Source organism: Corvus cornix, chromosome 2, assembly GCF_000738735.6.
Source record: "Corvus cornix cornix isolate S_Up_H32 chromosome 2, ASM73873v5, whole genome shotgun sequence".
Classification (NCBI taxonomy): domain Eukaryota; kingdom Metazoa; phylum Chordata; class Aves; order Passeriformes; family Corvidae; genus Corvus; species Corvus cornix.
The window spans coordinates 104,681,246-104,825,424 of record NC_046333.1 but is presented as its reverse complement, the minus strand read 5'-3'; the positions used below and the strand labels follow the sequence as shown (position 1 = coordinate 104,825,424).

The 144,179-nt window shown below is 37.7% G+C and overlaps 3 protein-coding genes across 13 annotated transcripts; 2 read left to right on the top strand and 1 right to left on the bottom strand.

The window, feature by feature from the left end:
• Nucleotides 1-18,383: 18,383 nt before the first annotated feature.
• On the bottom strand, nucleotides 18,384-36,436 carry METTL4 (methyltransferase like 4). Of its 10 annotated transcripts, none has more exons than XM_039548964.1 (9): nucleotides 36,360-36,436; nucleotides 35,131-35,645; nucleotides 34,339-34,401; nucleotides 30,890-31,256; nucleotides 29,681-29,750; nucleotides 27,665-27,839; nucleotides 27,343-27,449; nucleotides 26,292-26,380; nucleotides 18,384-20,123 (listed from the first exon to the last, which is right to left on the bottom strand). In XM_039548964.1, exons 2-9 carry the CDS (start codon nucleotides 35,560-35,562, stop codon nucleotides 19,978-19,980), a joined length of 1,449 nt encoding a protein of 482 aa, XP_039404898.1. In that variant the 5' UTR covers nucleotides 35,563-35,645; nucleotides 36,360-36,436; the 3' UTR covers nucleotides 18,384-19,977. The 10 variants fall into 10 exon arrangements, with proteins under 10 accessions (XP_039404898.1, XP_010394658.3, XP_010394660.3 ...); XM_010396356.4 differs by having other exon boundaries at nucleotides 36,096-36,408; XM_010396358.4 differs by having other exon boundaries at nucleotides 36,137-36,408.
• A 156-nt stretch (nucleotides 36,437-36,592) lies between these two features.
• Nucleotides 36,593-53,440, top strand: NDC80 (NDC80 kinetochore complex component). 2 transcript variants are annotated; one of them, XM_039550008.1, is made up of 18 exons: nucleotides 36,593-36,725; nucleotides 36,913-37,267; nucleotides 38,338-38,552; nucleotides 38,941-39,027; nucleotides 39,775-39,898; nucleotides 40,024-40,196; nucleotides 41,402-41,504; nucleotides 42,333-42,422; nucleotides 43,660-43,753; nucleotides 44,863-44,969; nucleotides 45,780-45,924; nucleotides 46,219-46,424; nucleotides 47,608-47,760; nucleotides 48,037-48,126; nucleotides 49,462-49,554; nucleotides 51,053-51,183; nucleotides 51,699-51,801; nucleotides 52,149-53,440. In XM_039550008.1, exons 3-18 carry the CDS (start codon nucleotides 38,452-38,454, stop codon nucleotides 52,269-52,271), a joined length of 1,923 nt encoding a protein of 640 aa, XP_039405942.1. In that variant the 5' UTR covers nucleotides 36,593-36,725; nucleotides 36,913-37,267; nucleotides 38,338-38,451; the 3' UTR covers nucleotides 52,272-53,440. The 2 variants fall into 2 exon arrangements, with proteins under 2 accessions (XP_039405942.1, XP_039405941.1); XM_039550007.1 differs by lacking the exon at nucleotides 36,913-37,267.
• Nucleotides 53,441-64,362: 10,922 nt separating this feature from the next.
• Nucleotides 64,363-133,907, top strand: SMCHD1 (structural maintenance of chromosomes flexible hinge domain containing 1). The gene is made up of 48 exons (XM_039549281.1): nucleotides 64,363-64,760; nucleotides 75,670-75,745; nucleotides 76,187-76,348; nucleotides 79,075-79,157; nucleotides 79,255-79,385; nucleotides 80,935-81,049; nucleotides 81,202-81,321; nucleotides 84,217-84,383; nucleotides 86,559-86,652; nucleotides 86,906-87,116; nucleotides 87,954-88,071; nucleotides 88,159-88,342; nucleotides 88,832-89,029; nucleotides 89,113-89,226; nucleotides 89,668-89,774; nucleotides 90,054-90,136; nucleotides 90,289-90,402; nucleotides 92,668-92,745; nucleotides 92,823-92,942; nucleotides 98,319-98,463; nucleotides 98,683-98,779; nucleotides 100,997-101,069; nucleotides 102,686-102,825; nucleotides 103,807-103,941; nucleotides 104,760-104,987; nucleotides 105,645-105,793; nucleotides 106,523-106,611; nucleotides 107,714-107,832; nucleotides 108,479-108,646; nucleotides 109,657-109,788; nucleotides 111,680-111,759; nucleotides 113,177-113,334; nucleotides 115,066-115,181; nucleotides 115,633-115,694; nucleotides 117,703-117,790; nucleotides 118,197-118,328; nucleotides 119,521-119,670; nucleotides 123,072-123,198; nucleotides 123,375-123,494; nucleotides 124,841-124,926; nucleotides 125,945-126,067; nucleotides 126,336-126,526; nucleotides 127,004-127,113; nucleotides 128,451-128,521; nucleotides 129,393-129,564; nucleotides 131,494-131,652; nucleotides 132,365-132,488; nucleotides 133,486-133,907. The coding sequence occupies exons 1-48, from the start codon at nucleotides 64,581-64,583 to the stop codon at nucleotides 133,583-133,585; spliced, it is 6,099 nt and encodes a 2,032-aa protein (XP_039405215.1). The 5' UTR covers nucleotides 64,363-64,580; the 3' UTR covers nucleotides 133,586-133,907.
• Nucleotides 133,908-144,179: the final 10,272 nt, after the last annotated feature.

Sequence of the window (144,179 nt, the reverse complement as noted above, 5' to 3'; positions counted from 1 at the left end):
CACAAGAAGTGTCAGCTTCCCGTTTTATACCCTTTTCCCCTGCAGCCTTTGAAACATATTTTATGCAGTTTCTTTATAATTCATACAAATATATAAAGGCTAACCCTTCACATTAGGCTCTCATGAATATACTGTGCAAATTCATATGCAAAGCAGATGTAACCCTCAGGCCACTGGCACATACCCAGCCGCAAAAGAGGTACCACTGTGTCAGGCAGCATTTTGTTGTTTCTGGCAATCCCTCTGAATTTAAGTCAGGAATGAAACAAAATGGAACAGACAAAGGCAGTATATTTTACACTCCTTTACGCCAAAAGTACAAGTACAGATCAACACACTGTCTCTAACCTTGTGGGATTTTTAGCTGTCTCCAGGGTAAATAAATCAGCCTCTACTTTTTTTCCTTCTCTTAAAAAATACCCACAGTTCTGTCAATGATTTGAAAGCAGTGGTGTAGTAAGATATTATCTCAAAAACTGACTCCATATGTACGACAAACATCCTTTATTTCAAACACACATATATTTACATTGCTTACTCAGAGCTAGACTATGACAAAACTAATGGATAATCTCATTCAAGAAAATCTTTCTAATGATACATGTTGGCATCATATATTTTGACAAAGAAAATACCTTAGCTTACTAACAACCTGCTATTACACTGGTGTCCCTGTGGAACTGGAGAAAAGTATCTGAAAATGTTTGCTTCAGCATGATCCAAAACCAACTGTAACCACTGGAAAGACTTTCAGAGTCTTTCCTGAACTTAGTCTTAATCCTTCCAGGCATCACACTCTATCCTGCATTGATACTCCCACCTAAATAAAGCTGAAATATTTCTGCATCAAAGAACAATTAGTCTGATAAAAGCGAGAACAAAAAATATTTTCAAAGAACAGTTTCTACTAAAAATTTAATATTAGTCTTTTACCACTGGGCTAAAACACGAGAGAAAACAGCATATTACAACCATGAATGTTGACATAAGACATCCATTAAAATCTTAATTAAAGTGCATTCTGCATTACAGCAAGTCTTGGCAGTGCAAGTCATCTACAAAACACTATGAAGTGCATTTGAAATTTGAAAGGAGCATGTGCAATTCTTTTTTAAAAAAATACATCATTTATCTCAAGAGACAAGGAAGTTTAATAGCATTCAAATTGCCCAGCACTTTAGGTTTGCCTGAAATTACACACACATCATATAATTTGGTCCTTACAAGTGTTATTATTTATCCTACCCAAAGCTATCATGCTGTCTAGGTTGATGTCCCAGTAAACTGGTGTTTTTGCAGAAGGGCTTAACACTTGTAGCTCTGATCCAACAAATTCTCTCCACCATAATCTCTTTGGAATTAATAACTTATTATACTTAATGAGACTTCTAACATGCAGAAAATTAGACAAGTTGTTATGTCTTCAAAGGATCATTTCCTGCCAGGCAAAAGGAAGAAAGCAGCAGACACACAGTAGAGGAATGATCATTCTGGCTTAGACAAACAGCTCACTAATTCTTTTTTTTAAGGTGTGAATTAATAATCTCCAGTTACCTCTTATGAAACCATTGCTGCTGAGTTTTTATATATAACTGTATGCCTCAAATGTTTATATTCAAGTGTTGGACATTTGTCAATTAGCAGTATTGTGATACAAGGCTCTGTTTGTTAGGCTTTATGAGTGCTTAAAGTAGTCAATATCCTCTCAGGCTGCTCCTAAGCATTGAGCTTAACTTCAAAACAGTAAAATCTCTCTTTCCTCTCTTAAAACATCCTTCATTCATCGTTTTGTCAGCAGAAATTCTATTTCTTTTAAACCAATAGTGTTGTTTATTGACACCGTGACAGCCAATTTGCACAGCAGTAAAAACACGGTCCTTGTCCTCCACTGCTTCTTCCCTTCCTTTGGATCTCATGTGCACCACACTGGATCTAGACTTAAATGGTCTTCACCAAAAGAGACCCCAGACATCTTTTCCTGGGTAAGGCCAACTGGTTCAGATTAAAACCTCAGATCCAGACACACCTGGAAAATTGCTCTTGCTTGAGCCAACTCATCTCCCTAACACACGGTCAGAGGAGGAAGTGGCCCTTGCCATGTAAGAAGAGCTATTGCACCTTTGTGAAGAAGTTATTGTGTTGTCTGCTTGGTTATAGTTCTATTTTAGGGTGAGGCCTGCTCAGTAAACCAGGTAAAAGGACGCCATGAGATAAATCAGAAGATGCTAAACAAGGGTTGTTGCAGTCTGAGTGGCTGTAGCAAGCATGACCTCAGAGAGAAGAACAGCATCTGAGACCTGGAGGTCGGGCACTGATGTCTGAGATAACTGGTTAGGGTGAGTTCCCATAGCCCTTCGTTTCTTTAATTTGGTTGTCAAGAGTTGATTGGTTATTGCTTTCCCCTCCTAGTTTTAAACATAAGTCTGTAAATATTTATCTCCTTAGTTGAATATGTATTAGTTCTAGAACGTTCTGTGTTACTCGATGCCCCATTGGTAGACTGTTCCTGACTCCTCCTATGAGTTATCCCCATTGGTTACCTCCTTGTTAATCCCTCCCCTATCACCCTACCTGATTGGCTGTTACCATTATCCCCGCCTTTCTTTCCCTGAGTATAAAAATCCCTGGACCCTCTTGTGAAATTGGTTTTCTGTCCCTGGACCCTTCGCCTGCAATAAACCTGCTTGGGGAGCCCATAGGGAGAGTCCCTCCTGCTTCTTCACCTCTGCTGACACTTCTACCACCTAAGCCTAGAGCTTGCTCCTCAGAGTGAGGGTTTCTCCCTTGAAGCTGCTGTGACTCGCCTGCCAAGGGCTGTGAGCAACGAGACGCTGTGCCACCCTCCGAGCTATTCCCTAGGCTCATCGTCTCACAGGGTTGAGGTCAGCAAAGAGCAGATGCCAATGTAAGAAGGTGGGTCAGATTTAAAATAATAGGATATGGATTTACACTGGAGAAACCAAGTATGGTAGGATTAAATAATGCAAGTAGGGATAAGACTCTAGTGTGAGAATCTTAGATTTTCAGTCCTTTCTTATCTCCAGAAGAGATTAATTTTCAGGGTCTGGTCTGGTTTCCACTTTTCCATTCATATATGGCAGATCCTGGTTTCACTACCTTAGGCTGTCAATGTGAAAGGAGAAATCCGGGACTCCAGTGTGGGACCAGTCACTGTGAAAGGAGAAAAGCGGGAGATGAAAATGGTCTTTACCCACTGTAGAGGTGAAGTATTTGCTCAGAACTGGCCATTCTTTCCTTAAGGGACTTTGGAGGAAGAGACTGCAATCAAGATACAAGACTCATCTTGTTTGTTTCAGCCTCTTACACTGCTCCAAGATAGGAAAAGCATGTGCAGAATTAGGGAAGACCCATTGAGTCACCAAATTTTGTGACCAGCATGGAATCAGTGTTAGCTCCTTTTTTTCTTCAGGGCTGAAGGGTAGGATTTAGCATCTGGGATGATTTTCTTGTGCTATGATTTCTTTAACTACTGCCTTTGCAATGTACCAAAAATAACACGGGTGCCAACACTTCTTGTGATTTCCTCTGCATTTACCTTTTCTCATTAGAATTTATTTTAATAATCACACATTACTCCAGAGCAGCAAAAACGCGCCCTTGTTTCTGTCAGAAATATTGTACTTGGTACACAAAGTTGTTTTTAATCTTCAGATTGGTCTGCATACGTATAGATAGCGCCTTACAGCATTGTTTTTGCAGCCTTAATCGGGAAAATGTACGCACTGGGCAAAGTAATTGGATTTCGGCTGAGAAGCAGCATTTGAATAAAATCAATAAAGATTCTGTCATCTAATATTTTAAGTTTGGTACAATGTGTATACTGCAGGTCAGTGTAAATTCATTAAAAAGATCAATGCAATGAAATTTGTCTTAGGTGCCTTGAAATATCCTAGGGTGACTTGAGAGGAAGTTGCCAAGGAAACAAGAGATGCAACTCAGAGAAACATTTAGGTGTTTTAAGTTGATGTCTGTATTCTACTGAGTTTCTGAGACAGTATAATATAGGAAGTTGTCATGGAAACAAAATTCAACAAATGGTTAATGAATAGCCAGGCTGGGCAATTACTGCAGGTGGCTGTGTCAAACAATTTGGACCAGAACACCCTTAAAAAATGAGAACTCTCCACAGATCCTTGGTTGTTGTCTTTTACACCAGATAAAAAGAGAAAATTATGCTTAGGCACCAAAATGGTAGATGCATTCTCAAAACTGCTAACAGATAGACATCTTTATAGCTGTGTTAATTTTGGATAATATAAATCATAATTCCTTAACCAGCATCTAGAAGCTCTCCTGCTTTGAAGTTCAGATATAATTCTCTTGTATTATTGTCCATATTAAATGAAACATTTTAATTAAAAATACTTTTAAAACTGAATTTGTATCTTGATTGGTGTCTCTTCTCTTCCAAAGGCTTTTTGTTTGACATGATGTTTTGGTTTTGCTCTTTTACCCTAGGTTTAGTCCCATGTCTACTTTTCTTCAGTAGTCAATCCTTGCCAAAGTTATTTTAATTTCTGTAACAGAACATAACAGTCATTTTCCAGGATCAGGCAAGCATCAGTGTTTTTTCTTCCTTTATTGTTCCGTTTCAGCTTCTCAATTTCCTGTCTCATTAGGTCTGAGGCATTTGTCAGCATGTGTACAGTGCTTTAGGGTCTCAGCACTAACGTGAAAACCCATAACTTCCTATCAAATTCAAAGGAGAAATCTAAGAACACATACAGTGGCATGCAATCTGTATTCTTTTTTAATGCATTGAGGAAACCATGGCACTGGCAGTCTCAGGGAGATTAGCTGATACAGGCTCCATAACGGAACATGCAGAAGGCATTTCAGTCTGGTATATGCAGAAATATATATGTATCTCTATAAATACATCTATACACATTCTGTTCTATGCAGACAGAATACATCTAATGAATAGATAAGATAGGTAAAGTAATCGAAATTCTTCTGCATGGAAATTCCTTTCACAAAGCTACTCAAAATTCACAATAATTTTACTTTCCCAATGGGATACCCTCAAATAGTTGTTCCTGGGAAGTATTTCCTATCTAACATGCATACTAATAACATCATGTTATTTATTTTGCTAAAAAGCTCCTGGCCATTATGTTTTAGCTTCAGCCTGTCACTTGTTAAAAATAATGGCTTTTTGAGACATTTCACAAACATTTTTGTCTGCCTTAAATAGCAAGGGATTAAGATGCCAAATACTGGATGACAATATTTGTAGCTACCTCACCATTTTAGGCTATAGCTACAATTATAAAATTTACATTATGTCATTTCCCCCAGCTACACACACACACAAATTGGACATTTTGAGGCGTATCTGTGCTTGCACAGGAATGAGGGTAAAGCAAGCTTATGTCATTTGCTTGGCTACTAGAAATGCCATATGCCTTTAATGAGGTTTAGCTTTTTCATGAATGTACAAAAATCTTCTCTTTGATCCCTTCATCCCTTCCTCACCACTGTACCACAAGGGTGACAGAGGTTGGTAGAGTATCCACACACCCTGTGGTCCTGTCTGCCCTCTGCCTGCTGCCTCAGGTTGCTCCTCATTTAGTGCAGCTGCATGGATGGTGAACAGGAGAAAAAATAGGAAATCCAATCCAAAAAATACAGTATTTCTAGCCCAGCAAGACCCCTCCAATTTGTTGTGGGGTTTTTATGGGGTTTTTTGACCTAAATAAAGGGAATGTAAGATGTTACTTTCAAATCTATCTTCACATGAGCTTCACAAGGTCCAGATGGATGCTTGGACAGAAGAAAAAAGAGAATCCAACTCTGATAATCTCATTAAAATTCTGGAAATGTCAGCACTTAGCCAGACCTTTAATAATGATTTCCAGGAGAATTTCAGCTTTTATGTAAGTTTCTAGACTTCATGGTCATGTAGAAAAGGTGCTTGAAAGGTTTAGAAAGAGAGGACAGAAATGCTCAGCCCTGTATAGAATTTTTGTATGGTTTTTTTTAACATCTACATATTATTGAGAGGCTTAAAGCATAATACATGAATGATTGGAACTGGTCAAGAATCAAGACTCTAAACGTGAAACATATTTAACATGAATGCATGCCCTTGGAAACCACACACAATTTCTTTTATCATCAATCCTCCTAGCAGAAAATCTGAATAGAACTAGCATTTCACCAAGTACCAGATGATGTCCCTGAGCTGTGAAGGGTACAGTAGGATAAAGAGAGGAAAAATAATTCATTGTCATTCCCAACATAGTAGTTAAGCCTATCCTGCCCTTAAATGTATTTTGCAACCCGTATGATTTTGTAATTGTACAGCTTTGTACTAAAGATAATACAAAAACCTTGAATTGTGCTTCATAGCAGCACAATCAATTAACTACTTACATATGGACAAACACTTGAATATATTGTATTGTGTCTGGATGCTACCTTACACTTCTCTCATACACTACATTCAATTAACTCAAGGCTGTTGCAAGTTCCTGAGCATGCTTCAGAATAAAGTCCTTCAGAGAAAGGGCATTTGTCTCTTGTGTGTCAAGATACTCAAACTTTAAACTTGAATGAATACTCTGAAAGTTTAATTTCAACACTGCTAGTGCTAGAAAGTCTCTTTTTAAGGCCTATTGCAGTTTAAGGCAGCTCTGAGGAAGTGAATCAGACTCTGGCTCACTGCTCATTGCCCAAAGATGGTGTAGGCAGCTGGATAAAGGCAAAAATGCATCTTTGTTTGCTATGAAATCAAATACCATAGGATCACTGGATTTTTTTATAGCATTTATTAGAAGTTATTAACTTCTTGAGATCATAAATAAAGGGGTATGGGAAAAAGAAACCTTAAAGTTAGGGGTTTTTCTCTTCTCTATTATTTGTATCGGCTAACAAGAAAAAAACAGTGCTCCATTGTAATAGCATTATTTGCCCAGAAATTGATTTTGCTTGGTGTTCTGCAAATACAAGCTGAAGGGATATTGAAGCTATGGGAATCCTGGGATACACAGTTATGCTACTTCATTAATCATCTGTCCTTCTTAAATACTCACATAGGTTAGCATTTATGTAACAATCATTGGCATTACTGGGTTTCTTGCATATTTTGTAATGACCAGTGCTACTATATTCACTCAGGGGTAACAAATTATACGTTACCTAACTAATACAATCATCATTTCAGATTTTGACTACTCACAAATAGACATTTGCATTCCATACACAAATTTAATGCTTGTACCTGTGAAATTGGCAGCAGTTCTATAAATAAAAATGATTCCTTATGAATGAGCTTTCAAACTGTAAATGTGAAAACTCAACCTTAGAAAAAATTCAACAGTCCTTTTTCCATTAATACAACTTTCAAAATGAATAGGTTTGTGAGCTTTTTATTCTTGAAAAACATAGTGGAGAGAGGTCAGAGCTGTCTTCCCAGATGAAGTCTGTTAAATAATAAATATAAACTCCAATAACTTTCAGGCACTTCAAACCAGGCACAAAATACAGAAAACTCACAGCAGTTAGTCAGTATATCAGAACCAGGGATTCAAGTAATTTTTATTCACTTGTGCAACTCAGGGCAGTTTGTCTGTCACTGAAATGCTGTTTACACAAAGCATCCACAGCAGAAAAACATTTTAAACATCTTGTGTATGGAACTTCCCACCAGGAAACACAGCTTGTGATATGGCAATTCAACAAAAATAAATTAAATCTATACATGATCATCTCAAAGGCAGAGCAAAGGAAGGTCTGCCAGTGCTTTGGGGAAAATTCTCCCATTGCTTACATCCTCTTTCAGAAGTTTTCAGGTCTCTTCTGATCTGCAGACCCTCCCCATGTCTTCACTGTATGGACTCATGGGTAAATTTAAGCCTATGGCCACAAGACCTAGCAGTGACTGAGCAAGAAAACACACATCAAAGGGTGCTGGTTGGACAGGGAATCCAGTCAGCCCCCTGTTTAGCATCATGGCAGCAGTCGTGTGCTGTAGGATGTGAGGGTGCACACCTGTGAGCTGAGTCTCTTGCACAGTTGGTGTGCTCTGGTTTCGGTGAACAGTGAGGGGAAGGGGCACAGAGATAAGGCTGCTAAATGCCAGTTGCCACTTGCTGGGGGGCTGCAGCATCTCTTGTGGACACCTCCAGCAGTGACACTTGCTTCTCCTCCAGCTGAGAAACCAGACCACCTGGTCTCATATGGTGCAGGGTCTGCTAACCCTGACTGTGGCATCCTTCATTCCAGGTGGAGAAATCCTGATGTCTTCCTTTCTTTCTCGCCCAGCACTTTTCAGCCATTCCCTGCACTAGACAGGCTGCATTGCTGAGTTGGGTCACCTTTCAGCAGAGACCTTGACTTTAGACTGTGCCCCTCACTGGGCCAGCAAACATTTGTTCAGAGCTCACATAAGCCCAGGTGAAACTTTTAAGTGTGCTGCTGACAGAGAGATTTGTACTAAAATGTAGGTGGGAGCCTGAGTTAAGCCTGTGGTGAAGACATGCTCTCAGTCTAGATATTCCATTTTAAGACCCAACATGCATCAATGCACTGTCCTAAATCACACTGTTGCTAGTGTCAGGAAAGAAAAGCAAATAAAGCAGAGGTTAGGACAAAATATGATGAGTGGAAATACATATGTGCATCCATGTGCTTACATGTGCCCATCCCACACTCACACTACATAATGTAATTGCATTTCCCATGATAACACCTTCAGGGCGATAGCTAAATTTCTGCCATGAAATATAGCTCCATTTTTTGGGGTATGTCATAGATTTCAACTGGCAGTTTACCAGTTGATAGTTCGAGGCTGAAGGAAACACTTCCATTCATTTCACTGAGGGTAGTCATGGTGTGCAAAGCCACTGATTAAAATGACAATCTGAAAGAGGGCCAGAAGTGAGAGAAAACCTCTCTGCTCCCTCCTGCCTCTACTCGCTTCCCACTGCTCGGTGCTGGATTCCTTAACCTTTGCCACAACTTGCTGGTAAATAGTCTGGGCTAAAATTAGGTGCATAGCAAAGGGTAGGTGTTACCATCTGCTGCATGTTGTTAATTCTTGATGGCCTGATAACATCTAATTTTGATGTTCTTTATTAGCTTCCTGGGGAAGAGAATAGAGGGATAGGGCTCTAGTGCCACCATCAGTGGTTTGCAGAATTTGCTGCTTTTCTTCAGTTAACAGCCACCCCTGCCACAAAAAAAGGGTTTTAGAAGAACATGCTAGGTAAGATAGGAGATCATGACATTATTTTAGATATTATTCTTCTTCATTGCCATGCTTTGAAATAGTCACTGCTTTTTCTCATCTGGTTCTGAACTCTCCATTTTCATTCTCCACCTACAATCATGCTCCCAAAGATGGAGTAAACAAGCCAGAAAAGTGACTTAGCACACATGACTCTCAGTCCCTTACTAGGTAATAAACATGTAAAAGGTGGTTCTTTAAAAACAACAGCTAAAGGCCTGAATTGCCTTTCTGATCTTTTACATTATACATGGCTAAGCATTTTGCATCATGCTTGGCTAAGCATACTGTAAACAAAAACTGGGAAGAGAAAGTAACTCAGAAATTAGATCAGGCCTCTCAAACTAAAGAGAATCTTCATCGTTGGTCAAATTTTCAAGTGAAAAGTTCATGAAATATCTTAAAGGTTAGTACTGGAGCCTACCTTTTTGATATAACCTTGGCATGCATTACAAGTTTTCACCTGGAATCCTAAGCTTTATACTGACCTATTATTTTGGAATTCCAACTTTATGTAGACTTTTTACTCTTATCTTAGATAGCCTCATAAAAGCTCCTTCATTGCATGCTACCAGTCATCTCTTCCTAGAGTCCATGTTGGTCATACTCAACAATTCTCTTTCTTCTCCAAGGTACCAGAGATTCACTATGACACCAGCTGTGATAATTAAATGCTTCATCCTCTAATGAACCAGATGATGCAGCAGCACAGCTCTCACTCCCATTGAGCTGCTGTCCTGGCTGGGTGCCTCTGCCATCTTGACCTGTCTGCCCAAAGCCCTTCCTGAGAAGGCTTGGCTGTGTTCTTCCAACTGCGTAAAACAGCCAACAATCCAAGCACCACTATCAGGACTGGCAAGTATATTTGTTTTCAGCATCTCTGTGGTGAGTCAGTGAGACAGATGTACTCTTGAGGACTAGCAAAGTCACACTGCCTTTTTTATGAATAGCTGAGATATTCAAAACTGCAGAACAGCTTCCCAGAGGAGGCAAATGTGCCCCCAGCCTGAGTCGGCTTAGGCCCTCCTGGAAGGCTGTGTCTGGAAACATTAGGAGGTAAGAAATATCAACAGCAACTGTAAATGTCAGCAAAGAGAGTTACTACTCACAAGTGATACATTAAAGATCCCCATCCAGTGGGAAAACTGTATCTGATATTAAGCTCTCCCCAGACATAGAGCTCTGCTATGTAGAGATGGAATACTTGCAACTGAGGTAGATAAATGCTCTGGCTGCTTTTAGAAAGACACCTGATTTATTTGCCTTTTTCAATCTAAAGAGATTTATATCTCAACATGAGCATGCTATACTAGGACAAGCAGAAAAAAAGGGAACATCTGCAGGTGAAAGTGCTATCAAACTCCAACAGACCATGTGACCTATAAGTAAGAATTGTTAGATAATTAGCTCAATATTTCTAAAATTGTGGTCTGCAATGTTTCTAGGGGTCAATAAAAGATACAAAAGAAATTAAAATGTTAGATGTCAAGAGCAGCTGTAGTTCATTCCTAAAGGATGTGGATTATAACACGAGGCCATAATGTTCACAAGATGGGGAACTCAAATACCCTTAGCTGATATCAGCATCTCAGTTCCTTCAAGGCAAGGAGTTAATTAAAAACACATGTAGCTGGCAATTATGGTTTGGTTTGATACCCCTGTAAGACATGGAAGGAGCTCTATTTGATGCAGTGAGTAGAAATGCTGGGATTACATGGAAAAAAATGAGTCAAAAAATAGTCACAGATGGTTTAGAAAATACTACGCCTGCCTTCTAGGGAGCTATCTGTTGTTTTCTACAATCTGAATAAGCTGAGAAATTCACAGAATGGATGATCAGTGATGAGAAAAGTGGACACCAGAAGGTGTCAGGCAAAGGCTTTGTTTGTGTAATCTAGCACCACCATTTCATCAACTTCCAAGAAAATTCCCAAGCTCATACTAGCTGAGGACCATCACGTGTACTCCTGCTATGAAGAAATGGAAGAATAAAGGTCTTGCAAAAATGAAATAATCACCTATAGTACCCACTCAGAGAAATAAAACTAAATACTTTTATCTCTAAATCTCACCCACATACTCCTTTCTCTCACAAACACATAGAGTATGCAGAAGAATAAGGACTGCTTGCTAATCCCTGGCTATTGCAAAGGAAGATAAGTAATCCTCTGTAATCAAATCTGTATGAAGCTTTCATTTTTTCATAATAAAGCATTCATATTACAGATGCCCTACCAGATTTTACCATCTTGCCATTATATTGATTCTTAAATAGGAAAGCTATCATACTTCTGACTGCTTCTCATGAGGAGACTAATTAGATTATTTCATCATCTGGTTCATCAAAGCAGGAAATACTTAAGTGTCACAGCTGGTCTCAAACTAAATATCTAGTACCAAGATTTTAAATGAAAACTATTACATCTTCAGTGGGTAAGCATTTCATAAAGGGCTAGACAGTAAAAAATGATGAAGATAACAGATATTGTCTCACATCTTTGGGCTGAAAAGGGAGTCTTACTCTACCAGTGCATTTGGATTTATTTTCCCTTGCTTTTGCTAGTACTATCATCAAAGAGGTTTTGCATAATGAACAGATCTGGAAAACTGAGAGAGCTATTTAGATTTCTGGAAAAGATTTATGACTGAGAATTAAAAACTCTGAGGCAACATCTTCCTTTTAAATGAATCTCCTGTTATTGATGCAACCTTTCCAATCAGAGTACTCACCACTATGGAGAGATCAACTACAAGGAAGGGCATCCCCCCTTCAAAGGAACCATCCCACTGTCCGATCACTATTCACTGCCCATGCCTCCTTTCAGAATTTGTAAGAGATCTTCCTCTTTTGCACACACTGTGTACATTAAGCAAATCCTCCTGTAAAGGAAGATGTGTGACAAAGCCACATACTCAATTTTGTTGTGCTTCACCTCCTCCTAAATATACACGGAGGAGAGGAATAGACAAGCTACTCATGTGAAAGAAGAGTTTGTTCACCACAGTGACTTGGAGTGAAATTGCCGCCTATCACCAGCAGTCAGGAAAAGGCCTAGGCTATGCAGGTCTACTTAAGACCTTAAAAAGAGCAGCATGATAATGGGTAAATCATTTCCTTTAAAGAACATTGATATTCATATGTAAAAGCAGAGTCTTTGTATTATACCAAAACCTCAGTAACTTTGTTATGGGATAATATAATCCTACTTCTCTTACAGACCTATAATGTCATTATGTAAATGGCTATACAAAGCCACGATTATATCAACAAAATGAAATTGTTGTGTGAGACAGTTCCCAGTCTCTGTAAATGAGGCTTTTCAGCACTGTAAAACCAGAAAGTTTCCTCCTATAATGCTAGAGGTAATGTTAACATCGTTGATTCCTGTGGCATTTTTTACTTTGAGGGTTATCCCAATTAACCTTGAAGAGCACAGGACCAAAAAAATAATATATATGTGGGTTGCATCATGCAGTGAAAATTGTAATTGTATTTAGACTCCTCTTATGTTCTGCACTTCCTTGACCTTATTAGAAATTTAGAAATCCTCATAACTTTGCCTGCCAGTTTACTTGGTCAAAAATAGCTCTTCGTAATCTAAACTCTCTTGGTTTTTTTTAATAAGTTAGGCCGTAGGCCTCATAAAATTTTCAACAGAAGTTTTGACAGGTCACTTTGATGTGGAAAAATGTAATTTTTATGTCATAACTATCTTTTTGAAGTTATATGAACCAATAGATGAACCATGAACCTCAGAAAAGGACACATACTTTCTTTCTGAACTCAGCTAACTTTTGGAGTGCACAGAGTAATGAAAGATAAAAATTGTTTAAAACACACACGGAATAGTGTGAGGGCAGTAACGGTGTCATAAAAATATTTCCAATAAGTTGTCTCCTGAATTAATAGCATATAGCTGTTACAAGACAATGCTATTAAATAAACTGGTAAAATTTAGCTACAAACTTCAGTTAATGATCCCGGTAAAATCATCACCCATGATGCCGATATTTTTAGCCTATTACACAATTAGCTTTTCTTAAATTTCTAACTTATTTCTGCCTTTGTGCTGGTTTTACCTTGGATGCAGTTCATTTTCCACATAGTAGCCAGTGTGTGGCTATGCTTTGTGCTGAAAAAAAGACCAGAAATTAAGTTCAGATGTTTGTACAATTCTGCAATTAACCTGTAACCAGCAGTGTGCAATGTCTGCTGTGTTAAAAATGCTGACCAGGGGAACTGCACCCACTCTTCTGAGTTGAAAAATATCTCCATCTCCAAAAAGGAGAAGAGACGGATCTTTACAGATTGTAAAGTCTCAAACGTGTGTATGAGCTGGTCCATAGCAATGGTTTAGAGAACCATGAGCACTGCAGTGGCCCTAGCTGTGAAGTGTTACAATCCTCACCATTCCACTGCATTTTGGGCACTGTTTTCCACTTTATCTGTTACTTCCTCTTTGCAGACCCTCATTTTGTTAGACAGTACATGTTAAAGAAATACTCTTTAAGGAAGGACAGAGAAGGGAATAAAGAGGAGGTCTAAGACAGGCCACAGTGAGGAGTATTCCACTGATCCCAGGTCCTTAGAGGACTGTAGGCGCCACAATATGAGGCAAATGGAGGCAGTGTTACAGACAAAATGAGAATGTCTGACCTCCCTCTCCCTCAGCAGAAGTTATTGTTTGGGTTTTACACAAGAAAAGGAAAATTGAATAAGGGTGCCAAATATTCCAACTAGTGATAAGCAATAATGCTACTTTATTTTAAGACCATTTACTTACTGACATGGGAAAAAAGAAGACATGCCACTGCATATTGAACATCAGGGGGAAAAAATCTTACTCAAGTATTTGCCTTCGCAGCATTTCAGTAGTAGTATTTTAAACATGAATACTATCTCCCTAGCTGATCTGAAAAAAGGCTCCTGTACTCACTCAGAGCTGCTATCCTTTCCATTAAGGTCATCCAACGAGGCCTCACTCTGTTGTTTTCTTATCAAACAGGTAGCACCAGAGAACTGATAAAAAGAATTCCCCTTATGGAAAGTAGTCTTGCTATGGTACTGTTGTCCTATTTAACTTTTTTACTTACAAATTAGGCAACGTAACAGAGAAATCACACCTTTCTCTCACATTTTCATGTTCTCGTGGCAGCAGTGAATTTCGCTATTGCCACAGTTTCCCATCTTCCTGCTGACATTTACTAAGCAGCCCCTCTTTCCTCCCTAACCTCCAGATCCATGTCTCCAATCCCATGCCACACTCTGTTATGCACAGTTGTTTGTGGGAACAGGTAACAAACAAATTCAAACCACGCAATTTTACAGCCAAGCCTTCCCAACAGTTAAAAGAAATCTAAAGGCACCTCCAATAACAAATAAATAACAAAATAAAGTTACTAATGTGTAAATGGATATTAGATTGAAGCAAACCAGTTGAGAAATTAAAAAGGAGGAAGGAACAAGAACTAAGCAGCAAAAACCGGAGCTTATGGAAAGTCAGACCTACTTTGTTGTAAGTAAATGTAAACTGACTGAAATATAAAAATGCTCTGAAATGAGTAATAGAAATTTCAGATTTTGTCATCACAGGGAAAAGATGAAAAATGCCACATTTCTTAAGAAATGACAGTGATTTCAGTGTCAAAACCCCAGTGTCAACAGTGCCTCCCAGCCCTTCTTTTTGTAAGACTGACAGGTAGCTAAAAAGCCAAAAAGCAGGAAGGGAGGACCACTACAGAGCTCTGCCTGCAGTTTGGCAGCCAAAGTGCTTCCAAGAATGCCTGGATGTCTCAATACCAGAAGAATTTTGAATCAGCCCTCAAGAGCACAGCCCATAACTCTTTAATCCCATTTGGCAGGCTCAGACCCAGCGCTGAAAGTCCAGGCTCTGCAGCACACCAGGAGTGTTCAGCAAGTTGAGTAAAAAATGTTTGCAAGTAAAAAGCAACTTTCTTTAGAAAATTTTCAGTCTACTCAAAGAACAACCCTGACAAGGTGATAACCTTAACTCCTTTATGCCAGCAATGAAAGTCCTCATAGCTAGGCCCAGGAAAGTGACCCAGCCTCATCAGAGCAGCTTTGATGACATTTTAGTGATGTGGAGGCACACTGAAGCTGCCAAAGAACCCGTGGAACCATGCACCTGCCCAACCTCCTGTGTGCTTCCCATGCTTTTGAGATGTGGCCAAGGTCATGGGAACACACCTTGGCAGCTGCTATGCTGTTCACTCATCAGTGTCAGTGTTGTGCTTTCAGAAGAATACCAAGCAAAAGCATATCTATCACACAGCCCCAGGCAAGCTTTCAAACCAGGTATGGTACTAGGGCATCTCTAACCAAATAAATAGTATGTTTTTCCCATAAACTGGTAACATTAGGACACTGACAAGTAAAAATATGGTGATATTAACTTCTAGCAATGCACATATCACTGTTATTCAAAGCACTGTATACCACTGATTTACACTACTCCAACAGGTCAGCTTTGCATGCACACACATGCACATACAGAATTCTCTCTACAAAAAACTGGCAGACCCAGCCCTGGAAACATTCAAGGTCAGGTAGGATAGGGCTCTTGGCAACCTGATCCAGATGAAGATGTCCATGCTCATTGCAGAGAGGCTGGACGAGATGACCTGGAAATGCCCCTTCCAAATCAAACTATTCTATGATTCTATGAAAAAACCTGCCAGCTGGGACACCACAAGACTTCTTTCAGCAACTGGAACATACCTCATCCCTTGGCTATTCTCTAGCCACCTTCCATTCTCTTCCTGTTATGTCCAACCCAAAACAAGCACTAGCCAAGTCTTAAATGGTATGTTGAGGCTAATGAATGCAATTATCAAGGCAGAGTAGCATTTATCTCCTGTAACTTTGCAGTTGTTTATGTAGTTTGGAAATCCATTTTAAAAAGTCAACCCTTTACTGCTGCTGACACCTATCCAAGCTGAATGCTATGAAGAGGTATGACCTACTCACTTCTTTAATAATGTTTAATCTTGCAAAAGAAGTTTTGCTGTTTCCACGGGAGTACATGCCTAGCAATCATTATTCCAAAAACATATCTTGCTGGTATAATTCTTTTTACTTCACAGAAGTTTAAAAATACAAGTAAAGGTCATATGCTAATTTGACATTTCAAAATCATACTCAAACCTGAAGATTCATAAAAGTAAGTTTGATTATGACACTTGATGTACTCTACATATAGAAAAAGCTTAAAATGACTTCTTTTTGTAATATAACTGAGTTTTTTTGCAATATGACATAATTTTAAAAGGCGCTAAGTAGTAGAGAACACCTAGCCAAAGAAACTTTTATCATTGTCCTGCTAAAATAACAATAGATGTACCAAATAACATACTTTGTGAAAATTCTTGAGTAATCACAGTTGTCACTTCTTCAAGTTGCCACAAGAAGAATTTATAGCTGAAAAAATCCTTCTATTTTGTTAATGTTGCAAGTAAAATACACACTCCATCTATTTTTTTCTTTGCATGTGTGATACCAGAATACAAAAAAAGAAAATCCCTTTTAAAATAGGGGAAACAACCTTATAATTTCTTAGGAACACTGAAGATGTGCATAATAGCTAGGCCGATACTTATCAAATATCCATTTGGCATCTCATTACTATCCTGACTTCCTCCATCCTTACCTTCTCCATTTTTCTTTCATTTCTTACCAACTCTGTAAACTCTTCAGAGCAAGTTTTCTTTTTAATACAAGGCTTGACACAACAGAGGGCATTTTTCCACTACAAAAGTAATATAGAGCAATTGACATATGTAATATAAAAGGAAACTGGATCTTACATTGCCCTGTTATATTAGCTGGTTTCACTCATCACTGATTTTTCAGAATGCTGCAGATTGTGCCTCAGAAGAAACTTTTGACAGACATTGAACAATCTGATGGCTGGTTAGGAACAGCTGGGGTCTTGGACAGCTGGAAAAGTATAAGAGGCTATTTAAATTATGAATTAAGCATAGCAGGTGAATAATTATGTTTAAAAGATGACCCTATCAACTGAAACTATCAACTGCTAATACCACCATGAGATTTTCAAGCTAGCAACAGGTTTTCTCCACCTCAGAAAACACAATGGTTTCAAGTTGGCTGCAGATGTGCACCACTTCTGTCATATTCACAAGGTTTTCTTCATGGCCAGAGCAGTGGAAAAACAGCAAACAGATGTCCAAGGCACAATTTTGTAACTATTTATGACAGGATCAGGTATGGCATAAGTTCCAATCTTCAACTTTAGACTTACCCTGAGAAGCTTAGCATCTGCCTGCACAAGTCCTCTACATACAAGCCATACTTAGGAGGCTGGATTCCCAGGTGCTGGAAGTAGCTGCTTAGCCGCTTCAGTTGAGTGGTGAACACAGTGATGTTAGGTTAACAGCTGGACTTGATCTTAGAGGTCTTTTCCAACCTTAATGATTCTAGGTCTAGAAAGCTACTATTTGCAAAGGGTCTCCACAGAAAAGACAAATTAATAAGGTCATCAATTCTTAAACAGCCTAAAGAAGGTCATTCCCTTAGAAGGGTTCTACTGCTTAGCTCAAAGGAGAAAGGTGGTTTCCTGGTCTCTAGGATTGTTCATCTTTCTTTTAGTTGTAATTACACAGATAATCTGGAGTTGTCCATAGCAGCGGATGTGGAACAGACAATATTGTAATTTCTTGTGCTGCTTTGTAGAGTACAAAGGGAAAACAAGATAGGGGCAGCAGCTATGATTTATTCTCCACCTGAGTCTCATACATCATTTAGTACTAGATGAGAGCATCTTTGGAGGGCAGGGGAATTCTGACTGGGAATGCAGAAGCCCCAGGTAGGGAATGTCTTATAAAACTAAAAGCAAATAAAGAACCTTCTATCCCTTGTAGCTGTAGGCAAGATTGCTTCGGTACTGACAGTTTAAAATGCAGACTAAATACAATCATGCAGCAAGAAATGTTTTCCTGGGTGACTACTTTCACTGTTACATTATTTGCTTGAGTATATGTTTAACTGTTGGGGGAGGGAGAAAAAAGCATTTTCCTTGTTTTATTAACTCCACTGCTCCAATAGGCAAAACATGAAATTGAACAGTAATATAGAAACTGGGTCTGAAAATAAGACACAAGTTTTTATGATCATTTTTATTACAAAATTATCAAAAAATCATCTGCTAACATTTACAGCTTAATTTTAAAAAATCTTCTCAGCTCACCAGGCTACCAAAATGGAAATGACTGTAAAGAAGTTATGCAATGTATTTTGTTCTCCATTATAAACAGTCAGAACTCAGGAGTCTGCCATCAGGAAAATCAGTTCATCCAGCACCTCTGCCTCTGCTGCTGCAAGTAAGTAAGTGGCAGAGGCCTCATTACGTTTTCTTTGCATTTTTCAAAGTCAATCCAAGCACAGCAAAGGGTACACAAAGTGTACCATTCTTTAAAAAAAAAAAAATTTCAAAAGGGATCATTTTTATCTTAGCTGAAAAATACAGCTCACTGGCATGACTTTATAATGTTCCAAGAACATAAGGAAAGAAAATTTTAAAAATACATATAATCTGTTAGAGTTTGTAAGATGTTGAGACTGATCATTTACAATGTATTCAAAGAATTAACACCATATACACAAAGATAGAATTGCCAACTGTTTTAAAAGTATAATTTTACATAGAATGTGGTCAGTCAAGAATTCATGTGCCAATAAACATAAGCACTGCTCCTTTTATTTTCTCTGAGGTAGACAGACAGATACAAACATGTAGGAAGATACACTGCCTTCATAACTATTTTAATTCAAAATCCATTGTTTTGCAAAAAAAAAATCTTTAACAAAACATGCATAATTTCAGAACTGTTTACTTCCATTGACACTCTTTAAAAACAATACATTATAATTCTTTAAAAATAACACAAGAGCTACAATGTAGCAGTTGGGATGTGAGAATACTTTAAAATATCTTTCTTTTCTTGAGGTCTAAAAAAGAACAGGGATGAACTTACACTCTAACATGGCTGGCAGATGAAGAATTGTTTGCACCTGGTTGGTTAATATGATTATTCTTCAAAAACCACAAACCTATAGAACCACACAATGCTTATTCTCTAGGATCATGTTACACATTGACCAAGAAGAAAAATTGCAGAGTAACCAGCCCAGTTATGCCAACTTTTCACCAGTTCACTGGATGGTCAAGTATGATTTTGGGGTGGCTGACCACCAGGGACCACCAAAGAAACCCCTGGGACAGAAGAACACGTGTGCAAAGAGGAGGGCATATATATTAATGATTTGGGGAAATTATTATCATCTATATGTTTATTCAGAAAGGTCAATGAATATGTATGTAAAATACAGTATATAAACAGGAGCTTTCTCTGTAATCAGCATGCACGATATTTCAGAGGAGATACTCCCTCATGCATCCAGCCAAATAAAGAATGCCTGCTTCTTAATGCTTCACTGCTAAGGAGTTTTAGATTTTGGTAACAACATCAGTATTTAAATATGTTCACATCATCAAAATAAGGGACCACCTTGCAGAAAAGGAAGGCAGCATTGAACAGGTATCTTGTCATTTAAAGAATTTTAACTAAAATGCAATTGGTTTTATTCCTGTTACCTTTAGGTGCACCATCAGTAATAAAGTTAAGTTCAAGAGCACCCTGGGAAGGTGTGGAATTTCAGAAGATATAGATATCTAAGACCCAGCTCAGTTTTCATTCTGCAGAAGAGTGAAATAATCAATGTGCTGAAACTTCAAGACCTCATTTCCCCAGCTGGTCCAGCCAGGCTGTAGGTTGCGAGCAAACAACTCCAAGCATTCCACATCTGGCTTGATAAACTCTGCCAGAACTGCTGTGCAAGAGAAAAAAAAAAAAAAGAAGACAACAACAATGACAATGGTACAAATAAGAATAGTAAACAAGTAAAACCTCCCCTGTGATGCTAGCAGATGAAAAAATGAATGTTTCATTAAAAAAGGAAGAGAGAGCAAATTAATTTCAGAGGTTTCATCAAACAGCTGGACTATTTATAGTGAGAAAGTAATTTTAAATAAGTGCCCTTGAGATTCTGAACAATACTGTCAAGGCCTTCAATAGCCTTGATTTATTAGTTTTCATTTAGAGAAAGGGAAGGAGGATTTATTTCAGCCTCTACATAGATGAGTTCTGAATTTTTTACTAATATCAACCAAACACCTCCTAAAGCCTCACTTAGCTCCAGTAACATGGGGGCAACACTTCTAAAAATAAATAAATAAACCCTTTTCTTAATTAAGACCACACTCTTTTCCTCTGTACCTTAAAGGGGTAATGACAACTGTTAAGAGATAAAATAACAAACACCAGTTAAATAAGCATAGCACTAAAACGGCTATAAAAGGCAGGAACTACTTTTTCCCTCAATATCAACTTGGCAGCTGAAGAGATATTTCTATAACTCTGTTACTATTATTCAGTAACATAAATCTCAATTTTCTTTTACAGTTAGGCATTTTTACTGCCTAAATCTAAATATAAAGATGCCTGTCATTAACATCAACTGTGTCACTGATCATGACTGGTATTCTTGGAGTGACAGAAAAAGATCTTGCATTTTGCTTGAAAAGTATTATTGCAAAGAGTTTATTGTTAAATGTGTTACTTGTCATACAGAGTCCTTTAGTCTGTGGCTGGTTCAAGCAATTCCTTAACTAGGTTTCATGAAATAGCTACAAAGTTACTGTGTACGAAAACATGCAGGAAAAAAGCAAAGTTTTAAGGAGCAACACACAGTTCCAACACAGAGAAGGTAGAAAGACTGAAAAACTTATCTGTACTAAAAGTTGTATGTTAAGTTTTTGGTTTTGTTGCTGAAGATAAAAGAAGAAAAATTATGGAAACATTCCCCTTTACAAAGGATATCTTGGTCATTTTTAGATCAGATCTGCCAGTGATTTCTCAATCTCTGACACTTAAAAACACAGCTCATAAATCTGACATTTTGCTGCTTCACTCAAGTCTCTTCAGATATGATCACTGCAGAAAGCAAAAACACATCCAGTCAGCATACACCAAAGTATGAGAGGAAATGCTTTTTCTTATTTTTTTGGAGCAATCCAAGTACTGACTTTTTGCATCAAGTTTGCCAGTCACAGACTCCCTGTGTAAGACTCCAGCTGATCAGGTCATGGCTTGCTCCCGTTGCAGAAAGATGAGCATCCACTTTACTTTCTAGTGTTAGCCAGCCCCAAATGCATTTCCTACCTACCTGATCACGTTTCCCAAAGCTCCAATATACTAAAAACTTTTCTGTAAATATTTTGTGATGGGTGTTTCCAGGCTTTATTGTATTTTGGCATGTCATAAAAATCTGTTCTTCTTCTTCCAATCTTTAACAAATGTTACATGAATGTCTCAGATGGGTTATCATCAAGGCAGCTTTTAATCTAAAAAATACTGCTACCAGAAGGAATCTTATTCCAAAAGCCTGATTCTTTTAGAGGCAAGATAAAATGTTTAAGCAAACCCAGCATTTGCAGAGAAGAGTCTGGGAAGTTTAGAGGAAAATGTACATTCTGACAGAAAACTCACACACTGTTTGGTGCCATGGGAGTTCATCTAATTAGACACCACTTATGAGTAGCTGCTTAATACCATTTTGCAAACCCATCACAATAAAAAAAGTGGTAAAATTTATTGTTCTTTTTCCAGCTCCATTAAGATAAGGATTTCTTGTGCATAATTTGCTGCCGATTTGATCAGAGGGCTGAAGCACCCCTCTTAGGAGGACAAGCTGAGGGTTGGGTTGTTCATCTTGGAGAAGAGAAGGCTCCAGGGAGACCTTATTGTAGCCTTTCAATGCTTAAATGGGGTCTATAAGAAAGAAGGGAACAAACTTATTTTAGCAGGGCCTGCAGCTATAGGACAAGGGATAAAGGTTTTAAACTAAAATAGGATCAATTCAGACTAGATATAAGGAAACAATTGTTTACAATGAGGGTGCTGAACACTGAACACATTGCCCAGACAGGTGGTAGACCTTAAAATGCATAGGTTAAAAACATAATCATAGCACTAGGTTCAGTAATCCAAAGCAGTTTTAACAGGCACCAAAAACTTTCATGCCTAAAAGAACAGATTTGAAAAGCACACTTCAGTGATTCAACCAACCTCAAAGACTGGTTCACTAGAAAGCAAAAAAAGGGGCAGCCAAGAAACGGATCAATTCAGCAGAACCAGGAAACGTGCCAGTCTATCAATTTGGTTATAGAATTTAAAAAGGAAGTCCCAGGAATCTCCCCCTCTCCTTCTGCCAGAGGGACCATCTTTTTAAACCTAGAGGGCTTTTTTTAAAAAAAGAGACATATTAGATATAATTCAAGATCACATTATATATGTGATTCTTCATTGCTAGGTTGTAGGCATTTACATAATCACATCAGGCAGTAACTTGCACTGCAACAAAAATTACCATATCAAGAGAACTGAATTTTTGGCTTAAAATCTCATTACATTGGTTTCCTGAAAATAGGAAAAATCAGTGTTCAAGTTACAAATTAGGGGTTCTTTGTTAGACTCTTACATCCCCAGTAGGCTATCTTAACACACATGGATCTGATTTGCAGGCCTCAAGCAAACCCTTGTGGTTTTTTTCTCTGAAAACAGCTTAGAGGAGTTACATCAGTAGAAAAATAAAATACTGAGTTTTTCTACCACAGGAATAGATTGCAAAACAAAACCCAGCACACAATTACTTCTATCCACTGACAGATACCACAGAGAGGAAACAGGTTAAATAGATGATAAACAGCCTGTTCTTTATCACTTGCAGGTGTCACAAACACTATGATAGCAACTCAGGTACTTATATTTGAGCACCTAATGCTCCAGGACACATGAAGCCAGCACAAAGCCAGCTGGCAGACATAACACTTCCAGAAAACCCATTTCATTCCGAAGCACAATCCAGTGGTCAAGCAGGAGACTTGCCATACTTGTGTACTCTTAATCCCAAGCATGTACTGAAGATGCATGCTCCTAAAAATGTTTAAATGAGCATAAAAAATAATTATCTTTGAAACAAGCAACAGTTTCTCCTTATCTTTTGAACTTCCACTGCCTAAAAAGCAGGTTCTGCATTGACAAATTGGATACATAAAGTGAAAATGACTGTCTGCTTTTTCACTGCCTGATCGGTGAGCCATGCAAAGCACAAAGCACACAGTTACTTCAGTTTAAAATAACCCTTCAAAAGAGTTTGCAATGTAGAGGTCCTTGTTGCCCAATTTGTCTAAACCCTGAAAAGAGTAGGACCAGAAAACGACCTGCAATCCAGCTCAAAGATGGCTTTACAGCACTGCATCTTTCCTGAGCTTGAAGTTCAACCTAGATGCTGATGTACCTATCAATTAGTCTTACAGTAAGGGCTCACAAGGCACATAAGGAAACAAAAGGCATTTCCTTTTTTAGTTCCAAGAAAACCTTTCATAACATGGCCTAAACAAGTCATCATTGCTACAGGAGGAAGGAGTTCCCATGACTTCTCATTGCAGTGTTCTGCTGGAGATATGCAAATTGGTTAGAACATAGCCAAGAATTAATTCCAGTGCTTTTAGGCAAACTCCTACACAACAGTATTATTTTCTAACAATAAATGCATATACTTAAAAACTGGAAGAGCAATGGCTATAACAAGAACAATCTATAATACAGGAAAAGGAGAAAAGGTGATGTGAAGTTTTGTAGAACTTCAAACATCTCCGTAACAGAACATCTTTTGTGTTCCCTAAGACCAACATTGAATTGAATTATGAAGAAAACCTGCTGTTTGTTTGAATCAAAACCTGGAGTAATAAAATTTGATTTTAACACATTTGCATAAAGCAGCTTAAGTACATTTACAATGACATATTAGAGCTCTAAGCACCGAACACAGCACATGCATCACCAAAAACCCCTACAGTTGCAATTTCATGGTTAAATGCACCGTAGGAACAAAAACATCTCTTTTTGATGGCTTACTTTAATTTACATCTTTCTCTTCCCCCAGAGACATAAACTGTTATAATCGGTCATTAAGCGGCTACATATGTACCAACATACAACCTTTATTGTTATAATAAGAAACAAAGTGCCAGACAGCATCAGTAAATATTAATATTTTTGGCTTTGTTACTACTTAAACAAAGCATAAAGAATGTGTGTGACTCATCAATTGTCCTTCTCCCCCCCCTTGCCAAATCTCTGCTTCTGTTCAAATTTCTTCTGAACCCCTCCAGGATGTAACTCAGCTGCTCTCTACTGGCTGCTTGAGATTATTGCCTGGTCGTGAAAGCAACACCTTGTACAGCACAGAAGTTAAAGCATCAGCAATCAGCTTTTACCTTGTGGTCTACCTTTTCATTACATAACCATATTCTGCCAGATCTGCCAAAAAACTGTAGGGTAGACATGGATTTCCACAAAAACCTTTTAAATCATTGATGTTGCTCCACAGCAAGTTCATTTTTTCAAAGACAAACATAAATGCTGCACAATGGTATCAAATCCCATCACACAAGTGAAGACTCAAGAAATACACACAAGAAATTAGCAAGGACAATTTCTTTCCAAATCCACTTGGGGTTATAATTTATAAAGCATTCTCCAATATGGTTTCTAGATTCTGCCCTACAAAAGAATTGCTCCCAGGACCATCGTTGCACTAGAATTTTCTATAATAAGGGTGCTGTGTTGCACCCTTGGCTACCTCAAAGTTTCCTGTTTGTGTCCAAGTTTGCTGCTACGTATCAGCTTGCTAAAGAGGCCCTAGGTGACTGCCTCATAAATTACCACCCCACTGTTCATTAGCTTAAATCAACCCATATACCTTGTGCTGTAGCCCTAATTCATAAAGATGTGGCTTCAGGATGGCAAGAAAATTCTCGTAGAATTGCCTTTCTTTTTCTTCTATTTTTAGGTAACCAAAGTATGTCCCTTCCAGGAGTTTTTTAACAGGAGGGTGCGTGTGTATATATATATATATACATATATGTAAATTTAATAAATACAAGCTCCCGAACACAAATTTTCGAGCGTCCCTGAATGCACAATAATTGTTCAGATAGAAGTTGTTCTACCCCTTGGGAAGAGAAAACGAAAAGCATACCAATGAAGCAAAGTGTGACATCTCTCCTCTCCAAAAGCATTAAATATTTCTTCTACCTGCTTTTCCAGATGTGATTACAAAACACCTGCAATATTTGCAGGCCCATCGTGAGCTTCCCCCCATGAGGAGGATGAAATCGTTTTTGTGAGAGGTATTAAATATATTTCTTACCATGGCTTTGTAATGTTCTAAGGTGCTATAATGATGAAAGAAGTATCACTTCCTATTGAGGAAATTAGTCAAAGTGCTCCAGAACAATTCTTTGGATTAACTCTAAAAAGCTGAATTTATATCCACACTAGTTGGCTGGCTGGAATTAATGCATCAATTTCAGTGAGTGGAATACAACTCCACAGAAACAAGCAGGGCATGCCTTATTTGTTGCCTCTTATTAGCAGTCTTAAAATAATTAAGTTTTTGGATTTAAAGGTATAATTGTACTGCAGGCATATAATCAATTCATGGACATATGTAAACATTTATTTCAGGATGACATAATAAAGAAAGAGATTTTTGCTTTCCTCTTTTATGTATTCCCAAAGTTCTCTCCATCACAAGGTACTTTACGTCATTTGTTATCACTTCATATGTGAAGTATCTGTAAAACTGTTTGTGCAGTATTTAAAAGATAAATTTTGAAAAAGGCGAGATTTTTTCCACATATCTACTCAAAATTTACACACAGTAATACTTGAAGTTCTAGTTTTCATGTTCATTCGTAGAGGCCAAGACTGCGTGCTTCAGAAAGCTTTTAGAAATGCTGAGGAACCCTAAGTTCTGTAGAGTAAAATTGCTTGGCAAATGGGAAGTGAAGGCATTTCTAGGTATGTCCCAGAATGAGATGTTCAAGTCCACTGCGCTACAGAAACATTAGGCAAAAAAACCAAAACGTACCAGCAAGAGGAGGTTTATGTGAATGCAGACTGCAGGGTATGCTGACAATTAACTGATGCTCTGGAATTGGAAGAACACCTTCTGATTTCCTGTCATACAAATCAGAAAATAAACATGAGAATGAATGCTACCCAATGTGATGGTGCAGCTCTTGCAGAGCTACTTCAGATGGGAGATAACACAGAATATTCATTCACAAACTTCAGGGAAGTCCAAGGGATGCTAAATGTTGCTCAGACGTTATATATAAAATGAGAGTTTATGAAATCATTGAGGCTTTAGGCAAAACATGGTGAACAATAGCCATACAAAGCCACTAAGAACAAACAATGCAGTTCTGTATATTTTCATGTGTGGAACAACAGCAGCATCCCAAAAATGGCATCAGCCTGCGCCAAGGACTCATGGTCCAAGAGTACCTGTCAGCAAAGGAAGCCCTGTCCACGAGGCTTTTGTCCAAGCCAGTTCCTCAACATAGCAGATGTAAGGAACAGACAGGGGGTTCCACTCTTAAATCTCACTAAGGCACTCTCTTATTCCAAAGCTAGTAAGACTATATTTTGTGGATACAGAAATGCTGCTAGCAAGGATTTTCTTGCTATTTTCTGGGCCCGTGGGAGACTTTTCTCTCTCACAGAAGAGGTAGTGGAGTTGTGTAAACAATGAAACACCTGCAGCCTTGAAAAGTCTTGTTTATGGTATAGTAGAAAAATATTTTGACAATGGATGTTTTAGGATTTTAGCCAATCACCCCAAGGGGTGGCTGATCCTCGTCCAATTAGACTATGAAGAAAAAAGTCTGTAAAAGAGTTCGTAAAATAATTAAATAAATCAATCTTGCTGCACAATTCCTGCCTGCTGAATCTTCTCTCCTCTCCTCCTTACAGCTGCGGGACACGGTAATATACCCTAGGGCATTTTTTAATAATCTTTAGGTCCGCAATCAGCCAAGAGATTTTGGGACATTATATTGCATTATGAGTAAGTGATACATACAAAGGGAATCTTAGCAGTGGCAAGAAAGACATTTATCATAAATATTCTGACATACCTTAAGGCTTCCTTTACATCTCCTTGAACTCTCCCCAGTACAAGAACTTCATATGGTTTTTTGTGCAAAGAATCCAAAGGCAACACAAATTCTCCAGCTCTAGTAATCTGACACAAAAGAGTTAAAAATACACAGTAGAAGATTTTAATATCCCATATTTTTCCCAGACCTTTTCTTTTATAAAATGGAGGAGACTGATGATATCATAGCTTTCAAAAACAGAAGCACATGGTAGTAAATAGACAAATTAGAAGAGTAGAAGGTGTCATAGTGCAAGTCTGCTCAGTCTCCAAGAAAACAACAAAACTAATTGAGAACTTACTTTTACCCAGTGCCACTCAGCAAGCGTTTTCACTGACCAATGAGGATAAAGTTCATCTTTAACAAAACGTAAGTGCTTCTGTCTATTAGTCACCCACGTGACTACAAGACAATTTGGAGCAGCTAGTGCTGGTACAGGAATCTGCTTGATTTGCCATGAAGACAAGTGGCTGTACCTATGCCAATATAGTGAGAAAGCAAATTAGCATATACCAACTATAAAATTTGCAAAGCAACACAAATGGATAAAGAAATTACACAGACCAGTCACTTCAAGAATTATCTCCTGACAACCTAAGTCATAAACATAGTTCAAGACTGACACCCAGTGGACAAATCTGATGGATTTTATATAAAATCATTAGAGTATGTACTTAAGTTTTACTGAGCAGAACCTTTAACTATGTATTTCCACTATCCCTCGAAATAAAGCATTATGAGTTGTGACTCTGAAGAAGTTTAGAGGCTCATGTTTCATTTAAGAACTATCATATGTAATTCAATATTCTCATCTTTGTGCCAGAACAAAGCTATTTAGTGACCAGTAGCTTCTTAGGCAATGTAATACTATTCACTTCTCATAATAAACTCTCTACAGAATGACAATGACAAGTGAGTCACTTGCAAGAGCAACACTACTTTGAATGACAAGTTAAGAGGTCATAAAAGATAATAATTCCTCCAATTATTTTCAGAAGTTGTTCATTTTTTTAAATTATCAGCCATGGTAGAATTTCTCTCGTTATTCAAGACCATTCTGCACTTTTCTGAGCTAACTGAATGCTACACCGGTGAATCCAGGATGCTTTCCAGATCCCATCCTGTTCTACAATTTTTTTTCATGATGCAATTCTATGCTATTAATAAACAGTAGCTCGTGAAACCTACACTTTGCAGCACCAAATATATTGGCACAGGGCCTAATGAAAATCCGCAGCCACCACGTGGGTACCCAGGATCCTACACAATACTACAGTGAGAAACAGTAAACAAGGATAAAATCCAAAATACCTCCTGGACTAGACTGTCCAGAGGAAAAAAGATTCACCCAGATGAGAAATGCTACACAACAATTAGCCGCCAACAAGATAATTAGGAGCAGTGATAGCTCCTCCACTTTTTCCCTTTATTTTATAAGGGAGAGAGGATCTTGGTGGCTAATTTATGCTTGTAACTACAATTCTTCTCTGAGTACCATATATACTCAAGAAACACATTTGAATGAATTCAACTCAAGAGTTTCTAGAGGTTTCTGGAGGGCTTTCAAAGGAAAGCCTACTAATCAGTCTCTGCATCTTCAAACTATGTCTTCATAACAAGCTTCAAAAACTGCAGTGAACTTTATTTTCGAAAGTTGTAAAGCCGTATTTCCTGTCTACCCTTCTTTCACATGGATACAATTCTGTGGTAATCAAGAGGACTCCACTGGCATAAACACGATGGTACTCAGCAGTGAAGGAAGCCCATAAAAATGTAAGTTAATGACTTCATAAACTACAGCACTCAAGAGTTCCTATTGCACTAGAAGATTTTACTGTGGCATTATCACATTCTTCTAAACATTAGACTGAAGCTTAAGCTACAGATCAAATTAAATAAAAACCCACTCAAAGTTCTGAGCAAGATTTCAGTCCTGGAAATACTTACACATTTATCTAGCTTTATGCCTACTGAAGTAACCCTATTAATTACAAACTAGTATCTGCATGATCTGGGCCCTACAAAACAGCTGAATCCATACTTTCTTTGTAAGTCTCAAGGACTAACATTCTCTCACCAGCTAGCTAATTTAAGATCTACTCTTGCAAATATTTTGTATGCCAAGTATTCAAGACATTTCAGTGAAATACCTAAGACATTCCATAGACTTGAAGGTAAGAATGTGTCAAAATACTTAAAAGTTTAACCTACAGTCTCACAGTTATATTGGTCTTGGATTGCATCAATATATTAAAATGTTAATTGCCCCTTGTAAGCTACAATGACAAAATTTGTTTGATTTTACTGTAAAACATACCTGTTACTCCTTTTAACAGACTTGTTCTCCCATGGTGGATCGATCACAATTACATCATATTTCTTCTTGTCTGGCAAGTGAAATTTAAAAAAAAAAAAATAGAAAAACCAGTAAATTAGCTTTAAAAATATCTATGAGATAAAACAGATATACAGCAAAACTGCAAATTTCTTCAGTTCTTTCCAATAAGAAGTTAAAAGACTGTTTGACATGTTTGTTTTAATTCAGATAATCATATCCAGAAAATTCAGATATTTTTAGGTCGATTACCTAAGGAAAGGACTTTTATGTGATCTGTGTCAGATCCCTCCAAGAAATTTTGACTATCTTTAGGACTTTCAGGAAAAAAAGGATAGCAGAGTGCGAGTTTTAAAAAATAAAAATTTCTCCAAGTTTCCCAACAGAAGCTACATAGTGAGGTACCCAGCTGAGTGAAAAGCTGCAGCCCTGAATGCAAGATTCCTGTCCTCCTTGATTTTTCATCAGGTGAACAGGGACATGCAGAGCTTCAAGCCAGCCCTAGAAAAATGGTTTTGCACTACTGGAGGTAAAGAGAGACAGACAACTAGCAGCTGAAAAGTCAAGTCATGCTTGCTACTTGTGGCCTTGCTAAAGTGGTGCTCCCCTCCAGCTGGGTGCAACAGCCTCTCAAACTGGTACCTTTCCTGGCAGATACTGGGCTTTGTTCCACAACCAGTTTATTCCAATCTAAAAAGACCCTGAACAAGATGAGTCTGTAAGTGAACATTTGGTTTAGGGTGCATTATCTCATCCCTCTCCCATGGTCTAATCTAGATAAAAATCAAGACAGCAGGACCACCACTTCAGCAGCAACCTGTGCTAAAGCCTGCTCCTGTGGGATAGGGACCCAGCAGCACAGCTAGTCCCAGTTTAACGTGTTTATGTGACTTCTATGCTGACAGTGGCTCAGAACACGCCCACAAACTCTTGTACTTTGGCTGAGGTTTTTAAAGGAGCCTCCTGGAGACAAATAATCCCCTCATGACATGATCTCCTAACCATTCAAGATTCCTTTGAAAGTCCTTACCTATTTGCACGAAGTTAGAACTATCACTTTGAAAGCCTCCAGCAGCATTTGCTATCAGTGAAATGCTGTATGTTAAAACCTGTTCATTGAGGCATCTTGACATTAACTGCCCTTGTTGGGCAGGAGAAAAGGGGTAAATTCTAAAACCTAAGGATACTTACAGTTCAGCAGGGGCTGCAAACATGAAATATCGGATAAGAGGAAACTGCTTTTTGGTGGTACCAAGTATTTCTGCCCCATTAACACAATTATCTTTGCACAGTTTGAGCTGTTTTTCATGACACATGAGAGCAGGTCCTGCTCTGGATGGCAGGTTTCATCCTCCAGCACATGTACAGCTTGATGGTGACTTTCATTCACAGCTGGAAACTGTTTTGCCATTTCACATAATTCAGCCAACCCACAGACAATGTGTTGAGGAACATTATTCTTCCTGCAATTGAGTTTTGTGGTAGTGTGATGAAGAAAACCACTTTTGAGTCCTTCTTGGACTAAATGCAAAGTGCCTTCCCAAATGAGCTTCCTGACCTGTGTGGTCACAAAAAAACAAAGGAAAAAAGATCTTTCAAGTATCTACTTGACCAGGGAATGCAACTGAAATCAAAACATTTTCAATCTGCAGGCAGGGAAAAGGATCCTTGCCAGTTACTGAGATCATTGGCTCAAAGCTAAAAGGCATGATAAGAAGGTGTGTATCTTGGTCTAATGCCAGCTGGCAACCAAGTACCACACAGCCATTCTTTCACACCCCATGCCTCCCAGTCCCTGGTGGGGAGAAGAATCTAAGGAAAAAAGCAAACCTCATGGGCTGAGATAAGAACAGTTTAAAAATTGAAACAAAATGAATTATTACCATAATTTTTATTATTAGGATAGGAGAAGAGAGAGAAGTACCACCCAAGAGAAACAACTGACACACAATACGATCACTGATGTCCAGCCCATCCCTTAGTAGCAAATCCATGGCTCCTCACCACCTCCCGTCGTTTATATAGTGAGCATGGAATAGCCCTTTGGCCAGTTCGGGTCACCCATTCTGGCCACGTTCCCTCCCAGCTTCCTTTGTGCACCTGCTCACTAGCAGAGTGGCAAACTGAAAACTCCTTGACTTAGGGCAAGCACTACTTAACACACTGATGTTTCAGTTGTTGCTGTGAATGTTATCCTCATACTAAATCCAAAATGAGAATCTTTGATGTTTTCTGAGCTACCCTGACCAGACTGGGAGAGACAAACCAGCTGCAGCTGGGTGCATACATTTGGGCAACGTGTCTACCTTTAGCTTTTAATATGTTGACTCTGAGGCTTTTTTAAAAATTTGGGTTTATTTTTTATTTAAGCATTTCCACTCCATCATAGATTTCTACGTTAGCTGTCCAGCTCCCAAGCAGAAAACTAACTCTATCCAAGCCAAAACCAGGACACCCCGCTAACTTCTGTTGTTGGTTTTTGGCAAAGTTACAATAATTAGAAGGCTGGAGAAAGAAAGAGTAAGAAAGTACTCAATAAAACATTTCGGACAACAGAGGTGGAATTGTTTCAACCAAATACAAATTTCAAAGCAATTATCTGAAGTTTAAAATTCTAATCTAATTTCAAATTACTATGCCCATGAACATATTTTTATTTGAGATGTATACTGGGATCTAAAAATCAGTCATTTTCCACATTTCAATTCACTTCATAAAACAACAGTTTATGCATTTTACAGTAATACAGAAGTACAATCAATAAATTAAAGTATCAGAATTTTATTTTTTCAACTTTTCTAAGTGGAAAACCTCTCAAATAGCCTGTTAGTCCAGGATGACAAGATTCTTGGATCTATATACACTGTCATTCACTTCAGCACCTTCCCTTCACAAAATTTAGTAACCCATTTTATTTCCAAATCATGAAGCTTTTAGAAGTTCTGATTGTCAGTGAGGTGTGTTTGTCCATTTAGAACAACAATATAGTCAGTTACAGTGGCTTTAATAAAGGTTTCAAATACATATTATGGTTTCAAAAGCTTCTGATTATGAAATCTTCAAGATTACAAGACGGTTTTTCAAAATACTCTTTATTACAATTGCCAGATTAGTGGCAGGGGAAGAAAAAAATTGTTTTAATAATTTAGTAGTGCCACCTCTAGATATCAGAGAGTACAGAGTCATACATTTTTAGTACCTAGGTTTGTGATAAGAGAAGTTCATACTGCTTCTAAAGATATGATTATTAATTCTGTAGAAATTATACCTTCTTACATGCATGTGTTAACTCACAGGTGGACAAAGTCTCTTGACTATCAAGCAATCGAAGCAGTAGTTTAACAAATGGCTGCTGAAGGAATTCAGCATATTTTGTATTGTTGCCTATGTTGACGCTGACAGAAATTCATAAATGGATTCACTTGCAGAAACAAAATTGGGGTTTTTTTGACAATGAGTCTACAGATAGGAGTAAGTGTCAAAATACTCTGGGTTGACTTGCAGAGCCATAACCTTTAGCAACACAAATACAGTAAAAACCCAATACTTTCTAATCTGTGAATGACATAACAGGCTAACTGGGGTCACAGATTTTTCCAAACTCTGTCTTTTCCACATATTCACCAAAAATCATTTGAAGTTACACAAGCCTCTGAGACATCAAACTTCTCTTCAATTCTTTCCTTATTTCTACTGTTGAATGATTTTATTTTGGCTTAAACATTTTCACACTCATATTGATGCTGAGCTTCCAAAATTCTCTGCTTTAAGGTGATTCTGCATACATATAGCTTATTCACAAAAATAACACAGGACCTCTACAGTGTATCAGCAAACTGGATGTGTTTACTACAAGATTGTTGCCATGTAAAAGAAAAAAGTGTAGTCATCTAAATGTAGCTCAAGAGGAGCAGAATTAAGCAAAAGAGCCCAATATGACTAACACCTTTGTTGAAGGAAAGAAAGCAAGTGTAGATCCTAGTTCAGGTTCACATCACTATTTGGGAAAGCAGTAAGAATACATCAAACGTTACCTACAGTTTGTATTTCTGTGATTTACTAATATGCTTCAGTGTAATTCAATTGTATCTTCACCAGTACATCACTGACATAAGCATACAGACTTGAATTCCAAGTCATTCATAACGCTTTAGTATGACAATATAAAGTGTTAGAGAAAGATTAAATTTTTTTCTCAGTTCCAGAATAAGATATTTTGAAGCACAGTTCGTCACAAAAGCTTTGAATAACTTCAGCACTTCAGTGTCCTGAAAAACTAAAGATGAGCTGATCTTCGGAACAGGTTACGTTGCCAATTTCAAATCAATCACTTCCTAATATTCAACTCATCACAATATAACATTCAGTTATCTATAACAGTCAAAATGACTTCGTGAATGCAGCTTCCAGCTCTTTGTAATGTCTCAGATGCAATTTCACATGTAACTACACAGAAGATCTACTCTGTAAACACTTATTCACCTCAGGACTGGAGAGATTGATCTTCCCTTCCCTTTCCTTCTTTGCACCAGTGGAACAAGCTGCAAGAACAGAACTTGTTTGCAACCATGCCCTCCACTCTGCACATGCCCAAAGTCAGGTATCATGTACTTGCAAAATATACGTTTTTTCCAACTTACCTTTGAATGGTATTCCAAAGCATCCAGTTCACCTTGGTTAAACACACATTTCCTTTTACGTTTCTGCAGAATTACCAAACAAAAACAACAAAAAAATTCCATATCCTTCCATGACAAAATAAAAGGAAAATAACCCCAAACATACCTGAATTACAAATTAACCCTTTTAAAAGCAGAAGAAATTTTCCATCTCTTTTTCTATCACAAGTACAAGTCAAATAGCAAGCAAAAAGATCTGAAAATACCTAAGCTGCTGCAGGCATTCCAAAGGTTCATAGGCTTAAAGCTGTGTTAAGTTATTCATGGCCCTGGGATCTGAAGGTACCTAGTACATGTCATAGTTTGTACTCGTGACTCCTTTGGGCCCATACTAAAAGTTTCAGGTGCCAAGTGCAGTTTACCAATAAAAGAAAAAAATTAACTATGTCTTCATGATTACATTTATTGGTTTAGACCTGCGACTCTTACTTTCTTTTATCCACATGGAACAGTACTGAACAACACTGAAGGTAAATTCATACTGTCCTTCCCAACTCACTAATCTGCACAGTCTCAACAGCTACCACAGTTTCAGGCTGTGTACCTGACCACAACCAGCGTCAGGACATTTTGGGAGCAATCCACTGCTTATGAGACACAGAAAGCACATTACTGACAAAAGGGACACAAGAAGATCCTCAGAAGTTCCTGCTCTTCTACGCTACCTCAAAAGACTCAGGTATGCAAAACAATGTTAGCAGTATATTATTTATCACGGGATTACTGTAATTTACTGTGTTATAGAGAACATACCTTCCTAGCAGTGGCAACAGAATCTCCAGTGTCACTCTTTGCTCCTTCTTGGTATTCCTCTCTGTTGCTGTCAGCCTTTATTTCTGTCAGACTCACCTCAGGGCATCCCTGACACAGCTGCTCCTCAGGAGCTGCAGCTATATGGGGCTTAGAAATATCAAAGAATTCCTCCCGAAACACGTATCTCGTTTTTGCTGGTTTACCTTCTGTTTCTATGGCATCTCCAGGACCATAAGCAGGACTATCACTTGATGAGAGGGTGGGAGCAAAAGTAGAAGTACTGTGACAGTCTTCAGTAGATGTGACAGAAGTATTGCAAGTGACACCACCAGGGTGTGCAAAGGAGTCACAGATCTCATAGCCACACTGGTTGATGAAAGAGAGATGATCCACGAGCCATCCTGCTGTCAGACGATGTACCACGGACATCATAAGTCCCCTTTTCAAGAAGAAAAATCAACTTTCTGATACTGTAGCTTTCACCAACCATATGCACTTCCTGGAGCAACCTCCTCCTGTGGGAATTTTTGTAAGAATTCACTTTACAGAATTATCACTGTTTCATAAATTAGCACCTACCTTCTGACAGACATTTCCATGCACATGCAGGACACACTGTTGAAACTTCTGACTTCAGCTGGTTTCCCCATTCGGTTCATCCCTATAACATTTCTTTTTCTATAGTAAGCAAATTTTGTATAACTTTTTAATATACTTTTATACAGTACGGACTTGCTCAGGCTCTTTTTAACAAGTCAGAAAACAGCACTACGACACACCGATTATGTCTATGACTATACGACTAGTACATATGCATATATATATACACACTGTATATACACCACATATATATGTATATATACTACGCGTATATTCTAGATATGTTGCACACATGCTATATTAACTCCATATACATACTATACATGTGCACACACAATATATACGCACATATACATACTACTTACACACGCATACACCGTATCTACACACACACGCGTATATATACCACATACGCATATAGAGACATGGATGACGATGACGGCGCCCAGGAACAGTAACACAGGCACAGGGGCAGCCGCGGCGCCAGCGCTGCTGAGGCCAGGCGCCGACTCCCACCGCCGCGGGCACACAGTAACAGAGAGCTCGGGCTTTTCCCCAGAAAACCTCTCGGCGGCTGCAGAAAAAGCCCGGGGGTCGCCGTGGCACGGCAGCGCCTAGTACACACTCACCCCGAGCGCCGCCAGGCCCTCCCCCGAGCCCTTCCGGGGGTTGGGATCCGCCTCCCCTCGCCTCCCCTCGCCTCCCCTCACTTCCCTTCCCCGCCCTGCCTGCCTGCCCGCCCTTCCCCGCCCCGCCCCGCCCCGCCCCGCCTCCCGAGCCCGCGGCCCCGCCGTGACGCAGTTCCGCGTGACGCATTCCGTGTGACGTAGATCCGCGTGACGCTCTGGGCGGGCGGATTTGAAATTGCGCGGCGGCGGCGGCGGCGGTAACGGCGGTAACGGCCGGGCGGGGACAGCGAGAGCGCTCTGCGGGGAGCGGGAGGGCAGCAGCACCAGCGCCCCCACCCCTCAGCCGCCGGTGTCCGTGAGGCGGCGGTGAGTCCCGGGCTGGCCTCGCTGCTGAGTGCCCTGGTCGCCTTCGGTGGGGTTTAGACGCGCTGTCAGGGCGAGTGGGTGGAGCTGCGCCCAGCTCTGCCGCGCTCCTACCCTTTGATTTTCTTGCTGGCGTGTTGGCTCTGGCAAACTCTGCTCTTAAATCTCTGCTTGAACTCTGTTCTTGCAGCGTCCTGGCTTACATCAGCAATAGTGTGGGCAGCAGGACCAGGGCAGTGATTGTCCCCCTGTACTCGGCACTGGTGAGGCCACACCTCGAGCACTGTGTCCGGTTCAGGGCTCCTCAATTCAGGAAGGACACTGAGGTGCTGGAGCATGTCCAGGGAAAGGCAACGGAGCTGGACCACAAGTCCTATAAGGAGTGGCTGAGGAAGCTGGGAGTGTTTAGCCTGGAGAAAAGGAGGCTCTGGAAAACCTTATCACTCTGGAACCACCTGAAAGGAGGGTGTAGCCAGCTGGGGGTCGGTCCCTTCTCCCTTGGGCAACCAGCGACAGGACACAGTCTCAAACTGCGCCAAGCTTAGGTGGGACAGTTGGAGGAATTCCTCTACAGAAACGGCAACTATACACTGGAATGGACTGCTATCGTGAATGAGTGTGTTAGGCCTGCTTAAAGAACCACCACACCTGCCCAGCATGGTGGTGGAGTCAGTGTCCCTGGAGGTGTTTAAGGAAAGGCTGGATGTAGCACTTAGTGCCATGGTCTAACTTACAAGGTGGTGTTTGGTTGTAAGCTGGACTTGATGATCTCTCAGGTCTTTTCCAACCTAATTGATTCTGTGATTCTAGAGGCTGATCACTTGCTATCTTTGTGAAAATTCAGTCTCTCTGTGGTTGGTCCTAGCTAAAGTAATGTAATAATGCAGCTTCTTCCCTAGGCACAGTGAGGTCATGAATACACTGCCCTATGATTTGAGCTAAATTTCTGTTGTCATTTGTGAGCAGTGGAACTGGAAGCAAAATGAAACACAGTTTGTATTAATAATGTGTTTTGGTAATGTTTGTAGTAGAGGAGGTTTATATTAGTTATAATTCAGTCATTTAAGCCCATCCCACAAATAAAATATAACCTTTGTAGAGGGCAGAAGCTGGCATTATTTTCCTGAATTAATTCTGTTTACTTGCAATTCCCCCCTAATGCCACTGTGGGGACAATGGTATTCATATTCCAGTTTGATTTATATTCTGCATGCATAGTCTGAAGAGAGCCATATTATTATCTCAGATTAGGTTTTCCAGTTATTATGCTGTGATACTGGGAGATCATTTGCAAATGAATGGGTAGGCTCAGAATTAGCGGCTCAGGAGCTGATGTATGGCTGAAGTGCTGTAAACAGTATTCGTGGTAGTCTGGCCTTCTTCCCAGTGGACTGAACTGAAAAATTTCTCAAGCTCTTTTGCTTTTGGAACCTGTAGGCCTGAAGTCACCAAATATAAAGAAAGGCAAAACAGCAGGTTTGGAATAAGCGCTGACACTTTCATCAATAAAACAGTTGATTTAAAAGACTGTGGCTGCTCCTTTATATTTCTGGAGTATAACATAATCGATCTTTTTTCTTTCTTCTTTTTTTTTTTTTTTTGATCTAATGTACAGGTCTACTTGTTTATTCTGAGCCTTTGGAAAATCATTGTGGCTTTTAGAAAATAAAATATCCTTAGATCCTGGATTTTCCAATACTGAGGGATTGTGATTTACAGCTCAGTCACAATGAGGCGAAACTCAAGTATCGCTGGAAACAGCGGTCGGCAATCTATGATGGCACTGAGAGTGCAGGACAACAACAAGATGGGTCTTCAAACACCTCAGATGTAAGTCTTGCTGGTCAGGTTGCTAAAAATAAGTATATAAAACTAATTCTGAAGAGATTTATCATAGTGTGTTTGAGTGTGTGAATAGGAACTGAGGGAAAAAATGGAAACAGTGACAAGAAGGCTCCTTGCAGCCAAGGATGTTTGCACAAGTGCTCCAGTTTTGCAAAAATACTTCCTTTAACCTTTTTGTGTACCTGTGTCATATTTCAAACAGTAACACTTTCTTACATGTTTCTTAGGAGGTGGCTGAGTGCATCAGTTGACCTTTCTAGGATGTTGCTGTGATGAAGGTGCTTAGGAATATATGAGTGCGTGTATAGCTCTTGTATGAGCAAAACATGAATTGGTAGAAATAGTCACTTGAATCCTTCTCTCTATTCCTCAGGAAGGACAGAAGCACCTTTGGGAAGCTCAGCCTGAGCAAACCTACATCTGGAGCTTCAGAAAGAAAAGTCAGCTGTTTTGGGAAGGGGTATGGATAGCTTTTGTTCTCAGCACTGTAAATTAAAACAAAAAAGGTCCTATGTAATTTTGGTATTTTTCTTTCTTGACAGATTTTTATTATAGGGAATAATGGAGCTGAGGTAAGCTGACCTTCAGGTCTGCCTTCCTCCAGTCCTTGATCACTAAACAATAATGCTGTGGAGTAGGAATTGCTTTGGGAGCTGGTTTTTTTCTCTTGGGAACGATGTGCACTGCAGACCTCAAGAGTATCTCAACACATTTTCCTGTTTAAGGAAGACCAACATCTGTAATACACTCTGCCTTAGTTTCTTCTCTCTAAGATACAAACCTTCCAAAAATCTATGATCTTTCTTAGTTCATGACTTTCTGTGTTGTGGGTATCTCCTTTCATAGGACCCCAATGTTGCAGGGGTCTATTTCTTTTAAGTATTCCTTAAATATTTTAGTCTTTATTTACAGTCACCAACATGATTTTTTTCTTCATCTTTGGGGTATCTTTCTGCTCTCTAAAAGTTTGTTTCTTTCAATAAAATGAAGAAAGTATTTATCTAGGATGCAGTAATCCCTTTATGGTACATGTGACTTGTGGCTTCCAGGTTGATTGGAAAAACAATCACCTTAAATTAAGAGACCTTCAACAAAACTTCATTTGTATAACAAAGGAAAACATAAAAATAGCAGTTGTTGTGACTTAAACGTTGAGTTCTTCTTTATATGTATTGTCACAAGACCTGTATTTATTGTCTGCTCTTAGAGCGAGTGGGGCTGGAGGGTCGCGCAACAGCCAGTACAATGTGTTCGGGACAGAAAAGATAAAGGATCCCAGGCCCCTTCATGACAAGGCATTCATCCAACAATGTATCAAGAAGCTTTGTGAGGTAACATATTAACCTATTCACATATGTTACAAGGTGTAAAATGTACTAATCAAAATGCTTATTTCTCTTGGTTTCAACCCCTAAGTTTTTTTTAGTGATTGGTATTCCATGTTTTGTTCCCACAGTTCCTCGTTGAGAATGCTTATGCCCCTAATGTTTCCATGAAATCGCTACAATCTCCATCAGTTAAGGACTTTTTAAAAATCTTCATCTTTATGTATAGATTCCTATGCCCTTCTTATGAACTGCCTGATTCAAAATTTGAAGAGGAGATTCCCAAAGTTTTTAAAGAGCTTGGGTAAGATGATTATTGTTAGTCTCCTGGGCTAAATAGATATGCTATGGCTAGAAATTTAAAAGCTCAGAATTCTGCATTGATAGTTGGGGAGAATGGAGAGGTTTCTTCATTCAGATGAGACTCTAAAAGTACAATGTTGTGATTGTTTTGTTTCATTTTTGTTTAGCTCTAGGTTTACTCTCTGACTTTCAGAGTCTACTATACATTTTATATTTGAACTTGCAGAACTACTAGCTCTTGGAATCTTGCTTTTTAATGTAAAATTTAATCGATTACTTGTATAAAACTTAGAGACAAGACACAATTTTCTTTTACAGACCTTTCTTTTCATTCAGTTAGAATCTAAGAACTAAAATTTCCAGAATTATGGATCAAGTTAGTTTAGTTTAAAATATGTTTTCCTGCAATTTTTCTCATTCTGCTTTCAAAGCAGAGTGTGGAAATAACAAAAATGACTGTTAAGGTGAAAAAAACAACTAAGTAGCCAAGTGGTTTATTGCTGAATTTGTTCAGTGTTTGAAATCATTAACACCCCAACGTTTTCCAAGAAAGAAAATCCTCTGCCTGTTGATAATTGTGTATTTTCAGTCTCATTAAAAAAAAAAAAAAACAACAAAGGAGTGTATTTTACTCCTGTAGATTTGAACCCATGATGGTGTGAAAGTGCTGGGCTCCGTAAATGTAGGTGTAAATCTGTTTTGCTCACTTCACTTTGTTCTCAGCACTTTAATAAAATTTTGTTTTAATCTGTAACATCTGAAACTGCTGACCTAGCTTGAAATGTTGAAAAGGATTACACTCTGCTGCACCAAGAGTGTAATTCTGGATAAAATGACTAATTCTGGCAACTCACTTTAAGTTGTCTTTTGAGAGTTCAAGAAGCATCTGGATGACACTCTTAATCATATGGTTTAGTTGTAGGCAGTGCTATGAGGAGCAGGGAGTTGGACTTGTTGATCTTTAAGGGTCCCTTTCAAATCAAGATATTCTATGAATCACAAAAGGAGAAACCCATGACAATTGAATAAAATAGTGCTGTAAGAACTCAACTTACTTCCTTTGATGTACAGTATAAAGTACAATTGAGTTTGCTCTTCCTTTTGTGCCTTCATCTACATTGTGCTTCTTTATTCTCAAAATGTACTGGTTTGTTTCCATCACTGTTTGCCACAGCTATTAAAAATGTATTTTCTTTGGCCTTATAGGTACCCCTTTCCTCTTTCAAAAAGCTCCATGTACACTGTGGGAGCACCACACACCTGGCCTCAGATTGTGGCAGCTCTGGTTTGGTTAATTGATTGTGTCAAGGTAACATTTGTCTTAAGATAAATATTTCCACTTTGCAGGCTGGAATGTTAGTTTCAATACAGATGCAGTAAATATTTTCTACAAATCTCCTTGTTTAACATATATGTAAAGAAAAAGGTAGGTGTTCTTAGCTGTCATCTGGGAGCTGACCCTTAGCCTTATGTTTTAGTAACTTTTAAATAAGCTTTTCTTGTTACATTATGATAATTCTTTTCTCTAAATGTATGCACTGGACAAATTAATGTATAAAAAAAGGTGGGGAAGTGCTGACATAAATACATTAAATGTGAGAAGTTAATGGGTATAATCACTGAATAGAACTGGTATCTTCAGTGCAGATGTTGTGACACCTGCCATTCTCCCCTAAATTTGAAGTTGAAGGATGGAATTTTCAATTTAAATTACTCAAATGTCCTGTAATTCTTATACAGAGTGGCAAGTTTTGTGTTTGGGTGGGGTGTTTTTATTTAATTTTGGTTTTGTTTGGTTTGGGCTTTTTTTTTTTTTTTTTTTTTTTTTAGTAGTGGTAACTGTTGTTGCTGCCAGCTCAGGTCTGAGCAAAATTTGGAATCTGTGACAGAAGTTCTCCACTGCTGAATTGAGCACCCATGAAAATCCTGTCCTTTTTTGCTGAAAAGACACAAGACAATTTGGCAGTGTTCACTGTCCAGTTCATGCCTCCTTACCTGTGTGTTTAGTCAACTAAGCACAGGCTCATTACAACCTGCTTGCTGAAATCCTAATCCATAATTTCTTATCATGAAACCAATATGAAAACTAATGGATGTCTTCACATTTGCTCTTTGTGTGTCCACCTCTGCTTTTCAGCTGTACACTGCCATGAGGGAAAATGCGCCACCGTTTGATGAAGGACAGAACTGGGGAGGAGAGACAGATGATGGAATTGTACATAATAAGGTACCATAAAAAGTAAATGAGAATCAGAATTGCTCGACTGAACTTTGCCATGTGCTGTAACGACACAATTTAAATACAGTTTAGATTGTTGTGTCATGTATTTATAGATTCTGTTCCCTTTTATATTCACAATGCTTTCTAGGAAGTAGAGTAGCATTTTATAAAAAGCCTGATGAACTATTTCCTGAGCAGGCATCATGGCCTGTCTATTGATGAAGACAGAGTATTAAACAGAAATGCCTTATTCTCCAGTTCTCCTTTGTGGAGAAAGGGAATCATTATGCTGCTTATTGTTTTAGTAGAGTTTCTGGTATATTTTGCTTTAGCACTCAAGACTTTGGAGGTTAATAGCAGTGCAGTGTAAAGACAGTGACTTAATTCTAAATATAGTTGCTTCTGCCAATATCTACTCAGCTTACTATGTAAAAATTGGTTGTAAAGTTTTATTTCTGAGACACAAAATAGGGTGGCAATGTAATTCAGGCACTTAAAAATCCAATAGCTTGCTTTCTTTTTAATTTATCATAGATTATTAGTACTACTCAGATTTAACTCAGTGTTAATTCACAACAGGTGTTTGGAAGGGGTTGCATTATAAGCTAAAACATTTAATTAGAAAATTGCAAAAATCAAGTTAAATCATAATTTTGGACTAAGGTTACAACCTGATGGCTGGCAAGTAAAAATGTTTTTAAACTAAGTATGTTCTTCTACACTGACACTTATGCATATATGTTGATACAAAATTCACAATACTGGTGTAATTGCTTCTGAAACATCTGTAACTTAGTGTCTAGCAAATTCTTTTTAGGTAACCTTTCTTTAATTCTAGATTAGTTCTTTGACATCTGCAGATTGGAATTTTAATGGTCGTATTTCCTGAAGAGGTCTGTTAAACAGATCTACATTTTCCATAAACTAGCCTGAGAGAATCATATGCGTCAAGATAAAAAATTCTTTAATATTGTACCTACAATCCTTGTAAAATATCCCAGAAAAATATAGCATTTCCAGACCTTTCTTAATGTGAATTATAGGTGCCTCCTTCTGCTTGAATATAATCTTTTGACATTCTGTGTTCAAAGGGAGGAAAAAAGTTGACTTTACAGAAGTACAATCAAAACAGTGAAAGATATTTTTGGTGTCTTAAATTCCACTGATTGAATAGCTTTAGACTATCCAGATATTTTACAGGCTTTGGAATTGTTGAAATGAAAGATTTTTAAATTGTTTGCAGCTTTTCATGGACTACTCTGTGAAATGCTACGAGCTTTTCATGAAAGGGAGAGATACTTTTGAAGAATTGGATGCCGAAGTGCAGTCAAAATTAAGTAAGTTTTCAAGTTTTAATTAATATTCAATTGTGTTACTGGTTTCTTTTCTCCTAGCATCAGTTTGTTCAGTTTACAAGTGAAAGTGATCTGAGATAAGGGAACTCTAAATTCCTAAGTACCTTTCAGTTACTTCAACTTTTTACCAGTACAGATGGATGGGTCGTGATCCGCTCTCAGCTGTAGCTGTGTCACCTGTTTTTTTAATGGCTTTGTGGCAGAAAACCAGTATACAATTCTTCAGATGCAAATTCCATCTATGCAGATGACTCTTGTTTCTGTCTGACAAAGTTAACAAGTAAAAAAAAAAGAAAAATATTGTCAGAGGATGCACACCTTATAAGAAAGAAAGTTCAGCTTTTAAAGCTCTAAAAACAGTCTGCAAGAGCTCCAAACTGTGTTGTGAGGGTTCCTGTTTATGATTCAGTATGCACCTGTGTTCGTCTCCAGGGAGGTAGAAAACTGTTAGGTTTTTTTGACTCACTCATTTCACCACCTATAGAAATACAAACAGAATTTGAGAACAAGCAAGAAAAACATTTCTTGCTTTCTTTGCTCTCCTATGAAAAGCCAGAATAAGGACACTTTGTTTGCAAACTAGAGTCATCAGCTGGAGAGGGAACAAGCTACCACAATGCTACTGGATATTAGTGGGAAAAAATAATCACCCCATTGTTTGGCAAAGGCTAAGTGAAGTTAGGGAGAAGATTTCTCAAGAGGCAAGGAAGTATATGGATAAGAAAGAGGTTGTTAAATAAGTTTGATCTGTTCTAGCTTCGCAAGGTAGTCTGACTTGTATACTATCCTGTGGTGTGGGCTGTATGAGAGTTTGGAAACTCTTAACTCACAGGAGTGACTTTGAAGTCTTTTTGACATAAGGACTGAGAAATCCATTTCTCTTCTTGTTTGTTTTGGGGCTTTTGCCTGGTTGCATTTTAATGAAAGGTTTTTCTGATGGGTTTCTTGGTTGTTTTTAGTTATTTCTTTAGTGTAAAAGAATTGTCCAGATAATGGGTATTTACTGTGCTGAAGCTAATGTTCAGATACTCAGGTGGTGATATTAAGTGAGATTAATTTGTAACCCCACTCTCTTTTCCCCTCTCCCCCAGAGGATTTATTTAATATAGATGAATTCCAGATAGAAAGTTTAGCAGCTGAAAACAAAAGACTTCAAGAAGAGATTGCAAGACTAGAAAAAGAAAAGGAAAGCGAGCCGGTTAGTAAATTATGTCTCTGTTTTTATGGTGGAGTTGAATTTTATGTTATTGACCATTTCTGAATGAAGATACTTATGATACATAACACATGGAAAAGTATTTTCAGTGCTTTGAGATTTTAATTAGGACGGGTTTTTACAGACTGTACCATTATAAGACAAGGCATTTTCTGTGGAGTCTTCAGTCAATATTTGTTTAATGATGTGCAGATATTTCCAGGTAATAAGGTCTTGTATTGACTGAAATATTAATAAAATACTTGAACCACTTTTTTTTTTAATATAAATCTCAAAATTATTTTTTCTAAATGTGTTGGCATGAGGCATGGGATTCAGTGGTAACAATATATTTTAGGGAAAATGTTTTGCTTGAAAAGCTGGATTCTGCTTTTAATGCATCATGAGTTTAAAAATGGGTTAGTGGCTGTGCAGGTGGCAAACTGAGCCTCCTGCCAACTGAGCAAAATGTGTGCTGGGTTTATTCCCAGCTTTCCATGCCCTAGTTTTATCTGCCCTCTGTATATTATTATAATTAAGTTGTGAACTACCTGTAATAAGAATTTTCTAAATGCAGGGTCTAATGCAAATGAGAGACTTAATTCTGAAATACAATAATCTTTTTAACCTCTATGCTGTTATTTTAAAGGTGCTTGACTTGACTCCGCTGTCAGAGATAAAAAATTATTAAAGTTCTTTAGTTTTATATTTGTGCTATTGATATTGGCCAATTACTCTACTGTCTTGTCTGGAAAGTGAAGTCTTTAGCTTACGTTAATCTAAGAGTGGTTGTTCTTTTCACTCACTTCGTAGGATCGTAGAGTAACGCTACGAAACGTGAAATCATCTCTTCAAGCTGATGTCCAGAAATACCAGGCTTATTTGGCTAATCTGGAATCTCATATAGCCATCCTTGATCAAAAAATGGAAAGTGTTAATGATGAAGTTGAGACAACGGGTAAGAAGACCTTGATCACAGGCAGGACAGTGAAGCTAGAAATAGTCTTAATTCTAATTCTTAGCTTGAGGACAGAGCGAGATACTTGGAGTATGATGATGCTACAAATAAACCTTCCAGAATGAATTGCTAATAAAGATTTTTCTTGTCTAATTGCTGTTAGTACACTAGAGTAGTGAAATGATAATGATATGTAATAAATAATTATATTATTTACTCATAAAATACAGAGGTTAGGTTGAAGTATATAGGCTGGCATTTTATGTCCATTTCACAAATGTTTTGTGAACTTAGAAATGGAAGTAGAAGCAATGAAGCAGGAGAATGCCCGGCTCCAGCACATCTTTGATAACCAAAAGTACTCCGTTGCGGACATTCAGAGAATAAATCATGAGAGAAATGAGTTGCAGCAAACCATTAACAAGCTGACTAAGGAAGTGGAAGCAGAAGAACATCAGCTGTGGAATGAAGAGCTAAAATATGCTAGGAATAAAGAAGCGGTATGTGAAAACCCCACTACACTGAGGTGGCTGTCAGTTTTCATCATGAAAGCTTAAAATTGGAGTATTGCTAACTTCTTTCCTAAATAATCTAACAACACCATACATGTATCTAACCAGGCAAAACTGACAAGAATGGCCTCTGTTCATAATATCTCTGAAAAATGTCCGTCCCCCCCCCCCGCCCCTTTTTCTGTTTTGTGCTTACTGGAAATGTATTCTTTTCTTTTCTGGATCGTAAGAGATGTAGCTAGAATATGCAGCACTGTCAGCTCTCACTGCTATAGCATTAAGGCCTTTGATAACATTAGCATGCCAATGCTTTGATAACACAAGAAATTTCAGGCTGATGTTAATATTTCATAGCAAGGAAGTATGGCAAAACTAGTGAATTTGAATCAATTGCTTTGCATGCATTTAGGGCCAGATTAGTCATTTATGTAGAAGTGGTAACATCTTTCAAGGTGCAAGTTCAATCGCTTCAAACAGAACAATGAGATATAGTCCTGTAAGTGATGGGATTTAAAAGCTGCTGCTTTGCCAGATGGAGAACTAAAGAAAAATACTCTCAAATTTATTTGGTATTTGGCAAGGTTACCCTTTATCAAGCACTTGTATTAACTTAAATTCCTTATGTGCAAGTAAGAAGCATGTAAAACTGGAAAAAAAACTAGGGTTCTTTAGTGTTTGTATATAAATAGCACTCATTAATTAGAAATTAGAGCATTTAATAAGCTTTGTTTAGAGGCATGCTCAAGTTAGTTTGTTATAAGGATATGTGGCTGTGTGGCATTTCCTCTCAAAACTAATGAGAGAAGGCACATTGACATGATGGTTGGTTTAGTATTGGTTTAATTGGATGATTGTTTTAGTATTATTGTCCAGCATGTTTTTACTTTCCTATCAGCTAATTCTCAAAAAGTTGAGGCAGGTAAAATTATGGCAGATGAATTTGGAAAACCACAGTTGAAAGCATCCAGTGTCAGCCATATACACTGAGAAACTTTGCTGAGCAAACTGCTGGAATGGCATTACATACAGCTCTTGAATATTGTGGTGTAACAAGGAATCACGTCTATACAGAGCAACTCAGGAACTTGTTTAAAGTACTATATGAATACTTTTTGCAAAGCTTTCCACTTGTATCTCTTCTATGATTAAAGCCCTCTTCTCCTCTGAGCAGATTGAAATGCAACTGGCAGAGTATCATAAACTGGCGCGAAAGCTGAAATTAATTCCAGTAAGTGCTGAGAATTCCAGAGGCCACGACTTTGAGATTCAGTTTAATCCTGAGGCAGGACCAAATTGCCTAGTCAAATACAGAACTCAGATCAAGGTAAGTAAAGTCAACACTAAAGGCTTTGGTTACCAGTCACAAAAAAAAATGTGTTTCTTTGGAAATGCTGGAAAGGTCTCTCAATCTCACAATGAAATGTCATTGAAAAGCTTGTGTGATGAGTCACCATAATGACATTTTAGTATATGAAAGAAATTTGGTATTGGAGAATACAGTAGCCTAAATAAAAATAGAAGGAAAAGATGTACTGGGGTGCATCTTGGTTCAAATAAGCAAATTGCATTAACCAGATCTTCTTGTATGCATATTTTACAGGCTCCCCTCATGGAGATCATCAACCAGACTGAGGAAGAAATTAGTAAAGCCACTCAACAGAAAATTACTTTGGAAGATACTTTAGAACAGGTGTGTTGGTTAATGAAGATTAGGGCTATGATACCAACCCTAAAACCTTATGTGCTGCTTTCATTCAACCTTTTGCAGGGGTGAAGAGTGGTGTGATGGGCTGGTTTTTGTTTGGGTTGGTTTGTTGGATTGGTTGGGGTTTTTCTGAGGACAAGTAGAGGGGGAGAAGCTGTGAGAAAACTGCTTTAATTGTGATGAGACCTAGAAGTTTTTCCAAGAATTGGTGTCTTTGTTTGTTTAAATATTGTGTATTCCCTGAATTAAAGTTCATGTAGCTTACATAATTGACCATAAACATTGGAAATACTTGTTTTTAATAAGTTGCCCATTCCAGTTGATTGTGTGGCTTACCATCACTGACAAATTGTTGTCAGGAAGATTTTTAGCAACATGGGTTCGGGACGGATTGAAAGTGGGAGAATTTTATTTCCCCATTCTTCTACCTTTACCTTGGATTTTATTGCTGAGCATGATGTTGTGTGGTATGGAATGTCCTTTTGGCTGGCTGATCTGGCTGTACGCCTTCCCAATTTCTTGCCTATCCCTGTGCTACTCAGTGAGGGGCCCTGGGAGGGATAGAAAGCCTTGGAATGCTGTGCAAGCACTATTCAGCAATAGCCAAAACACTGGTGTTACCAACACTGTTTTAGCCAAACAAAGAACAGTACAGACTGCTATGAAGACAGTTAATGCCATCCCAGCCTAGCCTTGAGGCAGCTGGTTGTGGGGTCTGTAGCTCAGACCCAGGAAGCTGTAACCGGTCCAGAGAGATGGCCCCGCGAGGAACTGTCTTCCCGAGGCCTGTGCAGCTTTCCCTCAGCCACTGGAGTGCCTTTGCAGAGAGGCTAACAGCTCTTTAGTGATTTTCAGCTGGTAATTTCAGCTCTTGCTCTGCCAGGCAGTCTCCAGGCCAGACCAGGAGGAGAGAGACGAGAGGCCCGTGTAGTATTCCCGCATAGGTGGCTTTATTGTCTTGCACCTGCGGAAGTCTCCCGACTGAGCTAGCCAGGCTTCTTTTATGGGGATACAGAGGAGGGTGTGAGAGGGTAAAAGCCAATGGATTACAAAGGATCTACATAGGGTCTCCCAGAGGATCATGGGTCTGTGTCCTCTCTTGCTGTAACTGAAGAGTGCTGCTTTTTCCAAGGGGATTCTGCTGGGAGGTTGTGCAACCTCATTATCAGCAGACCTCTCTCCAGGGCAGGGGCTGGGCATATCCCACATAGCCTGGTTTAATTTTTTTTTCTGAGCTACCAGATTTTGTTTCTGATGGCTTGGATTTGTATGTTGGAATTCTTTTTGAACTGTATTTCCTTGTTTATGTTTTCATCCTAGGTGAACGTAATGGTAGAGGACAAGAAACGCAGTGTGAAAATGCTGACAGAAGAAGCTGAAAAGCTGGATGATCTTTATCATCAGAAGCTTAAGGTAGAATTTCTTACAGGTTGATGACAGCTTATCTTTAGTGATATCCTTATCCTTAATCTTTGTATTTATAGATAAGTTTTTGGTTTGCATTTTTGTTTGGGCCTCTGCCTTTGCCTTCTTCCCTTCCTCTTACAGGATTTTTTCATTCTTTTCAGGAAACCAATTTGACTGCTACCTTAATTGAATCAGTTTTCACTTTCTTGTAAGAGAATCTGGCATCATACTATAGCAGATCCTGTAAATCATAAATTACTGCATCTAGTAATAAAAGCAGCAGCAATCATCTGACCTCAAGATATCTCAGAGCATGTGCTTGAAGGAGATTTTAGGATTAACAGAATCTGCCTTGTCTAATCAATTTATATATAATAAATACATCTACAGTTTTTAGTAAGCATGTTAAATCAGCTTCTGTAAAAACTAAGGAAAATATTGATTGACCAGAAGCATGTTAAATATTTTAATGTTCTGAAACTGTTTCTTGCTTTAGATTCCTTTCCTAGCACAGGAGCAGTCCCTATCATTTTCCTCACTTGTAGTTTAGCAACAAAATGTAGCCCTCTCAGTTAAAAACTGAGTGGCTATTTTGGTACCTCCCAACTTTTCTGACAGCACAGCTTTGGTGGGGCTGTGGTGCCCTGCAGAAAAATGTTCTTTGAACTAAAATAGTGTTTACCATAAATGCTCTTGTAAATCCAAAGTCCTGTGCTATAGCCATGAAACAGGGTTATTTCACTGCTAATACCTGCTGGGTTGGCTAAAGGCAATTTAGTTTAGTTTTTTCAAATCACATGAAATTTAGCTTTTGATCTGTGCTCTTGCATGTACCTTGCTCTAAAAATAAGCTCATAAAATACACAGTTGCCACCAGATGTTTATAATAAGACATAGTCATGTAATTCCTCTTGTAATTTTTAAAATGCTGTTTGTAAGTCTTAAGTATTAAAATTACTTTTGAAGGATGATGTTTCAGTAATCTACCAGAATTGCATGTTGAACTGATGGCAGAATTTTGTTTGGCTTTGTGGACTGTATAGTATCAATAGTGTCATTCTCCTTGAAGAGATAATTACTTAGAATTTTACTCTCTGACACAAAAAGGAAAAGCTGTGTTCTTACTCAAATGGGATTTTATTTTTTTAATCTAGAAACAGTTGTTCGTGATGTGCCATTTCTAAGCTATTTAGGTTATCTAAAGAATACTTTTTGAGTTTAACTTTGAAGGGAAAATACCTGCAACACAGGCCTTTAAATATGGTTGAAGGCATAAAGAGAAGGTTAGGCTTATTCAGGGAGGGAGATGATACAGAAAATACCTTAAACTTTAAGTTTGGGAGGGATGTCCTTGGGGATTTTTTATTCAGTTCTGAACTTGGAGTTACTTGTGTTAATTTTGAATTTAAGCATTAGGATGTAATCAGGTAATAGAAAGAAGGAAAAAAATCCAAACTATTCCTGAGCTATGCAACTTTTTCCCCCTCTTTCCTTGTGACTATAGGAGACAGAAGAGGAAGAGCAAAAATGTGCAAATGAACTGGAATCCTTAAAAAGGCATAAACAATTACTTGAGAGTGGTGTCAACGAAGGTCTCAGTGAAGCCACAAATGAATTGCATGATCTCCAACGACAGTAAGACTCGTAACTTCAATGTTTGCCCTGTTGATTTTGGTTTTTAAAGATATTCTCTTGAACCTAACATAGAGTTGTTTCAGCATGTATCTGTCTCAGCATATTAATTTCACAAGTTAGCAACTGAAAGATGTTTTTCCTCAACAGTATTTTGCCAGAATATTTGTCTGCTATATCAGAACTCCTGTTTTCCATGTAATTTTTTTTTTAATATATATATATGGTTGTAGCAAGAAAATTAGTTTGTGCCCAACTTACATGACAACTGCATTTTATACCTCAAAGTCTGGAAAGAGTATTCTGACTCTAAGATGCATTGTTTCTTATCAGTTAGCACAACACTGTCTTTTTTTTTTTTAAGTTGAATATTAATATACTTTAACTTGGTTCAAATTAATACTTATAGAGAAAAAAGTATGGCAAACATGATGATAAATCAGACTTTAGGTGATTGTTTTAAATGCCAGGAATTCTCTAATTATGGATATGATCTTCTGAGTATCTTTACCTTTTAGATATCAAGTTGTTTTGCAAGCAACAACAGAAGAGAACAGAAAAGTTGGTGGTAACTTGAGTCGTCTTATAGAAACGATTGCTACTCATATAGCATCCATAGCGGTAAGCTAAAATTTCATATTCAGAGTTAAATCTCTCTAGAGACGTTTGCAGTTGGAAATTAGAACTTACTCTTTCTAAGGAAGTATCAGTTATTTAGCTGCTGCACTGAATCCATAGATTCTAGTTAAATTTGTTGACAAAACCTTTGGTATAAATAATTAGAACTGATCATTAAGTTTCAGCAGTAACATCCTGTCAGGTTAAACCTGCTTCTGGTAGATGTCTTTCAGGAAAGTGTTTAACTGAAATCAGTTAACCTGTGCAATGAATGCTTAAAATGCTTTAGCAGAATCAGTACAATACAGACCATGATAGAGCTAATAGAGCTTTCTATACCTCTTTTCTAGAAATACCTTGATGAACAGAATGTGAAAATTTACAGAGATTATGAAGAATTCATGTCTGAAGATCTATTGTCAGACTTGACCAGCATCCTAGACAGTTATAAAAAGAAGGCTGAAAGTCTCTAATTACTAGAAAGGTGAAGATGAAAATTTTGCATTTTGGAAGCTCTGGTATGATGCCTTCTAAAAGGATGGGTACTACCTGTGTTTAGCACTGAAACTGGTTTTAAGTGTAAGGAAGTATTTATGAACTTTCTTTGTTTCATTGATACAAATACATCAACGAATTAAGCAATATATTTGCATTTTCTTAAAAAAAGGCTTTGCTTACATTCATACTTTCAATATCTTATACATGCTTACAAACAAGTGTGACAGGACGACTGTGGAACAACTGCATTTTGTTCCTTCTTTATAATCAAATCACTTTCCAGGAACATCAGTCAAACAGGCGTACAGTTAAACTGCTAAAATAAGGCAGAGTGAACATCAAGATGGAACAGCAAGTGATAACACAAATGCAGAGGTTACTGACAACTGAAATACTGCTATGGTTTTTGTAAACATGCAAGATTCCTAAATGATAACAGCTATGCTTTCATTTCTAGAGTATAGATTGTGCATTTCATAGCCTATGTATGCATTTAGGGCACATGCATGACAGACAGTTCACATCCTCCCCAAGCCTTTGTTTCACTAGCAAGACTAAATGTAAATGTCTGTCTCCTGCTTCTTTAGTTACCTATGAAACTGCCCAGAGACCCCTCTCACATGAGTAAGCAATTCTTTTTAAAATTAAAACCTCTTTGAAAAAGATGATTAGTCCTTAGAAAGTAGTCTTGTAAATAGCCCAGAAAAAGAAAGATAGTAGTTTGAAAAAAAGTTTTGTCTTTAGGTGCTTGTAATCCCAGATGAAGCTTCACTGAAGTTCTTGAATATGTGTACCAGAGAAAGCTCTAAGTAGGACATCAGATGAATACTGGCTGTGTATATAATCAGTTGTAGGTTTGGTTCATGTTAGATACATCAAAATGGTCTAAAATGTCTGTATTTTTCTTGATAGGCCAGTTGGACAGACGCTGTTTTATTTTTCTTCCTCAGGAAAGTAACAGTAAAATTAGTGTACGGGGAGCTCTGATCTAAATACTTTGAAGAAAGGTCTTCAATGCTATGTGAAAGTAGTATCTTCTTATCTACTCTGTCTATAATTTTGTGTTTAAAAAAATAAATAAAACCCAGCATTTGTGTCTTGGATAGTTTATGATGGTGTATCCTAATAAAATCATTGAAGTATTGGAGTGTTGTTTTTAGAGTTCAGACATTTAAATATATAAAGAGAAAAACAATTTTGCAGTTGCTTAGAAGATTTTAACAGCTGATAGATAATGGAAGTTGCTCCTTAATTCTACAATATTTGAATGAAACACAGATCCCTAGGATATATGATAAAACCCAAGTTAGACCACCTAAACACAGACTGCAATTAAAAACTGAATTGTCTAATTCTAGGCTATTTTTGCAGAATGAGTTAAAACTCAGTTGTCCTTAATATAGTGTGTGAATCTTATGGTTCTGGTTATGAGTATTTTGTTCCAGATATTATGATAATGATGACATTATTTAAGCTTCTAGTTTTCTGTTCTTTTTTCATACTCCAGAATTTTGATTTGACAGCTAGAAAAAGTTTTCTGACAGGTGGGAAGTTTTTATGCTTTCTTTTGTTGTCCTCTTTTATCTTTACAGGCTCTTCCTTTTGTTTTCTGTAACAAACTAGTCTTTACTACATTCCTTCTCTTCAGAAGTTTTTTGCTTTTGTGCTCTCTTTAACATTTTTGTTACCTAAAGCAATGTTCTTTTAAGGTAGCAAAACTATGACCCAGATAGGAGAACCACATTCCTTTAAAGCATGTGCTTATTTAGGGGCTATGCTCTCTCTTGGCTCCCCTATACCTGTTTGTCTCTGCTTCTGTAACTGATCTTTTATTTCTTAACAGCTGTAGGTTCCTTGCCATGTGCAATATTCAGTTGATTAAACGAAAGCAAAATAAATGGCATTTCCAAGGACTTTATATTAACCCTAATGAAAATGGGTTAAAGAATCGAAGTCACAATGCCTTCCCTTAATGCACTGGCCAATGTAACATTCTGAAGTTAAAGTCCCAAAAAATTCCATGTTTGTAACATTGGCAACATGTTTTTGTTATTGGTCTGTATGTTGGTGAAGCTAAACTGCCTTTAGAACCACTGCAGGCTTGGGCCTAGGTTCTGTAAAATGCTATAGGGATCTCTGTTGTAATCTAACAGATCAACATCAGCCAATGTTTACTAGGTACTATGTTTTCACAATTTAAAAATGGAGGGAATTTTTTAATCCTTGTTGAATGTGTCCTCTGTGATACTGGAAGTTTATTTTTGATTTGTATTCTGGAATATGGCTTTTAAATTTAGGCAGTAGGCACTAGAACTGCTTTTGGTTCTGTTTGTTTATCGGAATATAAAATCTCAATGAGAGTGTACCATGGCACCTGTACATTTCAGTAGTATGAGTCATTTGTAAATTTTGGCTTTTGTATGGATACAGTCACCTCATTTAGTGCTAGTGTACCTTTTGTACAGTTTGTATTTTTATACTCAATGAAATTTCTTATGCATTTTTCTATGAAGGATAGATTCTTACTGAAGTGTAGAAATATGACATAAGAACCCAAATAATCTGACTTTCCTCAAGGAAATAAATAATAAATGTTGAACATGCATTGTGTAGAGGAAAAATAAAATACAGAAACATCTTCCTGCAAGTTTTAGAGGAATAAAAATTGCTTTAACCTTTTTAAAAATAGATGGCTTTTTAAAAATTCTTAGGAACATAGGGCCAAGCTGTTTTGACAATGATTTATGTGGTATTCTTTTGGCAATAATCTCACCAACCAGCATTTTGTTATCTTAATATTAAATAACTATTTCCTTTACATGACCACTCTTGCATCTGCTTTTTTTTTTTTTTTCTTTTAATTTAGCTACAAAAAATAACACTTGATGCTGTAGAAGCATGCTGGAACTCTGTCTGTAGCTTTCTTCTTTTCCCTGGGGTATGTTGTTTTTTCTTATTATGTTGTCAGAAACTCTCACCACTGTCAAGAACTTGATAGTTCATTTTTGGAGTATTTCTTGATTGCATCATGTAGATTCATTCAGAATGGAAAAGGCTTCCAAGTTCATTGAGTCCAACTGTTAACCCAACACTGCCAAGTCCACCACAACACCATCTCCCTGAGTGCCACATCCTCATGACTTATAAATACCTCGAGGGCTGGTGATTCAACTACTTCCTTGAGCAGCCTGTTCCAATGTTTGACAACCCCTTCTGTGAAGAAACTTTTCCTAACAGCCAATTTAAACCTTCCCTGGTGCAACCTGAGTGTGCTAAGGCTTTAACTTTGCGGTGTCTGTTCAGCTTAACTTGTATGAGGCTTTTGGAACCCTTCTCATCGGTTTTGCCAATGTACAGCAGTGCATACCTATGCAAGCCTTTAGTTCTGAGCTGGATAACAATTTGTGCTCTGTGGTTCTGTAAGACTTCCAATAGTTTGCCTACTTTGGCCTTTAATGGCAGTTCTCATCCCGGCTCCAACTTCCGTGGCAGAATTACAAAAACTTTTTTTTTTTTTTATTTATTCTTTTTTGGAAGAGTAAGAAAGAAGAAAAAGCCAATAGCTGTAGACATTCCCTTTTCACTAACAGGGGCAGCTCCCTCAGTGCAATGCTCTAGTAAAAAAGGAAGACTGTAGTATCTCATGCTAAGTGACTGTAAAGCAGTGGAGAGTTTGTGAACAAGGGTATTGTCTAGTCATTCCTTATCTACAGGTTCTTTGGTATGCAAGTATTTTGAGCACTACAAACAATCTGAAGAGACTACTTATATAATCTTTTTACTCTTCTCTGGGCTGCACTGTTTTGCTTTAATACTGGAAACCTTAATGTGTCCTTTAGAGCCAGTCAACCGTCCTCTTTTGGCAGGAATACAAAACAGGGAATGTACCTGTTTTTTCAATGCTTGCTGTCTACAGATTTTTGGCTGTGAAAGGGTCCTGGTATGATGAAATCATGTATTGTTGAGTCTTTTTTTGCTTGCAAAGTTGACCACCATATAGGGCTATTGTATCTTCATTGGGATTTTACATTTTAGGTGCTTGTTGAAAGTTTTGATGGTATTCATTCCTTTTTAAGAAATGGAAGAAGCACGGAAGACACACAGCCCTCACTGTCCCCACTGGATGAGGGGATACCAATGCCTTAGCCAATGTCATATCTATGGGAAGTGCACTGACATCTTCAGTCCTGTATCAGGGCTGCTTTTTTTTTTTTTTAACCTTGATCTGTTTACAGGATTTTTCTAGACATGACAAATGCCAGGTCTGTTGTGCACTTCTGCCCACTGGAGAGTGGACCTATCATGAACCCCAGTTCATAAAGTCCCAGAATTTGCCTGAGGTAGACAGGATCACATCCACCTACAGGATGATTGGCTGTACTCCCTCTATTCCAGAAGTTCTTATCAACAGCTTCATGAAAACAAGGAGCTTTTGTGATGTGCGGTCTGTATGGTGTTTTCCCTAGCACCTCATGAATGAGACCACAGTTTTAACTGGCAGTGACCTGATAAGCATTTTAGTCTCAAGAACCCTTTGCACAAGGCAAAGATTTAAAAGGCATATAAAATTGTCTCTTACTCCAATTTCACCTCTAAAGAAACATTTATCAGTTTGACAAGACTCCAAAGCAGAAGGAAAGACAGGTGGTGATGGAATGTGTGTAAATATTTTGAAACAAGCAATATGTATGTAATTTTATTTCACTTTTCCTACAAGGATTCAGAATAGTGAATGCCTTTGTGTTGGTAGAAATCACGTGGTTCTTCTGAGAACACTGCACACTAGCACAGTCATGCATGACAACTGGTATGCCCAGCTAAAAAGAAAGGCATTCACTATTCTGCCTGGAAAAGAATATCTGGCGTAATGAGTTCTAATTATCTGGAATTAGCAATGGATGTTACATTACATTTGAAATGTAGAGTGGACACCAAATAATGGGGTCTGCTTGACTACTGCTGCATAGTGACTTATTGTCCTCTTCCCCCTTCCAAGGGTTAGGCCATCACTTGTAAGAAAGTCATAAGGAAAGCTGCAGAGTTGAGTCACACAAGACAAGAAAAGGAAAACCACAGTCAGAAGTTGCACTGTTCAGACAAGTTTAGGTATTTTAAGAGGAAAACCACTAACTTGAAAGATACAGAATTTTAAATGGATAAAGAAAAAAATCAACGAATGACAATTCAGCATTAATGGGGATCTCTTCCAGCAACTGCTGGATGATTTGATTCCTCAGAAGCTGTTCCTCAGGTGTTTTATTGGGGGTGCTGAGAACACAAATGCTTAGCCTAGAAGATCCTTAAATCACATCTGTCTTTTGTATGTGCTTGTATTGTGTTTGCCTGGTGAGGTTTTGGTAGCAGGGGAACTACAGGTGTGGCTTCTGTGAGAAGCTGCTGGAGGATTCCTCCATGTCCAGCAGAGCCAATCCTTGGCAGCTCCAAAGATGGATGTGCTGCTGGCCAAGGCTGGACCAATCAGAAATGGTGGCAACACCTCTGTGATAACACATTTAAGAAGGAAAAATAAAGGTTATTGTGCAGATGAAATTGTGGTCAGAGAAGAGCAAAGTGAGAATATGGGGGAGGAACAACTCTGTTAACACCAAAGTCAGTGCAAAAGGAGGGGAAGGATGTGCTCCAAGGTCTGAGGTTCCTCTGCAGCCCATGGTGGGAACCATGGTGAAGCAGGCTGTCGTCCTGCAGCCCATGGAGGTACACTGTGATGCTGAGATCCACCTGCAGCCCATGGAAGAGACCAACACCAGAACAGGAGGATGCCCAAGACAAGACTGTGAACCCATGGGAAACCCATGCTGGAGTAGGCTTCTGCCAGGGACCTGTGGAGAGAGGAGCCCACACTGGAGGACTTCGTGGTAGGAATTGTGACCCTGTGGAGATCCCACATTGGAGTAGGCTGTGCCTGAAGGACTGCACACTGTGAAAAAGTGACCCACATTCCAGCAATTTGCAGAGAACTGTTTCCTGTAGAAGGGACCCCATGCTGGAGCAAGGGAAGGACTCCTATCCTCTCCTGAGCAGCATCAGGAACAGTGTGTGATGAATTGACCACAAACCCCATTCCCTGTCTCCCTGTGCCATTGAGGGGAGGAGGTAGAGCTGGGAAGGAGGGAGGAGTGAGGAGAAGGTGTTTTTAAGATTTTACTTCTCCTTTTACTTCTTACCTGCTCTGATTTTGTTAGTAATAAATTCAGTTAATATCCCCAGTATGAGTCTGTTTTGCCTGTGATGGTATTTGGTGAGCGATCTCTCCCAGTCCTTATCCCAGCCCATGAATTCATTGTATTTTCTCTCCCCTGCCCATCTGCAGAGGGGAGTGAGAGACTGGCTTTGGTGGGTGCCTGGCGTCTGGCCAGCATCAACCCGCGGTGCTACAACAAAAACCCTGTGATACATGCTTGAAGAATCTCTGCATGGCAAAATAGAGACAAAGACAGGGCAATGGTTACTGTGTCATCATCCCAAAATCCAGAGTATGGGGCAATGCCATGCAGAGACATATAACAAATAACTAAGCAGTCAGCCGGGCTTGCCTGGGCTTGCTTGGTGCCACTGCTACTGGAGCTGGTGATAAAATCACTCCTTGAAGGTTCAGGAGAAAGAACCCAGGGGAAGGGAAAGGGTAAAAAAAGAGTGTCAAAAGCAAGGCAATAGGAAGAGAAAAGGGAACAAGCAGCCTTCTAGAAAAAAAGAAAAAAAGGCAGCCTTCCAGGAAAAAAGCAAACACTAATGATGCTCAGCTACAAAAAGCCTGGAAGACACTCAGCTAAGACAACAGAACAGCAGTAGCAATTTGAATGGAAAAGCATAGGGTCTTACACATGTGATATGACCTTTTCTGTGACAATGTATTATCAAGTTTTCCTATTTCTTACACATTTTACAGGAGAGAGTGATGTATTTGATCCCAGTCTTTTAAGAGTGTGATTGGAGGGGCTTCTTCAGACATGATCTTAAAAATCTTTGCAATCATAGCATCAACAGTTTTATTAGAATAGTAATGCTTGAAGACATAAATCTTATACTCTAACAGCCTTTCCACAAATTAAAAACTGTTTTCTCCCAATGTGAATTTGCCAGATACATGTTCTCATGTATTTGTTCAAGAATCATTCATGTTTCTTTGTCTATAGAGGTAGAAAGTTTTTAAGGTTTGGTACATCCTTATTAATTTTCCATGAGCGACTTGACTCTGGGACTCAGAAGGCGCAGTGGATTGCCATCAAACTTATTTCATGACCACTGAATATCTGGCTGCATTCATTTGCCCTTGTCAAAGGTGAATGACAAGAGCTTCTTGCTGGGGTTCCCTTTTCAGAGAAGTTCCCTGCTATTGCCATGGTTTCCCTCAAATAGTTCCATGACAATCCTACAAGAGCTGACAGGCTAAATCCTACAAGTATCCATCTAGTCTGGTGTCCTCCTTCCAAATACGGCTTTGGAAAACAGTGCAAAAAACTACAGTGATCAGATATGGAATAACTTGTTTTCCAACTTAAACTCTTCCTACTCAGTAATATTTGGATATTTTATTCCAAGGCTAAAGTATACCATTTTCTGTCTCCTGGGAATAATGTCATTCTTAATTTTTCCAATCCTTAATCTCCTTTCTATTCATATGAAGAAAAAATTGTTTTAAACCTCACTAAATTATTCATTCTCATTACATATTTCGAAGTTCAATCAAATATTTTATGAAAAGTAGATCTTCCTGTCAGTTCTGCAATGTTCCTGACTATAACTCCATGTTTCTTCTTGCTTTGTGAGATATACTAGAAGGTCCTGATTATCTTTCCTATTTTTATACTTTCAACTGTAATACTTTCTTAGTTTGGAAATCCCAGTCGTCTTAGGCATGCTTTCCACAACTATTTATAGCCTACCTGTAATCATCAGAGCTTTTGTTTCCATTGGATTTTAAACTACCATGTCGCTCTGTATTTTTGTTAATGAAGTACACAGCGAACAGTGAGAATTTACATGAGTTTTAGCCACAAAGCCCAACTGACAGAGTTAATTTGGACAACATCAGGTTGAACTAATGGTTTGTTGTCCCTCCCCCTTCTTTACCATCTCTCTCTGTTGCCTTCAATTTTTAAAAGTTTAATTTAATCTCTTATCACATCAGTCTGGTATTTCAGAACCATGGACTGTGTTTACAGTCCTCTCAACTCGACTAAGTGGATTGTGTTTCATGAATTTTGTCACTTCATTTGCTCACTAGTTCTTGTCAAGTTACTGAGAAGCAAATGAAAAACAAATTACTAGATAGCACTTCAGTAACCCACTTCCCCACATCTACCTTAGTTTTCATGTTATGATGATAAATCATTGATTAATTCTATGATTTGGGTTCTGTCTCTCAGATGCCTTGGTTTTCTGAATAGTGATGCTGTTGTTTCACACCTCAGTGGCTCAAGTAACGATGTTCTTTTGATTTACACCTCAGGGGTTCTCACTAAGGTACTTTTTCTAACAGGCTGGGTCAAAGGTCCATAGAGTTCTAAATCCAAGATGCCACAGGCTCCTCTTCCTACATACAAAACCTTTGTTACCTTAAGGAGGAACAGCACTTTTTCTTGGATCATTTGGAATTTGTAGCACTGTACCTACAAAGCGTATGTAGGCAGTAGCATCCAGTATCACTAAATAGACTGTGTCACTGCAACAAGCTACTAGAGAGGCTGTGCATTTTCTTCTAGTGAAGACACAGCAATTTTCATTATGTGAATACAAAATATTTACTATCTAAAAATGTTCAGTGCTGGAACTTAGTTAATATTTGCCCTCAATAAAAAAAATAAATCAGATATTTATTCCTTGAATGAAAAAAATTAAATACATGCAGGGTATAACAATAAATAAGTCCTTGCACACACACACAAAAAACCACTTTCCTGAGCATCATCTGAAATATCAAATGGCAAGATGAACAAATTATTGTTACTCTACTGTTACTATTAATTTTGAAAAGTAACATGGTATCTCACTTTAAAATACAGTAGATAAATATAAACAATCTTCCTTTTTCCAGAAAAGAAATTCTTTTCCACAAGGACTGAAAATGATTACTCAGTTGTTCATAGAACAAAATACTTCATAGTGCAAAATGAAAACTCTGCAACTGCAGGCATACTTTAAATCAGCTTGCAGATAAGCCGAAAGATGAGGAACTTATTTTCATGTAAATTAAGTGCTTGCATTTCAGGTAGAACCATCCCTTCCTCCTTGCCATATTAATTTTGAAACTAGATTAAATAGGTCATCAAGTGTTTTTCCCAAAGCAGTTAGCATTCTAAAATGGAAGTGTTGTCTCAAGGCTAGAAACACAAGTACACTGTAAAACAAAATTTTGTTTAATGAACTCATAAAGTAACAAGGTTTGATACACACTTCCAAATTTCTTCAAGTCATCATTTAGAGGGACTCTGAGTCACAGCCTGTATAAAAACTACCAAGAGACCTCTCTTAACTGGGTAGTAAAAATGCTCTTTATTCTCACAAAACTCCACACTGCTCAGTTCCACTACTCAATTTGCTTTCTTGTAGTCTAACTGGGCCCAGACAATGGTGGCGTTATGTCCAGATGATGCCCAGTCACAAGCAGTGCTCCGCAGGGCTCGGCGTTGGGGCCTGTCCTGTTTAATATCTTCACTGGCAGCCCAGGTGATCAAGCAAACCCTCAGTCACTTTGCACCAAGTTGTGCAGAAGTGTTGATCTGCTGGAGGGCAAGAAGACTGCAGAGAGATCTGGACAGGGTGGATTGATGGGCTGAGGTCAGTGGTCTGAGGTTCAACAAGGCCAAGTGCCAGACCCTGCACTTGGGTCACAACAACCCCAGGCAGTGCTACAGGCTTTGGGAAGAGTCACTGGAAAGCTGCCCAGCAGAAAAAGACCTGAGGGTGCTGTTAGACAGCAGCTGAACATGAGCCAGCATGTGCCCAGGTGGCCAAGAAGGCAAATGGCATCCTGGCCTGGACCAGTAACAGTGTGGCCAGCAGGACAGTGTACTCGGCACTGGTGAGGCCACACCTCAAATCTTGTGTACAGTTTGGGCCCCTCACTACAAGAAGGCCATTGAGGTCCTGGAAAACATCCAGAGAAGGGCAATGGAGCTGGTGAAGGATCTGGCACACAAGTCTTGTAAGGAACAACTGAGGGGGCTGGGGTTGTTTAGCCTGGACAAAAGGAGGCTCAGGGGAGGCCTTATCGCTCTCTACAACCCCCTGAAAGGAGGGTGTATCCAGCTGGGGGTCGGCCTCTTCTCCCAGGCAACAAGTGGTAGGACAAGAGGATATAGTCTCAAGCTGCGCCAGGAGAGGTTCAGGTTGGACATCAGGACGACTTTTTTCACTGAAAGGGTGATTAAGCACTGGAAAAAGCTGCCTAGGGAAGTGGTGGAATCCCAGTCCTTGGAAGTATTCAAAAGGCATGTGACAAGAATTTTTTGTTACTCATTTGTCACCTCTACTGTTTTACAAACCTCCCCTACATGCCATCACAATCCTTTCCTCAAAACTAAGACTCCTTAAAACAGAAGCAGCTACACTTTTTGTGAGGGTTGAATGAGTGGACACTGGGGTAGATTGAGAACTGGGTGAATGGCAGATCCCAGAAGGTCATGATCAGTGGCACAGGGTCTAGTTGGAGACCTGTCATTAGTGTTGTCCCCCAAGACTGAACACTGGGTCCAGTATTGTTTAACTTGTTCAATGACTTGGATGAAGGGACAGAGGCCTCCTCAGCAAGTTAACTAATGACACAAAGCTGGGAGGAATGGCTGATACCCCAGAGGGCTGTGCAGGCCTTCAGAAGGACCTCAACAGGGTGGAAAGATGGACAAAGAAGAACTTTCTGAAATTCAACCACGGTATACACAGGTTCTGGCACCTGGGGAAGAATAACCCCCTGCACCAGTACAGACTGGGGGTTGACCTGATGGAAAGCATCTCTGCAGAGAAGGAGCTGGCAGTCCTGGTGGACAAGCAGCTGTCCATGAGCCAGCAGTGTCCTTGTCCCCAAGAAGGCCACTGGGATGCTACAGTACATAAGGAAGAGAGCATCACTAGCAGGTCAAGGAAGGTGATCCTGCTCCTCTATTCAGCCCAAGTGGGGCCATATCTGGCATTCTATGCCCAGTTCTGGGCTCCTCAGTACAAGACATGGAGCTCTGGCAGTGGATCCAGTGGAGGGCAACAAAGATGATTAAAGGACTGGAACATCTATCTTATTAGGACAGCTGTGAGATTTGGGCCTGTTCAGCCTAGAGAAGAGATGACTGAGAGGTGACCTTATCCATGTGTACACGTTTTTAAAGGGGGCTGCCATGAGGATGGAGCCAGGCTCTCCACGGTGGTCCCAAGTAATATAACACGAGGCAATGGGCAGAACCTGATGCACAGGAAATTCCACCTGAACACAAGGAAGAACTTTACTGTGTGGGTGACTGTCCACTGGAAGAGATTGTCCAGAGAGGCTGTAGAGTCTCCCCTACTAGAGATACTCAAGAACCATCTCGGCACAATTCTGTGCCATGTACTCTCGGATGACCCTGCTTGAGCAGAGATTTGACCAGGTGACCCACTGTGGTCCCTTCCAACCGGACCGCTTCTGAGATTCTGTGATTGTGTTAAACAACAGCGTTGGAATCTGGATCGGCCGCTTTGTTTTAAGGCAGACGAAGCGGGACTTCACACCTCTGCTCCCTCCCTGGCCGCTGCCCGGCCTGTGGCGCGGACGCGCCCGCCGGTGCCTGGAGCGCGCCCCGCGGCCCCGCTCGCGCCGCGCTTCCCGCGCCGCCGCCCGCACCGCGCGCGAGAGCCGGCGGGCGGCGGCCGCGGGCGCAGCACGCGCTCCCACCGCCCAGCCCGCCTGCGCCTCCCGTGGCGACGATCCCGCTCCCGATCCCGCTCCGGCCCCACCCGGCGGCGGAAGTGGCTCGAGGCGGAGGGCGCCAGCTCCTTCCGAGGTCGCAGGGCCGAAACGGCGCTTTCGCCTGCAGGCCCTTGCCGCCCACCTGCCCGGCGCCACCCCGCATCGCCCCCCACAGCCAGCAGAGCCGTCGCCGCCATCCCCTCCTTCTCTCCCCCCTCCTCTTCCGGGCCTCCACGGCGTGTCGTTCCCCGGCTTCCGCCCTGGCTCCGCCTCCTCCTTCCCCGGCCGGGACGTATTTTGCCGGGCGGGGGCGCTGGCAGTCCCGGCAGCAGGAGCTGTCGCTGCCGCCATCGCTGCGGGACGGTTTCCGTCTCTTCAGCTCCCCAACATGGCAGCAGCGGCGGGAGGCGGCCGCGCACCTCGCAGGCCGGCGCTGCTGACCCCTCGCGGCAACGGGGACCGCACCGTGTTCCTCTTCGATCGGCGCCGGGAGCAGGCGGACCCGGACGAGAAAGTGCTCCGCTACGGCAAGGACAACTACCGCGCTTTCCGCAGCGCCGTCTGCCAGGTACGCGGCAGGGTGGGGCGGCGTCGGGCGCGGCGGTGCCCCTGCTCCATGTGTGAGGGAGCGTCCCCGCGGCGCTGGGGCTGGGGGGCGGTCGGGGCGGGGCAGGGGTGTAACAGCGTGCTCGGGGGTCGGACTTTGTTGCCGGGACAGGTGGGGCGGCCACGGAGGAGAGACCGCGGTCGCCCCGTCGGCGTCGCCTTTCTCCCGCACACCAGAGGCCGGTGCGGGGCGGCGGCGGGCGGCGCGGTGGGAGCAGCCCCTGGCGGCGGGCGGGAAGGTAGCGGGCGGCCCCGAGCGCCCCCGCGCGGGGAGCGGCGGCGGCGGGCGTGGTGCCGCGCTCCGGAGGGTGTTTGTGGTGGAGCCCGTGGTTGGTATTCGGTCACAGCGCGGGCTCGGGCGGCTCAGAGGTCTCTTCCAACCTAAGTGGCTCTGTGGCTGTGTTTCTGCTATCCAAGGTGTTGATGATACGCGCCGGTCGCTTCCCGTCCTCGGCGGTGGCTGCCATTTAAATACCGCGTCTGGCGGCGCCTTTGCCGTGTTCATGTCCTTTCGATTCTTTTTCCCTGTCGTGACGCGAAACGAAACTTGCTTCGTCTTCACAGCTCGGGGAGGTGGAGATTGTTTTCTGCGTACGGGCTGTTTGCTGTAGTTTGCTGGTGCCACCAGTGGGCATCGCCCATTTCCGTCATGGTTTCGTTTTCCGAGCGAGTGACAAATGCCATAAACCTGTTAACTGCCTGCATGTTTTACCATATGAAACGCGCAGGAAAATCAGCTCTAGATTTTGTACTAATTTAGTCTGATAAAAAAATTAATTTTAGTTTCTTTATCCAGTATCATTTTCACTTAGTATTCTAGCATGCAAATTCTATATTTTACATATAGATGGGATATGATAAATACCTATTTTACATTTGAATAAATAGAATTATTTCTAAATTTTATAAAATTTATCGATTACTTATAAACAATATAAATACTACATAATCTATCATATTTATATGTAATATAACTATATCATGATGAAATATGTAATTAATATAATTATATGTAATAATAAATATATATATGATATTGATAAAATATTTCTTGAGAAAAAATTAAACATTAAATAAATATAATATAAATTGTTCTGTGTCTGGACAGTGTTTAATGTAATGGCTTCCTACTGTGATGGAAGCTTTGAGTTACCAATATCAGCAGGAATAGCTGTCACCTGCAATTGCCTCCTCCTTGTACAGTTCTATTTCAGTGTGCAAAATAGCATATCCGTGATCCGGTAGAGGCACTGAATCTTAAGGCAGAGTCACCTTCCCTAGAAGTGTCCAAAAAAGGAGTAGTGGTGGCACTTTGTGATATGGTTTAGAGAGTCTGGTGTTACTCAGTCGAGGTTGGATTTGGAGGTCTTTTCCAGCTTTTTGATTCAGTGATTCTGTACTCAGAAGTAAAGTGGTTATGGAGTGTTAGTACAGCCCTTGGTCTGATCAGTGCCCCTAAAGACTGAAAGGAACAAGAAAACGAATGCAGTAAAGACATGAGTACACTTTATGCAGTGCAACATCTGGAGAAGCTAGACAGTGGGGTGGGTTCATGACCTTCCATGGGTTTGTATTTCCTGTGAGTAATTAGGAGTATTACATAATTTTCCTCAAGAGTTTTCTTAATGGATCCTGTCCCAACTGTACCTAGCAGATGAATTGAAGGAATATCTCATATTTTCAATAGTCAAGGCAAATATGTGGATGATGAACCCACCCCTCTTTTCTTTTAGATTTTGTAATTAATTGATGGGCTGAGTTTAACACTAATTTACAGTTTGTTCTAGAACAGAGTCTTGTCTTTTCATGTTTTTTTTTTAATATATACTGCACACTCCAGTGACTTAATGTTTCCATGCATCCTCGTGGTGTTCAGTAGTTCATAGAAGTTTTGGCATATTTGCAATTTTATAAAGAAATAAGCCATCACCACCAGCTGTGACACATCTCCTGTACAAACAGCTTCGGGGGTTTCTTAACCTGAGATGAAATTTTGAAGTCACTACTTTAATGCTTTTAGGCAGACCTCTTGCATGGGCAGCAGAGCGTTTGAGAAGCCTGGTGCTGCAAAGCAGACCTTGCTTTGTTTGAATATGGTGCCTGTGAAAGTAAAATTTTCAAATGTGTTTTTTTTAATATGTTTAATATCACAAGCCTTATCACCAGTTCTGGTGGCTGTTTCGGGTGTTAAGGATAATAGGGTCTGTGCTCTTACAAACTTAGGCAGCAAGAACCTCAGCTGATCATTCCCTTAGAGAAAGACCTTCTCCAATAATGTGTTGACTGACTGTGAGTGCAGTCAGAGGTGCCTCTGTCACTACTAGTTTCAGTGTGATGACTCTTTGTGCTTTGGGGCTTTCATCATCTGACATGTGGGACATCTGACTATGAAAGGATGCTGAGGTGGGTGGATTGACACAACCAGTAAATGCTGGTACAGTGAAAACTGGACATGCAGAGGGTTGGGATGTTTGATATCTCATGTCTCCCACACCAACAGTGTACAAACTGTAGTTGGACTTCTGGAAGAACATTCTGGCTTCTCAGTGCCCCAAGAGCTTTGTAAATTGTGCTTCCCTGAGTGTTGTACTCCAAAATTCCCAATTTCTGGCATTTTGAAAGTTGCAACTAACTACTTTCAGGAAAAAGTGATGAATGGGTTCAGCGGCTTGGGACAGACTTTCCTAGCTTCGTGGTGCTGAAAACGCTGCAGGGAACTGATGAAAACTCAGGAAGAACAGTTCTTTTGTTACGCAGATTTTGAGTTGGTTCAGACTAAGGTGAAGTGGAATGTTGTATTCACTTTTCGACGATTGAAGCTGTTAGATACTGTCAGACTGCTCGGTTGGGCAAATACCGTGTATGCAGTAGTGTTGTTTCCACCGGTCTCCTGTCTGATGGCTCAGCTTTCAATGGACTTTCATTGGCAATTTGTCATGCAACTGAAGGATGTTACTGTAGCAGCAAAGGTGCTCCCACGTTTTCCAGTCTGCCAGCCTGGGCAGGTGAACATGGTCATGGCTGACAAGGACGCCAGAAATATTAAGCTGTTGGAACTATTTATGTTGTGAACATTTTCCTATGGCACAAGAGAGTTCTTTTGGATAGAACTGGATGTGTACAAGTCAAATCCTGCAAAAAATTATGAAATTAAACCTGATTGCAGTGTGTGATGTTCCTGAGTTGAAAATACTTGAGTATCTGAAGGCATGGTCTTAGGCTACTACTTCTGAGACGTAGGGGTTTTTTTCATAATGCAGAGAGAAGGTATTTTCAAAATAACTGATTCAGCTGCTTCAGAGGTTGATTTAGGAGCTGATGCATGTCCTCTCTGTCTGGTGTCATATAAAATATTCCTCTATTATTACTAAACTATTCTTTACTAATTTTTGAAATTTTGGGGGTTTTCTTGAAGCAAATATTTTTTTACTGTCACCTAAGCAGTTAATACATGTCTGTGTAGTTGGAAGTGGCTTTATATACTGATAAATTAGTCTTTCATTCTCAGTGTTGCAGGAGGGAAGATTTAGGAAAAAAATCTTATAAGATGGTGGAGCATATATAGTCTTCATTCTTCATCCTTGTGGTGATAATTAAGAGGTTTCTGCTTTAGGATTTAAGAATAGTGCTAGCTTGAGGATTCTGTTTGTCCACTGTTGACCTTATGTGGAGTAGTCATATAATTTCAGTCTACAGAACCATGAAGTTTTGAGGTGAATGAGTGGGTTAAATACTGGATTTTGCTTCTTCTTGCCAGTACTGTTTCTTGTGCACCTTCTTGTTGTCTTCTGTTAGGTCTATGCCCCACTGCTTGTCCTGATCTTTAGAGTAGTATTCAAAAATACTTACTCGCAATAAGCAGAATGGAGCTAAACTGTTGACGCCTAATCTGAGATTCCTTGCTCATGTTATCCAGGTACACAGTAAAGCTGAAAAGCTTCAGTTCGTTGCTGAGATGGCAGAAATCCTTCAGGCACTTAGAGAGGTCACACTCCTTTTAGGGTGGAAGGGTGTCTGTGCTGGAAACTGTAAAGAAGTTTTGCCAGTGTGTGAAGGGATTTTTGAGAGGCTTTGAGGTGAACTACCAATCTGAAGAGAGTTAATGGTACTAAGATAGTGTTACTGCTTATATAGGAACCAAACTTGTTGGTAAATGCTTCCTTAGTTCTTCTGAAACTTCTCGTTGTTGTGATCTCCTTGTTTAAAAAAAATATAGATCTGTAATCTGTATAAAAAGCAAATATCTAATTTAAGTAAATATTGAAAAAACAAATATCACAACAAACCAAAATGTTTTGCTTTTAATCTTTTGCCATATGCTTTTGTTGAGGTTCCCATTGTATCGTAACCTATTTACTATTTAAATAGATTATTTTACCAGTCATATAAATTCCAGTGTCTCAATGAGCCAAGAGGCAAAAAAGGATATTCATTAAGATGGTGTATGGAAAATAAGCATAAGTGTAATAGAAAATCAAGACAAGAAATAAGTGGATTTTTTTTGTGAATATTTGCTTGCCAATGCCTAATAATTAAAGTATAATCAAATTATTTGCAATCAAAGCAAAAATATTAGCAACTTTGGCAAGTTTGGATCACCAAAACATTATTCTGATAAATGCTCAATAGAGATACTTCCATTAATGATGAAATCAGTCCGTCTTGTAATAATTATATTTTTGTATTTCAAGTCCTATGTTTGTTTACACAGTTTTAGCATTTTGTATAACCAGAAACTAAACATAGATATATTTGAAATATGCTATGCATATGCAAAGCAGGTTTTTTCCTTGATTTTTAAATATGCTGTTGGAAGTACTGTAAGATCTGTATAAGATGTGGCAATAAGTAAGTTTTTTCCAAAAGTATCACACTGTATTTCAGACTTCACTGAAAATCTTGTGTATAGTATCTTTGTTACTGATATTTTGGTGGGAAGAAGGATGCAGTTTGCTTATCTTTGTGCACTTGGGTACAGCCTTGTGGTGTGTCAATTGATTTGGAAAGCTGAGTGGCTTGTAGGTTCCTGGTCAAATTCAAGTGTTGGCAACACAGTCAGATGCAGAGTATCTGCAATCTTTAGGATAAGTTATCCAGTGCAGTTTTTAGATGTGACCAAGTATTTTTTGTTTTTGAAGAGAGGTTTCTGAATTCTTGTTCCTTTAACAAGTGGTATCATACAAAGTATTTTGATGCGAGAAGCTGGCACAAAGTTAATGTTAAAATTTTGGCTGGTAACTGCACTGAATATTTGTGATTGTGATTTTAGACACAGTGGTTTGTGAAGGCCTTGCAGAAGCTACTGTGAGTTACTACTGACTAAGTCGAGTCATGACAGCGTGCTCTTCGTAGAAATTCTGGGGTTCCAAGCTTCTTTCCGCTTGGGAAAAGTTGCAAATCTTGCAAAGATGTCTGAGTTAACGCATCATTCTGGACAAATACGCTTGTGAGCTCTGTAGAGATCTTGTGTCATACAGCTTGCCTCTCTTTCTCTCCATTTTTCCATCAAAATTATGATAAAACTTTAAGAAACCTCAAAAATGTATTCTCTTACTGGGTCTTGTGATACATAGCAATGTTCTGAGTGTTCTGTTGAACTCTCAGTTCGCTGCTTAACATCTTTTATTGATTACTTTTTGTAAATATTTTGAAGTGTATCAACTGAACTTCTGGAAGTAGTGAAACTTTTAAGGAGGACAAAGGACAAGGACCTTCAGGTTCTGCAAACGTTACCCTCTGTAGTTTGTTCTTTAGGTGGAGATGGTGCTGTCAATAAAGGATGGTTGGAAAATGTTTTAGAACATTAGCATTCAATGCTAGTTTTTGTCTGTAGATAGTCTCTAAAAACTATTTGACCCGAAGGTACGGGCTCCTGTGTATCCCTGTATTTCTGTAATATACAAATTTTTGCTTTGAATTCTAAGAAATGCTTAGAAATAATTTCTAGCTTTTTTTTTTTTTTTTAATGGCAGCTACTTTTATAGAGGCTTTTGGATTCTTCTTTCTGTTGGTGTCCAAAGATGTTACATAAGAGTTTGTGTTCTGACATTAGGGAAGCTCATTGGGATTATGATTAGAGATGATTGTTATCATACTTACCCTGCTACTATGAGTGCTTAATCCCAGATTCTCACTAACAGATCCTCAGCAAGTTGTCATCATGTTGAGAGCTGACCTAACTGTGGATTGGAAGAGTTTATTTGATTAGCATTCTTACGAGTCACATACAGTTGTTCTCATTTCCTTCCAGCAAGGTTTCTACTTAATCTTTTTGTATCTGCTACTTCTAGTAATTACTGTAATATTATGTAGTCATATGAATAATTGAGAGACATGATACAAAAGACAGTTCTTAGCTTGAAAATCTGTCATTTGAGAATAAAATTGTTTCCCTTAAATGTGTGCTATCACTTCATTAATTTGTTGATGTAAGAAATTTCTCTCAATTTGGACTGATAATTCTTTGTTAAGTGGGATAGCTAACTGATAAATGTATGTCTTTCAGATGGTAAATTGGCAAATAGCATGGGATATTGAATTAATCACATGCAAAATTACAGAAGGGTACAGGCTTCTCAGTGTTTGGATGTGGCTCTTAGCTTCATTTTTTCAGCTTCCTGAACAAGTTTCTGCAATGGAGCTGCTGGATCAATTTGAAATACTAAAAAAACTGTATTGCTTTTTGCCATCTTGGGTAGCTAAGTAAAATTGAAAATTACATTGCCAGGTGTCTTTACATGTAACTGATACAGTTTAGGTCCCCTTTAAGAGGTTTGCATTGGCAATACAGTTCTAGTAGCCAGAAAAATACTTCTGGGCTGTGGAAGGTGGCTCTGTGGATGTTATGTCTCTGTTATCCTTTGGCTGCATCACTAAGCTCTGAGTCTGTGTATTCTCATCATTCTCACGCGCTGCCTACTTGGATTGGTTACGGTAGGAGGAGATGGGATTTTAAGGGTCCGGAAGTTGCGTATTGTAGGGAACTGTTTGTGTTGGAAAGGTTTGGTTTCCAAGGGGTTAAATGTCTTTTCTAAAGATATTGTAGTTTCGGTTTCACTGTTCTACCTTTGTCACATTGGAGAGTGTTCCATTCCTTCAGTTTTAAAAGTCAGCACCAGAAATTCTTCTTTTATGGTAATAGGCTGAAGGACCAGAGGAAGCAGGCCAGTGACTTTGTGCTTACAGTAAGGTATTTCTCCTTCACTTACCACCTCAAGCCTATTCATGTGACTGCAAGCTGTGGTGATACACGTAAAAAGTTAAATATTTGTTTGTTGAACACTTTTTCCAAGGCAGGTAGTAAATCCAGAGGCAAAATCAACGTTGACTTCATGCTGAGTGTTTTAGTTGGCTCAGTAGCCAGGTAAGCCTCGCTGTGCATGTGCAGATCAAGTAGTAGTAAAACTTTTGAGCTTTTGTGCTGATATGTGAAAGAGAAAAGAAACAGAGGCGTATTTGAAGGAGTGTAAACTGCTGAGGAGTTACCTGTGATTTGTGGGGTTGTGTTTTGTTTTGAGGTTTGTGGGGTTTTTTCGTCTATAAAGAAAACCTGTGACTGGAGCTAGTATAAACTGAACCTTGCTTCTTGATTCAGATTTAAAGGTTAAAGGTATCACAGTTGATTCACACTTTCATGTATCATAACTGTGAAGTGCTCTGCTGAAAACTTCTTGGGCATGTGACATTGTCTCAAACTCCTTTAGCGTTATATTCATCTCATGTCATAAACATCTACCAACAAATTGAGAGCTATTAACTTTATTTATCATGAAGCATAGGTGGTGCTCCAGACTGATCCTCCAGTTTTATAAAGAGGGCATTTCTCTTGTTTGTACAGACGGCTTTTTGCTTCTGTATCATTCCATGGGTTTAAGGACTGATATCCTGCTGTGTGCAAAACAGGCTCAACTTCGGGATTTTTTTTTTCTTAATTTTAACACAGTTAACACAAACTTCTGATGATTGATTGGGGGGAAATTAATCATTTAGAGAAATGCCTTTCTTTCCCCTTTTCCAAACTCATCTTCTGTCATACGCCTTTCTTTCCCCATTCTTAGTCTAATCTATCATTGTTCTCCCAATGCACATTCCGTGGTCGATCACAATTGCTTTGGTTAGACAACAGGTGGTGTGAGACATCAGGGCATGTACAGGGCTTTATTCTGCTGCTCTTACTGGGTTTTTTCTGCTATGATGAATTGGCCATAGGTCACAGCTCCATAGGAGTAGGAGGACAGAGAGGGGAAATTCTGTGCCCTGACATGGGTCCTGCATGGGCCTCAGCACCTTTGGGACCATCCCTGGTCTGGTGTGGAGAATGTCAGTGTCTCCTCTAATGCATCTTCTCCATTGTTTCTCATTTGTCTCTTCTATTTCTTCCCTAATAAGTTTGAGCAGAAGCCATGTGCCCTTCTGGTTGAAATTTTGGTGAGGAGTGAGTTGTTTCCGTGGGTTTGAGAGCCATCTGGAACTGGCTATGGCTGTCTCAGGGCAATTGATTGCCTTTTCTCACACTGGTCACCCCTACAGCTCTCTGGCATCAAAGCCTGGTAGCATACACTCAGCACGCAAAGTGATTGTATTGTACTCTTGAAGATTTTGATGACGTGACAAGCTGGATCATGGTTGTGTGTCTGGATTATCATATAATAACTCTCAGATTTATCGTATGAATGTGCTGCTGGGTTGTCTCATGAATCTTATCAAATTGAGCTGTGTGCGTCTTCAGTACTTACTTGGAAAAGGGCACAGTGCTGGGCTGAAAAAGACATGGCAGTGAAACCTGAACTTCTTATCAACGGAAGATACCATATCTCTTACATGCACAAATCTTCCTGAGAAACAAAACATTTGACCAAACATTTTCTATCAGAACTGAATGAAAATCACCAACTGTGCAAGTAAATTGCCCAGTAGATTCACTTTAATTCAGGAATGACCAGCAGCTTCTCTTTCTGGAGATCACATCCACATACTGGGATAGCTGTGCAGCCCCATCACTTCTACCTGGAATAGTGGGAAGGGACGGGAACTAGGATAACCAAGAACGTAGGACAGAGGGAGTGAGGAAGTAAAACAAGTAGGTCTTTTATAGAAGTGAAGCACTGAAACTGAGAAATCCCCAAAGCTGGCCAAAGTTTACAAAGGATATGGCCTCTTAAACTATGGCCTGGCCAAGAAAAAAGTTATCTGTAGTTTGGACTGCCAAACTTGGTCCGTGTACTTGCCTAGTAACTTATGAAGTGGAAAGGACCTGCTGCCGGCGGATACGCAAATGCTGGGTTCACCCAGGAAATTAAAGCATAGCCTGCCAGGCTGTTGGAGTTGTTTTAGTTGAGGCTCACCCGTGGAATGGGGGAGAGGACCAGAAGGAGGAGGCTGCCCCTGCTTCAGTAGCCGGGTGCTGTCTTGTACATGCACTAGCTGATCCTAACTTCTTGCTGCCTTAAAGTAAATACTGCACTCTTCATAAGGTTCTGAGAGCAGAAGAGCCTTTGGGAAATTGAGAAAACAGGGGAGCTGTGATTATAGCTGGAGGGAAAGATGCTTATGCGTGCTTTCAAATGTAAAACTCTACAGTTACTCTGTATTAACCACTGACCTCGAATGGCACAGTAGAATGTTAGCTTTCTTTCTTTTCTTGCTCTGAGCGATTTTCTATTTTTTCCTGCACAGATTTGCTATGTGAATATTTGTGTAATGTGAGAAGTAAAATTGAAGTGATCTGAATGTAGAAGAGTTAAAAAGTATTACTCGAGGTTCTTAAGTCTGAATATCAGTCTCTGTGTCATCTCCTTTCGTTTCACTTGCACCAAGTGCTATGAGAAATTCAACAATTGTTCTAATTTTGCTGATGGATGATAACTGTAACTTTAATGTAATCACAGGGAGAAAGTAACGGAAATATGGAAAGTAGGCTTCTAATGAAACCATAAGCAGTGTTTTAAAAATATTTTCATGAGTCTGAGTAATAGGGGTGGAAAAGAGAGATGTGGGAAACTGTGAGGGCAAGCTGCTGCAGAGAATGCTAGAGCTTCCTTCAGGGGAGAATCTGGCTAAAAGTGCATAAAGCACTTGTCTGAGTTGTCACTGCAAGACTGAGTGGGTTGATGGAGTTTGATGAGACCAGAGTGGACTTTTACTTGAGTTTCAAAGTCCTGGAAAGGCAGGAGAAAATATAGATATTTATTTTATTATTTTGGGAAATAAATTAGTGTTGGATGTCACAGTGCAAAAATGAGGGCAAAAGCAGAGGTATTTAAATGCGTATAGAAAGCAGGATAAAAAGTCCAAAGCTACAGCAAACACATTCAAAAGAAGGCATCAAAGTAGCAAAGGTTGTTTGGGTTCAAAAGAATAAACTTCAGTGTTTTAACAGTGAAGAATTATTCCAAAAGAAATCTTTATTATTTTTTTAGATGTTTGATATAATTGAAGAACAAAGACTTTAATATCCAACATGAAGAAATACTAGGTTGGTTTGATGTCTCAAGAGTGCAGTTAAATATGGGACACCCTCTAGATCATAACTATTGCTGTTGTAGTTTTGTAGTCAGAAGTAGAACTGTTCAGTCTCGTTTGTCTGCCCTCAAGGTGATTATCTGTAAGACAGTTCCTCCTCCTTAAAATTCGCTAGAGCATATTTTATGCAGGTAAAAAACCAAACCACCCTAGTATGGACAGATTTGGCTAAATTGAGAAAACAAGTGATCTTAAGTTCAACTGTATTCCAAGAGATAATGTCTGATTACTCATCAATAGCTTGTGGCAAAGTAAATAGACCATGCCTTTTTTTTGTTGTTGTTTTAATGTATCTGAATAGTTTTTGAACTACTTAGTTACCATAACTAAATAACCTTCAATTTTTGTAGGCATTTGGCATAGCTTCTGATGAAAAGTTTGTTATCACCACGACAAATAGGAAGGAAATTACAGAAGATAACTTCAGTAAGTATCTTAGATGGCAAAATATTTATAGCTGTTTCTTGTATTGATCATAAAGGTCACATGATAATTGTTTGTGCTCTGTGACATGCAATAATTAACTGAAAGTACACATCCTGTAATAGTTTGCCCAGAACTGTTAAAAAATTATTTTCACAAACATGTTTTTGACAAGTTTGATGGCAATTATACTAAGTATCTTCCATCACAAATTCTGTAAATGATAGGAAAAAATGGTATGTACATAGCTGTCACCTGAAAAAACTTGCATTATTAAGCTTGGAAATGTGAAAAGATACTAATTTAAATGTTGTTAAATGCTGAGCAGGCAATGCCTAAGAAAATATAGGGATTACCTGCCGCTATACTTGTGCTTGTTTTGAGAGCAGAAGCTGCCTGATGGCAGTGCTCTCCAATGTACTTCGCGTTTCATCTTCACTGCAGGCGACCTTGTTCGAGATGGAGTTACTTTGTATCTGCTGCAGTCAGTTGATCAGATGTTGCTTTTGGCAACCAAGGAACGAATTGACTTTCTGCCTCACTACGATACGCTTGTCAAAAGTGGCATGTACGAATACTATGCCAGCGAGGGCCAAAATCCTTTGCGTAAGTACCTGCAGAAGTAATCTTGTGTAAATGATATTTGTATGAATATAATGTGAGTAAGAGCAATTCAATTTAAAGTTATAGCTGCTAAAAAATAGTCTTAGCTGTAAAAGAAAAATTAACTATGTTCTTCATACAAATTTTTCTTCTAAAAATTATTAAAAGTAGCTGCCTAAGAATCCAGATTTATAGAGGCACCCCCTCCAATACTTCTTCAAGAAGTTTGAATATTTTAGAAGTAAAATAACTTTGGCGTGAATAATCTTGTGCATGTCATTCAGACAGATCAGGATGTGTGTTACTAGGTTTTTGTCTTCTGTACTAAACCAGTAGACTTTGTTTTTGGATTTCATGAACAGTTTTTGTATGAGCTACTATAGAATTTTGTGTGCTCTCCCATCTGGGATTCTACAAGGTTTAACTTACCAACAAGAGCAAGTACTTCTTTAAAAAGATGCTGCTTTAATTAGTTTTTATCTAAGTGATGTATGAAATATGTAACCAGCATTTTGTATTGTTTTATTGAATAAATTAATTTCTGTTTATGTCTTCTCTGAAAATTCTGTCTGTGGCTGTGATTACTTTCTACGTATGTTCTCCTTGGGTACAGCAGGTTCAAAATTGCACAGAAAAAGAATGAAAAAAAGAAAAGACTCAAGCATGATACCATTCCCATTGTTTTAAAACAATATAAAAAATATCCAGAAATAGCAGATGTATTTTTAAGGACCAGCCTTTCCCCTTTCCTTCTTGTGCACATCACAATATAAAAATTGTCCAGAAATAGCAGATGTATTTTTAAGGACCAGCCTTTCCCCTTTCCTTCTTGTGCACATCATTTGTTCCCTGGCCCAGCAAAGGCACTGTTTTGGTGCGGGTTTGGGATACGGTGCTCTAAGTGCACTAATAGTTGAGTCAATGGTACATCTATCCCTGTGCACAGGAGTTGTTGTGTAGGGCCACACAAAGCATTCTCTGGAGATCTGTGCTTTCTTCCTGCCAGCAGCTATTAGTGGACTTGTTGCTCCCCAACACAGATGAGCTTACTAGAAAGGCCAAGGTGGGCTTGGTCTGTAGTGGCCATGCCGTGGTGAATTCGATTAAATAGGCAAGGTATAAAGTATTGTAAGGACAAAACCTTAGGAAATCGACTTTTCAGTTGTTTAAGGACATGGTGGATGGGACAGTGTGGGAAACACCCTTAGAGATAAAGGAGTAGAAGAATGCTTGCCGTTAGTGAAAGACTGGGTGTGGAAGGCAGGAGAACAGCATGGCTGAGTAAAGACCCTCTGGTCAAACTAAAACACAAGAGGGAATTGCATAGGTGGTGGAAGCAGGGGCATGAATACTAAGAATAATATAGGGATGCTGCCTGGGAAGGTAGGGACGAGATCAGGAACGCTAAGGCACAGCTAGAGCTAAATTTGGCCAGGGATGTGAAGATGAATAATAAGGGTTTCTACAGATACATTAGAAAAGGATGACAAAAGAAGTTGCACCCTAAAAAAATTAAATGTAGGGTGAGGGGGTCCAGTGGCAGCCAGCATGGAGAAGACTGAAGTACTAAACAGTTTTTTGCCTAAGTTTTCACTGGCAGCAAATTGCAGTTTTGAGCCTATTTAAGTGTAATGCAGCTGATGCTTCTTATTTACAACATCTCTAAGGGCAATACCTAACAATTTCCAAATGTTGATGAAGGACCATTGTTCTTTGGTATGGAATAATAAGTATGGATCACACAAGTGATGCTCAACTATTCTTGTTTGCAATGAGGAAAGCTGTAAAAAAGTGCAGAACTGTTTTTATACTTAGATAACAACTTGAGGGAAAACGCCAAATGCTTCAATGTTGCTGTGTTACACTAGTACCCAAGGATTCTCTTTTACATGTCTGAAGTGCATGGCCAGCGTAATTTGCACTATAGCATTCTGAAGAACTCTGCAAACTGTAGGAAATAAGATTTCTTTTTAGAGAGACTGAACGGAAATGTCTGTTCTCTGAGGCTGATCAGGCAGATTAATTCAATCTGAACTTGATGTATTTTTTTTCAGATTGATTCTGTTGTCTAAATTAAATGCAATTTTCCAGTAAACTTAGGTAGTTTTACTTTAATTAGGTAAGAGCTCCAAGCATTAATGGTTAGAAACAACAAATTTGTGCAAACAGTTTGCCTGACTATTTCTGCTGTGTATTGCCGTGGATGTGACAGAACTTTGGTTGTATTTACCATTCACTGAAATCCTTCAACAATTTCTACCATTTTCTTTGTGGTTTTTGTAAGCAATTAACATTCTAGTTTTAGATGTTTTACAAAATTTCAGTTCAGGTTTCTTCAGTTAATACATTCTTCCCTCAATATTTTAACAAGTCAAAGTCCGTTTTTTACGTACTTTGGACTCTCATATGAGTCATAAAAGTTCATTCCTAATCATGGAAAGGACAAATCTGTTTTGGTAAGGAAACTGTTAGTTCATCATTGTTCTTTCCAATAATTGTGTTCTTACTGTTAGGAGAGATGTGAGATTCAATGATGAAACAAATCACAAAGTACATGTACAAAAGCTTTTTTCTTTTTTAAACAAGATGTTATGTGATTTTGATTGTTCTGACAGGTATTAGGTCTTGCTTCTGTTCAGATAATGTGTTATCCTAATTGCTCGGAAGAAACTACTGTCAGTGTCTGTTTTCTGAGCGCTAATAGGGTTATTTTTCTTCTATTTCTTTAGCATTTGCCCTTGCTGAGTTGATTGACAATTCTCTGTCAGCTACATCCCGAAATACTGGTATTCGGAGTATACAGATAAAATTGGTAAGATGGAGAAACTTTAATTTTTTCAGATGTAGTTTGCATTGTCCTTTTTTTTTCCTGTTGCTCCTTGTTGATTTGTTTGTTTGTGTTTCCCCAGTTATTTGATGATTCCCAAGGAAAACCAGCTGTTGCTGTGATCGATAATGGAAGTGGAATGACTTCTAAACAGCTTAACAACTGGGCTGTTTATAGATTGTCAAAGTTTACAAGACAAGGTGACTTTGAAAGGTTAGCAAGTTCTAAATATTTCTACAACAGTTAGCAAGCTCTGCGAAGGTCCACAAAATACGCTTTTAAGACGTAGCTGTATACCAACACTTGGCTAAACCCTGTCATTTTATGATTAATTAAATAGACCCATACTTTTTCTAGGTAGGAGATAGAGAAGCTTCATAACACAAAACTGCCCTTCTATTATTATGACACACTGAATACTTTTTTGTTCTTGGGACCTTTTCTAAACTGTCTTTTGCTTGCCTGTATACAGTTAGGGGCATGCTATGTCTTGCAGAGGAGTTTTGTACTGTGTTCGTCTGTTACCTGAAAGCCTTGCAGTAGTGCATTAAATGATCCAGTCAGTATCTGTTATGCTATTGGAATAACAGATAAACAGAAACATGGTTTTAATTCAAGTTTTCTTTTAATTTAAATCTTAATTCTGTATAATGTATTGTAAAGTATACCTGAAGATGTATATTTTTTGTTGCAGGCTAGGCAAAATAAGTTCTTTTGTTTTAAAGAAGAGAAAGTAGAGGGTTTGTAGTGGGTTTTGCTACTTACATGAATTAATTTTATGGTTTTGAATCCGTTCTCAAGAGATCTTCCACCTACACAGCCAGGTTTAATCCTAGTGTATAAAATTCCACAGAATTAGTTATGTACAGTTTTTGAGCTTCAGTTACATTTTAAGTACCTTAAGCCTAGGATTGTAAATGTGAAGATGAGAATTACAGCCTCAGTCATAACTAATTTGTCGTATGAGCAGGTAGTGTAAAAAGTAATGGGACAGTGGGAAGGTATAATATAACTGGGGGAAGTTCTTTTGCATTGAAAACATCTCCAAATAGAAAGTCAATGTCTTTTAAACATCTGGAGATAAGTGCATAAAAAGTGATTCTGGGTCATTTGTAAAGAAATTTGACTGCTTTTGAAATTGCTGTAGGCAAGTTTAGTAATGGAAATGCAGAGTATTCTTAAACTGCAGGTTTAAATTGTGGCTTACTACCACTTAATGGGAGCATAGGTGTAAATTATAGTAGGATACAATCTACACCTTATTTTCATTTGGGATTGCTATGATTGAAAAATAAATGTTTGTCTTAAACTAGGTAAGACTGTTCAAGCTGACTTAAAAGACATGGAATTTCACTACCGGTAGCATATGTCATCTCTCCAAGTCTACATTTATTAGTTGGTTGGCATTATTTCCCACTTCTACTTAGAAGTGTTTTTATGAAAGGGTGCTGTCAGAAAGATCAGGCTTGCTTTGTAAGCCATTTTCATTTGAATAATATTTGGTTTGTGAGAAGGGGCAGAAATATTTTATAAGATGACTTAGGAAAATACTTACTCTATCATCATCCTTTTAAAAAGAGTACATCAAGAATTTCAGGCACATACCTTTTGATGTTGCAGTTTTAAAAGGTATAAAGTGAAGGATTTTTTAACAAAATGCCAGGAGAAAGAATTTAATAGAAGCTTTAGATCAGAAGTATCTTTGGGTTTTTTTAATTACTTTTGTCTTGAAAAAATTTATTAAAGACCCTTTTATTCTCAGTGATCATTCAGGATATGTACGCCCTTTGCCAGTGCCTCGTAGTTTAAATAGTGATATTTCGTATTTCGGAGTTGGAGGCAAACAAGCAGTGTTCTTCGTTGGACAGTCTGCCAGAGTAAGTCAATGTCAGACTTTAATTTTGTTTTAGAACATTTGCACACAATCAGATTGTTATTTCCTAATTTTTAATCACACTATCGAAATATTTTATGGTGTTAATTTTAAATCTTATTTTGATTTTAAATGCTGTTTCTTTAATAACATCAGATGATAAGCAAACCTGCAGCATCTCAGGATGTTCATGAACTTGTCCTTTCTAAAGAGGATTTTGAAAAGAAGGAGAAAAACAAAGAAGCAATATATACTGGATTCATTCAAAACAGAAAGGTAAATAGCCTTAAGATTCTCATATTTTTAATTGAAAGCCTTTTCCAGGTTAGTGTGATTTAACTGTGTAATATTCTTGTAATACTTACCTGGGGATATCTTCATCTTATTGAATGATTTGCACCATGGAGTGTGAAAGGACATAACCAAAAGCTTAAAGACACTGTATCATAACACTTTATGTGATGCTTTTTCCTCTTTTCGGTTAAGGTTAAATGACAGAAATACTTTACAGTTTTACTTGTCAGGTTAAGAAAAATATTTTAAAATACTTTTCTAAGCACAGCAAATTTTTTTGTTGTGTATGAAACAAAGAAAAAAGAATTTTCTCTAAAGCAATAAGTAATAAATTAGGGAACCAAATTGTACTTATTTAGGAATATGTGAAACTAACCTGCATATGAGAGAAAAGTCCAGGCAACTCAACAAAACCCAGTGGTTTTACAAATACTCATAATTTTGTAAAATAGATGAACTATTTAGCTGAAAACTAAACTCAGCAGTCCTGATGCTTTTCATGAAGAAAAAGAGCTTAAGTTAAAAGCTGTAAGATAAAGAGGAAGACTGAAAAGAACTGATCTTTGGACATTTTTGAGCAAGGAGGAAAAGGCAAGGATGTATCTAAGGGTGCAGATGGGAGGAAAAATGGGTGCTGTGTATGATAAGGTAGTCAGATCCGGAACCCATATCTAGTGGGGTTTATATCGGTGTTCTTGGTGTTTTGTGTGGGTGAGAAAGGAACAGGAGGTAAATAAGGTTTTTATAATGCCAGTCTTGGGTCAGTGACTTGTAACAAAAAGTGAATTGTCAGAGTTTTGTTTTTGTTCTCTGTGCAATATCATTAAGAAGGTAGACTCACAAAAATAGAAAGTGAAAATAAAAGCGGACAAAATCTGCTTTATTGTAAAGGGTACAAATGCTTTCCCTCCCTGTTTGATATTAAAGAGAGAAGGGTGGGTGATACAAAGTAGAAGGTAAGCGAACAGGCACAAGTTGGAGGAAAGTAGCTGAATGAGGTGCATAGATACCACCAAAGAATTCAAGAAGGTGTTGCAGTCAACTGTTTGAAAAGTTGTGGTAATAATATAAAATTAAAGTTAAGCTGACACTGTTTTAAAAATGCAAGTAAAGCTCTATTAGAGTTAAAAAGTAACTTGTAACTATCCAAGAGGGAAGAGATTATGTGAAAAACTCAAGTAATAGAAGTGAAGCGTGAAGATAATGGATAAATAACTTGGGTTCAGGAATTTTTTTGAAAATCATTGAAATACCTAAGCCAGTTCGTTATATTGATGCGAAATAAAATGTGTGAATTTGTCTCTTTAATGACTTGAAAAATGGTCTGCACTGCACAATGTGAGCAAGAGAATACTGTGGCAGAAATAGAAATTGTAATAGATTACTAGCGTGAGAAGAATAATTGAGCCTTTGAGCCATTTAGTTGGTGAAGGAAGTTACTTTTGCAAAGAAATCAAGATGTAGTTAACAAAAGGGACTCCAGAACAAGGCCATAACACTGAAGAGAAGTGGCATTGATGGCATACCTACTGGTGGTCTTTCCTTGATGGATAACAGGCACCTGTCTCCACTGCAGTCACTTCTCTGGACCATTGAATATTGCAAACAAGTAAATAATAATTTTCTAGTTGAGTTGGATGCTAGGAATGTAGGGGAAGGTGCCATTGGTAGTTTGTCATCTGTCGTGGGAAGGCAACCAGAGAATTTGGGAAGGACATTTTGGAGATGCTTTCACTCTGTGAACTGTACAGAGTAGTGCTTGTTCAGCATCAGTGTGCAGTTTCTAAGTTTGTCAAATCACATGGAGATGATGACCAAGCAGCTCTGGCTTTTCTTTATTATCACTGATCCCATCACTAGCATAGTCCTTTGTTTGCATGAAATCAGGCAAGCCTGTTAGGTTTAAAAGAGACTACACTGTGGGCAGAAAAGAGATGTAGTCTTTTTTTGATGGAAGGTCTCAAAACTGCTTAAATTATCCTCTTGGTTAAGGAGAGCTCTTTGATTCCCTGGGGAAAATAAGTCTTAGTAGAACACCCTTGATTAACTATTTCACCTAAATATGGCTAGGTAGGACACGTCTCCTTTCATTCTTTAGTGATGTGGGGCTTGTCTGCTTTCCTACAAAATAAGGCGTGCAGCTGCATTTACTCCAACATATCTTCTCAGTTGTAGCAGTTGTTTGCATTCACTATAAGGATCTTAACCTTTGTTTTAAAAAGATCTTTCTTCCTGGATGTACCAAATGTAAGGGATTCACTGGTCCAGCGTGAAGCATGACATCAACCACTGTCTCTCTGCAGTTTAGAAACCTGTCATAAGAGCAAAGTGCATCCATCCAGGAAGAGATAATCAGTAGTTTCTGGAATCAGGAATCTCTCTTTCTGTTAGACTACTTGACATTTCATCTGGAATTGAAGATTCACCTTTTTGTTGTTTTTGTTTTAATAGCAAAAGTGTTTCTTCCAGTTGAGTTTCTGATATAGAAAGCAGCCTAACCATTTAAAAGCAAATAATTTTTTTTGGCTTTGTTTTCTTAAAGAGGACTTAATGTCTTGCATACTTAATGCTTCCACTTGATGGGTGAGAACATGGATATCGCATAGTGCTATATTAAACATGATTAAATGCATTTCTAGACTGCACACTTTGAGTGCTGTGATGCAAGTGAGTTGAAAATAAACTGGATCAGTGATGTCACGTTCTCAGCTTGTTGACTTTAATTTGAAACTTTTATTTTAAGCTTTAATCCTTTGTGGTACTTAGCATCATGTGTTCTGTATTACTTTTCTGTTATGTTTTTTATCCCTTTCAAGTTGATGGGAGTTCAGAAATTCAATTTACATCCCTGCTCTTATTATTTTACTCTTTTTGTAGCCATCTGACTCTACTCACATCACAAGTGATGATGAAAGATTTCTTCATAATCTAATATCAGAAGAAAGGGATAAAGAGAGTTTCACAGCAGTTGTCATTACAGGTGTACAACCAGATCACATGCAGTACTTGAAAAACTACTTTCATCTTTGGACAAGGCAGCTGGCGTAAGTTGGTGATTTAAAAGATTTAAAAAGTGGGATACTAACAAAGTCAGATAATTATGAACTGCTTTCTTTTTGTTCTTTGACATTGGCCTTATTCCTGTTAAGGCTGTTGATGCTACAATTAGTATTCTTACGTAACCAATTTTACAGAAACTAACACAACTGAGTGGGCCCCCCCAGCCAAAGATGTGACTTGATGATTCATACATAGTTACCCACTATAATTTTTAGTAGCCTATTCAACTTAAAGTTGTATTACTAATGTAATAATTTGTTAATCTAATTACTAATAACTGCATCAGTTACTTTGCTCAGGGCTGTGCTCTAATTGGTACCTAGCTTTGTATTTGCAGTCTTAGGGGACCTTTTCGTTGGTTTGCTTTTTTAAACAGCAACAACAAAAAGTACTGCTGCTTCATCCCAGTTTAAGAGGGAGAAGGATATATGATACTGTCCACTCTGTACTACAGTAATGTCATCAGTGGGCCTGCAGAGCCTGGAGATACCTGTGAATAGTTTTTGGGCTTACCTGTTAAGATGATGGATCCATCTGTGAATGTAAACTGAAATACAAAGTCATAGACCAATTTTGAAATCTGGCGAACTATAGAACTTTGTTTTCAAACTGTGATTTTGTTTTTGTGATACCTATAATCTGATAATAGATATACTTAAAAAGAGGATTAATATAAGAATCAAATAATGTCTTATTATGTGAAATATCATTCAGTGTTGCACATAAAAACTTGTTGCTGAAACTATTTTTAACCTCATGAAAATGTAGGGTACATCTACATGCGGAGAATAACTTAGGTCCCTCATTAGCTTCCAGGTGCTCGTCAAGTGAACACTCACACTTAAGAGTGTGTTAGTTCTTTCCAGCCATCTCTTGAAGTGAAAGAGCTGCCTCTGTTTGAGATGGAACCCAGGTGCAATTACTCAAATATATGCCCTGTAGCTGTTAACACTAAAACCAATCAGATTTAGCCTTCCAGTGCTACACAGTCCTGCATCACTATTTCAGCTGTAATGGCCCTTTACCCCTTGAACACCTCCCCATTCCCTTCTGCCATGCATTTTGCCACACATGCATGATACCAGTTTCATTCTGCTTTAATAGGCTGCAGCACAGCCCTCATTATTTTGGGTGCTTTGAAGTGGAGATGAACCTCTAAAATAACTATGTCTTAAGGCCATGAGACTACCTTTTGAAGAAATGCAGACGAAATACTAAGCAATTTGGACATACCATAAAGTCCTGAGCAATGAGACTATGAGGAGCTGTTTTCTGGAAACCAAGATTTCTCTTTGGGGAACATTTAGTGCAGTGGATGTCAGAAGCAAAGCAATTATAAACTTGCAGGTGCATTTAACTTTTGTCATGCATTCAGTCCCATTGACTCGTATAATCTCATTTTTGTCCACATGATCCCCCAAAGGCTTAAGGATTCAGTCTTTGAAGTTGGAAGAACTAGCTAGCTTGCTGAAAAGTTGAAGTAAATAGAGTTAAGTTCCTCAGTTTTCTCAAATTGCGTATGTCTATGAAATTAATTAATCTATCTGACATGTGGATTTTTTGAAGTTTCTTAAATGAGGAAAAACGCCCATTAGAAAACAATGTTTACAACAGAAAAATTATTTCTAATATATGGATCACATTCGTGAGTCCTACCTATATTCAAATTTTTATAAATAACTTAAAGATAATCATTGTTTGTTACATGTTTCTATTACTGTGAGATGATTGATACAAAACTGGTATCAGAAACAGTGTGGAAAGATTTGTGGCTCTAGTTCTTTCTGATCTCCAGAGTGCAGAACAATTTACAGTAGTTTTATTAGTTTACCCTGTGATGTAAAGGATCTGTAGCCATGTAACAGTTCTATTTTTTTGCACTTCTGCATTTTTTTTAAAATTTGTTGCAATTATTTTACCCAAAAATTGGTCCTAATGTGATTGTGCATGACAGAGATGAGAGGAATGAAAAGCAGTCACTCCCTTTAGTGAATCTTCTTTACCAGATATATGTTGTCAAGGAGTTGATTTATAACAGTGCAACAAACCAGTTATGTTTTAATAAAAATACGAGCTTATTTTGATTTTCAAAAAAATTATAATGTGCAATTTTTTAATTTCACTTACTGGTTTGTGTTTTTTTCTGAAATGTATTTCAGACATATTTATCACTATTATATCCATGGACCGAAAGGAAATGAAGCTAATGCTGTAACAAAAGACATAAGCCCTTTCAACAACATCGACATTCAGGTAAAAGATTTTATACATGTTAGTCAAAAGTCCTCTTTGATGGCAACTTATTTCATGTTGTGCTTGTTTCTCTGTAATCATGCATTTTAAAATACAGCATTCCAAGATGTTATGTTGTTTAATTTTTTGAAGTCATTTTATTTAGCATTACAATGTAGGAACTAATCCATTTGCTAACAGTTAATTGTCAAAATGCTTATTACTGTAAGTCTTTTGCTCTAAGGAAAATCAACTTATTTTCCTTTTTTTCCAGATTTCAATGTTTGAAAAAGGAAAAGTACCAAAGATTGTCAATCTGAGGGAGATCAAAGATGACATGCAGACATTGTATATAAATACTGCAGCAGACAGTTTTGAGTTTAAGGCACATGTTGAAGAAGAAGGTATAGTTGAAGGTATCATCCGATACCATCCCTTCCTGTATGATAAAGAAACATACCCTGATGATCCATGTTTTCCATCAAGTAAGTGAAGTGTTTTGCTGCTTGTCAGTCCTGTCATATAGAGTGCTACTACTCTAAATGTTTTAATGAAATAAAAACTAGAACAATTTAAGTTGAAGTGCAAATTGTTACCTGATTTAGGTTGCGTTGGAACAGAAATTCTTTTGGATGCATTTTTTTTAGATGAACAGATCTTGTGAATAAATTGGCTGTTGTGGTAACTCATTCCAGTAAACCTGATCTTTGACGTAACACCATCTGATTTCAAACTATAAAACCTTTCCGAATGTAGTCCAGCTGAAACTTTGCACTTTCCTGACTGCATCTTTGCTCCAACAAAGTGATAAAATATGAGCAGTTAGATTGAAGAGATTCTAGTATCAGAATACTGCAAAGGACAACATGTAGTCTTAAGTTCTTAATTTAAAATGTTTTTTTCAGTCTTGATGAGTTTTCAAATGCTAGGGGTTTTAAAATATTTTGTGTTGGTGTTTTTATTTTTTTTTTTTTTGGACAAAGCAAATCTTGAGTTAATTGGGACAAGATTTTATGATACTACAAGAACATCAGTTGAAACTAAGGAAAAAGTAACATACAAATTTGAAATATTCAAATTTGGTAGATTTGATAATATTTGACTTCTGTTTAAAATTTTTGTTTAGCTTTCTTAGTTTTTCTGCTTGGTATTTCTAAAACAGGAAAAAAACCCTAATATTATATATGATGATCTTGATATCATGTGCATTGCTACTGTGCTCAAGTTAATAACAATAGTACTTCTTAATTTAGATTGCTCTGTTTCTTTATATATTAGTTTCTTAAGGAAATATATTCAAGGAGACTTCTTTTTTTATCAAGGGTTAAATGATGATGATGATGATGACTGCTTTATAGTAGAAAAAGGTGCCAGAGGAAAAAGGCCTATTTTTGAATGCTTTTGGAATGGAAGATTAATACCATACACAACTGTGGAAGAGTAAGTGGTAATCTGTTTCTACAGTCTGTTTCTATAATTGTAAACCTCTCTTTATAAAAAGAATTTCAATGTCTTTCTCCTTTTAAGTTTTGACTGGTGTGCTCCTCCAAAGAAGAGAGGATTGGCACCAATTGAGTGCTACAACAGAATTTCTGGTGCATTGTTTACCAATGATAAGTTCCAGGTCAGCACAAACAAACTCACTTTCATGGATCTGGAGCTGAAGCTAAAGGATAAGAATACTCTGTTCACGAGAATCTTCAATGGACAGGTAATTGTTGCATTCTGTTAAGTGTTTCTTCCTGGTGAAGTTCAATGTGTGTGATACAGAAATGTTTGCTCACTTGTTATTTGTTCATGTCTCTGGTTTAGTGAGCAGTGAAGCTGAATCTTGAAATCTGAAAAATTAAGACTCAGTATTTTTCCTTTTATTTTCTTAAGCAATTACTGTATTTAGTTGTTATATGACAGTTTTTGTGGAAAAACCCTCTTCCTAAAGGAATATGGCTGCTCGGGGAAGCACTTTTTTTTGTCTTGAAATGTAGTTTTCCTAGAATTTTTTAGTGTTTTCAAACTGAAGAATCCTTTTTTTTCTTTGTGTCTTTGTTTCTGTTTCTTTGTTTCTTTATTTTTCTTTTTTGTTTGTTCTTTTGTACTTTTGTATCTCTGTACTGTTGCAATTGTACAGACTTCTGATGTGGTCAGATTCAAATATTGTAATACATTGTAAATATGTACTTATTTTGTAATCTCTTTATAGGAGCAGCGAATGAAAATTGACAGAGAATTTGCTCTGTGGCTCAAAGAGTGTCATGAAAAATACGACAAACAGATAAAATTCACAGTCTTTAAAGGAATAACTGTACGTAGTGATATACCATCCAAAAGAATGCAGAGCCCTTGGACAACGTATGCTGCAATAGAGTGGGATGGAAAAACATACAAAACTGGGCAGCTGGTAAGTTAGTTGAACCCTCTGAAAGGCAAATACTGTACATTTGATGCAGGAGTAATGTATTAATTGGTCTCTTCTGCTTACAGGTGAAAACCACTAAGACTCATCCAATATTCTATGGAAGTATTGAGAAATTTTTTTTGTATGGAGACCATGATGGGGATATATTTGCCACTGGAGGAGAGGTTCAAATTGCTTTGGTAAGAACAAATACAGAAGGGATTCACACAGCTAGTATGGATATTAAATCTTTAAACATGTTGTCAGACTTAATTAAGTTACCTTTAAATAACAGTTGAAAATGATGTAATATTTGACAATCAGCAGTCTAGAAATGCTCAACTTTAGCTTTAATGTGAATATGTTAAAATTATTGTTCATTATCAACCATCTGACTTGTTAAAATTTGCATATGAAATAAAGTGTCACAGTTGGCATCAAGAGTATGTTGAGCATCCATTTGTAACCGTTGTGATTTCAGCAAATTTTAAAACATAGTCTTGTGGTGTCACCAGGTAGTATTTATTATCATATTGCATTATGTCTATGTTGAGTTGTCTAGTCCCTTGACTGGGAGGTCTTTCTTCTCTGACATATTGTAAATTCTGACCATTTATAACTGCACTGAATTTTTATTTCAGGAACCACAAGCATTGTATGCTGAAACAAAAATTATTCCAATCTCAAAACTTGACAGAACAGTGTCTGACAAAGTTGTTAAAAAATACATAGAGGATGAAATGGCAAGGTAAGCACTAAGTAATAATTACATAATTGTGGAGGTCCTAATTACAGTTTTTGTATTTAATCAGGAATTAAACAAAGTTCAGTTTTGTTCCCAAATGGGAAAGCAGTCAGCTGTTTCAGTAGAAACAAAAAAAAATTATAAACCGAGAAGAAATAGCTTGGAATTTGTTTGGTTTTTTTTTTCCCTACCCCAAAAATAGCTTCATGTCTATTTAACTTAAGATAAATTGCCCTTTATTTTAACTTACTGAAAAAATGTTCACCCTTTCTTTTTTGTTAGGCTTCCTGACAAATTATCAGTAACATGGCCTGAAGGAGATGAGTTGTTACCAAATGATACAAGATTTGCTGGTACACCAATAGGTATACTTTTTTCTTCCAAATACTAAAATATTAAATGGCAGTTTAAAAATACATCATGCACTCTTGTTAAAAAGACAAGCATACAGACATCTCTGATCACTTTTAATCCACAGCATGTTTTAGAAGTCTGTCATTTTTCATTTTAAATACAGGAGCGTTAAGAATAGAAATTTTGAATAAAAAAGGAGAAGCAATGCAAAAACTTCCAGGTACAAGCCACGGAGGTTCAAAGAAACTTCTTGTTGAACTCAAGGTTATTTTGCATTGTGAGTATTTCATTATATTTAATTGTATCTTTATTATTTTTAAAGTGCATAATGGATAAGGTATTTCACTTTATAATATGTATATATCTAAAATACATATTAGAATTTGATAAACGGATGTGGTAGTTAGACAATACTCCACCAGTTTGTGTAGCATTTCAAAGCCACTTTTCATGAAATGACAAGTGCCTCAGTGCCGTGTATTTAATGTCTTAATGCTGTACTTTGATTACAACTTCTGTCACAAGTAAGGAGGGCCTATCAATTCCAGCCTATCTACTTAACATGCATAAGAACATGGGTAAAATGGATGTTTCTGTAATTAGCATAGCAATTTACGTGAGCTGCATAAAAGTAGGAATCAGACTAGTTTAGTATCTAATATAAAGTCACTTCAGAATTTTAAAAAAAATCAAGTTTCTTTTAATTGACTGTTTAGTGGTTTCCATTTTGTGGGTGCTTCACTTGATGTTCTCACATTGCATTGTTAAGAATTGCATTCTGTCCAGGGCAGCTGAAATCACTCAGTTTTGTTTTGAACACAGAATTAGAACACTAAATTCTCTGAAAACTCAAATTCTGCACATATTAAATGTATTTGAAACTTGTAGAAACTTAAAATCTTGTTTATCTTGTTTCTTTCTATACACCATAGGAAAATGAATTCCTTTATCTGTTAAGAGTTATAAAAATACCTTTCTGAAGCACTGAGGTTATTGTAGTGATACACGTCAAAGGAAAACAAATGGATGTATACATATTACAACAAATGGAAGCATACAATTTAGTATGTGTGTCATGAGACTACACATGGTATTTTAATGGCACTCATTTATGGGAGCTGGCTGCTATGCATGACCATTGTCCAGCGTAGTGTCCTGGGGCATAAAGAGGTTGGAGTTGAAAAAACGGTGTTCGTTTAATATAGATTATCAAATTGTCTCCTATCAGTATGAGTGACAAACCAGTGTTTCGCAAACTTAGTATGGTACACCATCCTGACTTCAGAAGGTATGAACTTGAGAGAGACCTGGTGTTTCTATTGCTCTGTTTTGTCAGGGTTGTTCTAGGATTACTGAAAAGTCTGCCTCCAGACCTTTCATGTCTCCCGACCCATTAATTGGTTGATGGAAATTTGTACTTTTAACTGTTTCTACTTCCTGTGTTAGCTTTTTTCTGTACTCAGTTGAAGAATCAGTAGTGTAATCTTCATGTTCTTCACCAGAACAATGAACAAGGTCCTATAAGTGATGATTTGGGCATGGCATACCTGTCAAACTCAAACCCCTAATTGTATGAATGAGAGAAATGTAGTTATACCCATACAAAGGCCAAGAGCAAATATCATGTGCAAGAAGTTCTTTTGAAGAATGGAATACTTGGCAGACTGTACTATGGACTACCAAGAGAGCTGAGCTATGAGAAACCTGCTCTATTACTGGGGAATCTTATTATACAAGCTTTGATTCAAAATTAGGGTTTGAATTACGGTTAAGAGAATGATAAAAGTCTAGTTGACAGCTCTTACTTTATCTTATGTATGCCATTTGGTGCAAGAACAGGGTCTTGAAACAGTTTTGCTAAGCTGTAAAACAATTTGTTTTTCTACTGCATTTCTTTTTGTTCTGTGTAGTCTTATTACAGTCACATTCTATATTCTAAAGTGTATTTTGGGAATAAAAAAGTATTAATGCCTCTTGACACTTCCAATAATAAATCTTACTTCTGTATTTATCTTAGGTTAGGGAACCAGTCAGTAAAACTGCCTCAGAGTTTCAGTTGTTCTGTTTTTGTATGTGTTTTAATTCTGAAGAGGTTTATAAAGACAGATAAAACAATTGGGAGCAAAACAGGAATGTTCTTTTATCTTAGTTACATGTTCTGTCAACTGCACATTTTTACCATTGCTTCCATTTAAACAATTTTGCTGCAGTCGTTTGTAAAGTTGATCCATTGCCAGCACGGAGTGCTGAGTGTTCATACTTAATAGGGAACATACAACAAAAGAGTTAATAAAATTCAGCTTTACAAACCTTCTACTTTCAGTGCAATGTACTTGAGGCTAGCAATTTTTAATTAAAATGGGATTAGACAGGGAACTCATTTTTTTTAGCTGTGATCAATGTGTTTAGTTGTGAAGCTAAATTGATGTTTATTAGATCCAGAAACGATAGTGATACTTCATAATAGTAATACCAATGCTTGAAAAAGTTAAGAATTACAGTGTAAAATTTAAATACATGTAGCTGAGTGTTTGTTTTGCAGCACCTACTGAGAATAAAGAAATAATTTCCCATATCAGTCAGCATGGAGGCAAGTGGCCGTACTGGTTTAAAAAAATGGGTAAGTTTGCATATTCAGTATCTTCAGTCTGTGTATAATTTTTTTTTCTATCTAATTGTACTTTTATTTCTGTTTAGAAAATCTTCAGAAACTTGGTAACTACTCCTTGAAACTGCAAGTAGTATTGAATGAAAGTAATGCAGACACTTATGCAGGAAGGCCTCTACCATCTAAAGTATTTAAATTTACTATTGTAGGTAAGTATTCCAATCTTACTTTCTCCTATTTCTAGTGTTTCTGTTTGATTCATAGTATATCAAAATTTGTCATGTTCTAGTTGAGAGGTGATTTTCATCACTGAAAAGTAGTATTTGCACGTCAAATTTGAAGCATTTCCAGGAAACATGTTTTTTGTAGTAGGTTTTGATCTCACATGTAATGTGTTGGCTCTGCAGCAGGCAGTTTTACAGAAAAAATAAAGTTTTGATGGAATCTAAAGCTCCCTGATGTGAACTTTCCCAAATGTACTTAAAAAAATAAACTTACACTTCATTAGAATCACCCTCTTTCCTCATGCCATTGACACAAATATTCTTTCATAAAACAAGTATTCATTAGCCCAACTTTCATGCATAAACCACAGAAACTCATTAAGAAACAGGTTATACATTTAAAATAAATATGTTGAGATTTAAGTATTTTTTTAATTAATTAAGGAAGAACCCTATGCAAAGCTAAATTCTCATTTGGTTGTAATGGATATGTCTCTTTGGATTAATCATCATAAAATACTTACCACAATGCTTACTAGAATACTCACTTAAGAAAGGATCGGCATGGAAGGAGAGGTGGTAGGATAGCCCAGGGGTGTTTAGGCTTTCTGGAGCTTGATGATGGTGACAATTAATGTTGAGTGTTTGTGGCTAAGAGAGCTGGGAAGGCCAACAAGACAGATACTTTGGTGGGAGTCTGTTACAGACCACCCAACCAGGATGCAGAGGCAGATTAAATACATAAGCAGCTGGGAGAAGCGTCACAATCACTAGTCCTTGTTCTTGCGGGGGACTTTACCGTACCAGATGTCTGCTGGAAATACAACACAGCAGAGAGGAAATGGTCTAGGAGGTTCTTGGAGTGTGTGGAACAGAACTTGCTGACACAACTGGTGATGGAGCCAGCTAGGGAAGGAGCCCCATCAGACTTTCTGTTTGTGAGCAGAGAAGTACTGGTGGCTGGTCGGGGGCTGTCTCGAGCATGTCGATCACAAAATGGTAGTTTACTCTGTTTACTGTTAGTGAAGAAGGAAGGAGAATGGTTAGCAGAACTGCCACCTTGGATGTACCAAGGGCAGAATTTGGCCTGTTTAGGTGAATGATTGACAGAGTCCCTTGGGACGTAGTCCTGACGGGCAGAGGAATCCAGAAAGGCTGGAGAAGAAGAGCAAAAAGGAAGCTCATGACCTGGTCTTTGGAAGACTTTGGCCTCTTCAAAGATCTGCCTGGTAGAGTTCTATGGAAAGAGGCCCTGTACAGACGGGGCACAAGCAAGCTTGTTAGTATTCACGGGTCACCTCCAAGCTCAAGTCTGGTTCATCCCACTGAATAGGAAGTCAGACAAAAATACCTGGGGGCCTGCATGGATGAACAAGGAGCTACTGCCAAAACTCAACACAAAGAAGTATACAGAAGGTGGAAATAGGAACAGGTAACCAGGGAGGAATACAGAGACGCTGTCCAAGCACAGAGGCATGGGGTTGGGAAAGCCAAAGTCCAGTTGGAATTGAAAGTGGAATCACTGGCAAGTGATATATCAAAGCCAACAAGGTGGGTATCTTTAAATATATGGGTGACAAAAGGATGGCTGAAATAAACATGGGCCCACTGCTGAATGGGGCAGGGAACACAGGATGTGGAAAAGGCTGAGATATTGAAATAGTCTTTGCCTTAATATTTACTAGTAAGACAGACCTCAGGAATCCCAGGCCCCAAATACTGGTGGAAGGTCTGGGGCAAGAAAGATACACCCTTGGTGGAAGATGATCAGGCCCGGGAATACCTAAGCAAACTGGTGATATATAAATCCATGGGCCATGATGGGATGCACTCATGAAGCAGAGAGCTGGCTGACATCCTTATGAGGCCACTCATGCTAATTGAATAATCATGGCAATTGAGAGAGCTGCCTGATGTTTTGAGGAAACCATCACTCCCATCTACAAAAAGTGCAAAGAGGACACAGAGAGCTGCAGGCCAGTCAGTTTCATCTCAATCCCTGGGAAGATGATGGAACAGCTAGTCCTGAAAACCATTTCCAGGTACATGAAGGGCAAGAAGATCATCAGGAGTAGTTAGCGTGAATTTGCCTTCTATGATGAAAGGACTAGCTTAGTAGATGTTGTCTACCTAGACTTCAGCAAGATTCTCATCAGTAAGATCCCGTAAGATCCTCAGAGAGAAGCTGATGAAGGTTGAGCTGGATGAACAGACTGAGGTGAATTAACAAATAGCAGAACAGCTGAGCCCGGAGAGTGATGATCTGTGGCTCTAAGTCTAGGTGGAGGACAGTAAGTAGTGGTTACCCCATGGGTCAGTACAGGGTTTGATTGTGCTTTATATCTTCATTCATGATCTGGATGATGAGACAGAATGTACCTTCAGCAAGTTTGCTGATAACACAAAACTGGGAAGAGTGGCTGATACACTTGAGAATTTGACACCTCTTGAGGTACCTCAACAGGCTGCCAAAGCTGGCTCTCGGGAACCTTATGAAATTCAACATGAAGGGCAAAGTCCTGCATTTGCAGAAGGACAACCCCCAAGTTGCCACCCAAGCGTCTGGAAAGCAGCTTTGCAGGAAAGGACCTGGGCGTCCTGGTGGGCAGCAGGTGAACACGAACCAACAATGTGTCCTCACTGCAACAAGCAGCAACAGCCTCTTGGGCTGCATTAGAAGCAGGCTGAGGGAGGTAATACTCTCTCTCCACTCAGAGTTGGTGAGGCCACCCCTGGAGTACTGTGCCCAGAACTGGACACATTATATTATGACACAGAGACATGGACATACTGGAGAGAGTCCAGGGGCCATGAAGATGATGAAGGGACTGGAGGGTGGTGAGGCACTGGAACAATTTGCCCTGAGAAATTGTGGATGCCCCATCCCTGGAAGTGTCCAAGGACAGGCTCGATGCAGCTCTGAGCAACCTGGTCTAGTGGAAGGTGTCCCTGTCCATGGCAGGGGGGTTTGGAACTGGATAATCTTTACGGTCCCTTCCAAAATAAAACCATTCTATGATTCCATGATTTCTTACCTGAAGAAAGTCTGTGGGATCAGTGACTGTTCTGCCTGGAGAAGAGAATACTCATGGGGATCTTACCAATGTCTGTAAACAACTGAAGGGAGTGTAAAGAAGGTGGAGCCAGGCTCTTTCCAGTGGTGCTCAGTTGACAGGACCAGAGGCAATGGGCACACACTGAAACACAGGAGGTTCTCTCCAAACATCAGGAAACAGGTTTTTCTTCACTATTAAGGTGACCCAGTGCTGGCACAAGTTGCCTGAGAAGTTGTGGAGTTTCCTTTCTTGGGGATAGTAAAAAGTTGTCTAAATACGTTCCTGGGCAACTGACTCTAGGTGGCCCCACTTGGGCCAGGGACATTGGATAAAATAACCTCCAGAAAACCCTTCTGAACTCAGCCATTCTGTGAACTTTATCTACAAGGGGGACAGGAAGAAGGAAAGTAAAAAAACCCTCTAATTTCTTTGCATTTAATGTTAAAATGCATATTTTTGTCACAATTTTGGGAGATACAGCTAACATCTATTTTCAGAAGATCAAGAAAAAAAAAAAAAACAGTGTTTTCTGTAGCCTCCTGTTTCTTTCACAAAATGACAGGCTTTAAATGCAAATTCTTGAGGCAGAAAAGAGTTCTTTGTATGTAGCATATTCTTCTAAAAGCTGCTTATTGGCAGAGTAGAAAGAGGTATTCTTGTATGATAACACAGGAAAAAAATGTTTGGCATTACTTGAAAAGAGTAGCTATTTGAACATATGTCTGAAAACATGCCATTGAAGGCTCAAGATATTTCTGTGAACTTGCAAGAAAAGAAAAGAAAAAATCTCATTTTCTGAACAAAAATGAGCCTTGTCTGCTCTTTTATCTCTTTATTAAAGTGAAAAGAGAATCTTTTCAGTAGTAGTGTGGCTTCCCCCAGTATGGCAGCATTCAATTAAAAATTCCTTCAGCTATAACAATTGAAATAAACAAATCTCCTTGGAAAGGAATAAAACTTTGAAAAATCTATTTAGCTAATATTTTGGTACTTCTAACTCAAGGGATACCAAAATCAACTTTAGCTATCTATTGCTGCTTTTGTATTTAATCAGAAGATAGTTCAACATTTTTAACACTGCCAGTTTTTTAAGGTAAATATTTCAAGTTTTTATTTTTGCAATAGTTTTGTGTTGTCTCAGAGGCAGCCATAAAGCTTCATGCTTATTATTCCAAAATATTGATATTTGTGTTACTTTTTATGTATGTTGATTCTAAAAATCCAGAAAAGAACAGTCTACACTGAAAAAGCATTTTTGGCTGAGTAACAAATTATTCTATTTCACTAACAGCGGGTTGTTGCTGAGTGTTTATACCTCTTGATAAGCTAAAAAATTGTCATAAATGCTGGTTAAAACTGAGCTTCCTAAGTCAGACTACAAGGTTTGTGGTTTTAGTTCAGACATGTTCTTTTAGTAGTTGCTTACTTTAATATTGCGGGAGTTACTTTATTGTTACTTTCTCAAATCATTTTACAGTTTTAGCATTCACTTTTAATGATAAATAAAGTTGTAGACATTGTAAAGTTGGGGTCTTTTTCTTGTTATAACCAGGAACTAATTTTGGCCAATACAAGGTATCTGTCATGTCTTGTGCAAAGGAAGCTCCCTGATAATGACACCCCTAGGTGTTGAAAGCAGTTGTTAATTTGAGTTTGAAATTGTTTGGTAGGATATTTATTTACCATTTAGCTCAGCAGGGCATTGCTTCTTTTTTCAAAGGCCACTTGGTCAAGACAGTCTAATTCCACAAAATACGATTCTCGATTTACATGCTCCCACTTGTGGCCGCTGTTTGGTCTTGTTTGTTAGTGCCTAATTTGAGGCAGTCTAGTGGGGCCAGGTTTCACAGGATAGATACACTCACATTTCTTTTTCTAATACTCGTCATCCCATGTTTTTATCTCTCAAATTTGGGGTAGTTGTAGAACAAAAATTTTTAGTTGCATGAATGATTTATTTTACCAGAATTAAAGCAATTAAATGTTTAAGAAAAGCTGTCCACACAGAATTGTTCACTTTCAGGTGCTGTATTGGTGTTGTGAATACTTTGGGAATTTTGACTATCCTGTTATGTTTCTTATACTGTAGTCTACTGCTGTTATATTTTAACTATTGTTTTTATTTTAGTGTAAGTTAAAAAAAAGAACATCAATCCAATAAACCATAACTTTGGTTATAACTGTATTCTGAACAACCTGTTTACTTTGCATCTGAAAACTACTTGACTTAATCGCAGCCTTAATCAAGAAAAAGCCAATGAACACACATAATTCTTCCTAAAAATGTATTATTCTTTTCTCTTAGAGGGCAAACCAGAGAAATTTTTGGTGGGTCTTTTGGAGCTTCCTTTTCGAATTGGAGTACCTTTTAATATTCCTTTGGAACTGCAGGATGAATTTGGTCATCCAACGCACTTGACAACTCGCCTTAGACCAATTCTGGAAGCTAGGTAATACAGCCATCTCTCTTTTTTATTTTTTTTATTGCCCTTTCTTCATGTGACAATAATATAATAATTCTTTAGGATTTATCTGAATGATATACTGGGAATTTCTCACATAAATTAACTGACATTTTTGCTTTTATTTTCATAAGAGTATCTGAAAATATCTTGTCTGTTAAAACTCTGTGTTTCTAAATTCTCTTATGTTTCTATATATTTTTCTAGTGGATTAACATTGAAGCATGAAGACATACCTGTGGCAACAAAGTGTATCATTAAGGGTGTTACTGCTAAAGGCTGTATAAATAGTTGCCAAGGCAAGGTACGCTAATAAATTTAAACTTGAAGTAACATATTAAAAAAAAAAAAAAGATACAGAGAAAATAAGTTTTGTGTAAAATGACTTGTCACATAGTGTTGGCTAAGTTTGGTCTACATTAGTGACTACAGGTATTTCTTGGGATATTTCCAAATTATCTCTTAGAGCTCTACGTGGAGCAATTTATATTTCCCATACCTGCACTCTTTTCAGCTGATGGAACTGGAAGGGCTGAGCAACACATGAGTATGTGGTAGAGTGCACCCAGCACACCAAATCAGCTGTCTTAGTTTGAACTGGTGCTGAGATTGGTTTAAGCCTGACCCTGAACTGTGCCATAAATCAAGTCCCTCCTGATGGGAGAGAATTTTCTTACAGTCCTTGCAAGGAGTTTCAAAGATAAACCGAGACTTTTCCTTGAGTTTCAATGCTTCCAGATAGTTGTTTATTAAGTCTTATCAGAGGAACAGAGCCACTAGCGTGACCCAGGTACAGCATAGAGCACAGAAAAGCAGGAGTGGAGGCTCTCTATCAAGATTTACACAGCCTTTTAAAGATATTTTAACCAGTAGTTACTAAAAACATATATTATTTTCACTTTCCTACCAATTATTCAGTAACATGGGCAGGAACTGCGGAATTCTCTATCCAATCATTCCAAACTACTTTTACTGCAGAACATGGAGTAGTAGAAGAAGGTTTAGAGAACAACAACAATCCTCCATTTTGATATTTTTTACTCTTATCTATTTACTACATAGAGAAGCCCAAAACCTCTAAATTTTTCACCCTGTGACAATCTTACATAGTAGTCTATCACCTAATTCACACCACTGTATTTTCTAGTTCTTGTCTGATCGTTGGTAATTTTTTCCAAGGTTGGAGGCTAAAACAATGTTGTTCAGGGGGGTAAGAACCCTTAAAAGCAGGCAGAGAAATATTCTTGGCATGCTGGGTTCCTACATAAGCCAAATCATCCCGGTGACTTCTGCATTGAAAGATGATAGGGAGCACTGAAATCTTCCATTCTTAGTTGAGATGATGAGTAGTAATAGCTAATATGCAGGGTGTCTGCTTGAGCTTCTTTAAATGTTTCCGCTATTCTGGTTGCACTTCAGTAGTGAGTATGTTATCCAAATCTAGCCTGTTACTGATGGATTCTCAGCACCTTGTCAAGCTGCTGCTTTACTGTAAAAACCGAAACATACATTACATGTTAAAGGTATTTCTTTCATAAAACAGGTCTTAATGCTTCTGATAAATATAGACTTAAAGGTTTTTTAAAAATAATTAAAACATTATTTATATGGCATATTTACACAGTATTTTAGCCAGGTCCATATCCCTTCATTTAGTCTTGTAGTCTAGCATAGTAAAGATAAAGCTAGGAGCTGAGTTACCCCAATTACACTGTTGATATTATTGCTTAAAAAATAGTGAATACTGTTGCTGGTAGAAGGATGTCTAAAGAGAAAGAGCATATACCTGCTTATTGAAAATTAAATTAATTAATTTCAGTGTAGTAAATTTTGTAGGCAATGTTCAGAATTTAAGGTGAAGGGCAAGAATAATGCCGTAAGATGGAGTGGATTATGAGAAATAAAGTGTAGAGGAGCAAAAGTGCCAGACTTTAGCAAGAGATAAATTTGGTGAGGGGAAAGACCAAGAATCATTTAAGGAACTGATGTTTGGTAATCATCATACCATAATAATTAAAAAAGAAGGGGTGTTACTTTCTTACTATTATTCTTCATTCTCTCATTTTAATACAAAAATTGGTTTTAGTGATGCAGTTTACAGGAGTTATTTTTATTAAATCCTCAATCAAAGATGAGATGGACAGTGGTAGTGGTGCCTTGCTGAGGAACAACAAACACAGAACTTGCAGACCCTTTCTTTAAAACTACTTTTCTTTTGAACTGCTATATTTTTCCCTATTAAAACAGCTTCTAAGCAGGAAACCACAAGTTATGATAGCTGCTTTTCATGGTTTCAGAACCATGTAGTTTAACATACAAATCCTGAATTGAATGTCTCTGGTTATAATAACATGGAAAAGACAGATTTCAGTACAGGGGGAAAAAAATTTTTGTTTTTTTGTAGCAGTGCAAGAAAATTTCTAGGAACTTCTGAAATTAACATATGTACAAATTGACATGTTTATGTGAGACTATTATATGGTTTTGTTTAAGTTAATATTTAAAATATTCTTTTCATTAGAATTTTAATCTGAAGATTACTCTTCCTGGTTTAAAAGAAGATACACAAGTCATTAAAATAAGATTGCAGCCTGGTAAGTATCCCTAAAATATTTAGTGAAATTCTCTTAAATATTATTCTGACACTATTAATGAAAGCTTCTCTCAAGACAGTAAAATATTTAGTGAGGCATAAAAAAGGATCCAAGTGATGACTAGGAAGGAAATAAAGCCAGGAGCATGTCATTCTTGGCAGGAATATCATTGTGCTCACAGCCCAATTTTATCTACTATTCCAGGAGCTGGGATTTTTGTCTGCTTATTTGAGATGCATCTTCCTCTTTTAATTACTTTAAATCTTTTTCTTATCAAATACCTCTGAATGAATGAATTTCTTATCTTCTCATTTTTCTTTAGCATTGAGATTTATAATCTGCATTGACCTGTTCTCCCTGCAGAAAAGATTTTGTGAATGAGTACATGCTCATTCAGTTTCTTACCCCAGCAAAGGGGGATGCTTTGGCAATTGAATTATGTCTGAAATTTTAATGTTACGTTGTTGAATGTATCATAATGCAGGAGAGGATCATAGAGGTCTGTAAGGATACTGCCCTTACCAGACTTTTATGTTTTGTGGATGTCTTGATTTTGAGGACTCCCTTACATGAGATCTGTTATCCCTTGTTACCTGGCTTCTTCTGGTTTTGGGATATAAGGTAGTATGGCTAAATTTTTAAATTAGCCTCCCAGATTACCAAACATCAGTCTTGCCCATCTCATTTTGCAGAGAAATTGTGTGCTATTTTGTAAGACCAACAATGCACAGTGTAGTCCATTATTCTTTTGAGGAGTTAAGGTTTTATGTAGAAAACAGCAAAATTACTGGACTTGAGACAGACTGTATTATGTGTTACTGTTATTTACCTTGGTCTAAAGGCAGCTTCATCCTTCACAGTGATTTTGACAATGTAAAGATCCTTCACTACCTCTTTCTTCTCACTTGAGTTATATCCTTGGCCTTGAAAGCTCTTTTTTGACAAAGTAGTTATAAAAGCTATTTCAGTCTCGTTCTTCAACCAGTGAGTTTGAAATAGAAGTTTTAATAAATCATGCATAAAGGATGCTTCTGAAAAATTGCCATCTTTGTTCCTTCAGAGCCTGTCTTTTAATAGTAATCTATTACTTAATCTCTTTTTAAAAACTCTTAAAATCATTGTGTTCCAGGGGATAGACTCACTTGAATAGCTTCACTTCATTATCCAAGTAATGACAACAGAATTTTCTTTTGCATTTCTCTGCGTGCAGATTGTAGCTGTGATAGCTTTGGCAATTAATTGGATATCTCAATATTAATATTTTTGGGTTTAACATGTCAGAAGAAAGTTCAGTTTCTTTTTGATGAATGTGAATCCATGTAATATGTAAACAGAACTATATCATGTGTTTACACCTTGTACATTCTGAATTTCATCATGTTTGTCTAACTGTACTCTACTAAATTAATTCAAAACATTGGCAGATGATACGTATTGAAGGACAGAAACTTTTCAGTACAAACCAATATACCTGAATTGTTTGAAATTATTTGTTATCACAAACATCTTGGTAGCTTGGCTTTAAAAACTCTTTGAGACAGCAAAAATTGAAATTCAATGTCTCACAAGTTATCTAAAATATAACTATTGTTCTCCAATTGTGCATTTTTTCACAGGCCCTCCTCGTCAGTTGAAAGTAAAACCAGATTCAGAAATTCTGAAGATTGAAAATGGTACAGCTTTTCCCTTTCAGGTTGAAGTACTGGATGAATCAGGAAATATAACAGCACAGCCAGAGCTGATTGTTCATTGTAAGGTAAACTGCATTTCATTGCGTGCCATGAGGATTTTGATTCATGCTTATTATTAAAGAATCTTGTTTGGAATCTGTAGAATTTAGTATCTTTAGCAATGCTTTTGAAGTTTCTACAGCTTGCTATCCATAACTGTGACTCTCTTACCTCTCATCTATTATGAGCCATTCAGTAAGTTTTAGAATCAGTGGAACCTGGCCTTAGAAATGGAAGAGAAAATTATGTGAGGGTATTTTGGTTCAATTTTAAGGTATTTTACGCCGTATTTATCATATACAATGCTAAAATTTATTCAGAAAAATAACTTCATACAGCTTACTTTTTATATTTTTTAAGTTGAAAATTCGAGTCTAGTGCCTGAAAATAGTATTAGATCAGACTATTATCATAAGCACTAATATAAGCTCAGAAGGAAATGCATATCTTACTTTGACTTTAGGAAGTAAAAAAACTTCCCCTTTTGGCCCTCTTTTTTGACTCAAGAAAGTGACTTTTCCAATTCTAGTGAAATCCAGCAAGGATATGTAAAAATGTTTTCCCACTGCAAAAGTCTGCATTCCATTTGTACTTTGTGTACACTCTCTTCATGTAGACTGGGTCTGCAGTGATATGATGATGTGTTGAACTTGATGTTTAAATTTCTTTAATGTGTGATGTTTAGTAAATTAATGAAAAGGAAGTTTACTTCACAAGTTAATTGAATTTATTGCGTAATGGCAGAAGAGTCTAATTAATGTGTGTTAATAAAGCAAGCTAATAGATAGTTTATTTTATTTCTGTAACTTACTCCTTTCTCCCACATATCTCTTACCACCTGCAGAAAAATACAGGTGTTGATCTTACAGTTGTTGGAAAACTGAAATATATTAATTTTTTCTGTATATAATTATATATATGTTTGGACTTGTACAAATAATAATTTCTGGAATAATCATAGTAGTTCTGTAAAAGAAATTTGCTGTTTAATTTTACATTTTAAACAGTTTTTAGGTGCTTCAGACCTTCCTGTGTATTCTGTGGACTGCAGTAATGGAGGAACAAACATTTTAACTGGTCCAGTTATACATGTACAGAATATCAAGAAAGACCAGATGCTGAAAGCAAGGATTGAAGTACTTGTGAGTATTGTTTGGAATGTTTGGATGAACAAAAGATTGAAAGCAGTTTATTGTCCTGTCTTGCTAGCATCCGTTATGAATAAGCTTAGCCCCCAAAAGTTACTGGTTTAGGTATCATAAACTTCAAAATCAGATGGCTACGTTTTTTCATCTCTAGAAAATCATAAGGCAAAGAGTTTTTTTCCATTTTTCTTCACCTCTTACTCTATTTCTTAAATCCCTGAGGTGTTTCAGAAATACGCATGTTTCCTGGGGTTTTTCTTCTCCTTTTTAATTCCTGGATTGTTTTGGCAAATTGCCCTCATTGCATAAACATTTAGTGTAAGAATCAGTATGGCAATCAATAGTTTTTTGTAGCATTTCATTTTCAAAGCTCATGAAGTATGAATTTTTTTTTTTAATACTATTGAACATTCCAGTTCCCTGGTAGTCAGGAGAGTCATACTGCTGGAGAAGATAAGGCCTGTATGTGTTTTACCCTGGGAAAATGTGGAAATAAGTACTAATATGGCAAGGTGGATTATATGAAAGGATACTTAGGGTTACTCTTAGAAAGCATTTTGTAAATTTTATAACCTACTACTTCTGGAATAGAAAAAAATCGTAATAGCTACCATCAATTCTAGTATCTCTTTAAAGTTGTAAGTGTACTGGCATATCTTTTTGATTTGCTTTTGAAAGTCAAGCTGATCTCATGTTTGGACACCTGGTCATACCTGGTAATTCTGACTAGAGCTGTAGGCTATGATGGAGTTATGTGTATGCATATCTAAATTTAATATCTTAATTATATGTCTTTTCTTTTCACCCGTGTATAGAATTGCAGAGATGTGCCACCAGTAGAAAAGATCATAAAGCTTCTTCCTAGCAGTCATGTTGCAAGACTACAGGTCTTAAGTATGAACGGACAAAAAGCTCTTCAGATTAAACATCAGGATGAAATCACTTGTGTTGCTGGCCATGTCATGAACAAACTTATATTTCAGATGTATGATGAAGCAGAAAGGGAAATACCCATAACTGCAGCTGCTGCAGAAAAAATCAAGGCAAGTACTTTGGAGTAAAAAGCAGCATAATGTGGGGGAGCGACACAAAGCTGATACCCTTAAAAATCCATAAATGTCAGGCTATGAAATAATATTCCTCAAAACTGTACTAATAAACATGGAAACTTAACTCTTAATTATTTTTTAAAATATTTTTATTCATTAAATACTAAGTTATGCTTCAGGATAGTATTGTGAAAAGCAGGTTAGTATTTCCAGTGCTTCTCCTAAACACATAAAATAATTACGACGTAGTTACGATTCCTCAGATCTGTGGCCTTCCCTGTATTTAGGAACTCTGAGTAGGCATGTTCCTCATGAAGGCTTGCTTGCCTATCTTATCCCTGTCTGTGTACTTACGTGGAGCCTAAGACAAACAGAGAGATTCACCAAATATATCACACTTGTATTTTTCCTAACTTAAGTTCAGTGAGGGAAAGCTAATGTATGTTTTGATGTGCTTGGGGTTTTTTTTCAAATAATTAGCTGTATTTCAGCAGGTAGCATTGGTTACTGCTGGGAAATGCACAGGCTTTCCATTGAAAGCTGCTATTGCCTGTATGTTATATCAGCATATTTTAAATGGCTAGAAGATGTATTATGTAGCTAATCATTTATAATTCAGCTTTTGATTAATTTTGAAAATTACAATTTTAGGTTAACTGGACACCCAAAATTGACAGAGAGCTGTTGATGCAGGGATTATTACCTGATGTAAAAGTACCGACCTCAGTAAAAGATGTACGTTACTGTCTAATTACTTACCTTGATGAGCACGTGTCTTTGGAGAGTGCATTCACAGTCAGGTTTGTTCATTTGAAATATTTTGTTATTAAGTATGTTATTGGCATAGAAGTGTAGATCTCATTACTTCAGGGTAAAACAGAAGTCTTTCTACAGAAGCTGAAATAATGAAAGTGGTTGGCAAATTAACAGGAGAATGTAAGCTTGGGAGGTGGGGAGAGTTTGTGTAAATTTATTACATGAGAACATTACTTATGTGAAAGACTCCATTGTGGTATGTTTGCATCCAGCTCTGTAATCACTTGTGTAAGTATACATACAATGAAGAAGATTATTGCTGGTTTTGTAAACTTGCAGTAAACATCAGCTTACAGAATAACTAGTTTTACTGAAGAGTTAGGTGACTGAGGAGAAAGAAATATCACTGCAAAGTTAGTTCTCATCTGGTTTCTCAGTCAAAACTGACAGGCTATAAATTGAACTTTGAAATTACCTGTTTATCACTCTTATTAAGACTTGTATTTTTATTAAATTTATTAAGATTAATCTGATTCTAAATTACTTTAGTGTATTTCATGTGTTTTTAATAGGTTGAAATGAACTAATTAATTCACAGCACTCTGATGCCAGGGTAAATTTGCAGCAATTAGTCATTTCACAGGTCTGCAGTAGGAAAATAAAATATATTACATGACCAAGCATTAAGATTCTTTAAGATATTTGCCATGCCTGCTATTATGTTATGTTTACCTTGATGAGAGAACTAAGTCAGTTTTCACGTGCCAACTCAGACCAGTTCCTGATGAACCCAAACACATTAAATGTAAACTAAAAGGATCAAACACACTGCAGATGGGTGAAGAACTGCAGAGTGAAATTGGTGAGTGCATATTCTTCATTTTCTTCTATGATATATTTCTTTTTCTTGTCAGTTTAAGACTTTTATATTTACCAATGTCATCAAGAGTAAATTACCTTCAACTAATATAAAAACCAGGTTTACATTGTCATTCACAGAAAGATGATCAGACTTCTGAATTGCCATTTTACAATTCTGGAGTTACTCTCTGATAAGATTTGTCTTGTACTTTGTACGTTGGGTCATTCATCACGCTGAGTTCAAATGAATTCAAATAAATTTTTGTTTAGTTCATGTATTCTGAAATCTGAAAGGCCATAAGACCATTCAGACTATTGCTAAGGCATGGACTTTAAAGTGACACATTTTAATGGTTGCTTTAACCTAAGAGGAAGGCATGTTAGGCATCAGTCTTCTCATTCTCCTTTGGTTTCTGTATGCAGTTGCCACATGACATAGTGAAAAATTAAAAATTCTTACAGTATTTTGGGACATTAAAAACTTGTGTGTGACTGAACAAACTAAGAGGTTAAAAAACAGCTTTCAGTTTTAAGATTTTTTTTTAACTTTTGGGTAAGAAAAAATCTTTTTATTCAAAAAAGTGGGAAGCACAAATATGGGATATAGATACATTTGGTTTATACCCACAAGGTTGGGGGTTTTTATCAATGTATATAAAAACCTGAAGAGAATGTAAAGAAGTTGGAGCTAGGCTTTTCCTATGTGTGTTCAGAGACAGTAAATAGAGGCAATGGACACCAACTGAAACACAGAATGTTCCCCCTGAACATCAGGAAACACTTTTTCACTGTGAGGGTGACCAAGCACTGGCACAGATTGCCCAGAGTTTGTGGAGTCCCCCTCCTTGGGGATACCCTGAGGCTGCCTGTCTGCAACTGGCTCAAGGTCGCCCTACTTGAGCAGGAGGTTTGAACCAGGTGACATCCAGAGATACCTCCCAACCTCAGCCTCTCTGTGATTTAGTGATAGTTATGTAAATTTTCTCTATATTGTGTCTGTGTTGTGTACATTTATATTCCATGTGTTGTATAATGTTTCATTAAAGCAGCTGCTGAGGTAATCATCCTAATAATCATTTTAATTATCATTGTCTTTTTAACAGATGTAATGATTACAGATCAGTTTGGAAATCAGGTTCAGACAGTGACATCTGCATGTGTAAATTCTCTAGGAGTTTCTGGGCCTGGACTTGATAAATCAAATTTGAAAGTAACTTGGCAGGTATTTATAAGATGTCATATAGTTTATTTCTTTGTGGCATTTGTGTGGTAATTGTCTTAATTCTGTTACACAGAATTGAGCCAAAATTGTGGAAATTAGGCAAATTACACACTAGTTGGTCACTTAAAGCACTAAAATTGTATGATCCTGTTCTAAGGAACACAGCAGCATCTTGTTAAAAACCTTATCACTGCTGCAGTTACACAATGTGAAGGCCAGTTCACTTCCTGCTTGAGTCAGGTTTGCTTTGTTTCTAGTTCATTGTTCTATATGTTTTCTTCTATCTTGCTTTTAGTCTTTTCTTCTGTGTGTATTTATGTTGGTACAGTTGATCTTAAGATCCTTTGAAGAACCTTGTAGAACGGACTAGTGTCTATACCTTTTCAAATATGCTGGATATAACCTGAAAAACAGGTTTCTGAGAAATTCTTGAGTTTGAAATGGGTCACTTCTTACTCATGAAGTTCATTTGAATTTAACAGAAGGAATAGAACTTGTAGTTTAATTTTTAGTCCACTGTCTCACAGTAAAAACACCAAATAGTCTTCAGAGAGCATAAATACTAAATGCTATATTTAAAAAATATTAATAAATTTTACTTTGCTTTATTTGTTCTTGGTAAAATCTTCTCTTTATTTCTCAATAGGAAAGTACTCAAACAATGAAAGTAAAAGGTATTAGATATAAACCCTGTTTACTTGGAAGCAAAGAATTGTGCTTCGCTTGGCGTGAATTTTCTGACTTTATCAGAGTGAATTTAGTAGCAGGATCCCCTGCTAAATTGCAGTTTGTGGATTGGCCAGAGTTAGAAAAGGTAAGTTCAACAGTTTTGGTTTGAAAAAAAGCAACATGGTCTCTAGTCAGGTATTTTAATTCCCTTTTTCATGAAATAGCTAACTGCATTAGATTTTTAAAAGCAAACTTATTTTGCAATAATCTAACTCATATGTGTATGTTTACAACCTTAAATATTGCAAACTGTTTATTCTGCCCTGTTTGCCTTTCTATAGATAGTGTAACTTTTGTGTAGTAATTTTGCTGTGGGCTGGATCCTGACACCTGTCTTTCACTGCTGTTTTCCAAAGATGCAGTCCTTAGTGGTAGTAATAGCTGGCAGCTCATCTCTCCATCTCTTACTGGGGTTTTTTGATGTTCAGGATGCAGGATGGCAGTCCCAAATTTACTTCAGTTTACAAGTGTTTACTGTCAGAAAGTAAACACTTAAAGAGAATGAAGTATAGGACTTAAAGGAAATACCTGGAGAATTTTGGTGATGTAGATCTATTTGCCTTGGGTTTTTAAAATTACTTTTCAATGTTTACTTTGGCTATTCAAATAATAGTGCTTAACTTGCTGCAGAAACCAGAACAGAAAATTGAAAGCAGAAAAAAGAAAATTGTATCTCTGAGTAGAGGACAGGAATCAAGATTGGTGTTTTGGGAAAGTTACTGAAGAAAATAAAACAAAAGGTTCAGGGAGTTGCATAACTATTTTTCTTCTCTAGAGAGCTGTTTAAGTATATCAGAAAATAAAAGTTTTGGGCCATAGCTCTTCTTACAAGGGCCTTCAGAATCATATCCTTCCTTTAGGCACATCAATGTGAGTAACCCATGCCATTCAATTCAAGTAGTGCATTTTATTCTAACAAGAGAATATAAATAAACTCTAAAAATACATACCTGCATACCATTTGATCATGGTCTAGCTGTTATGGGAGCCAAATAGTATGGGAAAGGTGGATACTGTTGCTCTGGGGATTCCTGAACTGCTGTGAATGGCCAAGATATCTAGAATTGAGTAGTATCATGCATTTGTATCTTCCAGCAACAGCCTGTTGCAGTGATTAATGGTAGAGAATTGCAGAGGCCCCTTATTGTTCAGTTGTGTGATCAGTGGGGAAATCCAGCTCCTGAATCTAATGTGAAAATCAGCCTTACAAAGAGTAACAACTTAAAGGTAAGCATAGACCTTATTAGGTGAACTTTGTTTAACACAAGTTTTGTTGTCATGTCTACATTATCTTCATTTTCAGGACATTTTTGGAAAAGTTCATAAAACATTTTAAGACCATAAAAGAATGGTTAATCTAATATAAGAATAGTGGCAACAAATAACATAAATAGGTCCCAGGACAGCAACCACAAATATAACAGAATTCCTACAGGACAGTGTCCACATGTAATTTGAATACATTCCAGATCTTCTACAGAAAACCTTTTTCCAAATTTTGCATGCACATCACACCATCCCATCCCCGCATGTTGTAAGAGGTAATTTACTGAATGATAGTAATTACAATGATACAGTCTCAAATAGCAACCAAATAACTTTTATCTGGTGGTTCTTTGATTTTGATTCCTGAATGTATGACTTACTGGTCTGTATGTAAAGCTGGTCAGCAGGTTTGGGCCCTACTTGATTATCCTGTGAAAAGCATCGTCAGAATAAATGAAATTAAAACAGTGAGGATGCAAATCTAGGCCAAATTTAAGTGGTTACTGTTCTTTCCATGAGTGAGGTATGAGTGTCAGATGGTTTTTACATGGGTCTGTACAAAGGAAGGACTTTGACAGAATACTCCATTCATTAAAATTTTTATGCTTGTTTTTGAACAAAAAGTGGAAAGTCAAGCTGTCAAACATTCCTACCTGTCAGTACAGAGGCTGTTATATTGAATATATGTATTATCAACACAGGATATATTCATCCACTTCTGGACATAACATTTTTTCATTCAGGGCTGGTCCTGTTCCCTTTTTGTTCCTGCTTGCTGTGCATTTGTGTTCCTCAGTTTTTTCACAATACACAACAGCCAAGAACCTTCTTTTGCTCACTCCTCCAGAGCTGTGCCACAACCTTAGCTTTTGCCCAATTTAACTATGCTATTATTACTTTTTTAAATTGGGTATATTTAAGTAGATTTCTTGATATTTTGAACATTTTTCTTCTGGCTTTTTTGACTCTCTTGCCATAGAAACCTGCCTCACAGTTTGGGGATATTTTGTTTGCCCCAACTACTGCCTTTATGAGCTGAAGGTCATTGTGGGTTCTAGTTATGTTGTTCTTGAGAGAAGACACAACCTTGGCAGTAACACTGCGTGGTTGTGCTGCCTGATCAAAGAGATGTTGTGCCTTCTTCCAGGGAGGACCAGGAGCATGTCTTAGAGTCCGTATGTTCTTTATCTAAGTGGGATGTGTCCAGGAGAAAGTGTTGTGTTATGAAAGCCAAGGTGAATCATTGTTATAAAGTGTTTATTACAGCATGCTCTGCCTTGGCATTTCCAATAGGTTGTATGCACAGTCTCCCAAAAGAAATTGGAAGATTTTGGGAACTGAAATTCTCAAATAAGGTGTTTTCTATATTTCACATTCCATCTTCTAAGTCTTCAAAGCCTGATATTATGCAGTTGCAGCATGTGTTTCCTGTACTCCTATATTTTACAGGTCCAAAACTAAATGAAGACTGGAGGAACACTGTAACAGGCACAAAATTGTTTGTAGAAGGTTTTTGATCTGAAAATACACTCAGATTAACATCTGCTATGGATGATATGATACCATCAGTAGCAATTTAAAAAATAGCATTTATAAAATATTTGAACATATTCATGAAGAAAAATATCCTAGTTCAGATGAAGTGATTGTTTTCAAAAACTGGCAAAGAATTTGAAACCTCTTCATTAATATTGTCTTCATAACAGTATATCTTACCCTAATTTACAGTGCAAAAATTCGGCTACAGCTCAAATCAATAGACAGTATGCAGGCAAATGAGATAAACATTTTTTTCTAAGACTTGATACTATTTCTGTATCATTGAAAGAATAACTTTTTTTTTTTTTGACAGATTGTTCCTTCAAACTTGCAACATAAAACAGATGACACTGGTAGGGCTAACCTGGGAGTTTTTAGTATTCATGCACCTAGGTAAGTAGTGAAAACCAGATGGATTTCATAAAGTACTACCAAGTATTTATCTAGAGCTAAGATCAAACATTTATTATTTATATACAGGTGGAGGGCCAGATAGTAAGTTCTAAAAAATTAAGTGCTTAACTAAATAAAATTCAGTAGCTGCTTCTTTTGATCTACTGAGAAGCTCCTGCTGTAATTTTCTGAATCCTGTTTTTTTCTGGTGATGGTAAACCTCAGCTTAAATTGTGAACCTGCACCAAGTGCAAGTTGTATTATAAACCACTTAAAAGATTTGAAATGTACAGTCCTTAGGTGGCCAGTTACTTTTAAAGTAGGAACACATTCTGAGAGTGTTTAAACCCCACTTTCTTTTCCTGCTAGACATTGTTTTAAAGGATTAGGTAGAGTGTCCAAAGGGATTTTAAATAGATACATTTCATTTTTCCTATTTGCAATTGAACTGCTGAAGTCTCATTTCCAGCAAATGTGTGTCATGTGGTTCCTGCTTCTTCATGTTGTGCTTCTTCATGCTCCCTTCATGTATAGCTTCCCTTACACACTTATGTCCCATATGGCTTTTCAAATTTATCATTTCTGTATCCTCCTCATATTCACAGTTCTGCAACCACTCCCTGTATCCCTTGAGTTTTCTGAGCAAGACTGGATTAGCTTTAGGTTATTTTGAAACTAGCAATAGGTGCTTGTTCTTTGCACTGGAGTCTGCAGGATTTGACCCATAATACTTTTCTGCATTTGGAAAAAAGTTGTTTTAATGCTGTTGAGGGTGCTCAGTGTGTATATAATGCCTTTGACTTGGTAGAAGCATGATGAATATTAGTTATCAGTTTACTTCTGGAGGTTAGAAACAGGTGTGACATCATGCTATTTACAGCATAATCAAAACTGGCTGGGAAGTACAGCCTCTGTGCAGTTAAATACTATATTCCCAGTTATGTTTGAAAACTTAAATTTCAAGTTTTTAATACTGTAAAGAAAATGAGTTATTTGATAGCATCAAAGACATTATATGCTTTCAGTGCACTTTGCTAGATGTGGATGGTACTCATCTTCACTCTTTGGAAACTTTTGTCAAAGCAGAATGCTCCTCAGCATTTTAATTGGTTTCTGCTTTACTGTCTTCTGCTACTTGAAGCTGTAGTTGCTAGTGTCCTACAGGCAATGAAACATGATCAAACTAAGGAAATATTAACACAAATTTAAATTTAATAAGCTAATATCTTAAGAATAACTTAAACTCATGATATTACTTGTCTGACATTAACACTTCAATTTTTTCTTCTCTTTACTACTACATTACTAGATATTGTTTAGCATGCTTTCATGTACATTATTCAGACTTGAAGCCTGTTGAAAATTGCCTTTTCAGAAGAGATTTTACATCTGTTTTTATGATTTCTGTATATTGCAGGGGAGAGCACATTTTACAGCTTAAAGCCTCATACAACATGGCCATATTAGATTGTCTTGTAATCACAATAAAAGTCCTGCCTGATCCTGAGAAACCTGTCTGCTTGAATGTTAAATATGACAAAAGTCCTTCTTTTCCAGCAGGAGGTACCTTCCCTGGTAAGTATATGGATCTTTGGTGGAAACCAGTCACTCAAGAGCTTTAAAAACCTGTGAAAAACTATTTTGGTGATTCTACTGTATTTTTTTGCTTTTTCTGGTCTGTTTTCTAAGTTCTTTGTAACAGCTGTATCTGAGATGTAACACTTGGACAGAAGAGATATGTAGGTCATCTTTGGAAAGCATTTCAAAAGACCTCTTATTTATTTGTTCCAAACTACTGCTTTTATCCATCTATAAATGGTAAAACTACAGAATCTCCTTTCTGTCTTAATAAAATATGATCTGAGCTAGTTCATGTATGTTTTCCCTCATCTCTTTCTGTGGAACAGTAACAAAGGAAGTAGCTGTGTAATTCTAGGCCAACTGTGAGCCAAGACAAACCAAAAAGTAATCAGCAGGAGGACAGCACAAAATACTCTTTTCTCCTGCTGTATTCCCTCACAAAAGGGTTTGTTTCCTGGCCATCATAACTTGATCAGCCAACATTTTTTTTGGCAAGAGGTTTTTGTTTTTTAAAATACTCCATACAGTGTTATGACCTTGATTAAATTCACAAGGTATTTTAGTTTTGCCTAGAAGATCATAGAATGACAGAGTGGTTTGGGTTGGAAGGGACCTGTAAAGATCATCTACCTCCAACCCCCCTGCCAAACAGACCTTTTTCAATTGTCGTGTTGTAGTGTAAATCAACCAGGTTTTGAGATAGGAAGAGAATTAAACAGCTTCTTCAGGACAATATAATACATATAATATATATATGACATTAAATTGAAATACTTTAACATCCTAGTTATTTGATTTACTGGTGATCTCAGGTATACCTGAGGGCAGGCACTGTAGTCTTGGAGAGGGTCATGCCTGAATTTTTCATGCACATCAAAGCATAATCCTTCCTTAAAGTGCAAAATTCAGTCCTGCATGAGCAGTGCAAGTTCATTTACGTGCATGAAGTCCACCTGTAACCATAGTGTCAAAGAGCTTTGTTCTCATTTTGAACTAGAAGGGTAGCTTTGTTCTAGTTTGGATTCCATTTTCTTCAGACCACTGCACTTCCTGTGGGACATACAGGAAAAGTGAAATTTTTCAGATTGGGATATAAAATGGCAAGTATTTTGGCTGCAGAACCAGTCAACAGAGTGAAATGTCTCCCTATAGCCTATTTCTAACAGATACAACTGTGTGATCCTAGTCTGTAAGAAGTAGCCAAACTCATCTTCAGATTCATAGTCTGATCCCTTGGGAAAATGGTAGTGGTGTCGGTGCTGTCTTTTTACAGCTTCTTTGCCTTTCTATCCAATAGCTCAATGGCTAAAGCACTTGTGAAGGAAGAGGGAGATTGGGATTTCCTGTCCTTGAAGGAAGGAATCAGCTACTTAACTAGCTAATGGTACTCATTCCTGAGAGCAAGAGGCAGCCTGGTGTGCTGTTTTGATAAGAATTTGAGAAAGGCAGACTTGAAATTTTAGGGTTTTTTCAAAGCTGTCACTGGATAAAGTAGGTGTTTGGTTTTTCCCTAAGGATTGTTACCTGGTCTAGTTACAGGGATAAGGAGAGAAGGTTTTTCATATCTGGTTTGAAATTTTTAGTGGTTTTGGCTCTTTTTGGAATGCTTGTGTTGTAAATTTTTTTTCTCTTAAGTATGAAGGAGACACAGAAATTCATGATGTTTGAGCTTTTTAATTCTGAATAAAAATAATGTTCAAAAACATGTTGTCTTTCATCCTACAGATTTTATGGTTAGTGTTCTTTCTGAAGATGACACCATTATTAAAAATATTAATCCAGCACGGATTTCTATGAAAATGTGGGAAGCACAGAACAGCCGGGTTAGGACACCAATTGATGTAAGTCATCAAAATGCATTTTCAAAATGGGTATCAAAGTGCCAGCATAGGGCAAACATATTTAAAATACATATTTGTAAAACCTTTCCTTCATTTGACTTAGATCCATATCCTTTTTCTAGATTTTAAATAACAAATATTGCAGATCAACCCTATATGTTTATCACTGTCTGTCCTTTTACAAGTTGTCAGACTGGCCAAGCGTCAATACTACATTAATGACGAAAATGTTGCTGTTCTGCAGAAGCTAACTCATAGCAGGGAGAGTATTAGAAGTAGCCACACTGAAAGGACTGTGAGAATTAGAACATGAAACTAATGTCTAGAATATAGGCAGTCTCATTGACTTACTGTGAGCTATCAGTGCTGCAAATCATTAAGTCTTCGTAGCATATTACAAGTTAAGGACGTTCAGTATATCACATTAAATTTTTTGCATCTTTCTTTACAGGTTACAACGTTTAGCTGTAGTAAAGTGAAGGATGACAAAGAAGATGGCTTCTTCTACTTCAGGTATAATATAATTTATTTTATAATTACTGATGGAACTTACTATACAAAATACGTAGTTTGAAATAGAAAGAAGAGTTTCATGTTTTGCTAATAACAGTCCGTCATAGAATTACTATGATACAGAAAAGGTGAAGGATACTAGCAAGATGCAGTGAGATGAAGGCTGAATTCTTTCCTAGATACTTTTGACATCTCTATAATCTGAGAGTAGAGAAGAGTCTAAGATAATATATTAGAATACATTTTGAAAAATGCTAGCAGTGAGGGAACTACATTATCACTTTGTCACTTATATAGTAACATTCTTTAATTCTTTTCAATATTGTTTCTACTACTGTAGAATTGCAGGCTGAACAAAGCAGACTTAACTCTTTATTTAATATCTTCTGTAGCTGTGCATCAATCCTGAGCAATGACCTTGGTCCTGTCAGTTTAGTAATTATTTCTTGGGCTGCTTATTCAGGAATAGTGTCTTAGATGACCAGTGGCAGAACTGGAGCTCATCATAAGCTGGTGCCTGACTGCCACGTTCTTTCTACATCTATTTCTAGTAGACAGTCTATGGGATTAGCTAGTTATGGTACTGGCTGTGGATTCAAGCTTTTGTCTCCTGGGAATGGGCTTTTCTTGACATAGGTACCCGTAGTTTACTAGTTATCCACAAATGTCCAGAATTAAAACTGCCAACCGTGTTGAAAAATTTGAAAGGGGAGTGGACACTCTCCATTAGCAGCCACTGTAGAAAAGTATGTTTTACTTGTTGCTGCCAGTGTCTGTGGCATCACTGTCTGCCACCGGGTTTCTCTCAGGTTTCCCTGTTCTTGGCACACTCTCAAATGGTTTTCATCAATTTATCACCAGTCAGTAATATGGATGCTGTTATGCAGTTTTAAACAACTTCCATAGCAATTGTGTCATTTCTTTTTTTTCTGAAGCCTATGTCTGTCCAGCTGTGAGATCCTCAGCTGATTATTTACTAATTAGTGTTTTAATGTATCCTGACAAGGCAAATGCTACTGTCAGTCTTAAGCTAGATAAAATGCAGGAGAAGGAGATAAAATTGTTACTTCTGTATGTGAAATATAAAAAAAGGAAAAGTCCTGGCCTGTTCTGGAAATACTAAAGCTTTGGGATTTTGTTTATTCCAAGTTAAGCATTCCAGGGAATCTTGCGTATTCCTCCTTCCCAAACAAAATCAGAAGAAACAAATTACTTGATATCACTGACAAAACAATTAAAATGCTGTATGTTAAAAAAAAGAATCTCATTAATCAATTCAAGAGTGCCTTATGTTGTCTTTTCTTGGCTGTTTGCATCTCCTCAAGTTTCTAAGAATTTGTAAGTCACTGCTATCCCTTGCTAAACACTGCAGAGGTCCTCTGGATGCCAATGTGGCCTTCCTTGCTGGGTGAAGTTACAGCAGCAGAACCTCAGGTGTCTGGGCTTTTCTTTGTGTTTGGATGGTAGGGGTTCTTTGCCAGTACACTCTACATTCTGGAATGCTGTAAAGTAGAATGAAAACTCTCTTTTGCTCTTACTATATTCAACCTTGACCAGTGGTCCAAATTACCCAACTTTGTACAGCCTGACTAAGGAAGGAATTAGCTACTCTGATTTTACACAAATTTTATTAAATTTGGAGAGAAATTGTTGTTGTTCCAGATCTAAACATGTCTGTGTTTTGTTCCAGTAGCTTTATGAAAATTCTGAATAGGAAGTGAAATGATGTAGACTTGCAGATTTCTGAGCAATAGGACCATGACAAACTTCCTGTCATCTACAAGAGACAAACTCTTGAAGGAGACTTGCCTCATTCAAGCTTCCAAAGCTTTATTCTAATTCTCGAGGAATTTTGATGGCCTTCTTGCTGAAGGAGGAGTATTATGCCTTAGTAGGCTTTCTAAGTAGTTTGGAGGACTACCCTGAGTTTGAACTGCTTGCATACTTAGGTACTTGTGACTTCGATACTGACTCATGTTTGCTTGGGGGTTTTTTTTGGGTTTTTTAGGGATAAAGTGGTTCCAGAGAGAGTGGGCACTTACATTGTCCAGTTTACCTTTGCAATGGATAAGACAAATATGCTCAACAGTGAACAGGTTTGAATCTATAATTAATTGCATGTAACCAAAAATGTGTTAGTACAGAATCATCTGGGAGAAGTGTCACGATACTTTGTTGATTGAGAATGCAAATACTTTCACTCACAAGTTTTGCAAAAAACTGTATTTTATTTTTGATAGTTACTGATTTCAAACTGTTGAATATCAAAATAGTTTTCATTAACTTTTATAACCAACAATTTGACGGCATAACAGAGCTGCATAATTTGCAACCTAGCAGAACTGTTTTATTTTTTTTATTTATTTCAAGACTGTCTGAAAATTTCAAATGTATTTGTTTCAGTGTATTTTGAACAACCCAAGTGTGCAGGTGATTTGCAGTTAATTATATCAGTCTTTATTTTATTTTGTTTTATTTTATTCTTCCTCCTTTTTCTGCTAGATTATAGTTGAAGTTGTACCTAATGACCCTGTACGCTTGTTACCTGATTCTTTACCAGCTACTCCAGCAGTTTCCAATGTTCGAGCTCTTACCAGCCGTACACTGGTCAAGGATTTATACCTCCATTTAATGGTAACTATACTTCCATACAAAATCATAGGTGGGGAAATGTGTAAGACTGCTAAAACTATGTTGAATTTTGCTGTAAGGCATTGCTGGTGTTTCTTTGTAGATTCACTTCATTAAAAAATATGTAAATCAGTGATTTTTCAGCATATGATGGGTCCATCTTGTTTCATTTACCTACAAATTACCAAAACTGAAATGTTTGGTCCTTGCTGTCAGGTATCTCAGTTGAAATCCATGTCTTGTTGCCACATGAGTAAGTTGTTTCAAGAACAGATTCTAGTGGGAAAACAGTTAAATCTGTACAGCAAATGTTTCTCTCCATGATTTTTCTTCCTAGAGACAGTTTCTCTTAGAAATCTTATATTACAAAAAATAACATTTCTTGAACTTTGAGTGTTCACAGGGATAAAATGAAATCACTTACCAGCTACCATAATAGCAAAGCAGACTCACCTTGTGGAAAAGTAATTTAATTTAATCACCAGTTTAAAAAGATTTGTGTAATAAGAAACAAAGGCCAACAAACTAAAGCAACACATTCTGCCCCACCCTTTCCTAGGCTCAGCTTTGTTCTGGACCCCTGTACCCTTCCCCAAGCAATGCAGGGGGATGGGGAATGGGGGTCACAGTTAACCCATAAAAGCTCCTCAGCTCTTTTCTGCCTATGCTTTTTCCTCACAATTTCCCTGTTCTAGTGTGGGTCCCTTTGTGGCCTGCAGTCCTTCACGAACTGCTCCAGTGTGAGTCCTTGCCACAGGCTGCAGTCCAGGAATTATCCACCTGCTTTAGTATGGAGTTCTCCATGGGCTTCCATGTGGGTCTCTGCTCCACCGTGGTCCTTCATGGGCTACAGGGAAGTACCTGCTCCAGTGTAGTTTCCCCGTGAGCGGCAGGGCAATTTCTGCTCTGGTGCCTGGAGCACCTCCTTGCCCTGTTCCTTCTCTCACCCTCTGCTGTTTTCTTTGTTTTTCCCCTTCTCAGCTGCCTGTGCACTTTTGCTCATTCTTAAATATAAAGAAATACCATTTCAGCTGAGGGACTCAACTGTCCCTGCAGTTGATCAGCTGGAGCACTATGCAGATCCCCTATGCAGAGGCTGCTAGCTCTTTGCCATATAAATCCAGGACAGTACAGAAATTGATTACTTAGTTCAGTTCATGTCCCAAACTAACTTTAATTTCTTTTTGACTTACAGGATGAATACAACAACCACACTGGACTTGATCTAGTTGGCAGAATAATAGCAAAAATCAAAAGCCCCAATGAAGAAGATATAGAGATCCCACAGTTTCAGGGGAAGGTCAATACAGTAGAGTTTCCATTGGAGAGTGGATCAGCTGAAATTGTAAGTGTGACTGAAATACACAGCTCCATTAACAGTGGATCCAATGATGCTTATTTTCCTGCAGTTTTAAAGTTATCTTACACCTCGTTGTGTTCTGTGGAGATTTAGTTTATGTTGAAGCTTTCCCTTAGAGATAAGTAGATAAATGATTTCTTCTTTGTTCAACTGCTGATTTTCAGAAAACCTGAAGGAAGGAAGGACATTCTTTAAACTGTTTATCCTTGCCAAGTGAGGGAAGTGTACAGGTACTTTCAGTTAGGGACCAGGACATTCAGGAAGATCCAGGAACAGTATTTTCTTCACTTAAATTTCACACGTGAATAACACTTAACCAATTTGTAGTTAAACCATTAATATTATCGGTATTTTACATTTTTATTTATAATACTCTCAGGCTGTGATATTTTAAGATCATTTAGACTGACTTCTTCATGTATTTGTGATTAAATTTTGCCAGGCTCTCTTGATACTTTGTCAAGCTAAGTGGGCCTATATATACTTTGCAGAAAGGCATCCTACCCTCATTTGAAGAAGATAAAATTACCATTTCTATTTATGCTTTGTTTCGCTCATTAATACAGTTGTCTGTTAAAAATGCTTTCCTTATTTTGGTTTGTATCTCTGGCATCATGCATACTCTGAGAGTACTGCATATTGTAGTCACATCACTGCAGTCACTTTTTCTTCAACAAATACAGATTGAATTTTTAAAACCTGTAAGTTCCATCTGTCACAGTTGTTACAAAATAGAATACAAAAGACACAATGTAAAATGGGCACACGCACAAAACCAGGAACTGTTCAAAGCACACACAAAAAAAAAATCCAGCTGAATGTGAAGTTTCTTCTGAGTGGAATGGTCACAATCTCTTTCTTAAAAGCCTACACAATTTCAGTCAATAGTATTCCTGTGGTGAAAGAGTTGTATATTGATTTTTGTTTTCAACTTGAAGTATCATATAAGAATGGCAGAGCAAAATTATACTCTTACTTCATTTGGTTGTCACATATTTTACTAGTCTGACAGAAGTCTTCAAATAGAAGATGTACTAAAGGAGGATCCAACTTTTCAAAGATGCTTTCTCAGCTACCTTTTATAGCTCACTCACTGGAAGCAGCTTTATGACAGACCAGCATTAATGTGTGCCAAGTGGAGGCAGACACTGCATAGCAATAAATACAAATTCTCCCAAATGCATCTTGGAAATCACCACCATAAGACCCCAGCAGAATCCTAAAATCTACAGATCCTACATACAGACTTCTTCATAATATATTCTATTCAGTACATTGACTTCTTTTATGGAGCTACATATGTGAAACTGAATGACACAGCATAAATAATTCTCTGTCAATAACAGTTAAGGACAGAAACATCTAGTTAACATGGACAAATGTTGTTAATCTGCCAGACTCTGGTCTACTCTAATCTATACAGAAAAGTGATGAAATATATATGAAAAACAAGCTAGAAAAATTAAATACAGGGACTGGATAGAGGTATCAGATAATATACTAATTGATTTATGGTACACTCTTGCATTTCTCTGGTTTTCCTACCATGTTATCAGGAGTAGTAAATTAACTGGTTTGTGAACACATTTTTCTCAGCTGGGTGGGGTTAAGAAAAGGTGCAAAAGTGTAGCTAAAGGATCAGCTATAACCACTGGTCTAACAAAACACTCTGCAAATCTTGCATTTACACCTGTGGTAACATGGTGTAAATTGAACACCTCTATATGGGTAATAATAAGTCCATTTACTGGCCTCTGACAGTTCAGCTAAAATTACTGGGTAATTTCTAAAGACTCCTTGCTAATGCAGAAGTAAAAATTTTTTGGTTTATCTCCATGTAGTAGTAACCTGGTGTTGCATAATTGTGACCTAAATTCTCCAGTCTTCCTTTGGTGACAAAGCTACCAACCTATGTAATGGAGGGAAGTGTACTGGGGTTTTGGGGGGTTCCATTTGTTTGGCTTGTTTTGCCTTTTTCTTTTTTTTTTTTTTTTTTTTGGAGCCAGATGTGAGGGTTTTTCTACTCATGTATTCCTGGTTTGGTGGGAGGTGGGGGGTCTTGCATGCTTCTTCCTCTCAATTCTGCGATCTAAAGAGATCCTGCTTCTTTTGACAGTAACTTGTGTTCCCCAGTCATCCATGGGGACTAACTGCATTTCAGTGAACCCAGTATCTCTTCCCCCCTTCAGGCAGTTTTCAGGCATCTGATTTATACTGAATTCACTGACTTCAGACTACTCACAAAACCTGTGTGGAAAGGATTTGTTGGTTGTGACGTACTGTACTTTTCATATGACTTGTAAGGCGGAGGGGAAGGGACGTACAAGTGTTCTTCAAGTATTTTGAAATTGTTCCATCTTGTTTATAAGGACAGTTGTGTACAATTAGCATGAATATAATGAAACTGATAATCTGACATGTTTACCCTTAGTCACAAGTTCAGGAATACTGAGCTTGTTTAATGAAGAAAAATGTTTAGATTTTTGTTAACATATATTTTCTAAGAAAAAGATATTTCCACTACAGACTTCTCCTGATAAAATATGTAGCTGCAATATTTTTGAAAGCCATGAAGACTATCTTTGAAGGTTATATATCTATCTCTTCTTTTAGGCTTCAACCACCTCTCTCTTGATTTGGCCAGTTGAGTAGCAATTTCTACATGTTAAAGGTGGAAACAGTATGAGTGTTACTATAAGCATTATTCATTTTGTGCATGATACCTTTCCCAAAGTAACAACGCATTTAGATATTACCTTTACTAATTTTATTTCTGTTTATCTTTATGGTTTTATAATATTTCTCATGTTTATAAAGAAAAGCAAAGGATTTAGTTTGCCTTTTCAATAAGGAATTGATAAGAAGTTAAATTTTTATGATAGTGTTTGGACATATATTGTTTATTCATTTGGGACCTGCTGTCTACTTCCATGGTAACAACAGTAACTTTAACTAAGCACTGGGAATAGGTTGTTTTTCCCTCTCTGCGTTTATGCATTGGGTCTTTCTTTTTAATGATCTGTTTGCATTTCACATACTGAATGAAGTACACCCAAGGAAATCTTGCTTATGAGACAACGCAGAGGATATTTTTTCTGAGCATGTGCCTCTAAACTAAAATATATAGCCAAAAATAATAAGACATTTAAACAGGTAAAATGATAATCTTAATTCTTAAATAATAAATTGCTATTGCTATATCTTTGTTTTTTACTTTTGTTTAACAGTTATAAAAGGCATTTCCAAGCCAATACTTAAAAGTGTTGTAATACTGTATAGACATCATATGTTAGGTAGCTTAGAAGATTTAGTATCTGAAGAATGCTTGTTTTGTGTGTAACCTCAAGCATAGGCAAAAACTTAAATTTGTTTGTTTGTTTTAATAGAATTTAGTGCTGGCTGAAGACAGTCCTGGAAGAGATAGCACTGAATATATTCTTGTCTTTGAGCCACACCTGCCAGCTTTGAAAACACCTTTGGAACCTTATTGTCTCTCATTTATGTTTTACAATGGTATGTTTCAATTACTCTAAAATATTTGCTTTTCCTTAGAATCAGCTATTTTTAGATCCATAATACATTTTCAGAACTATGTAATAGCTTAATAGATTTTTGCTAATGCTTAAACTAGTTAAGTATGTTAGCCTATTTTCTTCTAAAAGTATATATATACATGCTTATTTCTGTAGATTCCAAGAAGCAGCAGCTGATGGCAACACTGACAAGGGAGAAAGACCAATTATCTAAGTCTATAGATCTTTACAGAAAGATGTTTGATACTACCAACCAGCTCGTAGCTGAAATGAAATGTAAGTTCAATCAAATATGTAAGTTTTTCTGGGAATTAAAGTTTTTTCCTGTAATAATTTTGAGAGTATAGAGAAGGGAAGAAAAATCAGTATTGAAATCATGAGAGACAGTAATTAGAGGGGAGCAGAAGGTGTGTGTATCTTGCAGGGAAGCATCTAATTACTTGGATGTACCTGCCTATAAAGGGTCTTGATTTGAGGTAGAATGTCTTATGTCAGAATTATCAAAAGGAGAAAAGAAACATTGAAATTGGTGATCTGATTCTTTTTATCCGTGACTGCCTTTTACTCCCATCTTTGCATGCTCATACATCTGGGAATTCAACATTTGCCTAAAAACAATTTGAGGAGAATGAACTATAGATAATCCTCTTTAAAAAAGTTAGTCTTATGTTTTCATAATGTTACTTTACCCCTTCACGTTTGACCCTGTATACGTGATTCAGAAGTGTTGTGTAGCTATTTGTTGTTTATGTTCTTCAGAAAATGTAATCCTGTATGAAGTTCTGTTAAACTGCAGAGTAGTGTGAGGGCACTGGTTTATGGGAATGGAAGAAATGAATGAAATGTTTTATTTGCTTTTTTTTTTGTTGTTGTTGTTTGAATCATCCTGCCTGTTGATTGTAAGGGTTTTTTTAACAATTGCATTTTGAATTTTTATTTTAAGTAATCATTAAGTGTAAATAAAGCAGACTGGCATTAGAAGATGTTGCTGTTTCTTGTAATTTTAATACTGCATATTTCCATTATGAATGGAAAGTCCTGAATTCCAGTGTGAAAGGCATAAAAGTTTGTTTCGTACTTGCACATCTGTAGAGAGTAAGTTAGAGTACAGCATTATACTTTATGCTTAAGTACATTTTTCAAATATAAACATGTTTTGAATAGAGAGTAGAAAGCAACTCACCTGTTTACTCATTTTTTTTTAAATTAGTTAAGATATGAGAGCTGAGGAAATAGTGTCCAGAAAGTGGTGTGCCATGTAACAGACAAAAGAAGGTAGTGCCAGCCACCACTCTTCTCTTCTGTCTTGCCATTTCACCTGTTGGAGAACCATTTAGAATGATAATAGAGGATGAAAAGTAAACCAGCTGACATTCTCAGACTGATGTAAGGTCTAGGCCCCTTTGCTTCTTGAAGCTGAAGGCATGATGTCAGCTGAAATTGCTTAGAAATGGGACAAATCACAAGATCTGTGTGGAAAAATTCTGATATTCTGTGCTGAGATTAAGAAGTAGATAGGATCAGTTGCAGCTGGCATAATTCTGAAAAGTTGTAAGAAATTCTGTAAGTGTTCCATTGCTTTCTATTATTTCTTCACTCTCTTTTGATTTTATTTGTTTCAGGTCAGGTTAAAGAAGCTGAAACAAGAGAAGCTCTCTTGAGGAGCGAACTGAAGAAGCACCAAATTGAATTACCACCGACAAACATAGTATGGCTTATTTCTTACTGAAGTCCATTAAAGTCTCTAAAATTGATAACAGTAATATATCAATAATAATATTGCTGAATTATACCTGTTACCAAAACAGTGAAAATTTAAACTGTAGGAAAATTTGTGGATCGATGTCAAACTTAAGATTTTTTTTTTTTTTATTCTTTTTCTGTTAGTGTGAGGATATCTTAAAAAACTGCTAGAGAAATAACAAAAACCTTCTCTTTTATATCCTGGTCTTGTTTTTGTGTTTCTGCTAAGGTTACCAGTGTTACTAGTACTGCTAGATTTTATAACAAGTTTTTGCAGGCTGATCAATATACGTTGGATATATTCTGGCATAAGTAGGACAAAGGAAAACACTTCATTTCAGAGAATCAGACAATTGCATATGTTACTGCCAAAGTTCATGTAAAAATAAGTTTTGAAATATTCAGGGCAATGTACCCCATTGCTAATTTCCCATAAAGACCCAATTATATTTTAAAGAAACTTTTTAAAGGTTTTCAAACTAGTAACATTTGGCAAAAAAAACCCCTATAGTAAACAATTATCTTTAGATCATATAAAACCAAGTTACAGTCATTATTCACAAATCAGTAAAATTAAATTGCAGTCATAGTACTGAAGTTCCCCCTGCTGGCTAGATTTTTCAACCCTGGACATAGTCCCCTTCTGAAATGGCTTCTTTTTGTACATTCATGATTGTCTCTTCCTGCTGTTTTAAACTTTTGTCTCTAATCGAGCACTGATAGTTCTTGGTGAAATGTTCCTTGAAGTCTTTAAAAACTAAAAAAAGAAAATAAGGAGTAATTAAAAAGCTCAGTCACAATTGCAGTGAGCTTTCCCTTTGCTCTTCTCTGGGATTGTGCACAGTAGTCCCTTATACATTAAAAGTCTGTTTCAGATTATTGAATGTTTATTGTTAGAAAGTTAATTGATGACAGATGAGATTACTACTACTGCTGCTCAGTCCAATGGTAGATGCTTGCTGATTTTAAATTTTCATTCTCAGCTTCAGTATGTGGATTCTCTTCTTAAAAAAAAGATGTCGGAACAAGAAGGAGTAATGAAGCAGCCAAGGAGAACTTGTACCCTCCCAAACTATCCAAAAGGCAACCAGGATATTCTAGGCAAGGTGAGTTTTCTCACAGGGAGCCGTCTAATGAGTTTTGTTGGTTCCAGAAAGTGGGAGTGATGAACAATTAGCCAACTGACTAGGCAAGTAATTCTTGAGTAGTATTAAAACAGAGATAGCATTTTCAAATCAGATGACCAGCTCCTCTAACAGAGCCATCAACAGAAGAATTAAATGTCTGTCTGAAGTTGCAGGATTATTGTGATTACTATGAAAAGGGGAGGTGCTCTTGGTTTCTGTTTTGACTGTTGTAACTTCTGTGGTACAGATTGCACATTTAGCTCAAATTGAGGATAACGAAGCAGCAAAAGTTATCTCTTGGCACCTGGCAAGTGACATGGACTGTGTGGTCACACTGACCACGGAAGCCGCTCGTTCTATCTTTGATGAAACTCAAGGTCGACAACAAGTGTTACCCCTTGATTCTATTTACAAGAAGACACTCCCAGATTGGAGCAGGTAGAGAAAAAACAATCCAAGTTCTGCATTTGTCTTAAATACTTCTTCAACTTCTTTTTTTGTCTAATTTGATTTTTAAACTTTACTCCATTTAAAGAGTTGAGGTATACAATTTCTGGGTTCATTATTATAGCAACAGTAATATCACTTGAAACATTAGCTGAAATCTTAGCTTTGTCTTTAACTGCTGTGTGATGTTCTTTATTTAGTAAGGTGTTTCTAGTAAATAAAGAACACAGTGCATTAAAACTTGTGCATAAAATTAGTCATATGAATTTGTTGGAAATAATGTCTCATAACAAATCAGTGTTTCACTAAAACATCTTTAATATAACTGGCATTTCAGATAATGGTGGGATCATTTACCTAATGTGGAAGTGTTAAGATGCATTCAATTCAGTTGGAAATTTCTGACTAGAATAAGGACAAATTGCTTTCTTCTTTTCTTTTCCCTCACTCTCCCCTTTCTTTAACCAGACCTTTACCTCACTTAAGAAATGGAAGAACCTTCTTCAGACCTGTTGGAAATCCAGTGTTTGCCAGAGATCTGTTAACATTTCCAGATAACATAGAGCATTGTCAAACAGGTAAATGATATGAAAGAAATCATTAATAACTTCTTTCTTTTAAAAAATAAAATACAGAAACATCATAAGTTATAATCCATTCAATAATCTTCATTGGTATGTTTGCAAATACCAGTGTACATGCCTCCTGAGTTTTGTAGGTAAAAATAGGAGAGCTTTAGCACTAATTATTTTTAAACAGAAGTTTTAAAAATTTCAACAATGACCACTTTCTTCTGCTTGTTGTCTTACTTTCATTTTCTCTACTTAGATGTACTACAGGTTTTTTCTTTTTTTAAATTCCTGCAGCATTATCTTATTCCCAAGCTCTTTAAAGCAGAAATTGACCATCACAGGATTAATTTTATACATACTGCAGAAGTTACTCCTTTTGTTAGGCTGTGTTTCCAGTTCTGTTCCTCTCAGAAATGTGTAATGTATAGATTTAAGTACATGCAGACTGAACTGTACATGACTATGTGTGTTATGCTTAAATAGTTTAATAGTTTTAAGAAATATTTCAATTTTTATGTAGATTTCAGTTTAGGGAACTATCATACTCTCACTCTTTCTAACAATGTAGCAATCCCTACCTTTTTTTTTTATACTTCTTTTTTTTAAGTAAGTAGACCTGCTCCTTTATGTGGAGAGTTGGAATCTGTAATTACTTCAGTAATTTTTGCATTTTATCTCACAACTTCCACTATTGAAGGATTCCTCTCTACTGTCAATAAAGACCAATTTTTAGTCCTGTGTGGTTTCAGAAAGTTAGATACTGAGAGTCTTTTAACTATAAATTCTTCTTTGAGTCCCTTGGGGGTATTGAAAAACCACATTGCTTGACATATCTCATGCATTTGAATGGATTTTGAATGGAACAGACCTTCATGAGCAGGAGAGTCTTAAGCTCAGTTGGATCGTTAGCCTGTGATGAATGTTTTTTTCTTTGATAAGCCATTGAATATGAAAAAACACATTAAGAAACTGAGAACAAAATTCAACATTCCAAGAAGATTTTTAAGAGGTTATCATTTATATAATTTCATGAAACTTGGGATTTTATTATGTGTGTCTCGATAAATGTAAAGTATCGAGAGAGAATTTTATTGGAAAACACAGGCAATTATGCCAAAAGGCAATTAAACATACTAATTTTTTTTCATGAATTCTCTGATGAAAGCAGAAGATTTCATGTCTATCTCAACCTCAGAATAGTATTTTATTGAAACAAAAATGATATACATGCTATTTCCCTTGCACTTAAAAGATTTAATAATGATGCCTCAGAACTGACTTTTCAAACTTCAAGTTATTTTGCTCTGGAGAAATTCCATAGTTCAAAAATTTTTATTTTTCAGTGTTTGGTATGCTCTTGGGTGACACTATCATTATAGATAACTTGGATGCTGCCAACCACTACAGAAAAGAGGTATGTTGCAATTATTCTTTAAATTTTATGATGCAGATATATTGCATAGCTACGTATTTAATACATTACAAACTTAGAGTAATTGCCAAGTTTAATGCTGTGTTAGCTGTAAGTGTGCTTACTGCCTGCGGTTCTCAAAGCACTTAACAATGAACGAAATCTCTGTTACTGGCACTGACAAAATGATCTCCATTCAACAAATTCCATTAGGAGAATGTTGCCATGGCATATGGGACCATGTTTCCAAAGACAAGCATTTTCAGTTTTGCTGTTAGTATTAAATGCAAGTTCTTCTGTACTTTCCTAGTCATTCTATGTGTAATAAAACACAGGAGTCTAAGGCACATGAAGAAATTTCAGGTCCACTTCACTAAAAACTTGATATGAAACTTGCTAGATCTCTTTGGGACCCATTTTATTTAGGTTTAATGGTATACGTTTTAGCAGGCAAGAGTCTCTGAGGAAATCCTGACACTGGGCACTTTTCCTTTCAGCTTAGGACTTTTCTAGAATCAAAATAATGATTGAGCATAAGAATGTAGAACTGTACTTGATAGCCTTGCTTCCTAATGTATGGTGATAATCAGCTTTTTTTGGGTATAGACCTAAATTCTGCCTTCAGAGTTCTGGTAAAATGTGAGAACACAAACCCAGAAAACCTGGTCTTCATAATTCTTGACAATACTGCTTAATTTTAATTATGCATTCTGTTGCTTGAAAGCAAGGTCATGATGTAATTTCATAAAATATGTTTTCATTAGGGAGCAAGCGGCACTGCAGTTGAAAAATACAAAGCTTCACAACAGCATTGCTGAAAACCTAGGTTTTCTGTGGAGTTACTAATTTGTTATCAATTTTTATACCTTTGTAGGTTGTGAAAATTACACACTGCCCTACCTTGCTGACTAGGGAAGGAGACAGGATTCGCAGCAATGGAAAATTTGGAGGCCTGCAGAATAAAGCTCCTCCAATGGACAAACTCAGAGGAATGGTATTTGGAGCACCAATGCCAAAACTTTACTCTACTTTTTCTGGACAGATAGGTGGGTTAATGAAGTCATAAAAATACAAAACTTACAAAATTATAATTACAAAATTAAATTATAATTACAAAATATATTGCTTATCTATGTTTTTTATTCTCTTACGTAATATAGAAAGGAAAACTTCAATTTAGCATGAAGTTATTTTAAGAAATAGGAGCTGTACAGTGTTCTGTTTATAAATTTGCCTTTTTTAAAAGCTTACAGCTATTACATTTCCTGAAATAAAAAATAATAATAATAATAATGAGATAATCCCCTTTTCTCCTAGTCTTATTAAAGATGGAGTATAAGCAGTAATAATCATTCAAACAGCAGGCATGGGAAGCTTGAGCTGATTGAATTCCAGCATCACTGAAAATTAAGTTTTAGGTCTTTCTACTCTGGAAACACCATAATCAATTTAGGATTTCTTACTGTACAAGTGAGCTCTATGAAACAGTGGCAGAAAAATTCATGTTCTCAAGAGAGAACATCTCATAAGCTATCCTGTGGGATCACTTCCATTTCTTTATGTGCTTGGATTCTTCATTTCAGAATAAAGGTTATAAATTAAGTTAGAAGATGCAGTTTCTGACTTGTAACAACTGACCTGACTGATGGGTAAAACACTGAAAAGTATTATTTACAAACAAGATTGTTCTTAAATACTTAATTTTAAAAAGAAAGGAATGAATTTTATCCACGACAGTGCAATGGAGAGGTGTGGGGAGAGAACACATGTACCTATTGGAGTAGCCATATAGATAAGCAAACTACTTACCACTGACCAATTGAGTAAGAAAAAAAATAAGGATTAAAATGATCTTTTCTGGCATTTTAATAAAAATATATTACATGTAGGAAAAACATGTAAGCATGTCAGTCACAGACTGAAATAGGCTGCGTTTAGCACACTTTGTCTATCAGCATGTTTTCAATTCTTGAACTCAGTTATTACCCAATACAAATTATATTGGAATTTTCTGTAATTTAGTACTGGAGCAATCATGGTAGAAGAAAACAGCATGGTTTAATTTCACTTAGATAAATACTAGACATTTAAAGGAAAATCATAGTAAAATTCCATTTTACTTATATGCTTGTAGCGTAGAAGTTGCTTAATCTGTTACTACACTGGCAAGGTACCTGTAAAATAAGCTGTACTAAAAATTTGCAGTGCCTTTTGTCAGTCTGCAGCAGCTCTCTGTGTGAGAGCTTTCACCCCATGGCAAACTTAAGGTTTTTTAGTGTTCAGTTAAGCTTTGTGCAAGATACCTCATATTCACCTCAAAGTAAAATGAATGAGCCCAGGCTAACATGCTTGAACCTTTACTTTATTACTTGACATATTTATTCAGTGCCTGGACATGGAAAAATTTTTTGTCTCATACATTTAAAGAGGAAAAAGGATCATCAACAAAATACACCCTTGTTTATCTGAGTCTGCTTGATTAGATTGCCATGGTGGGACAGAGTGAAACTCTGTAAATGTTCACTTGGTCCACAAGGTGGAATACAATTCAAGTCAGTAATACAACCTTCTGCTTTGTAGCACTGAAAGCACAACATGGTACAAGCATTTAATGTCATCTGCAGTTGAGAATTTCACTTGGAGAACACAGACAACAAGCTGTGTAAAGTGATACCAGTTTCCCACATAATTTTCAGAGTTTGCGGGTGCTTTACTGTCATCTAAGATATGGACTCAAAAAGAAAAGAGGAATCAAAATATTGGATATGTTTTTTTTTTTTTCCAGGCACCTTTTCCAGTCATTTTAAGAGCAGGTACCAATCCACTATAAGTTTGGATGTTTTTTTAAGTAGTGCTTTTGAAAGATAGGTTTTCTTGTGGAGTTATACATTGTATACGTTGTATTTGGTAGCATTCTTAATCAAAGTGGTCATTTATTTACTGTTTCATGGCTTATCGTTTTATTCCTCAATTAGATCTTCTTCAGCAATACCGTGCAGCAGTGGTTAAACTTGATAATGTGAATAAGGACCTTGACTTACATTTGCAGTCACTGAACACTCCAGAAATGCAAAAGAAAAAACAGGAACTTGCTGAACAAGAGAAAAGCCTCAAGCTAGTAAAACAAAAATTGGGTAGGTTATTGTATTATAATTTTGGTGTCCTAAAGGAGGAGAACAGTTAACTGCAACCAGATGTATTCTGCTCTTACAAACTAAGAAGTTCAAACTATGACTGAAGATTGTTAACATTAATTAATAGCTTAGAGATGTCACATTTTAAGGAAAGAATAGAAAAACTGTCTGTAGTAGTATGATGCTGTGCATATTGCCTAGAGCAGCACTGCCCTGTATTGTGATCAGATAATAAGAATGTGGTCAGTCAGTGTCTTGTGAACATGAAACTATGATCTCACTAGTAAGAGATTATATAACTATTAGTGTGGCTGGCCCCGTGCTACAGAACACCGGCATGCTTGTTGAAATCACTGCGTAGTAAAGAGTTGAATTGCTTTTGCTAAGGAAACACAATCAAAACTTTGTGCTATAAAAAGAAACACCCCTAAGTCTGCAAGGATTGTCTGAGTTACAAATTTTTTTATGTCAATATCAAAGACTTTATGATATTTCAAACTATATTTTAAAAATCAACATTTACTCTGTGACAGTTATAAATAAAGCAGATAGTCTTAGCTGTAATCTTTGAACTCTGTTTCAGATATAAGGTAACTATAAAATTTATGACATTTCTAAAGTCTTACTTCAAAGGTTTAACTCTGATTATAGAGCCCATTTATAACCAGGAGGTTTAATTTTTCTTTTATTGGTTCTTGCAACTTTTTCATAGGTATGACTCCTGCTTTATCAGATAAAGGTGCTGAATCATTACTTCAACCTATAATGTTAGATATATCTGACACCCCCATTCCTCCCAAAAGAATGCGAAGAGAGACAGTGAAAAAATTGTATAGGTAAGTATTTTCTGAATCTAGTCACTATTTTCCCATAATCTGAATTCAAAATAAAAACTAGTTTATTCTGCATATTTTTCAATTCATGTTTGTATCTAGTAAGCCACAATGAACAGTTTACATAAAGCTGATTTTCAGGATAATTTTTAATTTCTTCAAAGTTTCTGCTGCTATTTAAGCCTCATATAAAGATTTGGTAATTCTAATTCTCTTTACGAACTGATTGGCATCTTTGTGCATCACATTCCCCTTGTTTTCTGGTATATTCCACACTATTACACCCCAGAACTATTTGAGATGGTTTGGTCTGTAAACTCTTTTAAGGTCTGCTGTCAAATACTGGACAGATGAACACAGATTTTTTTTTTTTCTTACAGAATAGAATCATTCTTACACTACTTTTTCTAAGTAACTATCTGAGGTGAACTGGTGGTAAAGTGTTTAATGCAGTTGTCTCTTTACCCATGCATCTGTTCTCATTCCCTCTGTGCTAATGAGCATTTGAACACACACACACACACAAATTTGGGAAATCTGTATAGTCGGTATCTTTAAAATGACATGGAACTGACTTTGCCATTTCTCATGTCTCTCCTGATGACTACATTACTGTCTTTGCTGAACTATGGTCATCTTTCTGAGATTATTTAAATCTTACCCAGTAGCGTTCTTTGACTCTCAGAACAAGTGTTCACTATATTACTATGTCTCTTTATTTTTTATATTTGTTAGTATTTTAATTTTTATCTACATATAGAACGGAAGTGGTTATGTATTTAAACTAATATTACCCTGATGCTATTCTTCATTTTAACAAAATAAATACAATAATAAGAATCTGTACAAATATGGGGTTTATATTGTTTACACTTGTGGGAACTCTGTGCTATATATATTATATATATGTGTATGTATATACATATATACACACACACATATACATATATATAAAAAAGAAAAGCTTTGCTTATAAGCCACTATGCTATGTTTTGTTCAGCTCAGAAGAATGGATCTCTTCTGGAAAGCAGCAGCAGCAGCCAGTGCTACAAATGACCCCTTCAGAACTTAATGGAACTCCACGAAAAAGAAAGGCATAGACTGATCAGACTTGCTGGGAAAAGCTGTGTATTGAAAATGTGAATACATTCAGTTAAAGGAAATACTCATGTTGTATTACCATTACTCTCAAGATTTTTATACTGATAGAAGATATAAATGTATTTCAGTTAGTAGTAACAGAAGTTTAAGTATTTAACACTGATAGCCCAGTTTTTGTATAGGTAATTTTCATTTCTAAAAGCTTTCAGAGTTTTTATGTTTGTGTGTGGAAAAAAAAAGTTTAAAATATATTCTTTTTTATTTATGAAAATAATGATCTTTTCAATAAAATTGCTTCAGTACAAAGCACTGACAATACAATCACTTGTATTGAATAGATTGTGTGATGAAATGAGATTTTAATTTAATAAGTATCCCAAGCTGTCTTGAGGAAGATAGTCAAAGGTCACCTTTAGTGATCTGCATCACAAAGATTTTAGTGATGAACAGGGCAGAAAAGGATAGGTGTGATTAAAGATAACATTTCAGCCAGGGTCAGAGCAAGCAGCTGGAAACGGACTTGATTGAAAGAAAAAGGGCAAGAGTAGGAAACTAAACTTGAGAAAGTACGGAACTATTAGTTGAAGCTGTGTAAATAAAGAACATAGGAGACAGTGTTCAGGGGTGTGGACATATTGGTTCACATCTACCTCGAAGAATTTCTGCCTCAGAGTGAATGTTGACCCCAAATCTACTGATCTGTACTCTCAGCAACATGCATTTTATATACATATTCCTTTTCTGAAAAATGACTTTAAACTTAAAAAGACATAGTGGCATCCTGCTAGAAGTTTTAGAATGCTGATTGCTGGTGCACATCTCTATGACAGTTCTAATAAAATGAAATTTCTCCAAATTAAGGGGAAATAAAGCAGTGCAATTTGTGGTGGAAGGTTCTCCAAAGCTTCATGTCTCAAAGATAGGCTAAGCATTAAATTGGCATACTCTTGATATATCTTGAATACTTGAATAAGTGTATTCAAGTATAACATCTAACACCAGCAAGAAACTAAAGTAGCCCTGCCTTAGCCCTTTTTTCTTTTTTATCCTCTCTAAATTTAGACATCAAGACTTGAACCAGGCAGCCATAGTGAAGGGTTTGCCATGTAATAATTTGTCCCATCACACCAAGTTACTTGATAATATGTCTTTTAAATACATTTATTTTAATTCTGACATCTGCCTAGCCTTAGCCTCCAACCTTGAATCTTGTTGGATTAAATACATATTCTAGCAGAAATGTTTCCTTTTGGAATTAATCTTTTGCTTTTGGTAGTCAGTGTAGGCTCTACCAGCATCATGTGATGTATGTCCCTGCTAAAAGAGGCAAACAGAAAATTAAGGATGGTTTCCAGGGTTGTGCAACAGCTATCAGAGATTTCAGGAAATTTCACCAGGGAACATGGAGGATTTTCCAGCAGAGTGATGGCAAGTTATTACAGTGCAAGTTACTACTTGGCAGCTGATTTGGTCATAACAGAATGGAGCTCTGAAGGTAAGTGTCAATTTTTTTCCTTTACCCACTCTTTACTTCGTAGCAGAGCAGAGACCTCAGCCTTGCTGGGCAATGTGTATTGTCCTCCCTGATTTCATGAGGAGCTGGTGGAATACCATGCAGGAAAACTGGGAGAAAGTGGTTGCAGTTCTGGTCTGGGCCTGCTTTTCAATTAGCACCCAGGGATGCAGAGACTGCCTGTCAGGTGAGTGGGGATGGATACCCCATGTAGCCCAGTGATTTAGGTTGGATGACAAGTACTTTCTGCCAAACCACACTTGTGGTATTACAGCCCCACCATCAGTATCATGGCCCTGACTCTACATCTCTACAATCCCATTATCACCAGTACTTCTCTGCCCAGGGGTATCTCATCTGGGACTTCCTCTGCCTCCTCCAGGGCCGAAGTCCCCTTGTCAGCCAGAGCTCCAGTTCAGGGAAAGAGCAGTGAGAGCAGAGGAGGAAACGATGATGCCCAGGGGAGCAAAAGGAAGGCAGAGCAGCAAGCAAGGCAGGGAACCACTGAAGGATGTTGCTATGTTACCTGCTGCATCAGCAACATTAATGAAAAACACACACATTCCAAATGTCCATTGAGACACCCTGTGAGACTATAGCAGTGTAATTACTGGAAGTTTTCTGCTGAAGCCTCCAGAGGAGGTGCATATTTGATTAAGTTAGCTTTATATTGCTATTCTGAACTCCATTTCCGCTAAGCCTTTAAAGAGATTTGCAGTCACCATTGGTGAGTGGTTCATACTTCAGTTGGTCACAATGGGAAGAGAGAGAGGGAGGTTGCTTGCTTTTTAACAGCAAAGGTTATCAATTGTTCTTAAAGACTTTGATGCTTATAGTACGTTGCTGGGGTTGTGTTAGTGTCATTTTGTGGATATTTAATAAAGCATTAGTAAGGAGCTGTTACCTGCCTTCATGCACCAACATTTTCTCCCAATAAATTCTGTTCCCAAGTTGTTTGGTTTAGGGTTTTTTAAATATTTAGGAAACAAAGCCCATTAAAGTTACATTTCATGATCACACAGCAAGGATAGGCAACCATCACAGACCAGATCTGCAGTAAATTCCTTTTCACCTGCCAGAATGCAGTACAGCATAGGAGAAGCCCAAATTAGTTTTAATATCTTCTTTTTTAGAAGTCCATTTGCTTATTATCTAGGAACTAGAATATGTCTTACTGATGGTAGCAGTATCAATAAGAAGCAGCTGTTCACCTCCTTTTCTGCCTGTTTCTGGACAGGGTGTAGGGATTTTGACATTCCTGCCACACCAGGTCATCTCCCCACAGGAACAGACATCATTTCAGGTTCATAAAAAGTATAGACATGTGTATGTGCATACACACACCAAGTTATAATGTACATGCATACGTATAGTTCTTCTATTACCCCATATTTCCATAAACAAGCTCTTCCACACCCACTGTGACTGTGGAAAAATTCCAAGAGTGCTACTGTGTTGACTGGGATGTGCTTTAGCTGCTCACATGCCCTATCTCTGCCTGTGTGGCATGTCTTCTCTGCTGTGAAATGGTTCTAAGAGCAGAGCAGCCGCAGCTTTAGCAAACAAAACTGACTTAAAAGAAGGGTGTATGTAAACTAATTGAATGCAAATTTATTTTAAATCAGCCTATATATAAAAGTAAGGAAAATTTCCAGTTACTAGAGGCAAAAAAAATTAGCACCTTCAGTTTGTAAATACATAAATTCCAGAAGTTTTACAATATATGTTAATAGGTTCTTACAACTCTAGTTTTTATAGGACTTAGTGTTTATGAGGGCTCTAAAGAAATCCCCACTGATTACTTTGTAGGTAATTATTTTCCAGTAGCCTAGCTCTTTATGACTACACTATTTAGGTCCTGTTTGTATGCACACCATCAAGCACACATGGACTTTGCAAGCGAAGTGTGCCACAACGACCTTCCTTCAAGTTGCCAAAATTGAAAATATTTTATACAACAGCAGAACTATGTGTTTTACAGTCCTACCTAGGAACAAATTAGGAAAGAATTTTTTTCATCTAATAACACAGTCCAAGAATCTTTGCCTAAACTATGTGATGTTCACCCTTTTTAGCAAATGAATGTTACTTTCTTGTTACTTAAAGGACATTCAGTGGTCTCTCATTTCTTACTATCCACTCCCTCTTTATCCCTCAGCCTGTAACTTTGGTAAATCAATTAAACCATATAATGCAACAAATATTTCATTCAAGCCTAATTTCAAGAACGGAAAAATTACTTTATTTTCCCCCAGTGTACTTAGAAATTTGGAAGACTGGTGAACAACTAACTCACTGCAGCAACCACTGATTCATCATTTTTCACAAAAAAAAAAAATTTAAAAGTTACTGAATAAAAACCTGAGCTATTGAATTAAAAGTTGCTGCTACTTTGTTTAATGGAAAATGGGAATGATCCCAAAAAAACTAGAAGTTAACTTTCACCAGTAAACAGCTCGTGAAAACAAATGGTTCGCATTAAATACAGCTCCTGCTTTTAGCGCGTTCTTTTAAACAAAATATAGAAGAGAAATGAAATGGCAATGTCATAAAATTAGTAGCTAAAGACTGCCTTGTAAGAAAAGCGCAAGGTGTACTGTCATGCTGTCATGCCTGTCTTTGTAACTCCAAGGGTCTCTCAGCACGTGCGTGCTCCCGTGTGCTGGTATGGTATCAGCCTAAACCGATTCAGAAGATACCGATCAAAGGTCCAGCTCTGCTCAAGCTGGAAGAGCTGGTTGAGCAAGAGGAAGATTCATGACAGCCTGAGGAATTCGGTGAAAAGAATTCTTCCGAAACAATGGAGGAGGCCATTCTACAAGTTGCTCAAGAGTTTCTTTTCTTCAGCAGAGTCCCCGGGGCAATTCTGGGACAGAGAATGTCCTGTGAAAAGTGAGAAGGGATGATTAGAAGTCCTCTTAATACTAAGGACTTCTGGCAGAAGCAGTCATGAGAGTAGATTTGGTAATGCATAGCAGAGCTAACTCAGCAGTGAAGGGAAGTCAAAGCAGAGCTGCTGAAGTGGAAGCACACTGAGGGCTGGGTCACACGTGAGAGGCTTCACATGCTGAAATTGAGCTTGCGTCTGTTGCCAGTGGCATTCTTGGCAGATAAATAGGTTGAGAGAGAGCCGTCTTCAGTATGGCAACTTCATCTTGCATCATCCACACCTGAGCTGACCTAAAGCATACAACGTGGCTGGTTGAGTCAAACTGCTGCAGCAGCACGGTAAAAATGGGGGGAAAGAATAGCACCTTCAGTTTGTAAATACATAAATTCCACAAGTTTTACAATATATGTTAATGGGTTCCTACAACTCTCGCTAGATCAGTTAGTGAGTTACAGTGTGTTGCTGTTGCAGTGTGGTGTTGCACGGACACGGGCAAGCTTGCAACTAATCGTGTCCTTCACTGGCATTTTAACCACTGTTTTGAATTTTTTAAGTACATTCCGAGTGGAGAGCCTTTGGATGCCAAAGGCAGTTTGTTGTCATGCAGAGCTTGAAAGGAAAAAGTCCCTCTGAAAGTGGGTGGGTCAGACTGAGAAAGGCTTACCCAGCTGCACTCTGGGTGGAGATTTTATCTACCTGCAGAACTCAGCCCATCCAGGAATCCATGTCAGAGCATCTGACCCGTACAAGATCTAACCATTCTTGTCCTCTTCCTTACTCTGGAAACAAACACTAGCAGGCCAGCAGGAGTGCTGGTGGAGCGCTGTACTTGTCTCATGCTGCACAAAGCCAAAAGGGCCTTTACTTTTTCCTCTTAACTGTAACTGGAATAAGCTTGTGATGCTGGTAGAGTCTCCCTCCCCTACTAATCTTTGCCACCGTCGTGTGCCAAGATATTTCAAAGATGAACAAGTGTCCTCAGAGAAGTCCAAATGGAGGAGTGTGTGTAGGGGAGGTGGTAGTGTGGAAGCGATAAGAGCATAAGGAATCAGACATCACTGGCTTTGAAATTTGGGTCTGAAGTTCCACATCTCCCAAGAGGACACCTGAGAGCTTGTTAGGCCTCTGTTGCTGGATGCTTCCAAGACTGAAGCAGTTTAGGATTAGACATGAACTAGCCATGGCACATGACTTGAGAGCGTCCCCCAGGAGACTCAGAAGTGTGATAAGAGTTCCCTAAAAATGGATGCTGATGGCACAGGGAAGATGAGCAGAAAAACAGAAACTGCTGGAGTTCCCAAAAATAGAATGCCAGATAAGTGTGCAAGGAGTAGCAGGAAAGCTGACCCAAGAGATGGACACATCTACCAGCATGAGAGAGAGAAGTTTATGGCAGATTTATGGAAGGCCTCACCAGTGCAACTCCTAAAGCCTGTTTCTGTTTCCACACTGACAGATAGGCACGGATTCAGGATTCTAGTGGATGTGCATTGCAAAACCTCTTTGCAGTAGACTTGGAACTTATGTCAAATACCCTGTTCCAAAAGATTTTATGGGCCATTTTTCCTCACCATTGTGATCCCAAGTTGCTGAAAGGTCAAGGAAACAGAATTAACTTCTAAAAAAAGGTTTGGTGGTAGAATAAACTATTTTTTTAATGAGAAAGAAAGCACTCTGAATTTTTTAGATTTTGTATCATCTTTGTGAGGTATTTTGTGGCCCCCAGAGTGATCCAATTCCCAGTTACTCAACCACCCACTGGATCACAGCATTCACAGTGTGTTCTAGACTATGCAGGCCCAAGTCATTTTTGATGTTAATGTTTCTTAAGTGTATTTTCTAGAAAAATAAGCAGGTTTGGATATACACCAATATACTTCATAAGCTTTACATATAAAATGCCAAGTATTCTGGAGATTAGTTGTTCCTTATATATTGATACACTGATTCTTAAATGCCATAAGTACATGTAAAATATTTGTGTTGATTTTTTTCCCTGAACTGCTCTACTTTCTCTTACCTTAGAATTGTAATATATACCACTTCTGGTGTTAAGCAAGATTGGAAACATTATTTTAACCAAATGTGTTGAAGTGCAAATAACAAGTGAACTTCTGAACTCTTGCATTCTCTGAGGATTTGGAGGAGTTTCTGCCAGGCTTGGAGAAAGAGCTGAACATGGATGCTTTTGTTAGAATTTTGGCAAATAGAATTATCTGTACTTAGCATGGTTTATTCAGATTCCAGTTTGTCACTTCAAACTAGATTTCTCTTCAATAAGAGTTACTCAGTTTCTCTTATGAAGGTTTCCTGTATGTAAGAGGGTAATAGTGACCCTGAGTCAAATGCATGATAGCATTATCAAAATAGAGGAATTTGGGGTCAAAGAGTTTGCTGGTTAGCTCTGTTGCCAAGACTGACTGTTCCAGATCCTTATAAAGACATGCTGACACATCTGTGTGATGTGTCAAGGACCTGATGATAAGGAACATTTTCCATGACACCACTTCAAATGTGAGCCTTTCCTTTGTTGAAAAACTCTCCTGCATGCACAGAGATTGTATGCAAAAAATAATAATGACAAATATGCCATCTGGGGGTGGGGGAGAGGGGACAAGAACTGGAAAGAAATTTGGGCTCTTTTTCCTGAGTTGGAAAAGCACTAAGCATTCAGTGTTCTGCATTAAAATGTATTTTTTGCAATGCATTTATAATACAGGTAGAACTTTGGGAATCAGAAAGTTTAATAATTGTTATTGTTCTCTTGTTCTCAGTTTTCATATGTTTCAAAATCACAGCTATCTCTTTTAAGCCTGCTCTGTCTTTGGAATGCATTTGCCATATTTTGCATGGACACTAACTGTATATCTCACTCCACTCTTTCTAGTTCTCCTGATTCCTGGGAAAGAGGGAAATTTGTGGGAACATTCCTCAGGTTTTAGGCAATGCCAGTTATTGCTCTTGGAACACTTTGACAAAGCAACTACACAGAGGGATACAGAAGTAGTCAAATCCTGTTCAAATTTTCACTTAGGTGAAAAATAAATAATGCCATCTTAGAATCCATAACAACTAGAGCTTTCATCTGTATTATTTCCTCTGTCAGCTTACCTTTTTCAAAAACAACTGTCTTCTATATATATTATATATATTTAGTAAAGATTGAGAAAGATTTCTGAGTAGTAAATGTAAGCTTCTTCTCAAAAGGAAAAGGAAAACCAGAATCTTTAGTATGAAAAAAGAGAGCTATCAGATTATCTTTGCCAAAGGATCTGAAACTCTTTGAAGATGAAATGCTGGATGTCACTTCATAAGATTTTTTTTTCCTTCCTAAAATTCCAGTTAAGTCAGCTGGTATAAATTTCTCTGGGATAGAAAATAAAGATGATTAAATAGGATTCATTCCTGCAGGCAGAGAAGCAGTAAGCTTCTGTGGAAGCTGCTGGCTATTTTGTACTAGACATCAAGCCATTAGATTTCCACCCTCAGAACACAACATTGTGGCTCTTTCAGTATCCATTTGTGTCCATGATGGTGATGGCAAGTACATTTGATCTGCTTATCACTGACTGTTAGAGCTGCCAAATCTGGCTCATTTGGATGGTATAAATGTCATTTAGTAACCTGCACTCAGAGTTAAGTTTTGATAACCAAATGCTTTCTCCCTTTGTTTAAAATATCAGCAGAAGATCCAAGGTTCCAATAATGACTAGAGAGCATCTGCAGATGGGTCTTACATTTTTTAATAGTATGATCCTCTACTACACTGGATAAAAGTCTTACTCACAGGCAGAAGCCATCATTCGTTTAAACGTGTACAATTCTGAATGCTGCACATGTCTGTGTTTGCAGCAGCAGCAGGAGCCTGCAGATGCTCCTAGTCATTATTTTCACCTTTCACCTTCAAAAGGCCTAAGCCAACCTTGTCCTTAACAGCAGCGAGGTTTTGCTTTCAGTGTAAAATGTTTTGTAACCACTTTTTGCCAACTTAAAAACAGGACCAGACCCTAGAGACAGTCTGTAGAAAAGGATTGATTTGTTCCCACCCCTGGATGTGTATCCAACCTCTGTTGCAATGTTTGGCTGTGGACTTCTGCTTTCTTTTTTTTTTCCCCCTTTTTTTGCCTTTTTTTTTTGTTAACTGCCTGCTAACAAAAGAGTATATCCATGCAAAGGATCTAGGCCTGAATTTTAAGCTAGCTCCTCACACTTAAATGGCTAAAGCCTGGAAAAAATTATCAACACTTACATGTCTCAGAAGAGTTTTCCAAGTCATCGAGAAATGAGTCAGGCATGAAGCGCTGTCTGTAGGTTTAGGGGGTGACTGAAATGCAAATACCCGGTTACCACAGACAGAATTGAGGGGAAAGAAGGGAAGAGTCCCACACCAGTAACTCAATCCAGATATATGACCCTTACCACAGAAAGCTTACACACAAGGAAAATGAAATAAAGTAATTGCAAAGCAAGGTTGATAGAAGAGTGAAGAACTCTGATTCCATAGCTGGATAAAGAATCTAAAAATAAATAAATTAAAGTCATTGTTGCCTTTCATTATGCCACACAGCAAATAGTGCTTTAAGGTAATCTGTGTTTCCAGCTTCAGACAGCAACTCCAGAGGACTGCTGAAAGTCAGAAGCAGTTGGATAAAGACAGTGAATTACTGCAAAGCTCTAACAGTAAAAAAAAAACCAAAAACAATTCAGGAGACTGGCTTAAAAGTCAGATATGAAAATGATACCATTATATGTACTTTCCTTTTTGTTTCTGAGTCTGTAGGATGGATTTGAGTCAAATTTTCAAATTGCTCTCTGCAAAAGAATGCCAGAACTAACTTTCTCTTGCAATACAATCTGAAGTGCTCAAATCACACTGGAATTCCAGGAACTGGAACTTAAATGAAAAAGCAAAATGTAGATGCTGCAATACTAAAAAAAATGTAAGGACAAATGAAGCACAGTAGGTAGAGAAATTATTTTCTCTGCCTCAATTTTTAAAGAGAACACTGATGTAACAAAATGCATCCCGTAATCTAACAATGATAAGTCATTCCTTCCCCGTCGAGATTTCCCTGTTGCAACTTGTAAAGTCCATTGAACTGAGCAGACCTCTCTAGGAATAAAGGTCTTGGGAGCATTCCCATTTTTGCAAGGGAAAAAGGACAACTCATGCATGAGGCAGTGAAGTTTTGGCTGTCTCAGGATACACTCAGTGAAGTGGCTCTTTGTGAGTTATCTAAATCTCTCCAGTTATACATAGTTGATATTTCTAGACGTTTGGCCTAATGTTTCTGCTCTGGCTATGGATTTCTTCTCTGTAAAGAAGAACTGTCCCCATAATTCGTGTTAATCTTCTGCAGTACACTATTTGCAGTGAAAATACAGTGTAATAATTTCCAGTGACTTCCCTGACCTCCAATTAGGAAATGTCCTACTGTGCTTCAGGCAATTTATTTCCCCTAGTGTAGTTTAAAAATATGTCTACAGTCACAGCTTCTGTGATATTATTTCTCTATCAATGGAAAACTTCAGGGAACAGTGGGAATGAACTGCTGTGATTTACTAATTGAATGTTTGCCTTCAAGTGGCCTATTGTTGGTAATGCTGGAAAACTGTTCAAACTGATTGTGTAGGCTGGCAAGAAGCAAGGCAGCTTCTTACTGTAAAGATTGTACTATTTCTCCAAAATCAAAACTGAAAGGAGCAAAACAGTAGCCAATGTATTTCTAAGCAGCAATGACAAATATAATTATTTTATTTCTTTCAGAAAGAGAAACACAAAGCAAAAGAAAAGACCAAAAAATCCCCTGCTCCTCTTCTGCTTTCTTCCCACTCCCTCAGCCTCCATCCTAGCCTCAGCTGCCCTACAACACTTAGTGTGGGTGGTGTTATTACTGGAATACAGGGATTTTCATCTGGCACAGTTTAACCACTTCCCAAATTAAAATAGGCTATCTCAGCATATGCACAATAACCACACCTGTACCTACAGACTTTTTCTGGCTTTAACACTGTTGGTGTAACTGGAGTGGCAAAATTCCCTGTAGAGACCAGGCCTTGGCACAAAACTTGAGACAGTGTAACAATGAAGACAACAGAGCTCTGATTTTGTTCATATTCTCTAGCATCACTGACAGGTACCTATAAAACAACAGGATTCCTTCCTTAATCATTTCTCATCCTAGAGCTG

What these genes read in the sequence shown, in the direction of transcription:
- METTL4 (XM_019284052.3), bottom strand. Translation starts at nt 35,789, where the DNA reads ATGAACCGAATGGGGAAACCAGCTGAAGTCAGAAGTTTCAACAGTGTG. An exon ending in ATGGAAATGTCTGTCAGAAG is followed by an intron (nt 35,570 to 35,709) that starts GTAGGTGCTAAT and finishes CTTCTTGAAAAG; the next exon opens with GGGACTTATGATGTCCGTGG. An exon ending in CTGAGTGGCACTGGGTAAAA is followed by an intron (nt 27,450 to 27,664) that starts GTAAGTTCTCAA and finishes CTTTTGTGTCAG; the next exon opens with ATTACTAGAGCTGGAGAATT.
- NDC80 (XM_039550007.1), top strand. Translation starts at nt 38,452, where the DNA reads ATGAGGCGAAACTCAAGTATCGCTGGAAACAGCGGTCGGCAATCTATG. An exon ending in GGTTAATTGATTGTGTCAAG is followed by an intron (nt 41,505 to 42,332) that starts GTAACATTTGTC and finishes TCTGCTTTTCAG; the next exon opens with CTGTACACTGCCATGAGGGA. An exon ending in ATGGAATTGTACATAATAAG is followed by an intron (nt 42,423 to 43,659) that starts GTACCATAAAAA and finishes AATTGTTTGCAG; the next exon opens with CTTTTCATGGACTACTCTGT.
- SMCHD1 (XM_039549281.1), top strand. Translation starts at nt 64,581, where the DNA reads ATGGCAGCAGCGGCGGGAGGCGGCCGCGCACCTCGCAGGCCGGCGCTG. An exon ending in GATTCATTCAAAACAGAAAG is followed by an intron (nt 81,322 to 84,216) that starts GTAAATAGCCTT and finishes CTCTTTTTGTAG; the next exon opens with CCATCTGACTCTACTCACAT. An exon ending in AGAGTGGATCAGCTGAAATT is followed by an intron (nt 119,671 to 123,071) that starts GTAAGTGTGACT and finishes TTGTTTTAATAG; the next exon opens with AATTTAGTGCTGGCTGAAGA.